The following is a 119,850-nucleotide window of genomic DNA, read 5'->3' as shown; positions in this document are numbered from 1 at the left end:
TTCTTGCTGGGACAAGACAACATGTGACGCTTTGACCCCCTTGTGTCATTACAAGCTCCTCTGCGGTTTATTAACAACTTCAATTATTACATATTTTGACAAATTAGAGAATTGCTCAATAATACTTAATAATATGCCAATAATAATAATAATAGTAATCCCAGATACATATCGATACATAGTTCCTTTATTCTAAAGTATTGATAAAGACAACAACATGAACATGATGGGCCGGGATCGGACAAAACAGAAGAGAGAGAGATGGTGAGTATCAAACCTATGTCCTCTTCCAGCCCACCAGGAGCAAAGGCCGAGAGATGGACAGCTCCCATCCCTAATAAAACACCAGCCCTGTTTGGTGATCCAATCACGGTTGGCCAGGTTCACTGCTGCCCGTGCAGATATGTTTTCAATCACTATCACATTACACTCACTAGCCAATCCTGTGTTACACGTTCATGGCTCAAACACCCCTCCCCTCCTCAGCAGCCAGTCTGTGTTCCCATGGCAACTCAAGTAAGAGTTTCAGCCTGCAGGTGCATTTCAACTTTGGAGTAATTTAGTTGTGCCCTCACCGTGAAGTGAAAAGGTGAGTTTTAACTACACAAACCATCAAATTTCTTTTTGCAAAATATCTAAATCAGATTTGAATTGGCAACCACAGTATAGGGACTTATTGAGTCACCTGCTGACTTTCTAAGGTAGGACCGTTAGTTCCTGTCCCAGTCTAGCTAGCTATGCAGTCTAGCTAGGCTATGTTGTGACGATGTCACTGAGTGTGTTTATCATAACCTTGGTTTGATCAACTGACACACTGTCGTTATGGAACAGTATACCGCCTTCAGTGACATGCCTCACACTCCGGCCCAGCAGGGGGCGGTTTAAGCAGCTTTAGGTTGGATTCGCATGAGAAGGACTCACTAGTCACTATAGAAGAAGAGCATTATCCCCCACAGCCTCCAGCCCCTCGCTACCATAGCAACCGGAATAACTAAAATGGCGCATGTATGCATGAAGTCCATATTAGGCCTACTTATTATTATTCTATCAAACGCTGCCGCTTCCATCGATGGGAATTCTTCAAGTTACAATTCCAGTGTCGAGTTGAACCAAGACGGGAATTTAACAGAAGAACTTGTCAATTCATCAACGACACAGTACGAGCTTTCAGAAACCACGTCAACCCCCGGGTACATGACCCAACCTCCGGGGACCGATGTCTCACCTCCAGGGACCGATGTCCCACTAACAGTCCCCGAGCCTCTCCCGCTGTCCGTACGGCTTCCTACCGGGGTCCCCCAAGGTAAAGATAGACTCACTAACCCGCTTCAATAGAGCTGGTCGTCTCCTTTAGTAAAGATTCACTCACTAACCCGCTTCAATAGAGCTGGTCGTTTCCTTCCTACCGGGGTTCCCCAAGGTAAAGATAGTGTTCTTGTTGTACATTATTTATACTAACGTGTGTGGTCAGTTGGCAGGCTGTTCTCACTAACATGTGTGCTCAGTTGGCAGGCTATTCTCCTTAGCATGTTAGTTGGCAGGCTGTTCTCCTTAGCATGTCAGTTGGCAGACTGTTCTCTCTAACATGTGTGTCAGTTGGCAGACTGTTCTCCCTAACATGTGTGTCAGTTGGCAGACTGTTCTCCCTAACATGTGTGTCAGTTGGCAGACTGTTCTCCCTAACATGTGTGTCAGTTGGCAGGCTGTTCTCACTAACATGGGGTCAGTTGTCAGGCTGTTCTCCCGAACATGTCTGTTGGCAGGCTGTTCTCCCTAACATGTTTGGTCAGTTGGCCGGCTGTTCTCTCTAACATGTGGTCAGTTGGCAGGCTGTTCTCACTAACATTGTGTGTCAGTTGGCCGGCTGTTCTCACTAACATGTGTGTCAGTTGGCCGGCTGTTCTCACTAACATGTGTGTCAGTTGGCAGGCTGTTCTCACTAACATGTGTGTTAGTTGGCAGGCTGTGTCCGTGTGATGAGCAGAGGGACGCATGTGACCTGAACTGCTGCTGTGACCCGCAGTGCGGCGGGGAGGCAGCGCTCTTCACCCACTGCTCCGTCAGCACCGTCAGGCAAGTCTCCCCTGTACTGAGTCTAGTCTCCCCCTGTACTGAGTCTAGTCTCCCCCTGTACTGAGTCTAGTCTCCCCCTGTACTGAGTCTAGTCTCCCCCTGTACTGAGCCTAGTCTCCCCCTGTACTGAGTCTAGTCTCCCCCTGTACTGAGTCTAGTCTCCCCCTGTACTGAGCCTAGTCTCCCCCTGTACTGAGTCTAGTCTCCCCCTGTACTGAGTCTAGTCTCCCCCTGTACTGAGTCTAGTCTCCCCCTGTACTGAGTCTAGTCTCCCCCTGTACTGAGTCTAGTCTCCCCCTGTACTGAGTCTAGTCTGTACTGAGTCTAGTTTGTACTGAGGCTGGCTTTACACGACAACACTCCCAGGTGAAACCGACAAAATATTTTATCAGATGTTCCTTTTGTTTAGACGGCAACAGCGTTTTCAGGGCTTAAAAACACAAAAAAATGAACCCACCCTCCAGAGTGGAAATCTTAAAAATGCTCCACCATTGCGTTTCCGTCTAAAAGGTTAACAACGCAAAAGTGTGCTCTGAGCTGCTCACGCTGGCTCTCGTCCCGTACACGTTTATGTCACATCCATGTGCAGTACAGGCAAACCACAACAAACATGTCGAATTTCACACACTTTTGTGTCACCGTATGCACGCAGATTTCCACCCAAAGACGCTCGTCTAAACGCAGAATGAAAAGTGGGAATGCAACGCCACTTTTGCGGTTTGTGTTCAGATCGTTGTCGTGTAAAGCCAGCCTGAGTCTCCCCCTGTACTGAGTCTAGTCTGTACTGAATCTCCCCTGTACTGAGTCTAGTCTGTACTAAGTCTAGTCTCCCCTTGTACTGAGTCTAGTCTCCCCTGTACTGAGTCTAGTCAACCCCTGTACTGAGTCTAGTCTGTACTGAGTATTCTCCTCCCCTGTACTGAGTCTAGTCTGTACTGAGTCTAGTCTCCCCTGTACTGAGTCTAGTTTCCTCCTGTACTGAGTCTAGTCTCCTCCTGTACTCAGTCTAGTCTCCCCCTGTACTGAGTCAAGGTGTCTGAGCACTGGGGCCACGGAGGACTTTAGATGACTTGATGACTGGATTTGAATGATTCAATAAATTTGTCAGATTCCCGCTATTCTTGTTCTCTAAATACTTCCTCTATAACCTCCTTCAGTCCATCACTAGTCTACAGGCCCTAGGGCCCCTTGGGCCCCTCCTCCCTCTATGACCTCCTTCACATCACTATTTTACAGGCCCTAGGGCCCCTTGGGCCCCTCCTAAATAACCTCCTTCAGTCCATCATTAGTCTGTGCTCTGCTGGCCCGTACCTTACCATTATCTTTCTGTCTCTACAGTGGTAATCAGCTGCTATGCCAGCGCGACGTTGTGCACTATTCTTTAGGGAAGACTGGAGAGGGCTTCTCCACACAGGATACCTTCATCCAGAAGTATGTTAACACTGACATCTTCTGTATTCACTCACAGAACAGTAAGTCCACCAAACTACCCATACTCTTTTGTGTGTGTGTGTGTGTGTGTGGTACTCTAAGGACACATACTTTGTACAGCAATAAGCACAGGCAATACGGAGCCCAACTAGGATGCAGCTTCCTGTTACTTCCGAACTTCTTACTAGTTTTTGCAATTCTTTCCCGCCGTGGTATTATTCTTTCCGGGAAAGATATATTTATATTTGTGGTTAAATTTTAATTGATTGTGTAATATATTATCAAAGCATTATGATTGACCATGTAGTAATATAAACACTTTGCAACATTCAGGCCTATATTAAACTTTGCTCATGGTTGGAAACATCAAGTTATGAACCGAGATCACTGACATCATCAAACTGCTCCACTAGTTGATGCACTCTTTGTATTTCAGTTCAATGGCAAACCCTGCCTTTGTTGTGGCTTGTTCTTCCTCTAGATGTTGAGAGTCTGTCCTACTCCCTGCCTGATGTTCCAACGGACAGGAACTTTGATTCCATCTTCGAGGCGTTTGAGGACCGCCCCTCTAGCTCGGGGAGTGACCTCGTCTCCCCCATCTCCCCCGTCTCCCCCGTCTCCCCTGGTTACCAGGTGGGGCTTTATTTAGGCTGTGAATTACAAAAAAATTGCTGATTTGATTTATTATATTTCAGATTTTAAATTCTGTGTTTTTTGTAGTATGGTGCCATTATAGAAACTTGGAGAGAGAATGGAGAGAGGAGAATCCTGCAGTTTCCTGCTGCTGCTGTTAATACAAATTGCTTGGATACAAATCCTGCTGGTAGGTATCTCCATATGGTCTTTACTCTGGGCCCAAACAATGGATAAGACTAGAAATGGGTATGAAATGTTGCTTTCACTATTTAACTAACTTGCTTGTATATCCCTTATAAGATATAAGTCCATAATCTTGGAGGGCATCCTTTTGGGAGCCTTGTGTCTAGCAGGAGGGAGTGAATTTAGTGACAATATTACTTATTACGTATTTAAAACATCCCAAATTTAAATAATGTTTTGTGATGTGAAAACACAAACTCTGCACTTGAAGAGTTTATGATTTATGAATCATAAAGATAATCATGGAGTTAAGATTTGTGTACAGCAAATCATTTTCATGTCTGTGAATATATATCTACAAATGCATGTTGCCGTGTCGTGCGAGTTGCGGATCTGCATTCGCCAATTTATCGATCCCATCATATGGATACGGACTGCTGTGGAGACACTAATGTTTTTGCACAATTTTTCCACGACTATGGAGAAAAAAATCCACAAATGTATCCACCAATCAGAATCCAGGGTTGTTATAGGCAATCAAAACAACAGCCTTATCATTTACTTTTCACAATTCTTAATTTACAAGTGTATAGTTAATGTTTTTCCGTCCCATACTACATTGAGGAGTGTGGCTGTTTTAAGGAGGTGTAAGTCATATCCGGGTGGCATGTGTTCTTCTCCTCAGCTTTCCTGAAGCAGCAGGTCAGTCGCTGTACCATCAGCATGGTGGTGGAGAGAGACTGCACAAAGCTACAGGCCCTCCACATGAACACCTACACAGGCCTACGCATCCTCTCTGTAAGTCCTCACTCTGTCTTATGCACTCCTACACAGGCCTCCACCTCCTCTCTGTAATTCCTCACTCTGTCTTATGCACTCCTACACAGGCCTCCACCTCCTCTCTGTAATTCCTCACTCTGTCTTATGTACACCTACACAGGCCTTCACCTCTTTTTTTTTCACCTAAAAATTATTCAGCACACACAATCCATTTAAGCGAACTTGAGAAAAGCTGTTAAACTGTTGCCATGTCCATATATTACACTTGCATTTAGGGCATTTAGCAGACGCTTTTATCCAAAGCAACTTAGAATTTGTCAAGAAAGAGAAACAATATATCGCTGTCGGTACAGTAAGGATGTTCATAGAACCAAGTGCCAAGCACTAGGCTAGGTTAACCCATGCCCCGTATACTACAAAGATAGCTAGGATAAGATGCTACACAATGCTAAGTACTATTTTTAAATGCAAGGACTTACAATGTACAATAAGTGCGTACATTAATTGCCAGGACATACAACATACAATTACAATTGTAAGGGGTGGTCCATCCATTCAACAGACATGTCTGCTTCTCATCCGATAATATCATCCACCACTAAATCCTTTTCATTAACTAATCCCAAAACGACAAATGCATATTTCATGTGGCATTGAAATCTTGACGTATTTGACATTCATTCATGATTCTTTTTTTTTGTTCAGGGGAAGAATGAAAATGCTACAGTAAGTAATAGGTCATTTCCTCTTAGCACCATAGCACCATAATATACAGTGAGGCAGGCTTGCCCAGTAGGAATGTTATTTAGCAGTAAAATAACAAAGTATTAGTTCAACAATCCACCCAAAAGGTTGCACAGTGTACAGTGTAGAGGTGAAGAACACCTGCCACACCAACGGGAGCTGCACCTTCCCTTAAATAATACATCTGCCTGCGACTGTAGAATCCATCTATACTGAGCTATATGTGGCCTTGTTTTGAGATTGTTGCCGTGGTCCTGACGTCAGCCAGCCTCAAGTCTTTGGAGGACACTCTGTCCCCTGTGGAGCTCAGCACTGCCATGACCCTTGAGCCCACCCTGGTCAACCCCACCCTCTGTCTCAACGTGGTGCAGCAGGTCAGTCTCTTAGCACAAGTATATTAACCCACCCTCTGTCTGTCTATAACCCCACCATCTGTCTGTATATACAGTAACCCCACCCTCTGTCTGTCTATAACCCCACCCTCTGTCTGTCTATAACCCCACCCTCTGTCTGTCTATAACCCCACCCTCTGTCTGTCTATAACCCCACCCTCTGTCTGTCTATAACCCCACCCTCTGTCTGTCTATAACCCCACCCTCTGTCTGTATATAACCCCACCCCCTGTCTGTCTATAACCTCACCCTCTGTCTGTCTATAACCTCACCCTCTGTCTGTCTATAACCCCACCCTCTGTCTGTCTATAACCCGACCCTCTGTTTGTATATAACCCCACCCTCTGTCTGTCTATAACCTGACCCTCTCTCTATAACCCCACCCTCTGTCTGTCTATAACCCCACCCTCTCTCTATAACCCCACCCTCTGTCTCTCTATAACCCCACCCTCTGTCTCTCTATAACCCCACCCTCTGTCTGTCTATAACCCGACCCTCTGTTTGTATATAACCCCACCCTCTGTCTGTCTATAACCTGACCCTCTGTTTGTATATAACCCCACCCTCTCTCTATAACCCCACCCTCTGTCTATAACCCCACCCTCTGTCTGTCTATAACCCCACCCTCTGTCTGTCTATAACCTGACCCTCTGTTTGTATATAACCCCACCCTCTGTCTGTCTATAACCCCACCCTCTGTCTGTCTATAACCTGACCCTCTGTTTGTATATAACCCCACCCTCTGTCTGTCTATAACCCCACCCTCTGTATATAACCCCACCCTCTGTTTGTATATAACCCCACCCTCTGTCTGTCTATAACCCCACCCTCTGTATATAACCCCACCCTCTGTTTGTATATAACCCCACCCTCTGTCTGTCTATAACCCCACCCTCTGTATATAACCCCACCCTCTGTCTCCCCGTGGGGCAGCGGGTCCGTCTGTAAGGATATATGTACATGTAGATATGTATATAATGATGAATGAAACGTGCTGTTTGGTCCACCAGGTTGCTATGGTTGTGAAGTACAACCCTGCAGGAGAAATAGTGAACGTCTCCACCGCTCTGGTGCTGGGGCCTGTGAGCGGAACCACACTCTCACTGGAACTGCAGTATGGGATTACCTTTGTCCAGGTGCTGAACTGAGTCTATGAAGCAAAATGAATTGAACTAAAAAGTATGAATGGGATGGGATATGCAGGCCGTGTTGTCATTACACATCTAATCTTACTCACAACTGCTTTATGTAATGGCAGTTGGTAGTACCATTCTACAAAGGTAGAATGGTAAGCCCAAGGCCCACGGCCGGGTCAGACTGACGTGAGATAGTCACGCTCACATTGACCTGGTGTGGAGTCCAATGACACATCAATGCTAGCCTTTATTCCATCAGGACCAATTGTATAGCAGGAAGTCCGAGCTTGGAACTTTAAATAATGTAAAGGAACCCCCCTGTAGGACGAAGACGACCAAGATGGGACAGTCCAACGCAGTGGGAACCCTGGTTATGTGACTGGGCTCCCAGTAATATCTGGGACAAGAACAGCAGAATATCCTTTACTGGTGTCCAGTGCATCTTATTATATCATATTATGATATACTGGAAGCATTTATCATTTAGACCTTTTCCTATGTTACAGCCTTACTATGATACCCATAAAAAAAACAAGAAATTCATTTACAAACAGTATCCCATAATGATATGTGTGTGTGCATGTGTATATATCTAATTGTATTGGAAATGTTCTAGTACATCATACTTTGTGGAGCACAACGTCGGAGAGCCTTAACAGATCTCCACAGGGCTGGTCCAGAGCAGCGACACCAGAGGGTTCCTGTCGATATTGCAGGGGGGCCGGGAGCAGGACTGTCTGCGCGGGGCCCACGCCCGCTCCCCCGTGCTGTTCGCCCAGGCCATGGTGTCTGGCTGCACGCTAAAGTATGGCCATCATCCCCTTTTACCTGTGGTTCTCACGCGGCAATAGGACCACCATGGATTGACGTTCACATGTCTTCTCTGCCTAGTTTGGAGGAGGGAGCCAACTGCTCACTGGTTTCTAACATGCTCCTGGAAGTCTTGAGAGGCTCAGCCAAGATGCAGTTTGTGGCTGCTTTTGGAACACCCACTCTGGATGGTTCACTTGACTGGGTGCCCCTGGAAACCGTCTTCATGTCTGGGGTGAGAATAGTCACCTTCTTTGAAAAATAGTAAATTATGTTTCAGTTTCCCTGAAATAGCGGTAAGCGTTTAAACAATCAACAAGCTGTTGGATTCTTCACATTGGCCATCATCAGCCATGTATTGTCAAAGCCTGAGATTACTCACTCTTTACCTGCAGGTCTATTGGAATATTAGTACAATAATAAAAATAACCCTATGTATTATAAGGCCAGATAATAATTAGAGTAACACAGAAAACATGCTTCAATAATCACATACATTATATAATGACAACCTATAAACCAAAGTGATGATAACCGGATGTAAAAACCTTAAATAACCCATAGGGTTATAATATGTGTATATATATGTATATGTGCATAATGTGTGAGGGGTGTGATCTAAAGACTCAGGGCTGTAGTGGTGTGGTCTAAAGGTGGCCACACACCAAGACAAGTGCCCAATCGTCGCCAGAAAATGGAGTCGGGCTATTAATCTCACCGACTCGGTCAAAAAAGTGTGAAATACACACCTATGCCCCTTTTCCACCGACAGTACCAGCTCAACTCGCGGCACAACTTGGTTTGGTTCCAGGCACGTCGCGGTTCCATCTAAAAAAGTACCTCTTCAACGTGGGCGGGTCGTAGAAAACAACCTCTTCAACGTGGGCGGGTCGAGGTTCCTTTCTATGACCCGCCCACGTTGAAGAGGTACTTTTTTAGATGGAAACGCAACGTGCCTGGAACCAAACCAAGTCGTGCCGCGCTAAGTCGTGGCGAGTTGAGCTGGTACTGTTGGTGGAAAAGCGGCACTAGAGGACTACAGACGACGCCGAACATTCTGCGCATGCGCGAGATGTAATGTCTCCAAAACAGCAGGCGGCGCTAATCTGTATTGTGGTCCAAAAAAGAATGAAAACCGGAAATACCAGGACCTCTCTCAGCTCTCTCAACCGCGAACAGCGACGGTCTATCCTCCACCATGCTGATGAATTGTTCCTCGATTTCGTTTGTCCACATTGTCAAAGAATTCAATATTAACTATCAAAATGATGCCAAACAATGCGTTGAGAGAGTGTGTCGCCATTGTCTGCGTTTTCACTGTGAATCGGCTGAAAAGAATGCAGACGACCTTATCGACGGCTGACCTCACTGTACACACCAAAGAGACTCATATCACCGACCTCTCAAGACTACCCGACGCCCGATTTTCGGCGCGGTGTGTTGCCGCCGTAAAGACTCAGGGCTCTAGGGGTGTGGTCTAAAGACTCAGGGCTCTAGGGGTGTGGTCTAAAGACTCAGGGCTCTAGGGGTGTGGTCTAAAGACTCAGGGCTGTAGGGGTGTGGTCTAAAGACTCAGGGCTCTAGGGGTGTGGTCTAAAGACTCAGGGCTCTAGGGGTGTGGTCTAAAGACTCAGGGCTCTAGGGGTGTGGTCTAAAGACTCAGGGCTCTAGGGGTGTGGTCTAAAGACTCAGGGCTGTAGGGGTGTGGTCTAAAGACTCAGGGCTGTAGGGGTGTGGCCTGTATCCTTGCCCCCCCTGCTGTCTTGTGTATTTGAACTTCTTTCAAGTTCAAAACACCTTCAATGCGCATCGTCGCCACCACATGACCATGAGGGAAAGTTTGTAGGAAATTCCATTTTCTGATGCATTATGCACACCTTGATAACCATTAAATAACACAGTAAATTATGAATTGATGTTGTATATCACTTGAATTACATTTCTAGAGCATTGTTCATGGAAAACCAATTACTATGTGTTTTGAATTGCCTTAAAAACCAAAACAAAGAACCACTATTGACCCTTTACCAGAAATACATTTACTAATGTATCTCAAGTGTTCCTTGTGAAACCGTGTCTGCCGCCTCATGTCTGTTTCCATGTGTATCTGTGCAGGGAGCTCAGAGCTGCACCATCCCACTGTCTCATCACCTAGAAATTCAATGGACCAAATATGGATCCCTGGAGAACGCTCAAGCCCGAATTGTGAACGTTAAAGAGTTCATACACAGCAACTCCAGCAACATGGTGAGAATGATCAGTTTTTTTATTTGGTTGTAGTGAAGCTCTGCGTGAAATAATGACAAATCGAGGATAGCATTCATCCCTGGATGTCCAGGGTCATTTGTAATATAACAAACAAAGCAATAGCATTTAGTACAAACACAGAATCACCCTGGCAAAAAAAGCTCAAACACAATCAATCAAGACAACAATAACCAATTGCCTCTAAATTGCCTCTAACTTGTGCCTTCCTCATTTCTCCCCCCCCCCCCCCAGGCCTTGCTCTTTGGAGGAAGTAAATCCGTCACGGTCACCAGTTCAGTGAGCTTTGTCTCCGTTTCAGCCCCTTCAGAGCCAGGGTTCCAAGCTCCACCCACCATTGACGCTAAACTGCCTTTTGAATTCTTTTTTCCTTTCACGTGATGCAAGGAGTTTGGTTCGGTTCAGCGTAGGAGGAGTCTCAGTAGGAAATCTGTTACATTGTTGTACATTGTCAGGACTTTATGCCTTATCAGTCAAAGATATCAGCTGAGCTATATTGATTGACAGTGAAAAGAGAAGTTCTAAATGTTGAATACATCTAGAAATGCAGATCAAATGAATAACTTCTTCATAAGGTTTGAAAAACTAGAATTCAAATTCTATGCCATGTTGTCTCAGAAGGGCACAGAGTCTGTTGTTCTCTTGCTCCTGGGGAAAAAGGGAGGAGAGTAGTCTTTAGTATTGCACTGTTTAAAGGCTAATGAGATAGTTGAATTTGTTCAAAAGGACGCACCATCTTATCACTGCGTTCCTGCAGCTCAGTAGATCTTTGGACCAGATGATCGTAACTCTCCTTTAGTTTATGAAGTTGATGGTCAGCACGGGTCTTCAGGGAGACCAGGATTCCTGGAAAAGAGCTTCACACGTTAGTGTGAGGCCTGCTGTACACAGACACATGGTGGAGGTCTCATGTCATTCTGTCATTTTTTGGTTTTGTCCTGAATGAAATGTATATATGGTTTAATGTTCGATACGGTCCAAATCTTTTTTATCTGCCAGACAATAAAGCTGAAAGGATCTTCTGGTAGGATCTCTTTGTTTTCTCACCATTAATGATCCTGGCCACGCGCCACAACCGTAGGAGAATGAGGAAGCCCACCCCGTCTAAAACATCCTCGTGAGCCACGAAGACAATGTCCAGGACAAACGACACCACCACCACCACGCCGTCAAACACCTCAAACTTGTGCTGGAAGAACTCCAGCCTGTAAGCGTAGAGCTTGCCAACCAGCTCCACCATGAAGAACGTCAGCAGCGCCAGACTCAGGTAGTGGAACACCTGTGGAGAAAGTCGGTAAGTTATGTCAAGATCCAAGATATAGGCTTTTTAGTCTTTACAACTGGCTGGTTATCTGTTCACAAAATTTCAGTTTGTGCATTCTTACCTCAGGCAAAACATGATCATGTTCCAGTTTTATGATGGCCAGATCTATCAGCACCTCGCCCATAACAAATATGGCATCCAAGACTACCAAACACACAACCACCACCTGAAGACAAAATGTGTAAAGCAAGTCATGCTCATAGCATGTACAACAAATAGCTGATGACAAGTGCATGTCTCCTGCCATTTGCAGGTAATCAAACAGAAAGCCAAAAAACAATGATGCACCAGTTTGATCACAGCTTGTTCTCATGATCAGCTTGTTGTTTTCACCCTGCTAAATGCCAAGTTTGCCCTGCACACAGGAATCCACATGCTAGGGCCGACGGACTGTGTAAGGGGGACAGGCTTGGGGGGGCCCAAGGCAGAGGGGGGTCCATGGGAAATTTGAAAAAAAAATAAGTTTTTTTTTTTGTATTTTTAAATTGTTGTTCAAATAGTTTAATAACATAACTAAATGTCATGTGGCAATATGTCACAGCCACAGTTAAATAAATTGAAGTCTGGCTCTCAGAAGAGAAAGGTGAAGAAAGACAGGGAAGGAAGACAATGCCGCAGGCGTCATTGCATTACATAATGGCTATATCATCCTAGCTGCCTGCTAGCCTGCTGGGGGGGGGGGGGGGGGGGGGGGCGGCGGCATCAGGACTTCTTGTATATAGGGCCCAGAATTTGGTGCTATGCCCCTGCACACGCACTGGAGTATGTGTGGTCAATGGCTGGTTCAAGCAGCCTCACCCAGCCTCAGTCTTATCAGCCTGACTCCAGGTGGCCTAACCAGCCATCAACCACACACGCTCCACACTGATGTAGCTAAAGGTTATGCTACTAACTTTGTGATGAAGACATAGCAATTATCTTAGGTGTGCAGTGGATATATCCCTCTAAACGTTGTGGTTATTTTGTATTTTCAGATCCTTTTGTCCATCACTTTAATATCCTAATATCAGCATTGATCAAACCCAGCGGGTCATCTGTTGTGGGGCCAATATATAATGAGGTCTGTTCCGGTCCCATTCCCACCTCTCTCCGGGCAGAGAGGCTCATCATAACAGGCGTCTACGGGTCGTCTGGTATGCAGATGGTTGTTCCACATTTAAAATGCCGTACCTGATACCGGGTAGAGCAGTAGAGCCGTTGAAGGGCCGCCCTGAAGTTTGGGTGGGGGGGAGGCTGGCCTCCGGGGGGGCTCACTTCCTCACTAGCCTCCTCCAACTGTTCCCAAGTTCCTGGTTCTGTCTTCTCATCCCCCACAGCAGTGAAGTGCCTCAGGTACCGAGACATGACGCTCGGGGAGGAGGTGGGTCCCACCTTCTCCTAAAACACAACCATGGATATATATTAGGGCTGGGCAAGTTAACGCGTTAATTACGCGTTAACGCAATCTTATTTTAACGCGATTAATACAAATTTATGCATTAACATTCTTTTTTTTTTACTTTGATTTTGAAAGGTTTGGCCCACAGAATGTCAACATTCATATTAGAATTTTTTTTTTTTTTGGTCCACTTACTTTACATTCAATTACAATTCCAGTGAGCCTGATCACAATTCCCAAATCTGTGGCGCTACTTATTTGAATTTAGCTACACTTGTAGTAACTCTTGGTTTACAATTGTTCTAATTGTACTAACTGCCTGTTTACAATTCCCAAATCGGTGGTGTTCCAGGAGTTTCATATTCAACCCACACTGGGTTCAATAAAACTCCCTCAACTTCACTTTGGTCTAGTTTTTGCTTATTAAGTACATTTGGTATGAAGATAATGTGTCATTCCATTTGATAATCTCATTTAACTTCAATTGGAGTAGATTTAAAATATAATTTTAAAAGTGTGATTAATCGCGAGTTAACTCACCAATACTATGCGATTAATCATGATTAAAACTTTTAATCGTTGCCCAGCCCTAATAAATAAATTTTATATATATATATGCAGCTTTAATGGACTTTCAAATAAAGACCGCCCTAGCTGAAGGAATGATGCATGATCTGCCCTTTTTTATTTCAACTGTGCATACCTCAACAAACATGCTTGATCCTTCGTTATTTATCAGGTAGGCCTACATATTATTGGTCACACGCAGATCAATGTTGCAAAATTCTTATTTAAATGTGTTTCATTGTGAACAAACATTATAATAAATAACATGATGGTCTACTTACTTGTCTACTAAGTGATATAGGATGTCTTGTGTGTTGAGTGTAGCTGCTCTGCAACTCTGATGGACTTCAGCTGATGGGTCGATATTATGGCTTCTCCTTTCACATGTTGAAAACGGACATGTTGAAAGAAGGCTGTAATATCCTTTTCAGATTTTGTAACAATTCTAAAGAAACGTATTGGTAAACATGATTGCGAAGCAAGCAGGGCAGTCTACAGTATAGTAGGCTACTATTAGTCGATTACATGACCCTTTCTATAAATGACACAAGGCTGTATGTGTCAACATGTATATCTGGCTATCATCATTTATTTAAAACTCGTTTTCATTCCACTCGTGTAGGTTACTGGGATGTGATGTGAACTCGTGATAATGTGCACTAGTTCTGCAAATTCAGCTTTTTTAAAAAATTTTACAACACACTATATTTAGTATGCCTATGAATTATGCAGTCGGTGCGTTTATAGACTCGTGCATTCAACAAAAGATTGAGGATTTATTGCGAGTTACCTTGTTTTGGTTTTCTTTAACTTGTTATCAAGTCTGCACATTTCTTCTGTTGCGTTCTTTAACTCCTCCTCTGCTTCCAGGCCGTTTCCTACGGAAGTCACTCCTCCGAGTGTCCACATGATGTTCCTCCTGCTCGCTCTCGCTCTTCTAACAAGATCCATGTCGACACCGAGAGAGAACCCTAACCCTAGCCACATACCCTCCCACTAACCTTAGAACCGGAGCCTCAAAGACAGCCCAGTAGGGCCGAACCCCGTGACTGACCGACGACGTGCGGCGCGACCTCCGTGACTAACCAGCGACGTGCGTCGCGACCTACGTGACTGACCAGCGACGTGCGTCGCGACCTACGTAGCTGCTTTTGGTCGCTCGGCTGGCTGCTTTTGGTCGCTCGGCACGGCAGTCGGGCTGCTGGCGGTCGACTCAACAGCTCATAGCTATCCTGGTGCGGGTCAGAAGCGCCCCTTCTCCAGAGCAGAGTCCCTCCAGGAGGGCCGCGGAGCCCAGAACACTCGCCCCCTCGGGCAACAGGAGCGGTCCGTGCTGGGATGCCTCCCTTGGGTTTCTCTGCATGGTGACGGGTCGAACGTGTTTTACTTTGATACATGTTTCCTCTTTCTTGCCTTTTAACACTTATTCACATTTATTTATATGTTTATTCAAATAGTTTACTTATTTATTCTGGTTGGAGTTTTATCCTGTGGTGCCAAATGTGTTTATGGTTTTATATGTTCTCATTCTCTTATTTATGAATTTATGTGGTTATTTATTCAATTTTAGGGTTAGGGTAGGCTTTGTCCATATGCAAAATAAGCCCCTCCCTCTTTTTGCTTGACCACTAAGTTTGAAGGCTTTAACCAATCGGTGAAGAGAAATAGATGATAGATAGATAGATAGAGATTTATTTGTCATTGCGGAAAATTGTTCTGCGCCATACAGTATGACTGATACATTTATACAAAAAAGACAATAAGACATTTAGACAAGACAGGACAGCAGAGTTTCCCTCAGCCAACGACCCCCCCCCCCCACACACACACACCCTACCACATCCCCCCACACTCAACATCAGGACAGAGGACACAAACCCCACTATACATTATGAGTAAGATGGTAAAGTGCAGTTGTGCATACTGTGACAGTCCAGCTGGAAAGAAAGTGCCTAGTGCTATTTAAAATGCTGTCCTGCAGGTAATTTCTTGTTCATAAGTGTAATACTAGTTGGAATAAATTACCTACTAGCTCGATTTGTTTGGAAATAGGGTAGCCTAAGCATCCTCCCTGATGGCAACACCTCATATGCCTGGTGTAGAGGATGTGACATGTCTTCACTAATTGCTAGACCTTTCTTCAACGCCCTCCTTTCACAGGTCATGGCCATACTGTCTAGCTTTTGTCCCGCAACCTTATACTGGTGGCCATGTTAACTATCTTGCTTAGTTTGCTTTTGTTGGTTACTGACAAGGAGAAATACCACGCAACAGAACAGAAAAGTAAAATTCTCTCCATGAAAGAGTGATAGAAGAGTAACATCATATCTCTATCCACTCTAAATTGTCTCAGCTTGCGCATAAAATGCAGCCTTTGCAGCCCCTTTTTATAGATGGTGTTGGTATTGCTGATCCATTGCAACTTATCATCTATTATTGTCTAAGTATTTGTATTCAGTTACAATCCCAATTAGGATTTACCCGTAACTGCCACAGCCTCTCCATCATAATGTGGGGCCTGATGGTGTTGAAGGCGGAAGAAAAGTCTATGAAGAGAACCCGGCCATATCGTTTGGGCCTTTCCAAGTGGCAATAGATATAGAGCATATACAGTAGGGCATCATCTGTAGGCCTACTCCGCTTGTTTCTATAGGCGAACTGCAAAGGGTCGATATTACATCGCACATCTTTAAAAATATGTTTCAGGACAATTCTTTCTAGACTCTTCATGACAATTAATTAAGGCAACTGGACGATAATCATTTAAAACAGATGGTCTTGCCACCTTAGATACTGGACACACACACACACACACACACACACACACACACACACACACACACACACACACACACACACACACACACACACACACACACACACACACACACTCATCTTATGCACAACAATCAGTTGTATACATTGCGTCTTTCTTCTGTTTGGCGCACATGGCTAATTTGCATACGCGCACTGGACTGGCTGGCTCCGCTTGGCAAATAAAATAGAACATATTTGTGGATAAAATGTTTTGAATTCTGAATACTGGACATGGTTAGCTTAAAAACAGTTAAGTGACCATTAGTGAACCATCAAATTAATTATTCAAGGAAATAGGCTTTCAGGATCAATTCAGATGTTCAACTGTTGACTGTCAACTGATTCATAGACCTCTGAAGAATAAGTCCCGCCTCCGAGGCTCCGGTTCCCTCGGTCAAATGTCTATGGGAAATAACATGGGTTTTTGAATGATCGTACATAACAAACTCTGTAGGTGGCGAAGAAGTAAAAGCTGTGTCACGTTTTGAACTACGCACTTTTTTCATCTAGTTTCCACTGGCTTTTTGGATTGTCGAATCTTCAAAACACACAATGGATTAGCGCCTGAATACTTTTCAGACATGCTTCTGATGTATGCTCCCTCTTGATCACTCAGGTCATCTGGCCTTTGAGTCGTTCCCCGGGTGAGGACAGAGGCTTATGGGGAGGCAGCCTAGTGTCTATGGTCCTCAGAACAGCCTGCCGGAGGAGCTGAGGACATCACTATCTGTGAACACCTTTAGAATAAACCTTAAGACATACCTATTTAGCTCAGGTATCAATTTTTATTTAGTTTAATTGTATTGTTGAGCACCTTGTATTGCGATTTTGTACGAAAGGGGCTACATAAATAAAGTTTGATTTGATTTGATTTAGTGTCCGGGAGAGGGCAGTAGTGTCTAGGCTTTCAGGAAGTATTGTGATCATAAGAAGAAGAACCATTTACATTGTTGACGTTTTGCGTCAACACACTTGGTGAAGTGTAGGTTTATGTTGTAAATGTTGAAGGTAAAGTAAAGTCCGGTTCACTAGACGTTACTGGACACACACTAAGCGGTGGTTGTGGAGGTCTAAAGGGTGAGGTATGAACCAGTGAGGAGGGGACATCTGCTGGTTCCTCTAAAAACACAATGCATAGTCGAGGTTCATTCTGTAAGCTTTAGTTAGATTATCCTTCAAACAGTGGACGTAGTGGTGGGGACGTGTTCAGTAGCAGTGTTTCTAGAAGTATGACTGGTAAGAAGCAGTAGAGGAGACACCATGGGCGCAGCGGGGAGTGAGCCCTGCATCTACGACAAACTGTCGGAGAGCATCCACATCCTCCGGCAGTCCGGGTACCGCTACGGGATGTCCGAGGGGGAGATCGAGAAGTTCATCAAGCAGGTCCTGGAGACCAATGAGCCCAGGAGAGACCCTCACCAATTCCCGGTCCTGCGAGCTACCTTGAAGGTTTGCCTTATGTTGTTGAGGAAGGTTTGTTAGTCTGCTGATTGACACCAATGGACAAATTGATCAGAGATACATCAAAGACGTCCATTAGTGACAGTAGTATCATCAGCAGCCACACCTGCTGAGCTGATCGATCTTGGTACTTTATCAGCTCTAACTCTTTAGGCCTATGTCGTTTTTTAAGGGTTGGTTATAACTTAAGTTCTTAGCTTCTAAAACAGCTGCTGAAATGTACTGTAGGAAGAAGCAGGCGGTAAACCTTTGTTACGACACTTCTACAGCCAGGAGGAAGAAGCCTGCATGCGCTTCTCAACCCAGTTGAACTCCTCTGTCCTCTCCAGTTCATTGTGGCTGTGGGGTTTCTGCTGCTGGTGGTGCTGGCCTTCACCTACCCTCAGAGCGACCCTCAGCTGGGGCTGGCCTCCCTGGGCTGCAGCAACTGGTCGTCACCGCTCAGCCACGTCCGCTTGTTGTCTTTGCCAATTGCCAAGAAGTACAACCTCCAAGGTGTGCAGCTCTTCTGTAATTGACCCGTTGTATAGACGTTGTGATGTTTCTGATATCTGATTTAATGTCGTTCAAAACGATACACCTTTTATAAAACGCTGTCAGACACAAAGTAAAGGTAGGCTTGTGGTTGCAACATGAAAACATTTCAAGTAGGAGCCTGAAACTTTTGTGTCTTCCTCTTCCATCTGAGGTTTCCATGAGTGGTGGAGTGCTGGGACACTGCGACAGAACCTGGTCAACTGCTCGGCCTGCTCGGAGATCTCTTCTGTGCTGGAGGTCCCAGAGACCCTCAAGGAGACGGTTGCGTTACGCAGGGGCCCGCAGCTTGTCCTTCTCAAGGTAAAGAACCCCACCAAGCAGTAAATCAGTGATTCCATTTAATGATTGGATTGCCTACCTTCCTCCCCAGCTACCTGCGCAAGGTTTGACCAATGACTGTGGCACATAACAGGAGTCTTCCATACGGCTAGGCAGACCTAATGCTAAAGCTAGCGAGCTCGGCACGTGTTTTGTGGAGTGGCTTTGGAGGGAGGCCTGAAGGGAGGGGCGGGGCTTTTTCTATTGGATACTTTCACGATCTAAATGATGAGCTAGTTTCTCCAGATGGCCTAGCCTGACTTAATGTGTGTAGAACAACCCATTCACTCGGCTGCTTTTCAAACACACCCACACACACTCATTGGGGACATTGCAACCAGCTAACCCTCTTGTGGTCTCTCTCCCTGGCCGGTCTTCCCAGGGCGGGCCGTCCCTGAGCCTGCAGCGGGAGCAGCTGGAGGAGCTCTACTCGGCCCACTCGGACTCCATGTCAGTCCTGCTGGAGGAGGACGGCTCCCACACCACTGAGGACGGTTTCCCCCAGGGCCCGGCCAACTTCACCCTGCTTTGGTCTCTCTTTGTCTAACTGTCTCTCCATCTTCATATCATGTCTACAACACTGCTCGGATGGGGGAGGGATTTTATGTTATTTTCACAATCTTTCTCTTTTCTCCCTTCACAACACTCAACTCTTATCTACCGCATGTTAAGTTGGAGTATGAATACGTGTGTGTTTTATGTTCTGATCACCAATGTCTGGCTGGTTTCTCCTGCTGACCCTGAAGGCGGTTCAGCTATGCCACCAGGGAGAAGGTTCTGCGCTGGTTGTTCCCCAAGGCAGAGCTCTGCCCCCTGCTGGACAGTGCGGGCACTACCCTGCAGCGCTGCCTGGTCAGCCACAGCCCCAACTCTCAGAGCAGGGTGAGCTTTGGGACCGACATGTTGAAAGGAAAAACCTGTGGGACAACCTATAAAAAATGTACTAAATATTAATCTATGAATAAATTAAGTCCTTGTCTAGAAAGTAGAGACCTTATACTGTAGTAGAATCTTTACCATAAGTACAACATAAATATCAGGTAAAACAGAGTTTTGGTCGCTTAAAGGGTAAATTATAGTTCTGTGAGTAGCTGCTAGGCCTATAGTAGTGGGTCGCTAGCTTACCGACGTAGCCCACATAGGGCCCCTAGCTTAGCGCCTCTGTTCCAGCAGGTGACTCAGGTGGCTAAAAAAATACCTGCAGTATAGAAAGAACGTGTTTCTGTTAAGGAGCCATGTTTAATTGGATCCCCTCATCCCCTGCGTCTCTGAACCATGTGATCATCTGTACCCCTGTGTTTAGGGGGTTGGGGTGCTGGGCTGGCTGGTGGTGGGAGAGGGGCTGCCATCGCTGCGAGTGCTCCCAGTTCATCGCTGTAGGAAACACTGCGGCTCGTTCCACGTCTGGCTCCAGCCTGGGAACATCGGTCAGTCCTCCTACCCCCAGATCCCTCTCTCTCTCTTTTGTGGTTCCTCGTGTCTAGGCTAGGGTTATGACTTGCTATGTGCTAGTTATCCATTGCGAAGTTATCTTCAACAGTATCGATACACTATAATTCAACCTCAAAGACGGCGCTATATATACCAAACACAATTCATTTGAGTTAATTAGTCCTTTTTTGCACAGAAAACCTCTCTGAAGTGTCTCTTGTCTCCCCTTCCTCCGTCTAGTGTATGCTGATCCACGCTACTGGCAGATGGAGCTCTTTCCAGGGAGCGGACAGAACATAGTCTGTGATGGTTCTGCTTTCTAAGGTGTGCATCAGGGGAGTGTCTCCCCAGCCTCTGATACTGAAGGCCTCTCACCGACCCCACTATTCAATCTGTGATGTTACTTTCAGACCTTCGTTCATCATAAGTACTTAGCTTCACTGTTCCCGAAAGTAATGTTCAAAATATATTTTGAACATGTGATTGTAAATAATTGTAAATAATCATTTTAATACATGACATTGACAACACAGAGCAGGTCTTAGTCAGGGCCACAGGGCCTTGAAAAGGGAACGACTGTCCGTGGTTAAAAGGGTGGGTGGGCCGTAGATGGAGGAGATTCCATATAGCAGAGGATGAGGTCTCAACCTGTGAGGTTAGGGTTACCTTTAGGCATTTTCAACTGTAAAACAAATCTTTTCTCCTGACCAGATATAACAAACCCGAGTCACATGGTTTGGGGGCCGTTTCTGTGGTTGAGGGACCCCCCCAGTTTTAAGGCTTATTTTATTTTGGTGTACACGACAGTGAAGCACATGGATATCCACGGCGATATCAGCCACTGGCGCCCTGCTGTCAGTCTGTAGCCAAAATGAATTGGTATTAGAGACAAGAACAGGATACTTAAGCTCATAACACACATGTGTTTACTACAAAGGATCCTCTGTAAAGCAAGTGAACAAGGAGAATGGTTTTATCATGGTTCCCCTTTTTGCTTTTGTACATAGTTGTCCCACACTAGTGCTACCTTTGTCCTTCCTGTCCCTCAGCACACACCTGGCTGTCCCACACCTCGGGACAGCCCACCTAGCTTGGGGCGAGGGGGGGGGGGGGGGTTCCTACAAGCTCTGATATTGAGATGAAAACTGCCTTCAAAACTTCAACAGCCTCCTAAACTGCAATAAACGGCCTTTACAACCTGATCCACACATTCTAATCCATTACAACACATCTCAACATACCAGGATCTGATCCTAGCACTAGTGGCTAACAAACTGGGTGTGTGTGTGAGTGTGTGTATATGAAGGTGGTTGGTTTATTAAATGTGTTTCTTTCATAAAATATTGCTTTGGTGTGTAAGACAAGTAAATTGTCAATGAGGTCAATTGAAATAAAATTTGTGAAGCCAATCTGTCAGCATTAATGTCAATATAATCAAAATAAATGAGTAAATAAATAAATGAATGAAAAATGAAAAATCTATAACTAAAGGCAAATGTGTTGATTGTCTTTCCCTTTGGATAAACTAATTGTGTGCACAATGCATTGAGTACATAGCCACCCAGTATAGCTAGTGCAACGTAGGAGTACTGGCTCCTGCTTGATGGGTCTGACTAAGTCCTGTAAAGTGTTGCATGAACAAACAGAACAAATCTATTTGTGTTGCTCAGCTGTCATTGAACGGCCAGGTCTGTCATATATGTTCATCACTTTTGTGTTTTTTGAGTGCACCAGGCTGGTCTGTTAAACCTTGTAGGTTTTCAACACGAGGAGGCCATCATCTCAAAGTGGTGCAGTTTAAGGATAGATTTTCTTAATCTGTTCTTTAACCAACAGAGGGCGATAGCTTGCTGTTTATATGTCGGGTTCAAAACGTCGACACCACACTGCTCTCTTTAAGACTTGTAACTGCATTGTAAGGGTGACATACCACACGCCAAGGCCTGCAACCCCCCAGTGGAGGGCAGAGAGAGACGGCTCTGAAGCATGAGGCTACTGCTGGTTCTTGGCTCCTTGTTGGTTCAGTGGCCCCTCAGGAACCCTATCGACAGGGCATTTCTTGGCTCTGTTTGTTAATGTTGAGTAAAGCAAATGTTTATTCAAGAGAGGAAGCGACACACTGGGTTATTTTGCAGGCTTTGTTGGTGTTTTCCGTGTCTTTAAAGAGTCAACAACAGCCAGACAGAACTGTTCCTGCTCTTGGCTGTGGGACCAGAACATCCAACACGACTCCATCCATCCCCAGCAGAGAGTGATCCGGTTCAGTTCCCCCTTCTGTCCCATTGAATGAACTGGCAGCTGATGAAACGTATGCCAAGTAGTTCTCTAGCTGGCAATTAAAGAGCCTAACACTTTGGCCTTCAACCAGCCTGTCCTGCTAATCACCACTACAACATCACCAGACCAGATCATCTTCCACAATCTTCAGATGACTACTACTACTACTTTCGCTTAATCTTTATATTTGTTAATATTAATATTTGTTGAAATATTCCCATTTCTTGGTGAAGAAAAAGATATAGACTACTACAGAGCTACTATTTGATTGTCATTTATTAGCAATTCGTTCGTGGGTAACATGTTCTGTGAGAACATGGTTAATTGCATCTGTATGAGCCACTATAGATCTCAGATTGTCTCTCTGAGCCACTATAGATCTCAGACTGTCTCTATGAACCACTATAGATCTGAGACTGTCTCTATGAACCACTATGGATCTGAGACTGCATCCATGAGCCACTATAGATCTGAGACTGCCTTTATGAGCCACTATAGATCTGAGACTGCCTTTATGAGCCACTATAGATCTGAGCCTGCCTCTATGAGCCTCTATAGATCTGAGCCTGCCTCTATGAGCCACTATAGATCTGAGACCGCCTCTATGAGCCACTATAGATCTGAGAAAGCCTCTGTATAAAGCACTATAGATCTGAGACTGCCTTCAGTTCCTTTAGGACGTATTAGGGCATCTCTTCCCTGATTGGTTCGGGGACTCCATCGTGCATGTCCATCAGAGGGCCTTCTCAATGGTGGACAAACAGAGGGAGGGAGGGATCTAGGATTTAGTTAAAAAACATGCTGCTCTCTGCGCTCTATCTTCAGGACTCTACAATTTTTTTTGAAAAGCAGGTAAACATCTTTTTTTATTGTTAATCATTGCAAATGAGCCACTATAAATCTCATTTGCAAATGATTAACAATGTGCCTCAAGCTACAAAAATGTCACTTTTCTCTCACAAATCCCTAAAAACAATCACATAATTCCCATAGCCCAAATGATAAGCACGGCCATTTAAAATAAGATTATTTATAGAATAATTGATCTTGATATGCTACATAATTCTACATTCAGAATATGTTTTTTGTTAAATTTCATCTGACGTTGGCTTATTACAACATGATATTAATTGATGATATGATTACTAGTAAATTCAAACATGTATAGGCCTATATAATATTAAATATTAAATTAATAATAAATCTGATCCTACAAAGACCACCAAACAGCCCAAAGGGGCCGTGGACTATCCCGCTGCCCAGCCTTCCCCCCCGCTCAGCGTTGTCACGGCAACCATAAGGACCCCTTATTGTCCTATGATTTTGTAGGGAGGCCCGCCAAGGGTTTGTTTTGGTCGCATGGGCTGAGGCCGTGATAATGGAGAGGGAGTCTATAGCTCCACTTTCGGTTCACAGAGGATACTTTCCAACAGGCCTAGTGCGGGCTCACGGGAGCAGGGAGAGGTGTGTGGGCCTCAGTAGTATTGTGCTCCATGTTGATACCTCCTGTCAGGGAACCATTCCCACACCAGACAGCCCGCTTCTTCCATGGCTCTACAGGGATTGTATCTTAGCAACGCTCTTGGGTGGACAGCTATTGATATGCAAAGAGAGGGCTGAGGGAGGGGAGATGCGAACAATGCAAACCTTATTGCAGTCTGGCTTTCCCTTTCTTTGGCTAGGAAAAGGCTAATCTAAGTAGGAGGACAACTATTTCTACTCACAGAGGCACTGTACAACTCATAGGGCATCATACCGCCCTACTGGTCAGTATGTATGTATGGGTGAATCTTCCCTTTCTGCCTCTATCTAGAATTAATGGAATTATAAAGTGAGTGGCAATCTTTGATCATCAAGAAAGAAGCCTAGATATGAATCATTGAAAGTATCCATAATGTGTAGAAGTTTATTCATACTTCATATTCATGAAATTATATTTCATAAAGTATATGAAATGTATTCATATACCCTTTTAACACAAGGCCGTTTACAGGCCCTGCATCAGCAGGAATCACATGGAGCCATTTAAAGGATGTTAAAGACATGAAGAACAGAACTGGAAAAGAACCAGAGCTGTAAAACAACTACAAGGTCAAATATTAAACATGCAGCAAATATTTTGAGCCCTGATCCAGAATATACAGCGTTGAGACACGTGGTGCATTCACTATGTCTGAACCCTCAGACCACTCAGATATGTACTTTGGTCCTAAACCGTTATACTTTGTAGACAATTAGTTGCCTAATATAATGCTTTGGCACGCATCAGTGATCTCAACACTGGATGAAGTATTGCTATCTCAGTCTGACACCAGGAGCAGCAACGCGGTGGGGTGGATCTGTGTGGTACACCTGGACCATGCATGAGTAGTCCAGGCCTTGCTTGGCATCTTGACATCTTTTAGTGGATATTGTGTTTGTCAATTTCCTACCATACCCTTTTCCTTGGACAGAGAAGTGCTGAGCGGTTTGATAACAACAAACATTTACTAAAGTGTGGACTTTAATCTCAGAACACATCTTCTTTAAAGGGATGTGGCACTTGAAGTGCTGAAGTGTCGCCATGCCGATGATTAAATACTGGTCCTAGTTGTGATGTACTGCATCACAACTAGCACTGAGAAGACCTAGGGATATAGAAACTCATGTGGTCTTTATATATTAAGTAGTGCTATTTCAGCTAAGGGTTCAGAAGGTTAAGCACCAGCAACGGATCTCAGACACAGAGAACCAATGGACAGCTTGTTTATTTCCGTTCCAGATACACACTACAGTTAGGAGCTGAGGACTCACTGGACATCTGTCAACGTCTTATCAAAAATAATCAGAATAATACAAAAGAAAACCCTTTGTTTCATTCAACAAGTTAAAGGATTTAAGAGATTGATCACCTTACTGGCTCACAGTATATTCAGCCACTCTTCATTCTCTCAGAAGAAAATAGAAAATACACAATATACGCAATAGAATAAAAACCACACCAAAAAATATCACATATTTTGAATTGAGTGTAACATGTCAGAGGAAGGAGGAAGATGAAGGAGTCCCATTGTGGTGAGCGCTGAAAGGCGGTCAACAGGAGGTCACCTTGGCCACCGTGGGGGGGCTCTCCATCTTCCTCCTGCAGGGGGCTTCCTGCATCCCTGAGAGGGGGGTCAGCATGTCCTGGTCCTTATTGGAGGACGGTGTGGAGCCCAGGGAGGAGGGCGAGGGGGAGGAAAGGGGGTGATGAGTGGGGACGGCGGCTGGAGGGAGGGGCGGGGAGGAGGCGGCGGCCCCGTCGTTGAGGCACTCCTCACAGCAGCAGCAACAGCAGTTGACGAAGGCCTGGCCCAGCGGGCCGCACAGACACAGCAGCAGCACCGGCGTGACGGCGCTGCGGAGGAACAGGAGGAACTGGCCCACCAGCTCCAGCAGGGCCCTGGTGCCCAGGCTCATGGGGACGGGGACGTAGGCCAGGATGATGTTACAGGCGTTCTCCGGCAGGTTGCACACGGCGTACACCACGGCGAAGGCCGTCACCGCGGATGCGTGCCTCCGCTCCCGTCTCAGGTGCTGGCGAGTCTTAGGGGAGGAGGATGAGGAGCTGGAGCAGGGTGTGACGGAGCGCTCCCCGGCCGCCCGCCCCCCCGGGGGGGCCTGCTGCGCTGCAATGCGGCGCGTCACCAGGGTGCAGCCTAGGGTGAAGAGCAGCGGCAGGCAGAAGTAGCAGCCAAAGTACCACCACATGCGGGCCTCGTGGTAGGTCAGCACCAGGGAGTACAGGGTCTCCGGGAGCTCCGTGGAGGGCTGTCGGATGCACATGTCCACCAAGAAAGCACCGCTCTGCAGTCTGGACACGGCTGCGGAGGTGGAGGTGTCCTGAGGGTCCGAGGTGGAGGGGCCGCTGTATGGTGAAGCTGCTGAGCTGGGGATGTGTTCCTGAGTGAGCTGCCACAGCAGCAGCTCGGGGGTGGCCAGCACCATGGAGCCCACCCAGATGACAGACAGCTTGGACAGGATGGACTGACAGGGCTCCACCTCAGACGTCTGGAGCCTCCTGGGATTGGTGGTGGCGTAGAATCGGTCGATGCTCAGGGCACACAGGCTGAAGGTGGCCACGCCCAGGGAGGTGACCTGGAGGTGGAGATTGAGAAGGGTGGGGGGGACAGAAATAAGAACGAGCGAGACATGATGAAGGGAGGCAGGACACACCGCTGCACTGACACTGAAGCTCCGATGACTCAAAGATAGTGGGAATGCATTTCAAAGAAAACAATCACACTTGAAGCAAAAAGATGTGCATTATTAGGCCTAGATTATGATGATAACTCTGAACAACGATAACTGTAGACTATACGAAAAAACACTATTACTAGTCACCTCCAGATAGGGGACGATGCGACAGGACAGGTTCCCCATCAGCCGTGTGGTGGTGAGCTCGTTGAACACCACCACGGGCAGGCAGAAGAACAGCACCACGAAGTCCCACAGGGCCAGGCTGGCCAGGATGCTGTTCCACGTCGTTTTCAGGTAGTAATTGTGCCACACGGTGCACATCAATGTCAGGTTTCCCACGATGCCCACCGCGAAGAGGACGAGGGCCAGCAGCATCACGGCGTAGGCCCCGTAAGAGCGCTCGGTGACGGGGTACAGGCGGTTCTGGGTCACCACCGTCTCTCTGATGGACGAGTTCCTAGAGTCTTGAGGCGGACCGTGAGGCAAACCGTGAGGTGGACCCTGGGGTGTGGTGAAATACCCGTGGGGGTCGGAAGGTCTCGCCTGTCGGTAGTTATTGAGGCCAGGTGGTTCGCGCTTTTTAAAGACCCCGTCCTTGGCTCCTCGGACGGGTCTTCTCCGGTGGACTTGCTTCGAGATGGAATGACCCGAGATGGTCTCGTCCGCAAACCGACCTGAAGTCAAATAGGACTGTTTTCCTCCTTCCTCGTGCACAGAGTCCAATGGGGCCCTCAGGGACGCGGTGCCACTGGTCAGGACTACGAGCAAAAGAAACAAACTCAAGTTGAACTCCATAACTTCTTCCACTATCAAAACAACCGTTGTCTCAGAATATGAGTATGTTTCCCAACAACCTCCGGCACAGCACACATTAGGCCATGTCGGGCTCCGGACATAACCAGTAGATGGGTTATCTTGGTGTAGAAGTTCCTCACAAGTGTCCGTGGTCCTCCTTGGTCCTTCTATTTGAAGAGCGTCCATGTGACGCTGGGCTCGGGATGGAGCCGCGGAGGAAGCCCCAGGCGCCCCCTGGTGGGTGTTCTGTAGAAGGGTTCGCATATCTTCCACTAGATATGGTAGTTACATTTCGTTAGAAGGGCCGGGGTATTTGAAAAACCGTGTAATCCATGTGAAACCCTGAGCTGCTTATCCACAGCAGGACATCAGTCTGGGTCCCCGCATCAGGCCAGCTGACGTAGTTCAGTCGGGGTCCCCCCTCAGGCCAGTCCCGGGCCAGCAGACATAGTTCAGTCCAGGTCCCCGCCTCAGGCCAGTCCGGGTCCCCATACCATGCCAGTCCAGAGTATTTTCATTGTGGTTTAATTAACACTGTATAGGGAAGGTTGATGGAGGACAGCACATCGGACAGCTGGCTAGCTCTGAGACGAGGCCCAGTGAAGTCTGATGAAGCTACACCTGGGTGTCATGTTTTAAAAAGACAATGTTCCGTTTTCATCAAGTGTTCTGCCTAATTGGCTGGGAATATACATTGTGTGTGTTAATGTATCGGCCAATATCAACTTCCATTAACATTTATCTTATCTTATTTTGTACAATAACTTTTATTTTTTTTAACAAAACTCACTTCGAAAATACATAGTGCAACATGAGCTTTGTTTAAATATCCTTCCATGTTTACTTTACTTGTTTACTTTAAATTGATTGATTAATGCTCTTGGGCTGCTGCTCTTTAAAGCTAACATATAGCTGCTCTTCAGAGCTAACACATAGGGCTAGGGGCCGCTGCTCTCCAGAGCTAACACATAGGGCTAGGGGCCGCTGCTCTTCAGAGCTAACACATAGGGCTAGGGGCCTCTGCTCTTTAAAGCTAACACATAGGGCTAGGGGCTGCTGCTCTCCAGAGCTAACACATAGGGCTAGGGGCCGCTGCTCTTTAAAGCTAACACATAGGGCTAGGGGCTGCTGCTCTCCAGAGCTAACACATAGGGCTAGGGGCCGCTGCTCTTTAAAGCTAACACATAGGGCTAGGGGCCGCTGCTCTCCAGAGCTAACACATAGGGCTAGGGGCCACTGCTCTCCAGAGCTAACACATAGGGCTAGGGGCCACTGCTCTTTAAAGCTAACACATAGGGCTAGGGGCCGCTGCTCTTTAAAGCTAACACATAGGGCTAGGGGCCGCTGCTCTTTAAAGCTAACACATAGGGCTAGGGGCCGCTGCTCTTCAGAGCTAACACATAGGGCTAGGGGCCGCTGCTCTTTAACAGATAGGCCATAGATAAGAAAACTGTCATATGTTGGAATGGGTTATCCATGAGATTATGTAGGCTACTTTTAAAGGCTTTGTTTTTTTTTATTTGTACAGTTGAAATATGTAGTTACAGGTACTCCACCACCTGATGGCAATACAACACAAATATCAAATGTGTATCCTTCTGCTCTTTTACATGTTACATATTCACAGTATGAACACAAATATTTGGGTTTTCAACCATGAGTAGATTGCGCTTCATCAGAAATGTTACAAAAATATTATTAGGGGTCCTACGAATCGTAGGAACCCTATTGTATTCGTTAGTATTATTATTATTTTTATCCTGACTTTTTGGCTCCAAAAGTTATAAAAATTGGCAGGCTTGTAGAACTCGTAAAGTTAATAAGGGAATCAAAAGATTGGCAAGAATAACACATAGGTGGCGCTATAACATGGCCTTGAAGTTCAGGAATTCAACAGGCTGCCATTACCACTAGGAAGGTGCAATTTGCATGAAACTTGTTAAACATGCACCATTTGTCATGATGAACAACTTTCACATTGCAACCCATATGGTCAGACCATTGAGATATAGTGCAGTGACCACAACTTGACCAAACACCCACACATTCCTTTGGTGCCGAAAGTGGGAAAAACTGCAAACTTGGCACACATGTACCAGGTCACTGTTGGACTATATGGTGATTAAATCATAGCAATAGGGAAAAAGACGGCAGAGATATGCATTTTAAAGTGAAATACATGCATATGTATACAGCTCTACAACACGTTTAAACAGCTCTAACATTGCATCCAAAACACATAGGCTCAGCTATTCAATGTGGATATTAAGAGGAGATTCCATAGTATACCCATGCCAAATTTGAAGACTATATCTGAAAAAACAACCAAAAAACATTTGTTTGAAGTTCTCCCTTCTGAACCATGGCCTCTCTACAATGCAGGCTGGGCCGGGGTACACACATTATTTCACAAACATCCGTTTGACAGTGGATTTTGACACAGTAGGCTTTAGTAACATGGTTGGTGATTGTTTTGATATGTTAACTGCCGGTAAACCAGTTTTTAAGGCATACCAATGTCATATTACCATACCAACCAAGCTCACCATACCTCTATGTACGAAAGACTTCTATTTCTCAAAATATACTCCAATCTGCCCTTGGCAGTCTACGGTTTATACTGTCAGTCATACTGTCATACGGTCATACAGTCATACTGTCTGTCATACTGTCATACTGTTGGTCATACGGTCATACTGTTGGTCATACTGTCGGTCATACGGTCTTGTGAGAATGTGAAAATCCCTTCTCACTGTCTCTCCCCTCACATCATATTTAATGTGGTATTTGGACTTCTGGAGCACTAGGGGGCAGAAGGTTTACCCAGCCTTGGCCAGGGAAGTTCCCCTTGTTATTGGAATGGCCCAATCAGTCCACCTGGGACTGATTGGCTTATTTAAGGGGAGTCTCATTTTGTGGCTGGAGGGATGGTGCTGGCTTGACAAGAGGCCAGTACTATAGCACAAGGTATATGTGGCTTGGCTAGGCTAGGCTGATTGATGCAACCAGTCGTTTCTTTTTGGAACATTGCTTTATTTTTCTAACTAATGGATTTATTTAGGTTTATTTATTTTGGAACCTTGGTTTTGGAGTAAATAAAACTTCACCTTTTTGTCCTAACACCAGTGCACTCGTTTTTGGCCCACACTCTCAAACCTGGCTGTCGTCTTCAACTTTTCTTTGCCATCATCCAGCCGCTCACGGGCCGCCTTTCACAGGTCATAATGTCGGTCATACTGTCGTACTGTTGGTCATACTGTCATACTGTCTGTCATACTGTCAGTCATATGGTCATACTGTTGGTCATATGGTCATACTGTTGGTCATACGGTCATGCTGTCATTCATAAAGTCATACGGTCATACTGTCGGTCATACGGTCATACAGTAGGACCCCTTCATTGTTCCTCGCAACTATATTTTCAAGTGTTTTCATTAAAGTGAAAGTAAAGTTAATCTTTTTACAAATCAAACATCATTGTGTCCATTCAACCATGTCCATTAAAGGGATTGAAAAGTTACAAGTAAATGATTCCTTATTATTTGAATGACTCCATATCCATTAAGCTAGATCACCTTGCTGAACAACATCTAGAAAACAATTGTAGTTTTGTGACCAAGTGGGCTGACTATTAAGGTGCTTGTTTTCAAATACCTGTGCGTGTGCGAGTACGTGTGTGTGTGTGTGTGTGTGTGTGTGTGTGTGTGTGTGTGTGTGTGTGTGTGTGTGTGTGTGTGTGTGTGTGTGTGTGTGTGTGTGTGTGTGTGTGTGTGTGTGTGTGTGTGTGTGTGTAAGAGCACACATCACTATGCAGTTAGGGTAAGGCTAACCCTAACAGCATATTAACTACTGACCTCTGTTTCCCATATGAATCCGTGATGTCAGTCAGAAAGTTTCTAGCTGTTATAAGCCCATCTAAGCGAATGGCTGTGTAATGTAATGGCTCAGTGTAAATTACACATTCTCACCAAGTTTATTGGGAAACTTGCAAACCTGTCTGTCCAAATGCTTCAATGAAACCACACACTTTTCCTATTTCCTCTTCCATCAATGTTACCATACTGGCTGATTAAGTTTTGGTTGCCAAGGATTTGGTTACGAAGACATCAAGCCAGTTATGCTGTTAGTGGTAAGAAGGCTAATTTGCATAGATAGTCATAGAAGCTGAAGTCTAGCTTGAGCATGTTTGAGAAATGTATGGTGTTATAGTAAACAGCCACAATTAATACAGGTTAAAGGATTAATAAAGCCTCAAACACTTTGACATTGTTTTAAAACGTCTACCACTGATGGACAACGTACACCTCCTATTTTACCGCATGGTTTAGTAATGCGCCCAAACTCGAGTTCTGCAGCCGCCACTACGTCACTGAGACCAGGAGAGAGTCTTCAACTCTCTGGAGCATCAGCCAGAAGGATCACATTCTAGTGGGATTCCCATAATAACTCAGGGCCTCTGTCTCAGAATCACTGCATCAAACATTTCTGCAATGTTCCCATGGTGAGGAATCGGTCATTTAGTAAGAGGACTGTGAGGCGCAGCCTTGCTCAAAGAGGAAACAACCTGGTAGGCGCATTGAACATGCAGAATCAGTCTGTCTGGCAGCAGGGAGCTCAGATATTGCCGATATCTGGGTGTCGACATGCAATCCTGGAACAAGCAGTAGAGATCCCTTCTTTTCTTTGAGCATACATTTGCTAGCATCAGCGATAACATCTTACCAAAATGTTCACCAAAGTATTTGTATTAGTAGCTACAACTCTGTGAAAGGTTTCTTTTTTCAGCGGCTAGGGACTTTTCCCCTTACAGGGGGGTCAACCTTTAAGCTAAGCTAAAGCCAGGCCACCAGCTCTCCAGCCAGGCCACCAGCTCTCATAGTGGAGCCACCAGCTCTCCAGCCAGGTCACCAGCTCTCCAGCCAGGCCACCAGCTCTCCAACCAGGCCACCAGCTCTCCAACCAGGCCACCAGCTCTCCTAGTGGAGCCACCAGCTCTCCAGCCAGGTCACCAGCTCTCCAGCCAGGCCACCAGCTCTCCAACCAGACCACCAGCTCTCCAACCAGGCCACCAGCTCTCCAACCAGACCACCAGCTTTCATAGTGGAGCCACCAGTTCTCCAGCCAGGCTACCAGCTCTCCAACCATGCCAACAGCTCTCCTAGTGGAGCCACCAGCTCAATTAATTATAAACCCTGTTATGCATATCATTATAACACATTTTAATCATTATTAATTTATAAATGTACTATTTGCAGAATGTCACCTCCTAATGTTAGGAGGAGGAAGCAAAAGTCACTTTTTATAACCATGTTTTAGTCTGTATTTTACTTTAAACTTATTAATAAAGAAACAGTTCTAAATCGTTCTTCTTTATATAGCTTGAAAAAAGACCAAGACCAAAAACCTTTAAATTATTTGGTTGACGTCACTCTTTCCCTCCTGTAACATCATTTACATCGTCGTTTGTTTCCATTTAATTTGGAAACGGGTAAATTGGTAAAAATATATTTTATTGGAATAATGCTTAAAGAATTAGGTGCTGTGTGTAGGAATTCTGTCTCTACTGATCCTCTCTTGCTCCGCCTCGGTGGATGCAGAACTTCACAGCAGGTCACTAGGCGAGCCAACAGGATACGCGCAGTAGAAAGAACCACGGCGGAGGATCCAGGTCATCAGGAGGCTGGTGATGGAGAAAGGTTTGGAGTAGTGCTGGAGGTTATATCAGGACTGTATGAAGCGCCAGTGTGCGCTCTCATTGGAAACACGCCCCACCAAAGTTCCAGTTAAGACACACCCCTTTGAATGACACTAAAAAGGTGTTGCGTTACCACAAGGGTCAAAGTTTTCCTCCCTCTTTGGAAAGTCTACCCAAATCTGTTGCACCAGATAAAAATAATCCTGGTCTTCCCTGTGTGCTACTCTCAGGTAGGGAGCCAGGTTCCTACAGTGAAGCGGATGCAGGGAGACCGGCACTCAAGCCTTACTACATGGACCATAGAACATCTCTGGGTCATCAGGGCTCTGATCCTGCCCAGTATCAGAGTCAAGTGCTGTGGTATGGTGCTGGGCAGAAGGAGACAAAACATAAGACCTTATGAGCCAAAGAAGCACCAGAACCCCCTTATTCCTCATCATCAAACAAGGACTGATTAAATTGAATTGATTGACTCTATTGAAAATGTGCTCAGTGTTACATTTTACTGCCCCGATAATTCAATGATTGTACTGATGGTATGGGACCCTAAACCTTTTCTAACCCGTAATATGAATTACAATTGAATTATTCTTTTGATAAAAGTTGTGTTTATTAAAAAGCCATTAATACTCTTAGATATGGATTTGTTTATTTAAGTGAAATAATACGGCCTTTGTGCCCTCAAACACAACGGCCCGCTGCAGGCCAAGTGGCCCTGCCCCTACAATGACGGCAATCCAGGCTGGATGGACACATCCAGCCTGGATTCCTGTATAATACAAAAATATTATACAGGACATTAATATTAGAAGATGGAGATGGATGTAATAACCTGGCAGTAGTAGTAACGCAATACTAAATCTTACAGAACCAACGATTACTGACCATGGGTACAATAAGCAGCACCTCCTCTGAGGAGACCACTATACAGAGAGACGGCCCATGAATCAGAGACAGATCCGTAGTGATCGACCTGCTGGGCCCTCCTCTGAGACACATGCCTCCTCTGGGGGCCCTCACAGCCAGCACACAACCCTGGGCGAACCCTTGGACTAAATGGTCATATTTCACATATATAGTAGTAAAACTGCGACCTCATCAACAATGTTCACATTTGGGCCGCTGGCGCCAATCTAAGAGAACACTTTCATCATTACAGTGGTCGAACATGTCTTGTTTGGCCCATTCCCTTTTATATATTTTTATTTACATTTTTGAGGATTGAACAGTGGCTCTGATTTCCCAGGTGATAATGTCGCTTACTCTTTCATATTGGCTGATGTAGAGGCGATTATGGGGAAAGTGTCTATGTACTCATCACTCGCTGTGTTTTTTAGAATGGAATAAGACACATTGATTAGCAGAGGGGAGGAAAGCTTGTTCCCCCTGTAAGCTCTGAACAGTCCTCTGCTGTTGCTGCATCTTCCCGGTTACTGTGGTTATGTTAGGTGACAACTGGCTTTTTGAAGCGGCACATGGTGTGTTGTTTCTACAACTGTTGCTCTCACAGAAACACATGGATCTGTTGTTAGGTTCCTCTGGGATGGTCACTGTCTTAGAGTCTGCCTCGTTCCATTCAAGCCACACCCCCGCCCAGCTGCAGAGGACGTTCAGGACTGGCCAGTGTGACTGCCTTATATCCGGAAAAAACAGATGCCCTGCAAAGCTCTTGGAAGGTCTGGTCAAACTTTCACAACTTTGTAGGACAACTACTGGATAACAGCGACAGTTTGATTGTTGGTTGTGAAAAAGCATCCTCCTAACTGCGTTGTGCACTTGGTGTACCACAGATTTGGTTCTCCGTCTCAACAGTAGGGCTAGAACCGGTCAACGAGCAATGAGTCTTCCAACAGAAATCAATGGGATTTACAAAATGCCAAATAAAATAAAATAAAAAAAGTGAATGCCCGTAGCCAGCCATTCTGAAGCAGGCAGGGACAATTCTAAATGAGCCAAATACCCGAGACAGGACCAATAGTCAAAATCTCTGTGTCAACCACTCTATTTCATCCTAGACAACCCAGAAAGGGGGCTCAATGTTCAAAACACCGAAATTGTCCTTTAAAGCAAAGGTCCTTGTTTGTTCCCTGAACTTCTCCTGGATTTGGCATGTAAAAAAACGATCTGGCAGGGACACTTTGGGTGATGCATGTGGGGCAGAGCAGTATACCTCCTGGTAACACTTTACCTATAACAGGGAGGCACCGTGACTTATTCCGCAGCCCTGTCAGCAAGCGGTTATATTGGGAAATGGTGTAGCTGGCCTTCCAGCCTGGAGGGATGGTTTTGTTATGTACTTACTTACATCACCTACACCAGGGATTAACGTGCAACCAACAATTAGCCGTGACTCTATGACCTTAACGCAAGTATCACAACATGCCGCCAAACCTAAGTGATGTCTGGCAAGACTGCATTGTGCTTTCCCCCGGCGCCCTCACAGTGCTACCTGGGGACGGTGGAACGTAACGTCATCCAGAAACATACATCCTCATGATTTACCAGTATACACTTGACCATTTAGGTAGAAAATGTTTGGTTCACTTTACGTTTGAACATGCATCCTAATATATACCCCCAGTATTGTTTAAGCACACACTGAAGGAGTACTGATAAATATATATATACATATGATAACACAATATGATAACAAAACGGAAAACTTCTCACATCCAGTTTTACAATTTCACAACATTTTGACTTGGCCCCTCCTTACAATTGTACAATGGTATATCTTTTCATCTAGCCTTTAAACGTAGAGCGGTTATCAGGAAAGACAACCGACAGCTGGCTAAGCTTTGTTCCACAGGTGGCATCACAGACAATGACAAACGATGTGTTGCTTGTTTCTATACAACTTACAAAAGAGCAAGGTTTCAAAATGTCAAAGTTAACCTGAAAGAGAATTGTTAATAATACCATCTGTTTTGTGAAACCTTCTCTACCCATTGAGCTACTGTCACCCACGACAACCAACTGGAATGGAAGTATTCTCTGTATGTCTGTCTGTCTGTCTGTCTGTCTGTCTGTCTGTCTGTCTGTCTGTCCTTCGGTCGGTCTTTCTGTCTGTCTGTCTGTCTCTCTGTCTCTCTGTCTGTCTATCTGGTGTCTGTCTGTATGCCCTTCAATGTTCTTATTGTTCAGTTTGTCCGATTGCTTCCTGACGAAGCCCAAATCACAGGCCTTGATTCCCATAAACCGGCCCTTTGTAGTCCAGGGGGAACAGACCATAATGAAGAGGAGGAGTCTCTGGCACACCAGGGCGAGGGAGAATAGTGTTACACAAACAATTGTGCATCACTTTCAAAAAGAGGTAAGCAAGCTGCAGGTTCTGGGAAGGTAACATAGAGGCCACAGCTCTGAGAAAGTGTGTGGGGAGTGTGGATGTCTGCTATATGGTGTTACATGATGCAGATGCATATGTGTCCATTACTTAAAGTTCAACATGTTATGCAGTGGTTGCAACCATTCCGATGTTGGAGACTGACTCTTGGTACAAGCTCACATTTCCAAAACTTCAAAACTAGCTGGACTAGTCGAGTCAACCATTGTCCATAGCCAGGAAACCGACACCTGGCATTCCATTACCTTTCGAGTCCATTGTTCTAAGCCTGCTTTAGTTGCATTGCTGGGTTGTTTCCAAGATTTGTCACACTTTCATTTAAATACTCATAGATAGAAATAGAAAGTAAAAATACATAATTGTCCGCCAACGACAATTCAATTTTAATGGCATTAGATTGATTGATCTGGTTAGACTCCCTGGATATTCTTCAGGTCTCCATAAAAAAAATACAATTAGAGGCAGTAATAAAAGTAATAAAAGAACAGTATGTACTCAAATATAAATTATCTAGAAGGTATACTATCTGGAAAATGTGTTGAATGGGACGTTAGTAAAAAGTAAATAGGCAAAAAAAAGGCTTTCAATGAAAGATAAGATTTGCTATATAAAGTCACAGTTATGAAGTGGTTGAGCCTTAATATAAAAACGTGTAGGCATCAACTTAAATAGAATGATATGCGTCAATAAACGCAAAGTCACAGAGAGTTTAAATGTTCCAGCTTTACTATCCCTTCTTGTAGGTGCATCTTGAAACATTCTTTTGAAACAAAATGAAACAAAACGTGTGTGGTATATTTGGTAGTATTGTGTCTGTTGCTTTGATTTTGTGTGTCTCCATGTGTATGTGAATAACCTCAATATATTAAGATGAATGTTTGTACATTTTGAACCGTGTGTGTGTGTGTGTGTGTGTGTGTGTGCATAACTGCCTGTGTGTGTGCGTGACTGTGTGTGTGTGTGTGTGTGTGTGTGTGTGTGTGTGTCAGAGCATGTGTTGGTCACAGCCCTATCATAACACCTAATCTACTGTCACGCTTCAAGAGGTTCCTAAAGGCATGGCTTTAAAACATATCACTCAAGGAGCTGTTTCAAAACATAAACGTATGGAATGGACTACAGACGGGTTCATTAGCTCCGGTCAGTCCTCACTGTGCTGTCAAATACAAAGCCTGGTAAATGCTTAAATGTCCTGTTTTGTTTAAATAGGAATATTACGATTTAAATGGTTTACATATCTAAGTATATATATCCACAGATTTACATTCAGAAAATGTTTCCTATCAACAGTGTCACAGAGGATCCGGTTTAAGCTAACTATTCAGAATATAAGAGCTGGGTGCAAGAGTAGTAATATCTTTCTTCAATGTAAGCTTCATATGTAGTAGAGACTGGTAGAAGATACAGTAGATATTATGATATATATGTATGATGCTCATAATAAACAAAATATATTTTTTGAAGATAAGATTAATTAAATTAAATATATATATATGTATGATAATAATTCATTTAATTTATATAACATGACACCACACACTTTATTGCCCTTGATTGCCCCCTAAATGGCCATTATACTCAGGTGTAAGTCCTGAGGTGTTTATGGTTTTCCTGTAACTGTGAAATGATGCCCAGCCTTTGTAGTTCATGCCAGCTGATGGTGACTATTATTAAATCACCCAAGGTTAATGATCAACCTAGAAATAGTGAAACACATTGTCAAATGCCCTCCTTTTTACCAATGAACCAAGCAAGATATTTTCCTCACTTTATTATTATTATTATTTATGTTTTATAATAATAATAATAATATGAACACATTTTTTATGAAGCACCTCAACAACCCTTTGAAAGTCCTAAATTAAAAGATGGGAACATTATGGCACAAGGGTTGAAAGGTCATAATGGGTGGAGAAGTGAGGAGAGGCAAATAATTGAACAACAATCCCTTTTCTAATATTTTTATCATATCTATATCTAATATACAGAATGAAACAACAACACCACTGCTGTTCCCCTGGCAACAATATACAGCAGGTCAGCTTCCAGGCTCATTCAAGGGTTCTAATGTATACCCCCAGTATTGTTTAAGCACATGCTTAAGGAGTACTGATATACTGTATATACATACAACATACCATAGAATATGATAACAAAATGGAAAGCTTCTCACATACAGTTTTAGAATTTCACAACATTTTGACTTGGCCCCTCCTTACAATTGTACAATGGTATCTCTTTTCATCTGGCCTTTAAACGCCACAGATGGCAAGCAATATTATTCTGGACCTGAGAACGACTACACATTGTCAACACACACCATCCTGTCTCATTCAAACATTGAGCAACAGGTGTTTGTTTTCAGCATGTAGAATGAGGTGAAACATGCAGCAGGAAGAGGGTACACAACAAGGGACCAGGAAGTCTGTACATGGTGTGGTCATGGGAGGAGGGCTGTCAAAGTATCCATTGCATGCATCCAGGCGTCTGGAAACCTGAAAACCTGTTCACATTCACAACCCCAAATAACCACGGTGCGAGACAATGAACAGGGCTCTAATTGTTGAATAAAAGAGATATAGGTTGGACATTAATAAGTGATTATGCAGAGGCTGATGCTGTACTCATACAGTTCATCACAACGCCCACTTCATTTTCTCCTCTAAAAAAATAGGACCATTGTAGAGGTTTCTGGTGAACATTGACCACCACAAGGGGTAAAAAACACTTATGGTCATTATGGATCACAACATGCTAACCACAAGTCAAACAGCACCACCAGCACTAACCAAAGTGATCTGGATGCAAATCTGCTGTTAGATTCAGAGTACTTTATTGTTCCAAAGAGAGATTGGTACTGTCCCAGGGGCTCTGCTCAAAGAGATAAACATAATAAAGGTTGTATTGGTATTCAGCCCATGCACTTGCGTCACATGGTATGCATTTTAATACATACTCCCCTCAAATTCAAGGTGGCTGGGTTATAAAGTTCTTATCATCCAGCTTCCAGTAAACTGAACCATTGTAAACAGGCTTGGCAGAATCATTTTTAAAGCTAATGATTAATCAACTCCCAGATCTGATGTCATCGCCTCATTTGAGGCTTTCCACACATTGCTTTGATTGGATCTATGTAACCTTCCCCTGTGTGTTCTCTCCTATTCATAATCTCTCGTTAATATGTTAGAACGAGTCCTTGTCGATTATCAGCGATTGTTTTTGACAGTCGACTTCTCTGGCTGACTTCTCTGATAAGGTGCACCCGGATGGGGTGTGGCCTGTCTGCGTCCTGGGAAATAGAATAAGCGCCTCATGTTACAGAGATATTGCATGAATTTATAGAAAGCATAATGACATGGATATCATAATCTTTTAAAATACATATACCCCAAAAATACAGCTCCAAGTTGATGTTTGGCAGGACAATACAGTTAGGTCATGCCAATGAATACTCCTACCCCTCCTTTTCCCTCCTTTTACTGGCACACATCCCAAGACTTCCAGTAAGCTACGTGCTGGGGCGGCATTCTGTAACATTGCCAAATCCACCTGTTAGACAGGTATGTTGATCAAGGGAGGAGTGTCACCTCACTGAGGGGGAGTGGATGTGGTGTGTACAGTGCATGCTTGTTTATCTACGCATGTGGCGTTTGTGTGTTTACTTACCTTAGTTCTCTCACTTGAATTTTTTGTTAACACATTATGTGTTCACAATATAATACATTAATTCATCAGATTATTTCAATCTGTAAATATTCCAAGCGGGAGCAATGGTGGTATGAGGGAAGGTCTAGAGTAAGTTCAAGGACAAGGCTGGCCTACTGCTGAACCTCTTACTGCAGACATCCCGATAGGACCGATGGTTTCAGATAGGACATGAAGAAGAGTCATTCTCTGTGAAGAGTCATCAGTGGAGGGAATCTACAGTGTTGCTTAATCAGTACAGGCTCCCAACAGGAGCAGAGGAGGAGTCCAGCTCAATAGTGCAGGCTTATCTTCACCAGTGTTGTGGGTCGGCCATTGATCCCTTTTAGGGTGTTCAATCAGTGGTTGGTTATTTTCAAGATATCGAAATTAAATGATTTCAACATTGACTGCAGATAATGTGGCTTCTGCAATGTATTTGGAATATGTATATGTGAGTTATACTCAAGAGATAATAGTACAGCATGACATCTGTGCAGTCTGTTTTTTCTATGCTTTCTTTGCAGAACAGCCCTAATATTCAATATATCATCATCAGCACAAGTGAAAATAGAAAGATGAATGGGTGAAAAAAGGCCTCAGCACAGTAAACACACGTTAGCAACAGATCAAAAAAGAAATTACCTTCTGGTCTTTATTGAATCTTTGAAAGGTAAGCAACAAAGCTTCTATTTGCTAGTATGTACAAGGCAAATAGCAATACCAATCTGTGTTAGGGTTAGGGTTAGTTAACAAGTGTAAAACAATTAGTGAGGATCCACATTGTGACACATTTCTGCACATTAAGTGATACATTTATTCACCTTAAGTGATACATTTATACATATTTATATATATTTTAACATAATGTAGGGCTTCACAACATTTACAACTCCAGTTCCACCAGGGAATATAAAAGCAGAATTAAAATAGCTTGATTACGTATTCTCTAAAGAATAACACACGCTCGTACTTTATTATTCCCAGACTGCAGAGAAGAAAAAGTTATACCCACATACCTAAATATTTTTCAAAATGAGTTGCAAAACTAAGTAAAAAATAATCTCTCAGAATAATACATTCCAGTAAGAAACAATATTAATTGGGTGATAAACTCCATACAAATCACTTTTGCATCTATCTGCATCCAATGAGTGCACAAACTCACATTGTGGTGACTGTGGTGCAAGTCACAAATGCAAAAAATAAAACAACACATCACGGTCATAACGGTTCATAAAACCTACTAGAGCCAACAACAATGGCTTACATTGTCTGCAACACCTTCCCTTTGTGAGAGAAGTAAGTGTCATTCATATTAGGATAACTCAGCAACACCATGCCACCCAAACTATGACTGGAGAGGCAACACATGAAGATCCTGGTCCCTCTCCACTTCATCATCATCCCCCCCGTCGCTGGGCTAGAAGGTCACACCTCCGTGGGTTCAACCTGCCACCCGTTTGAATTCTTCCCGAATTTGTAGACCAGCCGCCTGCCGTCGACCCTCTCCAGGATCTCCCTCTTGTAGTAGTACCTGGGGAAGAGCGTTCAGCTGTTAACTCTGGGTCACGCAGCATTGGAAAGGTACCATGGAACTACAAAACCACAGCAGAGGGCCTCGGATCATCGCTCTCTCTTTGTATGCCTTGGTTTTGCAGGATTTTAGATTTGCTTTTGGGAAGGGGTGATGCTAGGGTCTTACGATGTGTTTCCCACAGGACTCAAACTGCTTACCTCATGGCCCTGCTGAGCTTCTCATAGGTCATGCTGCTGTTCTTTTTCTTCTGTCCCCACAACTGTGCTACAGCCTCAGACTTGAGGAACTTGAAGATCCCCTCCCGCCGGTCTTCCCATTTCATCAGGCCCGGGTTCTTCTCCTGGTGGACCAGGATGTCCCTGATGAACTCCCAGAGGTGCGTTCCACGGGGCGCTGCAGAGAGAGGCAATGTCAGACTGAATGCTTAAAGTATGTGTTTGTGTGCACATGCAAGCAAAACCTTCGTCCAATGCAAAAGGCTGGCCAATCTGAAATAACCCAATGGTTTAACAGTGTAAACCGAGTCCCTCAGAGCCAGGAGCATCCTACCATGTTTGGTTTTCTTTTGATTGTCGAAGAAGAAGCCTCCGCTGTCCCGGCTGAGCTTGGGTGGTCGCCCCCGCGGCCTCTTCCCTCGGAACTCATCCTTCTCTGGTTTGATATCTTGATCTGCTAGGGGGAGATGGAGACACATCCTAAATTATACTTCTTGGCTTTTGTGATACTAATACTCATCCGGAGACTTGAGACTTAGTCTTTTAATATGTTTACCATGTACCAAACAAAGAAAATACTTCCATTTTAAAAATGGCACAGAACAGCATTTGGAACCTTACATTAATGAAATCTTGAAGTACAATATCTTCTCCAACATTTGATATATTTCCTGAGCAGTAGGTGCATACTTACTGGGGGAGTAGGCGAACTCCAGGTCCGAGTCACTGCTCCTTGACTCCGGGGAGCTGGGGACCTGGATCCCACACATTCTGTATTCACTGTCAGAGAGGTCTGACAGGTCTGTTTCTCTCAGAGGATCCATGGGAAGCGGACCGGTCAATTCATAAGGTGCTTCAAAGTCACACTCCTTCTTGATGTCGCAAGCTGTTGATCAGAAGCAATGTCAGCTCGCTGGTATCAGAAAGTGTCAATCATACCATGCTATGGGAAAAGGCACCTACCATCGTTGACTTTTAGGGTGCTCAGGAAAGGGTAGCTTAGACTGTCCAAAAAGCCCTCTAGCAGTCGACATGTCTCATGAAGGTCTGATCCTGACGGGTAAGGTGGTTCTGGGAAATGAGAGCAGTCAGCGACATTGTCAGTTTTTTGCTCAACCACAAAACATAGTCATGTTCCTTTAAATCCGAATTAAACATTTGAAACTAGTGCTAGAAGTGCATTTAGTACAAATTAATTCAAGTTTACCATATCTGGTCTTAGGAACATATTTGGAGAGGCTGTGATGGAGTTCTGAACCAAGATAAGGCCCAAAATCCTGTAGCATCTGTCCCTCTGTCATGTGGCAGAGATGACGTCCATCCATAGTGCAGGAGGCCAAGCTCACGTGGGATGCGTCAAACTTGAGTCTGTCTACGTGGTCACTGATGAACTCTAAGACATGTTCTTCTGACCAATCCTGGGCATTACGCTGCTTGTACCCAGGATCTGAAGGGTGGAGAGACCAAAGAGGAAAGGAGGTTAAGTGTGCTGCTTCATAGTATTGTGTAGTTGTGGAGATTAAGTATAAACCACATATTGAAGGAGTATTGAAGGATAAAGTCTCAAAATCTGGCTGTATTTTGTCATAAAGCTTTTGTCATTAGCATAGCCACACACATCTACATATCCCTCAATTAGTTAAAAGCTAAAGAGCTTTGTCTTGTCCTGCTTGTTGGAATATGCTGTTGAGGTCAGACTAACAAAGCCTCAACTGTTTAAACAATGAGGTGGCATGGAGTCCTCTATCTGGTGATTATGCCTGGTTAAATATTGTCCACTTGGTAAATCATTGTGCCCAAAGGAGGTCAAAGCAAAGTTCAGCAAGTTAATGGCGTGGCTGTCTGAGTCTTGGTTTGTCAATAGAGGACTGTCTCCGTTACGTCCTTACTTGCTGATATGTGGTTTCACTCCTTTTGACAATTTGTTTCCCTAAAGCAAACAAACTTTACCAAAAAATAGAAACAACCATTCTCATTCTCATACCAAATTATAGAGATCAAGTGTATGTGATGATATGATTATTATATTTATCCATGTTTTTATCTTGTTGTTATTATTCTGCCGTGACCTGGACTGGTCATATTTCTGTCATTGTAACTCCTGAAATACCCCACAGGATAACAAAGTCTGACTTGATCTCAATGGATCTGTTATCTCTCTCATCTATCTGATCTTTCTCATATCAATTTAACAGGATTAGTAACCAAAAAACGTGTGATCAAGCATGATGTACTTTCTGCTAACGTATACAAACAACAGAGTTTTAACAGTGGAACACACTGATGTGTGTCACCGCTATGATGGGAGCCGCTGTTACCTGTGGGCCCCGAGACGTCTCCCGGGCTGCAGGGGTGAGCGCCGCAGTCAGGCTCCAGGTACTGCATGAAGGATGGCTCATGCAGCGCGTCATCGGGGCTCTGGTACATGGTGAGGTTAGCGTGGGTGAGGACGCTGCTCAGACACGGGGGCGATGACGACATGCTCTACCTGCAAAGGGGAACGGCATGAGGTTGGAAAGAGTTTAGAAATACATACATCATTGAAGCATGACAAAACCATCTTTATATAAGAAAATAGATAGATAAATAGATAGATACAATATATACCATTTAACAGGGACACATATAAACAAATAAACATAAGTAGAATTATTAACACAGCACAGTGAACCTCAACATGTACCTGATTCAGGGGTAAACGCCGGCACACACTGCAACACAAGATCCTAGATATTCCACAGTGGGTCTCTCTCTGTATGATGTCAAAGTTTGGGAATGGTCAGAATATGTATCCTCTTTTTATTCCTACCTACCTAGAATGGGCCCTCCTCTAAGAGCCAGTTACACACCTGTTGTTATATTTACCTGTGTGAATTTATACCCCCAGGAAGAAAAGAGGAGGGCTGTGGGTGTGTGCTTGTGTCGGTGTGTGTGCTTGTGTCGGTGTGTGTGTGTGTGTGTGTGTGTGTGTGTGAGCGAGGGAGAGAGAGAGAGGTTGGTCATGAAGTAGGTGGAGAGTGAGTGAGTTCAGGGGATTTCCACACTTCGGCCACTCCCTTTCCATTACTCCATTCCTATTATTTTCCCCCCCTTCCAGAGAACTTGATTAACCAAACAAACCTGCCCTTTGCAAAGTCTCGTTCATCGTTTAGACATGCAGTGCAAGTATCCAGCCCACACACACACACACACACACACACACAAGCTTGTACAAACACACACACTTACACACTCCCACACTCCCACACAAACGAACAAAACATTGTTTCTGATCCATAGCCAAACAGGATCGGTACAATAGGCTTGTGTCACCAGAAGGGGGGGGGGGGGGGGGGGGGGAGGGGGCAGTTGGTCGGAACCCAGCAGGTGACACAAGTCGCTGGTTCTAAAAATAGGTTAGTGGCGCCTGGACTGTTGTGTCCACACTGGGGTATTTAGAAGGTATCACATTGTATCTTTTACTTTGTGGTTTAGATACAGCCAAGGCTGACACAGTGCTGGAGGGAAGGACCTTTAACTGTTGAGCTTGTAATGTGTGACCAGTGATCCCCTCATCAGATCACAGCAGAACCGACGTGAGTGCTCTGTATTCAGGCTCTGTTCCAGTCAGACAGACAGAACCGTTGAACCGGGTCAGTTGGTAACGTGAGCTAATTAAAAAAGTTATTTTAGAGGAATCCCAACCTGAAGGTTAATCTGACAATCACCCTGCTGGCTGAAGAGCTGTCAGCCTGCACCACCTGAGGGCCGAACACACCACAGACACCCGACAGAGTGCTGCAGACCATACAAGATTTTACTAAAGGGACCAGGGGGCCAAGGCTGGTAGTCTGAGGGTGAGGGTTCAGTAGTCTGAGGGTTCAGTAGCAGGCTGGTAGTCTGAGGGTTCAGTAGTCTGAGGGTTCAGTAGTCTGAGGGTTCAATAGTCTGTGGGTGAGGGTTCAGTAGTCTGAGGGTGAGGGTTCAGTAGTCTGAGGGTGAGGGTTCAGTAGTCTGAGGGTTCAGTAGTCTGAGGGTTCAGTAGTCTGAGGGTTCAAAAGTCTGAGGGTGAGGGTTCAGTAGTCTGAGGGTGAGGGTTCAGTAGTCCGAGGGTTCAGTAGCCTGAGGGTTCAGTAGTCTGAGGGTGAGGGTTCAGTAGTCTGAGGGTTCAGTAGTCTGAGGGTTCAGTAGTCTGAGGGTGAGGGTTCAGTAGTCTGAGGGTTCAGTAGTCTGAGGGTTCAGTAGTCTGAGGGTGAGGGTTCAGTAGTCTGAGGGTGAGGGTTCAGTAGTCTGAGGGTTCAGTAGTCTGAGGGTTCAGTAGTCTGAGGGTGAGGGTTCAGTAGTCTGAGGGTGAGGGTTCAGTAGTCTGAGGGTGAGGGTTCAGTAGTCCGAGGGTTCAGTAGCCTGAGGGTTCAGTAGTCTGAGGGTGAGGGTTCAGTAGTCTGAGGGTGAGGGTTCAGTAGCCTGAGGGTTCAGTAGTCTGAGGGTTCCTCTACTCTACTCTACACTGTACTCTACACTCTACTCTACTTTCTACTCTCTACTCTACTCTCTTATCTACTCTACTCTCTTCGCTATTTTCTTCTCTACTTTCTGCTCTACTCTCTTCTCTACTCTATTCTCTACTCTGTTCTCTATTCTCTCATGATAATCTCAAATGCATTCATATTACCACGAGCCCTTTAACTTACATCAATACATATTTAGTAATGATATTCAAATCATGTACCTGAGTGCATAGACTCAGATAAAGCAGAACTAGCTGATAACAGAGTGAACAACAGATAGGCAGAGAGGGCCTGAAAGCAGCACGGTTTCAAGTGACAAGGTGAGCTCTGTTGCAGAGTATCAGGTTAACCTGATACACGGCTTGATCAACAGTGAACCGAAACTACTCTCGCTTTTTGAATGTTTGTTAGGTCAATAGATTGTGCAGCCAGACAGAGTAGAATATGAAGTGCAAATGAAGCGGGCACTTTTTAATGTGTGATGTTGCATGTGTTGTGCACGTGTCTTAGGGGTCCCTGGTGGTCTCCACCGCACCACTGAGACCAGGTTCATGAACTGCATTTTATCTGAGTGTTGGAAATCCAATATCTGCAAGCCAAAAATGTGGAGGCATTAGCTACACTACTACTGTTCGTGTGTCATTGGCAGAGAGACAGGCACAGAGAGCGTCACCTAGTGAAACCATAGTGAATGGGTTCATCTTTCCCCAGCAGCTGGCTTAAAACTGAACCATTTAATTGAATGGTGCAACACACTAACTTGTTTGATGCTATGTTTTATAAAGAACGTATTTGAATATACTATACTTGTATAAGTCCCCCACACACACTTCTATTGTGGACCAGCCCCAAAGATCATCAGCATCATTCACATTGTCTAATAGTTCAGTCTGAAAGGTTGTACCAAAAATATCTTTCTAGTTTAGAAAGATGGAAATACCAAGGTAAATTTGTATGTGCTGAAAATCATCAACAAGATCAACATCTTGTCAACCTTTCAGTCAAACTATGTGCACCAAATGACATGGTAAGAAGAGTGTTTTCCTCCAAAATGTCACAATCACTAATCACTCACATTCTTTCCTTGACAATGAATGGAGGAAACAACGATATGATGCCAGGAATGTTACCCAGCAGGTTGGTTTTTGTCAAAGCTTTCGCTTTCCCAGCCTACTGGGCTCTTCACAAACAGAGAGGAGACATCAGCCTCATGGCCCTGAGAGACTCTGTCCTCTCCCCTCACAGAGAGAAATGAGACATCAGCCTCATGGCCATGAGAGCCTCTGTCCTCTCCCCTCACAGAGAGAGATGAGACATCAGCCTCATGGCCATGAGAGCCTCTGTCCTCTCCCCTCACAGAGAGAGATGAGACATCAGCCTCATGGCCATGAGAGCCTCTGTTCTCTTCCCTCACAGAGAGAGATGAGACATCAGCCTCATGGCCATGAGAGCCTCTGTTCTCTTCCCTCACAGAGAGAAATGAGACATCAGCCTCATGGCCATGAGAGCCTCTGTTCTCTTCCCTCACAGAGAGAAATGAGACATCAGCCTCATGGCCATGAGAGCCTCTGTCCCCTTACAGAGAGAGAGGAGACATCAGCCTCATGGCCGTGAGAGACTCTGTCCTCTCCCCTCATAGATAGAGATGAGACATCAGCCTCATGGCCATGAGAGCCTCCTCTCCCCTGACATCGTTGCCCCCCCCTGACAGAGGGGGGGTTATGAGCGAATGGGGAAAGGCCAAAGTAACGTTCATTAATGAATGGGAGGGAAGGCTAAACATCTGCTGTCTGTGCACTGTGGAGTTGACCTGCTGAAAGCCCTCGCCAAAACTATCAACACTCTAATAATGTGTGTGTGTGTATGTATGTGTGTGTGTGTGTATGTGTGTGTGTGTGTGTGTGTGTGTGTGTGTGTGTGTGTGTGTGTGTGTGTGTGTGTGATGTTATGTCAGGTTAATGTCTCAAATAATGTGCATTTGCTCAGAAATCCCAAGTAGGTTAATATTTATTGTCGTAATTCAATTGCAACATCATTTTGCTTTACTTTATGGATTTATATCATTTATTGTGTTTCACATTCAAATGTGAAACACTTTCTCCCATTGAGAAACAAAACTGAACATTGTTACCTCATGGTGAGTAGAGCAGACATACAATCAGCTATTTACTATCCTATGGATCATTTTTGGAACTTTAGAGTAATTGGCCACAGGTGATTGTAATTCACACTAATTGTAATTCACACACAAAACACACACACACACACACACACACACACACACACACACACACACACACACACACACACACACACACACACACACACACACACACACACACACACACACACACACACATATGCACACACACACACACACACACACACACACACACACACACACACACACACACACACACACACACACACACACAATCAGCCACACACACACACACACACACACACACACACACACACACACACACACACACACACACACACACAATTTGAATTTAATTTAGAAAAGACAGAGGTGTTTGTTTGCTTGGTCTACTTGATGTGTGTCTGTGTGGGTCTATGTGTGTGTGCGTGTGCGTGTGTGCGTACTTACGTACGTACGTATGTGCGTGTTTAGTGGGGGTGGTGTAATGCTGAACACTGGCAGATTAAATTCCAGGGATTCTCATTGATTGAAATGCCCTGTTTAATGAAGAACTGAGCACTGGACCATCTGACGGCACAGTCACAGTAGGTTATAAATAGCCTTCAGGGGCGAATAACATCGCCTGGCTTGTGTGTGAATAACTAGAGCAAAGATAGAAGACACTGGCTCCATCTGGTGGTCAATAAAAAACCTACTGATTACTACGCAAAATAGCCATGACAAATGACAAATAAAGTATGATAAATAAAATTATTTATATGCTTGCTTGTCAGAACAGAGAGGCGAGTAGAAATAAGCAGAATATATATATTGCACATTTGAAGCGCTTCTACATGTATTTAAAGATAGGAAGCCTATTTACTCGCCTAGCTTGTTAGAAATAAATTAAAGATAGGCCTATTAAAGTCATAATTTATATTAAGTTAAAAATAGTGCTAATTTCAAGATGTTTTATTTGCAATGTTGCAAATAATGCAACATTGGTGGGATTTTTTTTGTCATCCATCACAGCAGCATCGTTTTTTGTATCAATTTAAAATAATTAAAACAAGAAATGTTAACCTTTCCTTTATATATATATATATATATATTTAATAAACTGTAAATTTTATATTACTTAATAAGTATTAACCTGGTTAATATACAGTAAATGATACATTAATTACTAAATATTAACCTGATAAATGATACATTACTTACTAAGTATTAACCAGTAAATTATATAATACTTACAATTATTAGCCCGGTTAATGTATGGTAAATGATAACATATTATTGGGGTATAACCACTGGTAAATAAAAAGATAAACACAGAGAGAGAACTGCTGGTAGGCCTACACTAAGAATAAGCTCCAGTAGTCATCAGCTAAGGACCGGGTGGTTTTTAGGTAATAACTCAGAGATAATGAACAACTAGCAAAGTTAACGACCAATTCTTAGAAACATCTCCTCTATCACAATCAAGTTACAGCTGCAGTTATCCAAGGTTTATTAGGTGCTATCCAGAAATGAAGAAACTTTCTAATAAATTAGTTAAAATTGTTGTTTGTTAATGTTCATGGCTCGGCCCATTTATAAAGGGTTAATTAGATGAACCTTAGAAACGATGGAATAATTTCACCTTACTTACAGAGTAAATTGTGATGTTGTCCTTATTAATGTTGTGGGACATATGGTAGAGGTTCATTTCAATACCGATTGAATGCTCTTCATCAGGGATATGGTAAGAACATGGTATTACCACGGAAACAAACAAGGCTTCCATCTACAATTCAGTTTCTGCGTACTTACTGAGTCAATTGTGAAAACATCTGCAAGATTGTAGCCAGTGTTTAATGAGGTGTGCCATGAAGCTAGAGGAAAAGTTTCTTACCAGCTGCGTATTGAAGACATTTTTCAACTTCAATAAAACAATTCCTAGTTTCTAAGGTAAATCTAATAAACCATTTATGAATGGGTGGAGCTATGAACAATTATTACAATTAACAACTATAAACGAAAAATTAATTTATTGGAAAATACTTAATACCACATAATTTCACTTGGGCTGTTATCAACATCAACCTTGGTACGGGAAAACTCTGTTCTTGAGCCGGTCCCAGTGTTCAGACCGAAGCAGGAAAACAGTACATGTATACATGACGATATGACGTCTTCCTTTGGCCCTTACAGTAAACACCCTGGTGGCTGGGGAGAAGCAGCCAGTGATGTGCTGTCCTCTGTAGCGCTGGGGGAAGGCTAGGGAAAGCAGAGAGAATACCAGCATTCATACAAATTTGGCTAAATAAGGGCTCCATGGTTCTTGGTTGAGTATGACCTTTGATCTTGGGTTAACCTTTACATTTAACCAGGGATTCATACTTCCTTCTGTTTTGAATCCAATGTTTTTTTACTAGCATTGACAATTGTAACATTCACAATGAAAGGAAGATTATTTGTCTTTATTTATTGAACATGATATTTTTACAACTGTTTGTATCAGCCTGTTCTACGGTCCTGCTGCCGCTGGTATCAGCCTGTTCTACGGTCCTGCTGCCGCTGGTATCAGCCTGTTCTACGGTCCTGCTGCCGCTGGTATCAGCCTGTTCTACGGTCCTGCTGCCGCTGGTATCAGCCTGTTCTACGGTCCTGGTGCTGCTGGTATCAGCCGTTTCATGTCTTGGTGCCCATGGGAGAGCTGTGCTTCTCTTCTCCCATGGGAGAGGAGGGCTTCCTGCACAAAGCCTCTCTGGATGCCGTGTGAGCAGCAGCTGCTGTGTTTGTCAGGTGTTCCTCTCCCCCCCCCTCCTGGTACACGTCGGCCACATCCTAGTCCCTGCTCCCCCTTCCTACCACTCACCTCTCTTTCTGTCACAAAGTGACATTGGTACAAACCTTATGAAGACCTAAGTGGTTCAGGAGTAACCTCTGTAAAGAGGACGTTTTAAAATACACGCTCACACACACACGCACACACACACATACACACACGCACACGCACCCACACACACACACACACACACACACACACACACACACACACAAGCACACAAAGTTTTGCTGGAAAGTTTTCTTTGCAGGTTAGGCAGAACTTGAAACACACACACACACACACACACATGCACACACACACACACACACACACACACACACACACACACACACACACACACACACACACACACACACACACACACACACAAACACATACTAACTCAGCAATAGTCTGTCCCTGGCCACCACCTAGTTTGTCTTTTAATAGCTCTGGATGGCGTCTGAGCAGCAGCTGCCTGTGTCGGTCAAACGGCCCCTCTCTCACCTCCTGCTTTGACATTTTGGCCACATCCTGGTCTCTGCTTTTCCCCTATCTACCATTCCACTCCCAAGTCCCCCGTGCTCCCGTCTGCTGTGTAGGCTGTCTCTGTCTTCTATGTGTCTCTCTTCCTCGCTTCTCTGCTCTGCTCTCCCCCTCAAACCCTCCACCCGACTCTGGACTCCGGACACCCGGACACTCGGGACATATATTCCACACTGAGCCATGGCGGACCGGAAGACTGCACAGCCCAGGAGGAAAGAGAGGAAGGAAGCGGCGGTGGCAGAAGCGCCTGAGGACAAAAAGGAAGGGGCGATGCAGGTGGAGGTTGGCGATGGAGGCCAGCCGCTGGGGAACGGAGAGGTGGAGGCCAGTGCTGCCAACGGAGAGGCTGTGGAGCCCATGGAGCTGCCTCCGTTTGAGATCATCACAGGGTACGTTCCCGCTCACCTCCACCACTCTCACACCACTAGTGCCAACAGGAGGGTTGAGTTAAGGGCTGATCACTATGGCACCTGACGGCTTGATCAGAACATAATGCAACGCACTCTTCGGTTTAGTAACGTGAGCAACATGACACAGAGATGAATATACCAGAACACTAACAAGCTGAGGCACACACACACAAGACAGGCAAACAAACGCAACACACGCGCGCACACACACACACACACACACACACACACACACACACACACACACACACACACACACACACACAGATGCACACACACACACACACACACACACACACACACACACACACACACACACACACACACACACACACACACACACACACACACATTATGTATCTCTCTTAAAGGAGCTTGCAACAAGAGTTGCTGGTTCCTGCTGTTGAATATGTCAATGGCCACAGGTCTATAAATAAAGATCTAGGATTCCACTGTTGGCAGACACTAAAATAGAAGCCTACATTGACCTGATTATCTTGCTGTCCTGACCTTATGGTCACCAGGAATCCCTCCGGCTACTTGAACTCTTTTTATTATGTGGTAGAAGTATCTTAGAAAGGGGTCGGAGTCAATCGACCTACAGGGAGGAGATAGAAGCTAGCTTTGTAGCACATTCTGCCATGACAATACACACACTCATTCTTACACACACAAACAGGCACACACACGCACACATGCACACAACCACTGAGGACAAAAGCTTTGGAAAGTTGCAATACATAAGCTTATTAAAGTTGCAATACATAACATTTCAGCTAGCTTGTAGCCTTAATATACCTGGACAATGCTGATCGATAGTGATTTCAATAAAGTTGAATTAAATTGCATCCTATAACTGATATATTCTTCAAATTAAAGATAGTGGCCGACACCTACCTCTCTTTTTGTTTACAACAATGTTACGATCTACACTCTTAAGGCCCTCCCACTCACCATAAACCCCTCCCACTCACCCTAAACCCCTCCTACTCGTCTTAAACCCAACCCAGCCATGTCCACTGACTCAGTTTGCATGACACAGTTCACAGTGGTCAGAGTGGACTCTGGAGGTTTTTGAATTCTCAGAGCAGCCCCCCTGCCAGCCAGAGGGGCTCCATGTCACACTGTGAGACATTAAGATGCAGTAATGTTTCCATAACCCAATCCTGCTTGATTCTGCTTCCTCACAAAATGGTCCGCTTTGATTTGATATCAGTTGCTTGAAGATTCTGCCAACATGGATGTCTAAATTGTACCAGATACATTTACAGATACATTACAGATAATATGTTTTCTTCTAACAAGCAGCTCTAAAGATTGTTTTAAAGAAAATGTGTTCATGGAGATAAGATCTCAAGTCAGTATTTATCTTTTTCTTCATTTCTCATCTTCAACCGAAACAGAGACCGCATCGATCCTTTCGCTTTCAAGTTTCAGTTCAAGAACGTGGAGTACTCCTCAGGGCGGAACAAGACCTTCCTGTGCTACCTGGTGGACAAGGGCGCGGACGAGGGCCTGGCCCGGGGCTATCTGGAGGACGAGCACGCCGGCCTGCACGCCGAGGAGGCCTTCTTCTTACAGATACTGCATGACTACGACCCCGGGCGCAAATACAACATCACCTGGTACGTAGCTACGCTGGCCTTCACATGTCTCTCACCTGGTACCTAGCTAAGATTACCCTTTACATGTTATGTCTAGCTAAGCTGGCCCTTTATATGGAATGTCTCTCACCTGGTACCTAGCTAAGATGTGCCTTTACATGGTATGTCTCTCACCTGGTACAGCTTACCAATTACATGGTATGTCTCCCATCTGGTACCTAGCTAAGATGACCCTTTACATGGTATGGCTCTCACCTGGTACATAGCTAAGCTTACCCTTTATATTGTATGTCTCCCACCGTACCTATCTAAGATTACCCTTATTATGGTATGTCTCTCACCTGGTACCTAGCTAAGATTACCCTTATTATGGCATGTCTCTCACCTGGTACCTAGCTAATATGACCCTTCACATGGAATGTCTCTCAACTGGTCCATAGCTAAGATGGCCCCTTACATGTTATGTCTAGCTAAGCTGGCCCTTTATATGGAATGTCTCTCACCTGGTACCTAGATAAGATGTACCTTTACATGGTATGTCTCTCACCTGGTACATCTTACCCTTTATATGGTATGTCTCCCATCTGGTACCTATCTAACCTTACCCTTTACACGGTATGGCTCTTACAGAATACGCCCAATAACACTGACATAACACTACAAACCTATGGGCTATATAGTGTATATAAGTGTTGTTTGACTCCTCAGGTACGTGTCATCTAGTCCCTGCATGGCCTGTGCGTCCAAAATAGTGGAGGCTCTGAAGAGCAGGAAGAACTTAAAGCTCAGCATCTTCGCCTCCCGGCTGTTTGAGTGGGAGGAGCCAGAGATCCAGACGGGCCTCAAAGCCATGCAGGAGGCAGGCTGCAAGCTGAGGATCATGAAGCCCCTGGACTTCTCCTATATTTGGGACACATTTGTGGAGAACGATGAATGTGACCTGAACCTCTGGGAAGACTGCAAGGACAACTATGAGTATTACCAGGAGAAGCTGGCAGACATACTGCAGTACTAGCCAGAGTGAGTGTTGTGGGGCGGAGCGGTGGAGGGTAAAGTGGGGAAGATTTGGTGACCCACTAGACACACACTACATTGGTATTGTTGGGGACAAAATAGAAACAGTTCACACTACATTGGTATTGTTGGGGACCCAATAGACACAGTTCACACTACATCGGTAGAGCCGGGGGGCCAATAGACACAGTGCAAACTACATTGGTAGTGTACTGTGTAGTTAAAGTTGCTGTACCTATAATTTGAGTGTCATTGATTCAAAATGCCATTCAGCTATTAGTGACTGAAATGCTCTGTAAAATGTGTGCTCTGTTGGATGCACGCCTAACCCAATTTACATTTAAGACCACTCCCTGCCCACTTCTGATCAATCAGGGACTGTTTCCCTGGGAGCAGAAAGGGAGGAAGGGAGGGTCAGAAGGAGGAAGAGAGGGAGGGAGGGAGAGGAGAGGAGAGGAGAGGAGAGGAGGAGGGGGAGGGGGAGGGAGAGGGAGGGAAGGAGAGAGGAGAGAGGGATGGAGAGGAAAGAGAAAGGGAGGATGGGAGAGATGGAGGGAGGGATGGAGAGAGGGAGGGAAGTTGCATTTCTTTGTTTATTTTATTAATCAATTTTTAGTTTTTCTCTCTTGACAACCCTCGGATCTTGCCATAGGTCCATGAGTTAAAGGTTTATTCTGTACTTTTTTGGAAACACTGGACTGCTTTAAGGTAGATTCAGACCACCAGGGTCATTAAAAAACCCTTATCTGAATCTGGGTAACGTTGTTGACACAGTGAATAATGCTTCATGCTACATACACCTTGAAGCTGTGTTCACCGAGCTCCTAAACCCATGTTTAAGAGTCAGAGCAGGTACAGCAGGTAGATACTGTGATACATAACATGATGTTGATACTGCTATATTCTCTCTCGTTCTCTCTCCCTCAACATAGGAACACAGTTGACTCAACACAGAACATCATCATAACTCCAAGACCACCTCTACTGCATCAGCCTTGATGATGTTCACTTTTTGGTGATCAATCTGTATTGTCCATAATGCACAATTGTTTGTTTTTATCTAAATGAGTAAATATTTTTTTTTATTACAAAAATTAAGTATTTAGATATCAATTCAAATAAAAAAAATATTTGGAGAGAAGTTGGCAGAATAAGCACTTCAGCATGCAATTATGGTTTGCAATAAAACATTTCTAATCCAGTAGGACAAACTTCATTTTAATTCATTTGAATAATTCAGTATGGTGAATATTTGTTGTTCCATTTGCCACGTGAACCACCTGTATGAATGTATTTGTGTGACGGTAAATTAATTGATTTGCATGAAGGATTCAGAAACCTTACATACTTTGAGAGAGACGTTCACTATCCCAATAGCTCTTGTAATACGATCTAAGTAACTTACACACTTACATTGCATATATCATATGATATACGCTCTTCATAAGCAAATTTAGGTATTTCATTGCTGTTTATTGGCCATATATCTTGGTAATGAGGTGCAATACCAGTGTGGCAGTGCACATGTGTTTCAAATGTTTCCAGCATCTTCCCTGGGCCAATAATGTGGAACTGAGTAAGACAATCTCCCCTCTTTTATTAATTTATACAATTATAGATATAATATATCAATATCATCTATATTTATAATAATTGTTTTCATATGACGTAACAATCCAAAACATGTCTTAAATCACATTAATACTTCAAATAAAAGTGCTATTTTAAAGGATTATTTGTGACCTTCTCTATGTTCTGATTGTTTATTGAAATCAATTTGTAACTGAATCAAACCAAGAACACAAACATGGCCAACGTCTGGCTCACCTTAAAGACGTCTTCTTTCTGTATTTATATGGGGACAACAAATCAACCATCAGGGTGAGGAAAAGACATATATAATGCCAAATTATTTGGCAGATTATGATTGCAATGTATTTATCTGAGCCATATTTACTATTATTACTACGCAGTTAAATACACAACCTAGTAGATTTCTTAATACAAAGTTAAACAAGGATAGAAACCTTACTGATATCAAAAATAGTTCAGATAATAAAAAAAAAGACAAAGAAATATTCCATCACATATTGAGCATAAACATAACGAGTGATGTATCCAATACTTTGTATTGTTGTCCATGCAATGGATTCAATTATATATATATATATATATATATATATGATACTATGGCTCTCTCTCTGGCAGTGGCATCAGGTAGGGATTAAAAAAGTCTCTGAGCAGGTTGTCCCTGGCTGCTCTGTACTGGCCGTTTGCGACAGTAGACTGGGGGATTCCCCCCAGGCTGACCCCCAGCCCTGGACCCAGGCGGAGGGCCTTGGGGGGGCTGAGCGGGGCCGAGCGGGGCTGGGCGGTGTGCAGGCCCTCCATGGCGCTGGACAGCCAGATGAGTCTCCTGAGGCTCTGGATGCTGCGGCCGCGGTCGTGCAGTAGCTGGTGTTCGGTCACAGAGCGACGGCTGAGGCAGGGGGAACACGGAGCAGAAAGGTTGTTCTACTACATGCACTCCACGGTGCCATCAAAGACAAGAACTAGCTTATGTTTACATAAAGGCAACTCTCAGGGTTGTGTGTGTGGGCCACGAGAGTTGCAAACTACTATAACCTGCGCACCTGTACGGTCATTTCCGGGCTGCTCACCACATTATTATTAAAAAATGTTTTTTTACCGTCAATATCTGTCATCACAAAATGACTGGGGTTTTGGGATGGGGGGCTTTGAGGGGGCTCAGCCTTTTACCGCCACTGAGTGACGAACAGTACAGAAAGATTGTTCTACTGCATCTAGTCCACTGTACCATCAACAACAAGAACTAGTTCAAAACAACCTAAGCCGGATGAAGCTTTAGACACACACACACACACACACACACACACACACACACACACACACACACACACACACACACACACACACACACACACACACACACACACACACACACACACACACACACACACACACACACACACACGTATGGGTTAACTCTCAAAGTCATCCCAGTCCAAAGCTGAGCCAGGGTTTACTTGTGGAGCTTAAGAGATCTTAACACTTTCATCTCTGAAATACATTTTTATGATACAATAAAAAGGTAATATTTTCTGAACTGTGTAACAATTACTTCAAATCAATGGTTATTGTGCACCGGTATTACAACATGTACTGGAGGGATGTGTACTGGTAATCTTACTGAACACTGGTGGGATGGTTGCAGCAATCAGTTCCCCAAATAGGGAGGTTCAAGTACAAGAGCTCCCCCTGCTGGTGGCGTCCAACCTCTCGGGTGAAACGCTTTTATTTTCCCCATAGACACGTTTTAAGGTAAATACACTAATATGCTTTTTGCTTTGCAGAAACATTTAGGTTCCTAAAAACATGTAGTCACTACAAAAAACACTTGTAATACCATGTGTTTAACAGTAGCTCATATTTTTTTAATCATTGCAATATTGGGTGGCCTGGATGGCGACCAGAGGTCACAGGTTTTACTCTCCCTCCCTAACGCCTACAGAAGGTAAAGAGCTCCTTCAGCACAGCACTCACCTCTCATCCTGCTGACACCGGCCTGCTGGGACCAGAGCCAAAACAACAACAGCAAGGAACAGCACAGGCTTACGACCAAACCACATCTTCTGCAATGGATAAAGAGCAGCCATGAATTACATTAATCACAACAGCAGACCTCAGCGGCCAATGTGCTCCCTATGATCATGGACACTCATCATGAATGATCAAACTCGTGCACCACCACTTTGGACCCACTCCAGAAAAGTTTACATTTTCCTAAAACTCAGTTGACAATTGGTTGCGGGGGGATACGGAACTGAAAATAACAACTTCATTCATACGTTGATTTAATACAGAGAAAATTCACAAGACTTACAATCTCTCGGATGACAAAAAGCGATAAGCTCCTTGTGGGCTGCGAAGAATGGAGGCAGTACTTACGTCCGCCCTGTGGGTGACGAGCAGGGTCATCAGTGCTCTGACTTACAGCCCTTCACTGCTGATCATTGTGCTGCAAGGCTTTTTATAGAGCCACACACACACACACACACACACACACACACACACACACACACACACACACACACACACACACACACACACACACACACACACACACACACACACACACACACACACACACACACACACACACACAAGATACTTGTTCCTTGGTTTCACATTCACATGACATCAACTACAACTATTCTCCCACCAGCTTACAAGCCCTAATGAAGCTATGATACCACTTCCTGGGATGACAGAAGCTTCTCCACCATCACTGCTGGCAACACCGTTGTCTTGACAACACGAGAGGAAGGTTTCCCTTGGTGAAAAATGCTGTCTGGCAAGGCAAGTTTATCTACACAGCACCAATCATTTAAAGAGATTAAGGCAAGGAAAGTGGAAAACATAATAAAAACATAAACATCTTTCAAATGTAATAAATTACAAATACTAGATACTGATACTGCATTTTCAATTAAAAGCTGCGGCAAACAGAAATGTTTTGGGCCCTGATTTAAAAGAATAAACAGACCTGTGGTGCATCAAACCTAAAAGCTGCTCCATCATAAAGCGTAGAGCAAAGACATAATTCGTAATCCAGTAAGAACTAGTTTCCAGTTTACATATTTATAAAGTTACTAAGGTCGTGGCGAAGTTGTCCTTGTTAGTATGGAGCTTGCGTTTTGGGGGACCAAAGATGCTGATGCTGGTAGAGGCTGGTTGAATCCTGGCAGCTATGGTAGGGCCTAGTGGTTCAGTGGGTAAACCATTTGTTACTGGGCCAGTGAACCAGAGTCCGACTTTTCCTGATAGAGGAGCCAGCTGCTCCTGTTAGCGGTTAAAGACTCACCACCTGATGTCTCATGCTCTGGTGTGTCTGTCTATATACACTCTGTTCTCTCTGTGTCATTAATGCTCTATGTGATGGATGCCTGTGGCAATACATTTCCTCTCCGGAGGACAATACAACCTAATCTTATCTTAAAATGAGCTTATGATGTTACAAATAAACAAGCCTGGTCCTTGAGGCCCCTGGGAACAGCTCTTTGAACGGTTGGCAGGTTCTATAAAACCATTGTGATGATGAACCAACAAGGCACGTTTGCTGACTTTGTCTGTGGATCATATACAGTATGTGCATGTTGCTTCCAGCATTATGAATTCTCCACACAGCTTCCGATAAAAAGAGTACTAGTGTTATCTTCAAATAGCTACATTAAACGCTAAAGCCGATAAAGAATGTGCCGCAGTCATAAAAACCTGCAGACTACAGAAGTAAGCCGACTGAAACAGAGTTATTTCAGGCTTGTTTTATCTCTTTTGGAGCAGGTGTCTCTTGAAGCTCTCTGATGTCCGACTCCATCCGAACATCACCGCCAAACAGCATCCATGAACCTTTCCTGCTATTAATCTTCTCCAATGAAACATTAATTTGTTGTATTTGTTTGGTGGAATAATTGGATTTTACGGTGCCTAGGAGCTAGGAGTAGCCTCGCTATTCCACTGTCCCTTAGAAAACTCATTCTAGTCACTCAGTCTATTGTAAACATCTTTAGAATGAGCACTTTCGACAGGATACTAAGTACAACCTTTGTAGTCTGCTGTAATGTTTCTGCTATAGCCAGGTAACAACCCCCGCCCATAAGCTGACGTCTTAATTTCGAGACTGTTGGTAAATAGTCTCTTGTCTATTTGATAGGATCTGACATAGGCCATATTAGAGACATTTCCAGCCTGGGAGTTTCATGCCCAAGATCAGACAAGTCTACTTCTCCTATTCCTCCTAACTGTTTATACAGTTGTAGGACTCTCTGAGGAACACTGCAACATTATTAAGAAAAGAAAGAGAGATGTGCATTCTACCACCCTACCTGTTGTGTGTGCCAGTAGCAGGTTCAGAATGTGTGCATAACACCAGTCCATGTATCTGAGAGAGAGGCGGCGAGCCCTTGATACCGCCCCTGCATGCTAGCTGCACCATCAGGGAGTCGCCCACATGTGTGCCAATGTCTGTGTCATGTCGTTTTCAGTACCTCTGTGAAACATTGGAACTAACAGCACCACCACAGCAACCAGTTGCTCACCATCGGCATCTGAATGATTGCACCCTGGTCTTTAGAGGGGACATCTGGGTTGCATCTATCTGCACTGAAAACAGTAGCGCCTCTTTAATCTCTTCTGCTATCATGCCCTTTATCACCTGGCTTACAACATCCACAGCTTTCAATGTGCTGCTGAAGGCACAGAAAATACTAACCTAAAAGTATGCTTGATTCCACAAAGTTGCCATGGTTGAATGCAGTATTTTCTAATGTATATGGAGCTTCTGCTCTAAGCACTCTGTAACCAAGTCCACACTGGCCTATGACTTTTAGCACATAAACTCAACATATGCTTGTTATTGTACCATTGAATGGTACAATAAAAGTAAATTTTATGGAAACAGATACCGAACAGCTAGTAATCATGGCTCCTCATGGCAAATGTCTGGGTCATCATCATCCACCAGCTACAAAAGCAGTTCAAGCAGTCATAGGCCTAAGGAGTTTTGGTCTAAACTAACAACCTATAAGGCAGGAAACACCTTTGCACTCACCAAAAGCTGATAAAGCGTACTTCTTAAGCCTCTGGTATCTTGGTTTCGGGAGAGGTATGACGGTGTGAGATAGTGAAACCCTTCTCACTTCCAGGAAAAGGCTTGTATGTGAAATGTTCCCCCCTGGTACATGGTATGGACTAACGGGCCTTGATTGGTCCACCTGGGTCAAATCAGGTGCCTTATTTAAGGGGTGTTGCATTACGTGTTTGGGAGGAAAGGTAAGACTGGCTTGACGCGAGGCCAGTACTTGCCCATTCTGTTATGATAGATTATGCCTAATCTAGCAAATTTGTTAGACAGTTAAACAGTTTTTCTTTTTGAACAACTAATTTATATTTTGTAACCAAGGGATTTTGTTTTGTTTATTTATGGTTCGGTCTTTATTTTGGGAAGTGAATAAAACTTCATACTTTTTCGGAATTGCCCTCGTGTTTTTGCCTCGTTTCACTCTCCAATCCAGTTGCCCACATCCCGAAGTGGACTGAGTCGAGAGCAGGGTTGCCAACTCTCACGCATCTGGAGTGAAAAAAAACCCCAAAACCCGTTACTGTGTGTTCACACCGCACTTTGTCCCATTTCGCCTATTCGCGCGAATAGGCGAATGTTGCCGCGCGACAAATCATAATCTGTCGCTGTGCATTTTTGTGTGCATTCGCGGGGCGAATTTTTTTTTTGCCTGACAACGGTCATTCATGCCAATTCATTCTCATCAACCATGGCCGAGATGTGTCTGTACCTGTTGTGGAAGAGGGAGAGCCCGTCGTTTATGGGTTAATAATATAATCCGGAGGCGCACACCGCTTTGTGCCGTGATATTATATATATCGTATATATTATATGATATAGATATTTATATATTATATGTAGATATAGAGCGGGAGTCGCAAACGGCAACAATCACTTTCTCCTCCAAGCTGCGGTTCACTGAACGGTTGAACGGTGATTGGCTGTTTTACGTTACTTCACCCAGGGAGTGAACTGATTGGCTGTTACGTGACGTCACCCAGGGAGTGAACGCTGATTGGCTGTTTTACGTTACTTCACCCACGTTACCCACACGGAGTGAACGCTGATTGGCTGTTTCAACGCGAATGCCGCGAAGAAGTTGAAATATTTTAACTTTATTCGCGGGGCGAATTATTCGCGGCGCGAATCCACGTGAACGCGCTCGCCGTTCACGAGGAAAAATTTCGCGCTGTCAATCAAATCTTGTCGCGCGTATCGGCGAAAAAAAAATTCACAAATACACAGTCATGTAAGCATTATAAGATTCTACAGAGTCTCACTCCGGCCAAAACCCAAAAGTTGGCAACCCTGCGAGAGGCTCATTGTCACGGGTAACAGTTCAACACTATGATTTATTCAGAGACACAAGGTAAACGGATGCACTCCGGAGTTGGAAGTATCTCTCAAATCCAGGTAGAACTTCAGTCTATATTGGCATGGGTGGAATGGTAAAGAAGCCACGCCCATATGGTCTGATATATCTCAGACCCATACACTTTATATGGTGTCTTGACCATTATATCTAGAAGCAGAAACTAGTCAGAGCTGATCCAATGAGGTACTAATGTTAGCTTTAATATTGTGGGGACTAATCAAATAGAATAAGTTAATTCACATCACAGCCCCTGATGAAAGCTTGCCAATAAGCTAACTGGGGTCTCTTGGCAATATAGCCCCGCAGCCAATGTTCGGCAGGGTTAGGGTTAAGGCTAATTCTGCGATGAGTGATACTGAGCTGTAGCATACAAACAGGCACGTATTTGACGTGACTCGTCATTGTCTTTCTCTCTACCGTGAGACACCAGTTGTGTGCTTGATTGTCTGCATCATCCTTCAACACCTACCACTACCCTCCAGTCTCTTTACTCCTGGCCTCCTTCCACCACTACCCTCCAGTCTCTTTACTCCTGGCCTCCTACCCCTACCCTCCAGTCTCTTTACTCCTGGCCTCCTCCTACCACTACCCTCCAGTCTCTTTACTCCTGGCCTCCTCCTACCACTACCCTCCAGTCTCGTTACTCCTGGCCTCCTCCTACCACTACCCTCCAGTCTCTTTACTCCTGGCCTCCTCCTACCACTACCCTCCAGTCTCTTTACTCCTGGCCTCCTCCTACCCCTACCCTCCAGTCTCTTTACTCCTGGCCTCCTCCTACCACTACCCTCCAGTCTCTTTACTCCTGGCCTCCTCCTACCCCTACCCTCCAGTCTCTTTACTCCTGGCCTCCTCCTACCACTACCCACCAGTCTCTTTACTCCTGGCCTCCTCCTACCTCTACCCTCCAGTCTCTTTACTCCTGGCCTCCTCCTACCCCTACCCTCCAGTCTCTTTACTCCTGGCCTCAGGGTGAGGGGGGTCCAGAGAAGAGGACTGGTTGTGACTGGGCCTGCTTGTGACCGGGCCTGCTTGTGACTGGGCCAGGTTGTGACCGGGCCTGCTTGTGGTTGTGACCAGGCCTGGCTCTGACTGAGCCTGGTTGTGACCGGGCCTGGTTGATAGCATTAATAGGAATAGGAGCAACTACTGAAATCCAACATCTCCATACGGCTAATCCAACAAAAACTAAAATCGAAGGTAATCTCCAATAATGGCTGTGATGAGTCAATTTAATATTATAACCTTTTTGTTCATTTAAATGTGCAGTTTGTAGAATTAGGTGGCATCTAGCGGAACAGACTTGACATGAATGTAATGTAATAATGTTTTAATTATTGTATAATCCCATGATAATAAGAATCCTGTTTTCATTACCTTAAAATCAGCCCTTTTATATCTACTGAGTGGGTGTACCGCCATGGAGCACACCATGTTTCTACAGTAGCCCAGGACGTACAGACTGCTCCACACACAGGCACAGCTGCTCTGATGGAGCACCACACGTCCACACACCGTGGTGTTACAAAGGTTAACCCTCTATCTGACATGGCCTTCAACAACAACCACTGTCAGGACGGTTGATGCTCCACACACCCACACCTCAACACCCCCTGCGTTCTGAGCAGATAGGAACATTCTCAAACTGGCTGGCAGAAGACCGGCAGGAACATATAATTGTATGGCTGTTGTCTCTTAATTACGGTCTTAGTTTAGTAACAGTGGCATAGATTACTATGTTGACGATCAAATAAGACATTACCACGTCTAAGCAAGAACAAAAACGAGTTTGGGTGGACTTACCATTTACAGACAGAATTGCCATCTTTACTTGTAAACTACAAGCCATAGCTTTACAGACTAAATAACTTTACTTTCACACCTAACACAATTCAGGCCAGTACAGGACACCTAATACATTACAGGCTATTGTAGGCCACCAAACACAACACAATACAGGCCACCTTACCCAATACAGGCCAGTGCAGGCCATCATAGCGTCTCATACATTTTTGGAAGAGAAGGGTGTGTTGCTGCTCTGTTGGTTGCAATCTGCAACCTGACCACTAGATGCCACTAAATTATACAAACTGCACCATTTAATTGTCCCATTAATAAAATACGTCACCTACATTTGACTCAACACACAAACCAAAATCTATTATTTATGTATTAAGGTAAGTTAAACTATCTCTTTGCAAAGCTTAATCATTGCAGCATATACTTATACATTTCTGTGGGTTATTTGTAAATTTTAAAAGCAGGTGACCGATCATCAGGTGAGCCATCATGAGTTCAGTACCTGGGGGAGGAGGGGGTACCAGAGAAAACATTGCAGACATCATGGGTTGCTGAATAAGATTACATTGTACTTTATTCATTGGCAAGAGTAAATGAATATTACAGCCTATAAATTAACATTCTTTATCGGCACACCAAAGACTAGTCGTCTGTGCTGCGCAGGAATCTACAGGACATGCTCAACATTGAGTTGACCCTCAGGTGCTTCAAATTTGATGGCTTTAAGTATGTGTATATATATATATATATATATATATATATATATATATATATATATATATATATATATATATATATATATATATATAAATAAAGATAGTTATCAATATCTACACACATATATATATACACATATATATATATACACATATATATATATAGATATATATCTATAGATATAGAAATATATCTACATATAGATATCTATATAAATATATAGTGTCTTCCTCAATTGCTTGATTATCATTATTTTGTTGTTCTGATGCATTCAAATGACATGACACTTAGACCAAAGCATTCCACATGATCATATATTACAAAAGAGTAAAGAAAAGAGGTTAGTGCACACCTTATGTGCACACTTACACATATACAGAGTTGCACATGTATTGTGATTCCGTTAGTGCAAACTGAAATGATAAAATTATAACAACCAAACTGCCACCCACTGAGACGGAGACGAGCACACAGGCAGCACATGTTAGGAGGTCAAACACATGTTAGGAGGTCAAGCAAAGGGAGCAGAGCCCAACAAATCAAATCATTATGTTGCATAGATTGAAGCAAACAGGAATAACAGGTTGGCTTGACAACAGAGAAACAGATTGGGGTACAGAAGGAAGGAACACAGGATATGTTATATTGAAGACAGAAATAATGGGTAAGGAAAGGACACACACTGAGGAAAAACAACTTCACCCAAGTTATATGTGGCCAGCGCCACCGCTCCCCATATGCAGAGTATGCAGAGCGCGTAGGGCTTACATTACAATCCACCATTGTTATTTCTCAATTGCAAATTACACTCCGATTTTCGCATCGGAGGCGGAGCACCCTTTATCAGCGTAGTCGTCCCCCCCCCCCCGCCGCCAACAACCAGAGCGTAAACCAAACATGGCATGGCAGTTTCTCTGATGGGAAATGTTTGTTATTCTATACAAAAGGTGTTGAAATCAAAGCCATGTTACTAAACGCTGTGGTGGAGCCATGTGGAAGCAGAGTAAATTAAAACCCTCCAGAATGAATGAGATTCACAATGTTTTATGAAATGACAACATGCAAACAAGCAAGTATTCCTTACACTCTCCTCTCAACGTCTGCTCCTGAAGTCAATTTCCGCCAAGTTAAAATCAACAATTACACCAAGGCTGATACAAAATATGGCATTTAATAGGTTTTAATGTCAGAGAGAATGTGCTTTTTTATGGCCACTATATCTCTAATATATGGTGTCATCAATGTTTAATACTCCCAGGGTAAAATCGAAGAACAAAGCCAGCCTCGAAATGAAGTGGATTATTCTCTTGAGGACAAACCCAAATTAAAGACCGGGTAAACCAAATTCAGTATTTTTCTTCTTATCATATTAATTAGGCCTTAAATGTGTCCCTCAAAACATGTAAAAAATATTTTTCCCATTCATCATTTCCTTGAGGAGCTAGGCCTCAGAGAATGTTCTGTGTGCAGGTTTAAAATGGGCGGGTCTACATCGAGGACCGCGTTACGTAAAGCGGTCTTACTCACATAAACCCGCCCCCTGCTGCCCTCTAGGTATAAATACATTAACCGCGCACTAGCATTCTGTGGTTTCACCCGTCTATGGTTTTACCGCTCACGAGTCTGATTTGAATTGTCAGTTTGCAGCTAGCTTGCCCGTTGGACCTCTCCGGTGATGGGCGTGGTTTCCTGGCCTGCAGCGCACACGCCCCCACCGTCCTGAGCCAGGGATTACTGCTCATTTTTCATCAACTTTGAAGCATAATTTTATATACTTCGCGATTTTTTTAGTCCTTCAAATTTTGCAGGGTGGTTAATAATATATTTTCCTGTGGTATTATAAACTCAAAACCCATAATTATTTTTGGTTTACCCGGTCTTTAACCAATATGAAATAAGTTGACACACTTAAAACATAATCCTGTCCTTGAATATTCGCTCCAAATCCTCAGATCTCCCTACCTCAGTGGTCAGGAGGTGCTAGTAAGATCTTTCTCTAGTCTCTAGCCCTTAATGTGTGATCAAGATGTCAGATTCTTAAGGACATGAACAAAGGTAGGAGACACAGCTCTGAGGTGCGGGGTAACAATAGTGTTTTGTTGCAGGAGCAGCTTTCAGAACAAGTGTTCAGTAAGCCAACAGCGTTCATGATTATATGGGCTTTGCATCGGGAGAATTATAGTCAATCATTTTGACCAAGAGCTGAACAAAACAAAACTGTAATCTAGTAACCCCTGTGTTAATAGACCTAAATGTTGTACAATGCGGGCAAATTACCATCACAAAAACGACATAGCCAATGTTAAGAGTAGTGGCTGACAGTCTGCTCTCAAATACCTTACAAAAAAAGCTGAAGAAATATAATAAAAATATACTGCCTGAAAGAAAAGAAAATGTGTAGGAATGATTTACAAATTATTGACAAATAGTAGAATTAAAGGAATTGAAAGGCTTTAAATGAAAAGTAATTCTGAATAAATGATGTATGTAATGCAGATGTCAATTTCACACAACATTGTGAAGTGATGAATTAGTGTAGAAGTTGTATTATATCAATGAATAACAACGATCCCATGTCTTTCCAGTAATCCATCCATTGTCATTCTCTAAAGGTTTTAACTTTCCTCAGTGTGTTCCACCTTGCAGTGCAAGTATATATGTTTACATTTAAGTCTGCATGTATGTTTGCATGTTAAGTGTGTACTGGGTGTATAAAAGTGGGTCACATTTGGGACACTTCATTCCATACAAAAACATGCAGAACACTGAACACATATTGAGCAGTTAGCTTAATCCAAATGGAGTCTTTTTTCTTTTTCATACAAAGTGACTTTAGGCTACACTGAACACAACAATACCAATCACACCAGGTCCAACATATTGCTTTAAATAACCATGTTTTGTATATAGGTCTTGCATGCGACATAAATGCTATTATGTTTATATAAAAGTAACACCAGTGCCTAATATTTTGTATATTACGAAATTATTTTTTTTGTGCAAATAAAACCGAAGCTATTATAAATTCAAGAATCAGATTTGTGTATATTGGATATGGTTATGCAATAGAAATTTGGAAGTTTAGTTGTGATGTGCAATAACATCTTCAAATTCTAGATTTCTTTAGGTTTTACTAAATGTCAAATGAAATACAACGATAAAGTATTTTTGTGAGGATGTGATCCAGAAATTAGCATTAGAGTTTTGCACAGTCCCCCCCATAAGACTTACAAGGGACCTGGGTGTCATGTCGTCAGTGTTGTGCATATGCCACTATGTGTGTTTCTTAAACCAAACCATACACGGAAAAACAATGATGCACAGGAGTGAGTGTCAGTCTGTTAGAATGTCAAGCTAGCATCAGTGCGCCCAGAGACACAAGTCCCCACCACCTGAGTCACACACTGTTCTGCAACATCTGCCAAGCGACACAGTGAAGGACAGCAGCGGGGATGGGTGTCAGAGACCTGGCCAAAAAGAAGCCATTAACAACATGCGACAAATGTAAAATCTAAATCTATAATGAAGACTGGTAGTTTTACAACGTTGACAGACTGATCAATCTTAAAGCTAAGCTGGGGACCACGTTTTCTCTTTCACCGCTGCCTAAATAGTTTTATATCCTTTTCAAAGTATATTCTTTGTAGAAGCATGTTTTTGGCAAATTTGGCAGAGGAAGATGACAAAGGATAAAATATCTACCATTTCCTTTGGAAAGGTGCATGTAAACCGAGTGTTGAGATGAGGACACCATGCTGAGGCAGCCAATAGTCTAGACCCACAACACGAGGAACAGGTGATGCCACAAGCCGTTAACCGCTCTGCTCTCTTCGAAAGGTTTCCTGGGCTAAGAAGAAGGAAAGCTGAAAACCCCTCGCCTGGCGATATCTACCAGCTAAAGCCTCCATTTGGTATCCCAAGATAAAAAAAACTATATTGAATTGGTCTATCAATTCATAATTATACAACCTCCATGTTTTAAACTCTGTTAAGGGGGCTTCACTTGCTATTTGTACAAATCCAATAAAGATGAACTGTTAAGAAATAAACCAGCCCAGTGTCTCTTAAGAAGTAATAAGTGGTGCTAGTGTAAATAAAAAAGCCCAGTTGACACCAGATTGCTGATATTGAAGTAGCATGGTCACCAAGTAAACAAGTTGTCATTTCTTAGCCCAACATCACATGACGAGTAGATGAAGCATGGCAGAACTATAGAGGTGTAAAAGACATACGCCACAACAGGTTCATTGATGTTGTGTTCGAACACCAGACTCACGCCTTTACATATGTATTCGTATCTCTAAAATATTAAAAAGTACTTAATATAAAAATACAGAAGATTTTAAAAAATGGGAAAAGTTATGTTTTTTTATGAAAATCATGCAAGAAGATTGCCCATTAGGTTAAATAGAGCACATAAGACTCAGACAAGGGCCCAAAGGACTGATCAGAAGACGGGAAATCGTCACTGACATTACTTTATGTAAACATTGCTGAGGTCCTTTAAACCTAGTTCGGCAGTGACAACTGGAGCTCGACTCTTCACCTCAGGGTTATGATGGGAGGACAACTGGAGCTCTACTCTTCCCCTCAGGGTTATGATGGGAGGACAACTGGAGCTCTACTCTTCACTTTAAGGTTATGATGGGAGAGCAGGGGTCAGGACAAAAAAAGGATATGAAGTCACTTACCACTTTTGAAATATGGCTCTGAGTTACACCTAGAGGACAGCTGACAGTAGAGGAATCATTTAAAGATATTGTATTCCTACGGCTTTGTTTGATCACGTGTAGATTCAAACCGCAGCCCGCAGACAACAACGTAGGTGGATGGAAACACTCTTACGATTGACTTGTTATTTGACAAATTAGAGAAAAAATTCATATTTATATTGTACACAAGGTGAATGTTGCTTGCATTAAATACTCAATAGCATTTCTAAAATCCTATGTAACAACACAAACAATAAAAAGGTAAAAGCCCCCCCCCCCCTATACACACACAAGAGGGGCTAGGAATGGATACAAATTAAAATATAAAAACTCTACCATCACACTTAAAATAAAAAAAAATGTGCACACCAAATTTAGGCAAAACAATACAAAAACTAGAAATAAAGAAGCAAATCAAATGCTCTAACACCTTCCCTATGCTGCGATCCTAATGCAGAGAAGCCTATTAGTTCTACTTAGTCTGACAACACATTAAGCATAGTCCTGTCTTTGCAGAGAAAACTATAAATTATAAAAAGACAATAGGAATATTCCTGGGGACAATACATAACATTTGGACAGTTGAAAGCTATACAGAATCCTTATACATATTCTGTATTTTAAGCATCAGTCAACCACTCATCTGTTGGATAAGAAACCAAAAGGGGTTTGTGCTGAAGAATCAAAGCCTGACGTGTTCTTCTTAAAGGATAAGCTCTAGTAGTGTCATTCCAGAGCATTGAGAAGGTGTACAACAAGCAGACGTGCTATTCTTCAATCCCAGACAAAAACTCGGACTGAATTAAAAACAGAGGTCACCGGGATACCGATGGAAAAGGAACATTTAAAAGGGGGCCCAGATGGACTCCAGGTGATGTGTTGGTGCGCGTGAGGGCCCCAACAGCCTGTTGGCAGGGGAGGGCGAGGGGAAGGACCGCTTCATAAGTTTGGTGAATGAATGAGAATCACCAGAGGGTTGGGGGACTTAAAGAGACCGATGATATAAAGACATAAGGGCTGAGCAAAAAAAAAAAAACATAGTGTATAAACAATATATATATATATATATATATATATATATATATATATAGACATGTATATATATATATATATATATATATATATATATATATATATAGACATGTATATATATATATATAGACATGTATATAGATAAAGCCCAATCATGGAAGGTGAGAGTATGGTGGAGGGAGGTCCAGCTAGGGCCCGGTGATCTCGTCACCCGTCTCCTGGATGGTGGGGATGGGGTCCTCGTTGTCTGAGGACAGCGACGCGAAGTCAGGGTGGGCCATGAAGCTGTGGATGGAGTTGCGTGATTCTGGGTTCTCTAGTCCCTCGTACAGGGAGCTCCGGAACGCATTCACCACCTTAATCTGAGAGTTCACCAGAGAGGGGAAGAGAGAGGGAGAGAGGGGGAGAGGGAGGGAGAGGTGGGGAGAGAGGGGGATTAGTGTGTGCTTGTGATGAGGTCTCTTGGCGTGAGGGAGGATGAATGGGGGGGGGGGGGGGGGGGGAACAAACCTGTGAACCTGGGAACAAACAGGTGTTATGGAGAGGATGCTTTATGGAAAAGGGTCATTTGGGCAAAAACATACCAATGTGCAAACAACAGCTACAACAACAACAACAATCCAGTACACATTGCATGGAATGGATCAACTTGACATTCAAGACGAGGATGCAACTTCAACCCAAGATGTAGGAGCACATCGGGTCGGCTACGTCACACCACAACACGCCAGCACACACAACACACATATCATCATGCACAGACGCCTTGCAGAGGGCTGAGCGACATTAAATCATCTGCTATCATAATTCTCAAACAATGTATCAGTAGATTTTACATTATCAGTTTAAGAATTAAAATCCTACTTTAAAATGATCAAGATTCCAATCAAGGTTTTTCACATTGAACTGCTACGCAATACGTTTTATATTACCAGAAAATTGCTTAATTTTTTGTCGGGATTTTGTATCATGATGAAATTGTGTCCTAAAGTCCTGTAACTATCAAAAAAATACCAATGCAATTATGATTATATTGAATTATTGCCCAAGCCCTACATACAATAATCTCATGCAACCAAGATGAGTGATCAAAATAGACACAACACAAATCTATGGACTGGATAGTACACTCAAAAAGGTTCACACAAGCACAAATATGTTTGGAATACCAGAACTGATCATCTCGTCTCTCCTGCTGTTCTCTGCTGGACTCCTGCAGCTCTGCTTTCAGAGTCCCTCTGTCCTCAACTAGAAGAACACAGCCTACACTAGGGCCGTTTCTCAATTCGCGTTCTCGTGTGTTCTCGTGTACTTGCGTTCTCGATAAACGTCATCAGTGGTAGCCCAAGCACTGTTCCAATTCCAAGTACGCGAGAACGCGAGTACTGTCGTAAAACCCGGAAGTGTTCTCGATGCGTTCTCGATGAGGCCGTTCTACCGAGGATGCATCGGAGGTGACTCGTGTGGACTTGGGACCGTTAAATATCCCAGAATGCATCATCGAGTCCGCTGCTGTTCCAATTGCAGGTGCGTACTCGCGTTCTCGGAAGTCCGTACTTGAAAGTCCGGACTTGCCAAGTACGGACTTCCAAGTCCGCGAGAACGTAGTCCGCGTACTTGGTATTGAGAAACGGCCCGATTCCCACCATCTCCGCTATTCTCGCTTCCCTGCAATGGCTACCGATTAAATCTAGAAAGTAATTTTAATTATAGACATTATAGACATTCTACAATAAGCTGAAAATGTCAGTTTAGATTAAAATGGCTGCTCTGCTGAGCTGCACTGGTGAACCATAACGAAAATGTCGTCTTTAGAAGGTTCATAGTCCATTACACATGCATGTGCATTTGGCCCCTTTGGGCAAACGCATATGCATGTGTAAATAATAACTTGACAACACTCCATTTCTGTACTGCAATTTCAGCTTCATGTCAGGTTCAGAGTAAACATGGCCGTTTTATGATGTACTTAAGAGTATCGCTTGGTCCTTATATATATCTAGTCAATGTTTGGTTGGCCCTGCTGGGTGGTATGGGAGAGAAGGCCCACTGTTCTAGGGCTAGGCTCTAGTGCTAGTGCTAGGCCCTAGTGCTAGGCCCGCTGATCTAACAAAATCCACCACAAGGGGTCAGAGGAGAGGGGCAGGGTCGGTTCAACAGGGCAACAAGGGTAGTTGAAGTGGAGCCAGCGAGTCCCACTGGGGGCATGAAAACTCTACAGGGCAAGAAGCAGATGCAGTAGGGAGCCGGACGGCATTACGGGAGGATACTGGGGGGGAGGGGGGTTAGTAAATGAAGAACAAGCAGGAGTATGGATTGGAAATGAGGAGAGCAGTGTCATTACAACCACCATCCAGACCTCGCCCCTCACAAAGAACGACTAAGCAGGCCATGAGTGGTTCAGTCATGCAGCATTCAGCAGTGCCACAGTCACCAGAGGGGAGCAACACAGCAGACAGAGCAGAGTCCGGTTAGCCGGCCCTCAGGCCAGCCACTCACTGCCTGCAGAAGAGGAGGAGGGAGCGGTAGTAGTAGTAGTAGTTGGAAGAGGCAGGACCCCGCTCGGATAGGTCAGAGAGGAGGAGGGGCTAAGCCCAACGTGGGAGGGGCTAGAGACAGATTTGGGCGGTGCAGAGTCGTTGTGCTGGCTGACGACGGAGGGCTGGCGGCGCAGTGCCCCCGGCACGGCCGCCTGGCCTGTCTGGAAGGTGTACACCACGTCCATCTACAGGAGGACACAGCCACAGTAGAGTTAGGAGCAGCAGGAGGTTAGTCTGGAGAGGAAACGGGCTCCCCTCCCGTCTGGAGAGAGCTCATCTAGACCGAGGAGGAAGCAGATGCAATGGACGTGGAAGAAAAGAGGTTGGTCATTAGAGGAGAGCCGAGAGTATAGTCAGAGGGACAGAGAGAGGCGAAAGAGGCAGAGAAAACAAGTGGAAGAACAAGGGGGTTTTCTTTGAACTTCTAAATGAACATATGTGGACGTGGGAAAAATCATTTGAACTTATTTTGCAATCAGGGAGGATTGAACATTGAACAGCACTTCTTCTGCGAGATACGGAACATTGCGTGGTAGAGATATTGACAGTAGCAGGTGATATCAAAGACTCTGTATTGGGAGGATTGTGTGGTAGAGCTATTGACAGCAGCAGCTGATATCAAAGACTCTGTATTGGGAGGATTGTGTGGTAGAGATATTGACAGCAGCAGGTGCAGGTGACATAACATCTCAGCCAGTTGAGTTTCACACTGCTGAACAGATTTGACGTAGGAAGGGAAGTGGAGGATGAGGCAGTGGAGAAGGACCGACTACGTCCGAGCCAGGAGCGACACGGTGCCGTTTCCAATACCAGACTAAACAAACAGGATCTTGTTACACCACTACATACAATCTGGACTTGTACATTAGTAATTTAATCTGTAAATTAGATTGTACATAATAAAGTGATGTTATAATAAAAGTAAAAAAAAAATTGTCAGGCCACCTCATCCATCTGGAGAACCCACTCAACTGCTCCTGCCTAGTCGGACTTGAATGTCATAATCATCGTCTTGTACCGATGACATTCATTCAGCAAAATTATACGTTTCTTGATGTGGAAGATAATGTTATAATTAGACAAACTCTGCCAGGGAAATGTCATGGAGACTCAGATTTAAAGGTTTAATTGCAGCTCTGTTGACTCTTTCTGTTTTTAAGGTCCATGTGTGACCCATGAGGATAACGTGACCTAGCAATGCTAGACAAGCGTGTGTATTGACAGACTTCCTCTTGAAAAGCTATGGGAAATGACCTAAAGGAGTGTAGGTAGCCAACAGGGCCCCTGGTAGACCTCCAAAGATGAACAGAACCTGACCCTCATTAAAGGGCCAGTATCAGCCTATGCGAGGCAATGTATTTAGAGCGAGAGGGGGACATTAAAGAGACAGTACCAGGCTATGTGTTTAGAGAGAGAGGGCGACATTAAAGAGATAGTACCAGGCTATGTGTTTAGAGAGAGAGGGAGGGAGACAGCTAATGAAGGCACGCTCTTGAGGGCTGGTTCTCCTTTAAGATACATTTATCTGGCAGGTATGCAAATTACTTTTGCGCAAGTGAAAGTTTTGACATGAAGTGCTACTTGTGTAATTTATTTTTCTTCAGTGTAAAATCAGCCAGGCATGCGATGGCACAATTAGAAAAGTCACAGCAATTACACACCAGGATTAGAATAGATTGGGAGCGAGGCGAGGGGAGAAAGATAAGAAGCTAATTAACTTGCATCCTTTTGTTGGCTTCCCTAGCCCCCCTCAGCCGCTCTCTTCAACATCGTCTTTGCGTCTTTCTCTTTGCGTCTCAGTGAAATAAAAACGGCTGTCATTTCACACCACCAAACCATGTGTTCAGAGAACCCCAGCTGCAAAGTACAGCAAGCCAGAGCCTACCAGAGCCTTCCAGAACCTACCAGAACATATCAGAGCCTACCTGAACCTACCAGAGCTTACCAGAACCTACTCGAACCTATCAAAGCCTACCAGAGTGTATCAAAGCCTACCAAAGTGTACCAGAGCATACCAGAACCTACCAGAGCCTACCAAAGGTGGGTAGGTGGATGTATGCGTGTGGGTGGGTGGGTTTACAGGTGGGTAGGTGTGTGTGAGTGCTTGTGTGTGGGGGTGCGTTAGCAGTAGATCCAGTTCCTGGAGGCTGCAGCCTGTTCTTCTCTGCACACGGCCATGAAGGACGTGTACAGAGCCTGGAGAGGAGCCTTACTGCTGCCTATGGAGAGACGGTGCCAAGGAACCCACAAAGAAACGGCAAACGTTTCACGGGTTTCACTAAATACAAATGTTTCCAATTCTACAGTTTATCAACAGCAACCTGTGGTCGTCAAGTCAACTGAAAATCGTGAACTTTAAAAAACAATAACATCTAGGAACTTTTTGCACGGCATTGAGATTCTGTCCCCATGCCTGGATCAAGGTGTACTGCAGTACTAAACCAACCACTATATCAGAGCGGACCCAGCCCATTGACAACATTAAGACCACACCCACTGGAATCATGTCTGATCGTAGCGAGGATCTGCAAACACAATCGATCGATCATTCAGGGAAGCTGAAGGGCCACCAATGGAGGTCCCCGCGGGCGGTGCTGTATACCTGGGTCTGGATGCGGTTGAGGCCCCTGAACCAGAGTATCTGGCCCCTGCGGAGCTCCATCTCTGCGTGGTCGATCTCGTCGGTGCCTTCGTTCAGGCCCTCCTGCTGGATCTGCTCCTTGGTGCTGCTGTGGCCCGCCTCCATCAGGAACTTAAGGCGGTGGGTGGGGATGGCGGTGATCAGCTGGGAACACACACACACACACACACACACACACACACACACACACACACACACACACACACACACACACACACACACACACACACACACACACACACACACACACACCATGGGTGTTGTAAGATCTGTTATCATGTTGATATCACATATGTTGTTAGGTCTGTTATGTTATCATTATTGTTTAGGACCTAATGATGGTCAAAGATGGCCCAGGAGCCAGACCAAGCTCCGCCCTCCAGCAGACCTGGCCTGGCAACCGTCTATTTAAGACGGGGCGGGTTTGAATGATCATGCTGATGAGTTGGTGTGTTGATGACTGCTAGGTCATGCTCGGGTAATCATTGAAAAGTCACTGGTGTATACCAACAGTCAGTTTGTTAATAAGCTACCATTTTCACAATATTTGCACATTGAACATTAGCATTTTCGGCCTGGGTTACTGGTAGTAGCAAACACCTCAAGAAATGTAATAACACACTAATGAGAACTAAGGGTGATGGAAAGTTAACACACACACTTAGGGTGATGGAGAGTTAAAACTCACTAGTTAACACATACTATGAGGAACTAAGAGTGATAGAGAGCTTGTTCATATGGAAACTCTTCTTTCAGTCGCTCATCACACAGCATCCAGCTCCTAGCTGAGGAACTCAGTTCAGCCTTGAACAAAGTCTGAAGCCTCCGCTGATCAAAGCACCGAAAAAGATACCCGTCACCTGCCTCAGGTCGTTGCCATCTCATATTCATATCCCACGCAGTATCTGGCCTCCGCGTGAACCCAACGCTCTTATAGAACATCATATGCCATCCATTTTTGGTCCTACATCAAGCAGGTTTTCCTGTGGCTTTATAGCTATATTTCCTCTATGTGCATGTTGGCTTATCATCACAATGGGACTGGAATGTGGAGTTCTTTGTTCCTGAGGGTTTTGTAAGTAGGAGTTGCCCCACATTCACAGACAGAGTTCATTACCATGGTGATGAGGATTACACAGTTCTGTTCTGCTGTGTGTGAGGATCAAAAGTGGAGTTTCCCCACAACGTGTCGTCAACACTCACACACAACACACACACACACACACACACACACACACACACACACACACACACACACACACACTCTTACCTGTCCCCACAGGAGCTCTCCCACGCCGATGAACACGCACCACAGCCACTGGTCGATGGTGAGGGCTGTGCAGGAGAAGGGCTTCCCTCCAAACTGTACGATGATAATCTACGGAACAGACAGGAAACGGACATTACACTTCTCCAGTGGGACGCTGGTGTCTGCTCATGAGGAGGAGCCCGTGATGGTCTCTGCTCATGAGGACCAGCCCGTGATGGTCTCTGCTCATGAGGACCAGCCCGTGTGAGGACCTGCTCATGAGGACCAGCCCGTGTGAGGACCTGCTCATGAGGACCAGCCCGTGTGAGGACCTGCTCATGAGGACCAGCCCGTGTGAGGACCTGCTCATGAGGACCAGCCCGTGTGAGGACCTGCTCATGAGGACCAGCCCGTGTGAGGACCTGCTCATGAGGACCAGCCCGTGTGAGGACCTGCTCATGAGGACCAGCCCGTGTGAGGACCTGCCTGCAGGACGAAGGTTCCCAGGACCACGCTGCAGAAGATGGGGTTGCGGTAGATGCCCTCGAACACGTTCCTCTCCCCGTGGATCTTGCGGGCATTGATCTCGTTGAACAGCTGCATCATGACGAAGACGTTGAAGACAATGGTGTAGTGCTCGGACGGGGGCGAGTGCAGCGGCGCGTTGCGGCCGCTGTCAATGTCAAAGATCTTCTCACCTATGGGGGTGGGGGGGGGGGTGGGGGAAAAAAGGGTGAGTGTGTGTGTGTGAGAGACAGAGAGACCGAGACAGATACAGAGAGAGAGCAAGATACAGATGGAGAGATCGTGAGAGTGAGCGAGGGAGAGAAAGAGCTAGGAGTGAGAAAAAGGGGGTGAGAGAAAAGGAGCGAGAGAGAGAGAGAGTCCCTCTCTCTTCCATCTGACTCACCAGCGAAGAGGAGGGTGAAGATGATGACGAGCTGGTAGATGGCGTGTCCCAGGATGTTCTTCATCATGGTGCGGGAGATGAGGGGCTTGTTGCGGCCGTAGGGTCGGCGCAGCAGCAGAGACTCGGTGGGGGGCTCGGTGGCCAGGGCCAGGGAGGCCAGTGTGTCCATGATCAGGTTGACCCACAGCATCTGCACCGCCTTCAGAGGAGAGTCCTGGAGAGGGGGGGGGCAGGGCCGGACGGTTATATTTCTGGTACAAGGATCTCCATTAGCCGTCACCTTGACGACTGGGTCGTCCTCCTGCGGTCTGAGATGATGTGCCCACGCAGAGTAGGGCCCCGGGGGAACGCCTAACGGGGTCATTTAACACACACCTCTGGGTGGCTGCATTAAGAGCAATGAGTCTCCTGTCATCCTGTCATTCCCGACAGTATAGCAGAACTCTTTGAGCCCCTTTATGGAGATACAGGCATGGTTTTCCCTTCCTGAACGGGAACATGTATACCACCAGTGTTTTCAGATGACTCGTGAATATCAGTGAATCCAAATGCAATTTATTACATCACCAACTTGATGTTGATGTAGTAGACCATCGTGTGAATAGTTTTGATTGGACACATGGGGTAGCTAGCAAGGCAAACATACAGCCTCCACCCTACGGGGCCGGTTGTTACAGTGTTACAACGCATGGGCTTCAACAACAACATTAAGGACTGTGCATCTAATGCGATAAATAAATACACACACACACACACACACACACACATTTATATACACACACACACACGCCAAAATGGCAAGTTAAAGCTTAAACAATCTGAAAAAATATTAAATATATATTTTTTATATTCACTTCTATTCTATCCATTTATTTTTATACATTTATATACAACATAATGTAATGTCAGGACAGCAGCTAATACAGCTTTAGCTTGGTTACCAGATGCGTGTCATTACATGGATGCATCGGGTGGGGTCTGGCTGCTCACCTGGGTGATGCAGGCCCCGGTGAAGGCCACGATCACCGCCACCACATTGACAGTCAGCTGGAACTGCAGGAACTTGGAGATGCTGTCGTAGACGTTCCTCCCCCACATCACCGCCTTCACGATGCTGCTGAAGTTGTCGTCGGTGAGGATGATGTCGGAGGCCTCCTTGGCCACGTCAGTGCCAGCGATACCCTGAGGGACACAGAGGAACATCCCGAGGATCAAGACAGTGCAGATGCAGACAGCAGGTGGGCTCGGTCTGCATCAATCAGGAGCTGCAGAAGACCTCGGAACAGAAAGGAACTTTTAGGTTCCAGTGCCATGAAACCCTGCCCCATGTTGAAATGTTCTGATGTTGTGGATTACGGGGCATTATGAGGTCAAGCGAAATAGACATTTAGGGTGATTATCAGGCTACAAATGTCCTTAAAATCCTAAGCATATTTTTAAATGGGAATGAAAGGAGGTGCCTCAACAATGCTCTACAGAGTCATCATGGGTAAGACCCTAGCTACTGGTACCATAGCAAATCCAACGTCGGCTTTCTTGAGAGCGGGCCCGTCGTTGGTGCCGTCTCCGGTCACTGCCACCACCTGTCTGGTCTCCCCCACGGTACTGTCGATGATGCCTGCACCACAGGGAGAACAGCTCATTCATAGGGGGAACATGTAGACCGAACCACATGAACCTTACAGAGTCAATAGATCTCTCTAGCTGTCGGATTGGAACAAGAAGTGATCTTTTGGTAAGGTTGAAACGTTGCCATTGTTTCAACACCACATTGGCATCGTTTACACTTAATAAATATCTAGATTCTAAATCATCCAGATTGTATCTACAACGTAGATCTTTAAACGTTTTTGAGTTCAATAGATCGAGCCGAATGCCTGCGAATGGAGGCGTACACATTTTTTTTTGGCAATAATCTTGCCTAATATAAAATTTTTACACTATTTGTACTGAAAGACCCTGACACTAGCGTCATTAAATAACATCACTTAGTTATAACACTATATCACCTATCACAACTGCAACTGCAAATCTCCACAGAAAATATAATGATATGCGAGAGGTTAACTGCTGATCAGTAACTGATCAGTTAACTGCTGAACTAATTGCCGATCAGAAGCTGTCTCAGATGGTAGGTGAATAGTCCTTCCTCTATGAACATAGCCCAGCTCTGTGACAGAGGGGAACAGTGGAATAATGCCGTTGTGGAGTATTGCCCTACCTTTAACCAGGGTGTGTTTGTCGGTAGGTGAGGACCGGGCCAGGACACGCAGGTTGGGCCAGACCTTGTCCAGTCGCTCTTGTTCCACCTGGTGTTCAGAAGAGCAAAGTGTTACATTCCACTGTGAATCAAATCAATATCTCGACAACACATTCACAATAGTTAGTATATTATTTTCTCACGGTAGATGTGCTTGTATACCTAATATATTTAATATACAATAGTTGCAAATAGTTGCATTATCTTAGATGAATGGACTGAGGCAGCTTAAGTTATTGCAGGAGCCAAATCCAAATATGGTATTCGGCAAAGCACAAATTTAAACCTTTAACAATATATATATAAGAAAAAATAAAATATATAAGAAAATTGTATTTGAAAAAAAAACATGTCAAATTGCTGTTCTTATAATGGAGCATGGTGGGTATACAATATATTTAATATATTATATTATTTGTGCTCTGCCCACTCCTGCAGACGTACAGGAAGACAGCAGAGTGGAGGAGGGAGAGCATTGGTCTATATTCTGTCTGTTCAGTGTCCTCCAATAGGGCGCTGGGGGCGGGGTCACTTGTTCAGTCATTAATTTGGTTACTTTTTTCGATTGAATGTGGATAAGGAACTGAATGTTGGACTGGAGGACTGCTTTGTAACCACAGACTAATGAAGTGGGCCATAGAGAAACTTGTTGTAGCGTTTGTCTGAACTGTATACAGAAGCTTTTGGTTCAATTGAGGCAAGACAAGTTCAATAAGTTTGTAAAGAACAAACGACCGGGCAAATCAGGGCCTGTATCTTAGTCGACGACGTAAAACACAGGCCACAAGACCAAGAGTCTACACTAGCAGAGTTACCGGTGGACACCAATCTATTCCCCCCCCTTCCTCCATAGCATCGATAGAAGCATGGCTCACCTCTCCTCTGTCATTGCGGATCTGGAGGTTGAAGTCCTTGCCTTCCATACACAAGAAGTCCTCCCCGGGCAGCAGGATGCCACACTTGGTTGCTATGGCGCGGGCCGTGTTGATGTTGTCGCCGGTGACCATGCGCACGGTGATGCCAGCACGTTGACACTTGGAGATGGCATTGGGTACCTAGAGGAGTCAGAGAGATGCCTCATGTCAGTGTCCTCCAAGAAACACTTGCGGTAAACATGTTCCATGTCTGGATGAAGCACAAGACAATCATGTTAACTGTGCAGTTGGCAAGTCGACTTATTTGCCTTCCTTTTAAACAAATACTTTTGTGAAACAGAACAAACGGAACAAACCGGTGTATTAATGAGGCTTTGCCGTGTGCATTTCCACTCCACACCTATGTTTAACCCCACAGCATGGAACAAGATTCAACCTGCATTGTTAACCTGATGATATCAAGCACTCCGGTGCTGTGCTATGTTTTGTCACTGCTTCAGTGACAGAGCCCTGATGCTTTTTACATTCCCATGATGAGCTCCAAACTCATTCTATCCATCGATTGTCCGTGTTCAATAATGTGTATAGTGGAAATAGAAATCATTATTTCTAATGATGAAATAGTTATTCATCTACAATCAGATTTTTTGACATGTTCCACATGCCATCTACTAATCACACCCACTCCTCTAGACTCTGTTCATTGTCATGGTGATGCTGCTTTTAAACAAGCAGTCAAACAAACGGTAGGCAGTGAGTCACAGATTCCCTGCCAGGGAGACCGGCTAACATTTCCATCTATGGATTCCCCCTCACTGGTAGTGGGGCTGTGCTGGAGAGCAATATCGTTGGCACCTTTACTGCAAACTAAACATAAAACAGTGACATGAGCTCTACTCCATCTTTAGCCTGAGTTTAGTTGTCCAGGTGTAAGCCTTACACATGCCAGGCCGCTACATCAACTTTATACTAAAACAACGTTATGTTTTAGTATAGCGAAGACTAATGGTGGTCAAGTTATTCTATTATTTCAGGGAATTTGAATGAACTTGTTCTCAATACATTTCCACTTGTCACTGATCTAACCAATTTCAGGGGTAAATAGTGGAAAGATTCTCTCCAATCCCAATACACAGTGACCCGGTAATGGCCTCATAAAGTCGGCACTGACACCACTGTTCGGGGTTCGCCCCCTGATTCCACTGTTCGCCCCCTGATTCGCCAATCAGGGGGCGTCAGACCCTACATATGAGTACTGCCACCCGGATCTTATCTACACATTACCCGGGGACGCTGTATGGGAGAACGTCTGCATCAGACATTAAACAGAGCTTTCCCTGCCAGCTCCCTCGTACAGTCTGTGTTACGGCCGAGCATCCCCTAATGAACGGGGCCACTCTGGACTATGTCTGCACCTCATCCTCTGGACATTGTCCAGAGTTCATATGTGAACCTGGCTTTGTGGTTGGGTTTGGGTCGCCTCCTACCTCTGGTCTGACGGGGTCCTCGATGCCCACCACCACGATGCAGGTGAGGTCGTTCAGGATGTCGTTCTCGTTGTCCCAGTTGGGCTCGCCAGCCCCGGCAGGGAAGTCGCGGTAGGCCACGCAGATGGTGCGCAGGCCGTCACAGGCCATGGGCTCGATCACACGCCGCACCATGTCGTCCCGGTCCTTGGGGCTGAAGTTGCGCGGCTTACCTTGGGCGTCCAGGATGTGGGAGCATCTTGGAGAAGAGGATTCAAAAGAAAACGGGGACAAATCACCACCGGATCGGCACTGCTCATCCGTCTCCGGCGTATTTTTACTGTTTTTATTTTTACCATCTTATTTACTTTATCTTGTATTGTTGCTGCTATGTGGCTGTTGAGAATTTTACTCTTGTGTATTTGCAAAATGAGATGTAATAAAAGTAATTCTGATTCTGATTCTGTATTTAGACTGAGCCACAGTGCCAGGCCGGGACCGCCCTCGCTTACTTGCGCAGGATGATCTCGGAGGCCCCTTTGCTGTACATGCGGAAGCTTCCATCTGCATTCTTCAGCACAGTGCTCATGGACTTCCGGGAGGAATTGAAGGTGTACACCTTGTACAGCTTCTCCTCTGGGATCTCATCCCTGATCGGCTGGTAGTCCCTCTTGAGCTCCAGCACCAGACCCAACAGGGAGCACTCCGTCTTGTTGCCCACGTGACGCGGGAGGCCTCCCTCTCTCTCGGGGGGCTGGGGGAGAACCGGGAAATGATAGAAAGGTTACAAGGTTTGGATTTACTGTGAAATATATTCATAATATTACTAGTGTTAGTGACTTTTGATGAAAGTCTTTTTGATTAATAATTCATAATTAAATCTGCCCCACACTGACCCAGCCCTCTTTTAAAAGGATTTATCTAGTAACACTCTAGTTAATGCAATGTCAGTGCGTTGCTTTTAAAGTGCACACATTGGACTTTTTCTACTTGAAAAGGCCTCCCTCAGCCTAAGCAGACATATTTGTACTAATATAATAATGGGATGTTGGATAACAGAGTTGGTTCGACAGGTGAGTGAAACCAAAGTCGGAAATGTGAGCCGATTCATTTGGTGCCATTGTTGGCTGTGTTGCAGGATTTAAAGCTGAAGTGAATTCCGTTTTCCTCCCGACACAGACTCAGTATTGGAAACGCTCCCCCCAGTTGGGGGGCACAGAGTGAATGTGGGGATGAAAACGGGGCAGCATTCACCCTGCATTCAGATCCACACACAGATGGAAACCAAGCGGCAACACTGTAATCATTGTCATTTGAAAAATGAAATTAATTGTACAAACTACTAGAATTGTTGTAATGTTTTAACACAAAAAACAAAAAAAATCGTCTTTCAAAATGTGCAGAATGTGCATGTGCTGCATTCACAGCTCATATGGACCAATGACCACATGAGGTGTTCCTGGTCCATGTAGTAACCAGACCTCCAGTCCGGTGGTCCTGGTCCATGTAGTAACCAGACCTCCTGTCTAGAGGTCCTGCTACATGTAGTAACCACACCTCCTGTCTGCACATGGGGAGCCTCACCAGGATCTTGGTGGTGTAGGCAGAGTTGATGGAGATGCTGTTGACCAGGAGCTCCAGTGTGTCGGGCATGATGGCGTCGGGCTCGGGGACGGACTTGTAGTGGGTGTCCCCCACGTAGGCCTGCACCACCGTCATGCGGTTCATGGTCAGTGTGCCCGTCTTGTCCGAGCAGATGGCCGTGGCGTTGCCCATGGTCTCGCACGCGTCCAGGTGACGCACCAGGTTGTTGTCCTTCATCATTTTCTACCAGAAGATAAAAGGGTATGAAGTGAACCACTACAAACGATCCGCACCATATAGCCGTGTACCTAAAATGAGTAGTAGCAACACAAAGGAAAAAGATGTACTTAACTGCTTGAGAGAGACATTATGGCAGGATATGCTACATTATTGAAACATTACTGATACAGCATTGGCCATTATATATAACTCAAGTGTTTCTCTAACTTAAATGTCTAGCGTTAGGAATGCCCGTGAGGTTAGCCATTAGCGTGTGAAGGGGTCCCTGCCCTCACCTTGACGGAGTAGGCCAGGGAGATTGTGACGGCCAGGGGAAGCCCCTCGGGCACTGCCACCACTAGCACCGTCACCCCGATGATGAAGAACTTGACAAAGTACTGGATGTAGATGGGGGTGCACTCAGCCTCCCAGCTGCGGCCCTGCACCCCGAAGGTGTCGATGACGAAGTACAGGATGAGGATGATGACGGTGACGGCGGACATGATGAGGCCTGGGAGAAGGAGCAGGATGATAAAGTCACAGACATTTGGGTTTGGGATCGTTATTCAGAAATTCTTGATTACATTCCAGATATAAAAAATTATTGAGACAATTCCAGGATAATAAGACTATGCCTACTGCACCAACTCATTTTGTTTGTTAGGGTTAGGGTTAGGGTTAGGGTTATTGGAATGATAAAAAATGTATAATACCTAAAATTTCCACATAAAAACATGAAAAGATTGCTAGACCTATGTTATGCATTTTGTTGAGTTGTGTACTTTCATTTTATCAATAGTTTCAACCATAATTACACCCACAGGAAATTTAATTTGGTCAAATTTCCTGTTAAGTGTGTCATATCCCCCCCTACCCCCTAACTTCCAGGGAAACAGTAATCCAGCAAAGACCTGGTCTACTGAAATTAGATTTCACTATCCGTTCAGCTTACTGCAAAGTGCTGCTATGACAGCTGGCTCCTGACCAGCCACCAGCTAATGCGTAGGCTAACGTTCTAATGTTACCACAACGTTCAACACGCTCAGAAAGTCATGTGTAGGAGGATTGTTTTGACTTCGGATAACGGCACTGGGCTGACGCAGTAGCAGAACCATGCATGGATTCAAAAGTCTCACTTTGTGTGCCTGTCTCTTACCGGCCTTCCCAATCTGCACGGCCAGTCTGGTGAGCTTTCCCTGGAGCACAGACTTCTCCTTCTTGGTCACGTTGACCTTCTTCACCTGCTTCAGCTCCTCCTTCTCCTCCGACTCGGCCGCCTCCTCGCTCTTCAGGGGCTGGATCTCCAGAGCAATACCGTCCTGGGTCTTGGCTGGAGGGAGGCGGGTGAACAAGCAGGGGGGGTGTGATGAGGGGAGAGGGCACCAGGTAGAGGGTAGAGGGAGCAGTGATGAGGGGAGAGGACCAGGTAGAGGGTAGAGGACCAGGTAGAGGGTAGAGGCAGCAGTGATGAGGGGAGAGGGCACCAGGTAGAGGGTAGAGGCAGCAGTGATGAGGGGAGCGGACCAGGTAGAGGGTAGAGGCAGCAGTGATGAGGGGAGAGGACCAGGTAGAGGGTAGAGGCAGCAGTGATGAGGGGAGAGGACCAGGTAGAGGGTAGAGGCAGCAGTGATGAGGGGAGAGGACCAGGTAGAGGCAGCAGTACAAAACAAAGAGGTGATGAAGAAAGAGGAGAGAGGGTAAAGGGTACAGAGATGGAAAAGACAGGGTGGACCGAACGTTTGGAAAGGTCAATGTAGGGATTCAAAAGGAATTCAACAGGAGAAAGTAGAAGGAGTTTGGTTGACATCAAGAAAGAGAAAAGATCGGGGAAAAGGTTTCGGCAGGCAAACATAAGTGATGGAGTGGAGTGGGATTGGGCATTTGCAAAATAAGTACAAAAATAAATTAAAAGATAAGGAGGATTGAGGACAGGTTTGGGGGATACAGGGTAGAGAGGCAGATAATGTGTCAACATTGAAGCTTGAAGAAGAACCAAAATGGCAGACTAGAACACCCTGGCCATTGGGATTCATAAATAATTAGAATATTGATAAAGGTATATTCATATACTTGGAGGTCAATCTAATGAGTTAGATTTTTATTATGGATATAAGTCATTGCTATGTAATCCTGAAATGTTACTCATAAAAATACAATTGTTTTTTTTTTACAGCACTCAATATAATACACTAAGTGTGATCTTCATCACATTGCTACTGTCAGTGGCTGGGCCAGCCCTCCTGACCCACAAAACTGCACATTTGAGATAAAATATATTTTAGAGATTTACCCAGAACAAGATCAACTTACCAAAACATTAATTACACATATATTGCGGTTATTGGATGAAGTCACAGATTTAAAAAAGAGAGCCATCCAATAATGGTGGAGGACTGAGTCTTCAGAATTAACAATTGAAATAACAAAATCTGCTAAATGTGATTGTGAACCCTTGCAAACCGGTTATGGGAGATTAGCATGTGCCCTAAAAGGGATAGCAGTAGGAAAAATAAAATACAAGAAACAGCGATCACAAAAAAGTGTCTGGAAACCAGTGGGAACATCAGAGCTAAGATACAGTGTAGGAGACCATGTGCTCCATCATCTGCTATCCAGCTACAGAGCTCTGTGCTCCCTTTCTAATGGACTTCATTTAGTGTCCTTCAGTGTGTCGTGTGTGTGTAAAGATATTTGATCATGAAGCACATCATGCTTATATCTCCGTTTACCATCTCATTAAGACACTTTTAAAAAAATCCAGTCAAACGAATCATAATGCTTTTTGTTGAAAAATACAGCCAGTCCAACCAAGAAAGACTGATATACAAATGCCCCATGACAGATTGGAGTACCACAGTAGGAAAAGATTGCCCTTCACTCACACAGCCACAGACTGGGCTCCACTGGCAGACTGACGCCGGTAGGGAACCAGGTTCAAGCTGCCATCTCAAGGCCAACACCCCCGGCAGGGTCACTGTGAAGACCTTGTGACACTCTCACAGATACCGTTTCACTCCCTCACTAAGAGAAGTCATGGCTGCACCACAGAGGTAGAACCATCCTAAAGACCCCCTGAGCTAGACCTTTGGTTTGATTACCAAGCACTATTAAAAGGCCAACATGTGCTTAACCTTGAGATGGCAGCAAACTTAGACATGTCTCAGAGTGTCCCTTGGACAGATGCAATACTAAACCACTGGACCACGCACACACAACAAAGAGAGGAGGGGTAATGGAGCAAGTGTGGGTCACAACATAAAATACACTTTACAACACGTTTACCAGTGGAGAACAGTCTTAAAGTAAATGTATGAATAAATTACAAAATAACAACACCAGATTACAACAACAGTTATAAATGAGATACCCTCAAAATAAAACAACAATACCAAACTCCAACGATAATCAAAGAGTGAGTGTTGATGGTAAAGTAAGAAACCCTGTAAGCAACATCCCATGGAGACAGAGGCAGAGGCAGAGAGCAGGAGAAGAACCAGGAACAGAGACACAGTGAGCTGGTGACACTGGCTACAAGAGAGTCAAACACCGGTTACAAGACAGCATGAGCCCAGGGCAACGGCCCGGTAGAAGGCAACAGTGACATAAACAAGATAATTCAAAGGAAAAACAGAAAATGGAAAACACACAGAGAAAACATGACCGCCCACTGGTATATTCTGAAAGGTGCAACTCCCACACAGCGCATAGCCCCGGAGCAGAGTCGCAGTCTCCACGCTGACTCCTGCTTCTCTCACACCTTCTGGATTCATGGGCTCTGCTCGTTTGCTTACGGTGAGCCCAGTATGTGGATGGAGATCTAGTTCAGCTAGAGCTCTGAGTGTGGAGAAGATGAGCTTGTTGGTGGTGAAGACAGGTCTGAATGGCCACGAGGATGAGACCACGTGGAAGGATGGAGCTGTCTAAATAATGACAGTCTTCTTCACAAAAATATGCATCCAATATTTTCTTAATATTTTGATAAAATGAAAGGGTAGTGGAAATTAATAACTTTTTTTACTGACTTATTTGAAAACACACACACACACACACACACACACACACACACACACACACACACACACACACACACACACACACACACCCCGTCTGTTTGCAGCAGATGCCCAACCCGTGGGAGGTACAGGGTTAGATAATGTGCGTGTGTGTTTATTTGTGTGTTTGTGTGCGTATGTATGCATTAGTGGGTGCGTGTGTGTGTGTGCGCACGTGTATGTGTGTGAGACAGGACCGTGCGATGCACACCGAGCCCAGGAGTCAGGGGGAGGGAGTCAGGGCGTGGCGGAGGATGCTTTTCGCTGCAGGGACTTTGCAACCTCTCCCCTGACGGTGGGGTTGTGGTGAAGACACCCAAACACACCTCAGTTACCAGGCAGACCCAGCCCAGAAAAGGCTTGGGCAGAAAATATAGAAAGAAAACATGTATTCTGAATAACATAAGAAAGCCCATGGGAGCAGTAAATACAAGCAACCTAGTATGACTCATTAGTAAGGTTTACTATATTAGGTCTCATTAGAAAAGGTTTACTGTAAATATATAAGGACTCATTAGAAAGGTTAACTATGAATATATAACGACAAAAGGTTAAATAGCAACCTACTAGCACTCATTAGAAAGGTTAACTAGCAACCTACTAGGTCTCATTAGAAAGGTTAACTAGCAACCTACTAGGTCTCATTAGAAAGGTTAACTAGATACCTACTAGGTCTCATTAGAAAGGTTAACTAGAAGCCGGATAGGCCTCTTATAAAAAGGAGTGCACACCATCTTCTCCTGGATGCATGTGGTCCACACAACAGCCCATGTGCCCAGTCTTCATCTATACTGTATAATGTGTAATGAAACAGAACTATGGACTGCAGCTGCTGTAGGTACGTTTAAGAGCCAATCTCTGAAATGGCATAGCCATCTGTCAGCTACAGTGATTGAAAAGTGCAGTGAAAATATGTGTTTTGAGTCGACTGTGCCTTCCTTTGTGTAAGACCTGCTGTGAGAGTTGCACCTTTGTTTACAGGTCATGTTACGGTGAGGCCCTGATGCAGCAGCAGGTACAGGTCAAAGAATGGCTGTGGGGAATGGAGCGAGGGGAGAGAGATGACAGAGAGAGAGAGCCACAGACAGACAGACGGACGGGAGGCTGACATTAGATTCCCAGCAACCCACTGAATGGAAGGAGTGGAAGTCAAAGTAGGCAGGAAGGAGGAAAGAGGAGAGAGGATGAGGTCAGGGAGGGAGGGAGGGAGGGAGGGGTTACCTTTGTTGCGATTCTCAGGGGGTCCTTGTTTTTTACCTGTTCGGACAGAGGAGAGAGGGCGGAATGCTGATAACATGACTCAAAGAAAAGAGGAAAACCAAATCATAGAACTGAGGAAAAATGCAGAGGTCACAAACTGATAAATCCATGTGTATGTCTCTCTGTGTTAGTTTTGTGGGGAGGGAGGGAGGGAAGGAGATCGAGAGAGATCGAGCTCGAGAGATCTAAGCAGTAAGAAATTGTGAATGTAAAACATCCAATTGTGGTTAAATATTTAACTAATTAGGATTAATAATAATTAGGTTATTTCAAGGATTTCCATTAACTGACACAAAACGTAACCAACAGGCCCTGAATAAAAGAGCTACTAAATAAACCCAATACACACTCGGTCATTCCCTGACACACACACACACACACACACACACACACACACACACACACACACACACACACACACACACACACACACACACACACACACACACAATGCCTAACAAAGATTGAATCCACCTAAAGCCTTAGACAGCTTGAACACAAGTCCCAACCAAATCCTCTTGGCTTACGCAGCCCAACCGACCTGTTTGAGAAGGTTTTCTCAGAGTGTGGATGTTTCAGACTAGGTGAGCTCATGGCTCATCCCTTCTGGCTAATTCTTCATAATTTTCTCAATTCATCTGACAGTTTTACATAAACATAGTAGTGAGTGATTAACAGGGATATGTAATTGAAAGAACAATGCTGAACAGCATCTCAGACACAAACCACCGCAGAGGGCTGTAAGATGTACCTCAATAGAAACCATGCTAGACTCCCAGCTAATGGCCTTGCTGTTTCCATACTAGTCAAGTAACCAAGAAAATCAAAGTGTTTTTTTTCAATACATTTCATAAAGGCCTGGTTATACAAGAAAAAAAACAAGTGCCAAAACATGTGGTAAGTGCTGGTCCGAGGCAGAAAAAATAAAACAATCAACAAAACACTTAATTCTACCAAATATGATGCAATTGTGAAACATTAAATATGGAAAAAGTGCGGTATCTGTTCGAGTGAATGATACAAACCGCATGGCCTGGTTCCTCCCTCTTACAACGCAGTCGTACTGTTTATCAAGTACATCCCAGCATGTGAAGACCTTACTCCACTGGTGAATGGATGAATGCATGTACACCATACACTACGTATTTGCATACATAAGAAATACAGATAGCGTTCACAAACAATGCCATATCAATGCCATATCCATTTAGCCTGGAATTTAAACTAGCTATAACATACCTCAACATGTTGAGAAAATGTTTCGTTTTATACGGATACTTATCGTAAAAGGCAGTTTGCTAGGTAAACCTGATATTTTTCACCAAACATTCAAACTACCCATTGACAGCTCTAGGATCAGAACACATGCACCAGACGTGCTTTCAGCTTGAAATAAGTTTTGTGAAAAGGTTAAAATTAGCCACCTTAGAAAGGGCAACTAAAAACGATGATTCCAGAACAAAAAGCGTAAGGAGGTGGACACGGTAGAAGCCTTTGTATTGAGCCAGCCCTCCATGTTCCATCAGATCACTGTGGATCACACGTCCACGTGAGGCTGAACAGCATCCTAACACACACCCAGTCTACCCATGGCTGTTTGAAGTCTCATCTCAAGAGGGGCACGGAGAGTTGAATGCATTTTATCCAGAAATACTCCATTTGGAGAGGTAGAAGTGTGCATGTTTGTACGACTCTTCTGTAGTCCATTTTGCTGCTGCTGCCGTGTGATGACTCACAGAAGGGTTCACGCACTACATTTGAAGATTATTCTGAGATGTGAAACCGCAAATAGAACACAATCGAGGACAGCGTGTCAATGCTGTCCTCCGAATACGCTGCTCTTTGAACACACACACAATCTGGATGCTTTTAGGCATTCTAACCCACTTATATTCTGTTTCACGTTTACTTTCATGGTTACATTGGTTACACAATCAGTATTTACCTGGAAACCCTTTCCCACAAACCCAAACCAAAGCAGCAGCTCCTACGGTAGGAGAGAAAGGGGTTGTGTTTGGTCTGCCTCTTACTTTTCTTGACTTTCTTTTCCTCGTCGCTATCGCCCGCCCCCAGGAGGGTGAAGATGATGCCGGTCTGGGAGTTGAGGCCCACAGCCGACACCACCATGCGCCCAGAGCCTTCCATCACATGGGTGCCTGGAGAGGGAAGTGCTTATCTTAATGGCTTCAGCATCCTTTCATTCACTATCTAATCTCACCTTACGTTGCGCTTAATGCTGAACAACAGAAAGACACATACAATTAAATGGATAAAGAAGTAGTGCATAATCCAAGAGAGTATTATTGTTGAAATGATTGTGTGGACATAGTTCACTTTATATCTGATTTCATGTGAAGCGATGGTCTCACCAGACAGCAGCATGGGGTCCTTGTCCAGGGACTTGCGGACGTGGTCGGACTCGCCCGTCAGAGAGCTCTCATCGATCTTCAGGTCGTTGCCTTGGATCAGGATGCCGTCGGCTGGCAGGAGGTCCCCTGGATCACCAAGGCCGCGAGGGAGTCAGACACCAGAGGCCCACGCTGCTTTACCCATTATTATGAGGATCCCTGTGTAGCTGGGTGAATCCTTCTACTGTTCTACAACACATCCCTCAAAGCTCCTCGTACTTCACCGTCCATTACTCTGAGAATCACCATGTACCGCTGTTTAAACTGGTCTCCAATTCCTGACCTCACCCAAGAGTGCTGCCTGCTATTCTCAGGGACTGCGCCTCACTACCAGCGTCACTTAACTCACCTGGCCATTTCCCTACGCTTTGTATTGATGTATACCGTAAATCCTCTAATATAGGCCCGGGCCTTTATTTTACTCAAGCGCATCGCGGCCCAGGCCATTATTGGAAGGAGGCCAGAATTAGAGGCAGGCCTCTATTTCTATTTGAACAAAACGGACTACCAGTAGAATGAATAAAAACAAGATTTTGTGTCTATTTGAAAAAGTACAGTTACCATAACATATGATATGCTTACAAAAAAAAGTTTCTATATGTCAATGAATTTGAAGTAGTGCTTATATCTCCACCTTGAAAATGCCAACTTTTCATCGGATTGCTCCGGACTCGCCATCTCTACTGCTTCTTCGAATCTGTTTGGTGTGTGTGTGTGTGTGTGGTGCGCGTGGCCTGGCTTGTGTGTAAAAACACTGGCTCAGATTGGCTACCATGAAACATGACTCTGCCTTAGCCAATCATAATCGCTTATCTCGTTGTTAACCCACCCGGTCTCCTCACTAGCAGTTTGTGTATGGAGCCAGGGGTGCGTTTGGATTACGCAGTTTATTCAATCAATTCATAGTAATGCACCGCATTTAACATTCAGTAACGATAACGGCATTGTAACGACGGAACAGTAATTAGTTAGATTACCCTGTTACTGAAAAAATAACGGCGTTACCTAACGCCGTTCTTTTAAACGGCGTTATTCCAAACACTGCTGAAGTCTCACGTGCTAGTCAAGAGCGAGGTGATTGAAAGAAAAACGTTGGTTCTAATAATAGCCCCGGCTTCTATTAGAGACCGGCCTTTATTTACCTCCGCCGACAGCGAGACCGGCCAATGTTAGAGACCCGGCCACTAATGGGATACAGGCCAATATTAGAGGATTTACGGTACGTGCCATTTGTTTGGGTCAAAACAACATTTTCTAGAAAGAATGACACGTTGATTTATTATTTGCTACCTACAATAACTAAATGTGCTCTCGATCCGTGCACCGTGAAGTATAACCCCTAGTATAAATGCATATGTACACCTATCTGCATTGCTCTCTGACTCACTACCCCTACATGGTTTATAATGGCCAGGTTCCAGAGACCCGCGCAGCACCAGACTGCAGCAGCACAACATCAGATTTTGATTGGCTTCGTGACTTGTGCTATTACTTTAATTATATAGCTGCTATTCTGATCCTAATGTCAGCCCGTCTGGCCCCTACTGAGCTGAGAAGGAGGAGATCTCCTTCCCATGCCACCGCGCTGATGCCACTTAGTCATTGGGTTCTCGAAGGGATAAAGTGAAGTGGAGTCATTTGTAAAATAAAAGTTGTGAAGCACAAACCATAGTTGAATCCACTTTGGGTTGATACCGTTTTAGAATCCCTATCTGTTTAATTCCACTGCGGTCCTGTACTTCCTGCTGTAACATCCACATCCCATCTCAGATGACCTAGCACTTCAGTAGTGATCTGATCCTAACCTGCTGCACAGCGGCCTGTTTCAGGATGCAGGGGACTCCATCTCAATGTACCGTACAAATAAAGAAACAGTTAACTAAATACGGTCCTGTTGTTTCAAATGAGCCCAGGCTTGTTGTTCTGGGAGGTCTCACCGTATTTGATCTGCGCGATGTCGCCCGTCACGATCTCCGACACAGGGATCTGGATGACCTGGCCCTTGCGGATGACGGTGAACTTCTGCTCCTGCTCGATGCGGCTCTGCAGCCCGCGGAACTGCTTCTCCTTGGACCAGTCGTTGAAGGCCGTGACCAGCACCACGATGGCCACCGAGAAGAGGATGGCGGCGCCCTCGATCCAGCCCGCCTGGGCCTCGCCTTCGTCCTCCACACCGGACGCTGCCTGCCCACAACCTGAGGGGCACAGCAGGGGGGAGAGCAGAGTCAAGATTGCTGTCCTTCACCAAGTCACACACTCACCATTGGAGATGAGTGGATGAGAAATGAACACGGCGACACATGGAAGACACCGGCGTGTTTTCCTTCTTTGTTTGGTTTAAATTGTAAGAATGTATTTTTATGTGCATACCTCATTTGCACACAATTACGATAGTAGATCACAAGCAGTGTTATTTAGGTCATAAACAATAGAAGATAATGAATCCCTGATGTATGGGTTTCTTTGCTCTTACTTTCACTGTCCCCCCCTGGTGGATGGTAGAAGGATAAGCCCAGGGATATGATGGCAGCGATCTCCAGGATGATGAGGGTGACATCTTGCAGAGCTTCCCACACCAGCGCCAGGAAACTCTTGGCCTTTTTGGGTGGGATGAAATTCTTCCCAAATGAAGCGTGCCGTTTCTCTAGATCAACAGGGTTGCCAGAAAGACCTGAAAGAGGGAGGAGACAAAATTATGATCCTCTATTAATAATAATAATTAAGTGCAGAGTGCATGCATGCATGGGTGCGTGCGTCACTTAATCTATTTCTTCCTTGACATCCCTATGCTTTGTCATGCTGTCTGTCGTAACAGAAAATCTTCTTTAACGTGGCTCAACATACAAACAGGACAATATACTGTACATGTGCAATATCATCGACATTACAGATTAAATGCATTCATATTTTTCATCTTTCGACTTTGAGGAAGTAAAAACAACACAGAAATGCTCAGATATGTGAATGCATTTAATCAGTGCAGATGGAATAAACCAGCCATATGCTTACGGGGGCTAGCATGCTTTTGCGAGTTTTGTGAATTAATGCATGAAATACAACAGGCCACCCTTCATATTTAATTCTGCAAAATGTAGCCTAATTTACTCACATGTAATGTACAATGACTGATTGAATGTCACTGTAAAACCAGCTGTTCATCCATTGTTACATAGAGACCAGACTATGTCTGTCTATAAGTGGCCGCTTCAATATATTACACTGTTACACTATATAGGAGACAAGGGCGTGACTTTGAATCCATACAAACGGCCAATCGCCTAACCCTTTATGCATAATTACATCCAAGGACAAGGACCGAGGCTACGCAGGCTAATGCAACCAAGAGTGATGGGAGGGAGCAGACATGGGAGTAAGGGTGGCAGTAAAGATCAGTGACATGTCTTCCCCTGCCTCTTCCTAGATCCCTTCAAAGAGCAGTCTTCCACTCAGCAGGGACAGCTCTGGCCCCATGGCTCATGGCGTGTGTGAAGGAGTGCTTAGACAGGAATGCTCTTGTGTGTACGTCAGCCCATGTAGTCCGTAGCACAATGCTGGCTCTTCACAACACTGCTGTCTTCAATATGCTGACACGGAAACATCAGCTCTGATGCTCTGTGACTCCACTGGTTCACAAAAGAGGTCTACTGTGGGGAGCACTGTGCCTCTTTGCCTTTGAACTCGCAAGTCGTTCACTTTAAAAAACAAAAGAGAGGCCTATGAATTGAAGTATATATATATATATATATATATGACTCATTTACATTAAATGAAGACGACTGGTACTGTAAACAAAATACTGCTCCGCAGCAATGCCCGAGCAACCCCTTATTCCCATGCAGTCATATTACACTGATTTGGACCGTCCTACCATAAAAAAGAGGAAACTACAGGGGATTTGGAGGTTTCACATGTTCAAACATCACCATTACCTGGACAAATGTTTAGGGGGGATTCAATCCAAGTTCCTCAAACAAGTTTTACTTTGCATTAAGAATAAGTACCTCACCAACAGATTTGAGGTAGTTTCCCAAACTACCTCAGTTATGGTGACCTGCTGAAGAAACAGGCCTGGCCCCTTCAATTGGTACCAATTACTGACCCATCTCCAAGCTGCCAATCATCTCAGAAGACCTCTGGAACCTGTTCTGTACAGCTCTGAATTAAAGGAAAAATATCAGAAATAATGTGTTCTGCGCACCTTATGCAATGGGCAGTATTAAAATTCTAGGCTTCTAGTTGTCGTTTGTGGGGCGAACTGCTCCTTGTGCTTCATGTTGATAAAGATTCAAAAGTCAAAGCGACCAGTCACCACTCCACATGTAAACGATCGTTCATCACAGAGTGACTCCAACACCCTGGCTGGAGCTCTGCTGTCGGAGAAGCCAGTATTTCGATTTAGCATGTTCCTTCATCTCTGATGACACATCCCGGTCGTTTTGTGATTGTGAGAACCGTACATTTGTTACATATAGCACCTTTAACATAACACATTTGGTGTATTTTCATTGTTCTAAATATGGGTTATTTTTGACAGGGCTTCTGTCTTTCTGGTTTGGTTTACCCAGACACCTTAAATCTAACCATACGGAAAACTTTATGGTAAACGTTTGATAAAAAATGTCTCTCACGAGGCTCAAAATATAAAAAGATAAATATTGACTCCAAAACATTTCCTATTGTAATTCCCATGTAGGAAAGTAGCTGTTCACAGATCAATCTATGCCTGTCAGCACAGACAAAGAAAGACAAGCAAGCTAGATTACTTCCAGGGCAAGGGCATGGAATGAGCCTTTCTTACACCGAGAGAGGGACGGATTTCCTTCACTAAGACAGAGACTCAACCCAAGCACCAGATACCGGGAGTCCCCGGCAGCCCGGTCACACTGGGCAGGGCGTTACCGGGCAGGATGCCACCTGGCTCCGAGCTGCACAGCAAGTCATCTGCAGCCGAGCCAGGAACACAAGCTCAGGCCATGGCTCTGTGTGAAGGCCGCTCACAGGCACACCATTTGGTCCGCTGTAAACCACCCCCAGTCCAATAACCCTGGTATGGTTCTGCGGTCCACCCCCGGTACGGTTCTACGGACCACCCCAGTACAGTTCTACAGTCCAACCCCGGTAAGGTGTATCCCCGGTACGGTCAACCCCCGGTACAGTTCTACAGTCCATCCCCGGTACGGTCCACCCCTGGTACGGTTCTACGGTCCACCCCAGTACAGTTCTACAGTCCACCCTCTGGTCCGATCCACCGCCTGGTATGATCCAACCCCTGGTACGATCCAACCCCTGGTACGATCAAACCCCTGGTACGATCAAACCCCTGGAATGGTTCTACAGTCCGCCCCCGGTACGGCCCAACAACCCCGTAACGGTTCTACGGACCATCCATGGTATGGCCCACCTCCCGGTATTTCCCAACCCCATTACGTTTCTACAGTTACAGGGCTAAAGCCTGGTAGGCCTACGGTTTGGGCACATGTGAACAGAGAGACTGGTTGGAACTGGTAAAGTAACCTAGAGTTGAATATCTTTAAAACAATGAAAGACCAATTCCATATTACCGTTATTGAATGGAGGAATGCATCATACATTTGTTCCCAGAAATGGATTTGTGCTGACCTCGAGTGTACGGCTGAATTAGGTAGTTATGGAACACCTGCAGTGGCGATTAACTCAAGTACTTTATCCAATTGCATCGTGCGAGTCAAGTTTACCATTCAGCATGATGATGGACAGCACGCTTTGATTTTTGTAGGATTAAAACATCTGGGTGAAATCTGTACCCTAGTCACCTCTAAAAACCCTCCCACTCTTTTAAAAGCCATGTCCCAACCACAAACACCTAGTTTAATGCAGTCGCCTTGATGATGGTGCCATTGACTTCCATTGGATGGGGTCTTTAAATGAAGAGTACAGTCTTAGAGGATACCCATGTATCTACACATTACATCCAGAGGATTCATAGATAGAACCTGGGGTGGGGGTTCTGGAGGGGATAAACCTCTGGACTAATGGAAAGAGAATGTTGTTGACAGTATGCATGCATTCCAAGGACACTAGACTCCATTAGGGAGTGCTTAGAGCAGCCAGACTCCAGAGTAGAGACTAGCATGAACACACCGTCTACACACTATAGACACGACTCTCTCCTGTTCACTACATAAAGCTAGTAGATGCAGCTAACATTTCCTTGAAGTAAAACCTTACAATAAGGTGTGTTGTTGCGGATCAACAGAATAGTGGTCTAGTGGTTAGGATGTCTGTCTGCCAGCCAATAGGTCCTGGGTTCAATGCCCGATCTAGTCGTTGAGTTGCTTTGGAATAAAAGCATCTATTAAAGGACTAAATAGTATTTTGGCCTAGAGGCGTTTGTTGCCTTTTATACTAAATGAATAGACAATGGCTAAAGCTTTAAAGTTAAGTTCAATATCTGTGTACATTAAGTCTAATTGAGGATGAAAAATATACTTTATTGTTAAGGCCTCACCAGCAGTACTGGAAGTATTATATTCTTATTCAGTAATCATTCAATCATATTTTCACATGGGGTTCTCCCTCTTAGACCTATCCATCCATCCCATCTTCCAAACATACAAATTTAGGGATGTGAATATTCCCATTTTTCATGATCAGTGAAGAATAATCAGTGGGTGGTGTGAACAAGTATTTGATTATTCGTTGTGTGCCAACAATCACTTGTGCTCAATCTAGTATAAAATGTAGAGCACATTTCATTTGTGGGATTGTGGAAAGGCTTGTTTGCTGGCGGGGGATTGTATCTCGTTGAAGGGGCGGGGCAAAGGTTTAACTTCGGTTCACTTTATGCAAATTAGTGCATATTGCAGCATGCGTTCAGCCATGTGATTGAATGACCATGAGCTGTTTTTAGATTGGACCACATTGAGTGAGTACTGGCGGACCCTACAGACTTAAATTTCCTTGAACGAATAATACAACATTGGGACCCATCACTGATATCTGCCATCTATGTGGGCAGGAGTGAAAGATTATTTTTTTTACCCATACATGTGTTCATCTGCAGCCCCATCCCCCTACTAGCACACCGAAAATACACTTGTTTTTATTCATTAGCCTTCGTCATTTCTACAATGGATGTTACGGTCGTCCTTTGATTATTAAATGGAACAGAGCAATGATCTATGGCATCAGGGGACCTGCTGGAACTCATTTAGGAACCCTGAATGGATCGCTGGTGAGATGCACTTTGCGTAATTGGGGGGAGAGGGGGCGAGAGCGACTTGTGACAGACACAGGCCGTGTCCCAATTCAGGGGTTGCATCCTTCGAAGGACGCATTTGAAGACCGCATACGTCACAGCGGCGCGTCAAGTGCTGTCCCATTTCGAAGGGTCCTTCGAATGCGGCCGAGATATGCAGCCTTCGTTTCCCGGATTTGAAGGACGCATCGGATGCATCCTTCACGGCCCAACGTATCCCAACATTCATTGCGCGTTGGATATTTTTTCAGAAATGGCGCGGAGAGAGCGGAAGCAGCAGCTGCAGCGAATACATATTTAATGACAAAACTATGTAAAAACATTGTTTTATATAAAAGTAAGGTTGGGACCATTTTAAATATGTAACTTTATTGTCAAAGTTCAATTACATTAACGCTAGACATATAACGTTAAACTAATTAACTTTAAGCCAACGTCCTCTCTTCCTCTTCACCCGCCGGCTCCGGCGGTGAATCTTCTCCCACTCCTCCAATAAAAGATAAAACATAACCAATAAAATGATAATTTCTGGCTCCATATATCTCCTCCACTGTCCGGTTTGAACCGCAGCTGTCAGGGTTGCTAGGAGACAGGAGCGGCGCGTGGTCACGCAAGGTAAAGGACGTTAACGGCTGGTTGCGCAATCCGGAAATGCTCCGTAGGCTAGACCGTCCCATTCCACAACGCTCGTTCGGCCTTCGATGCAGCCTTCGCGGTCTACGAAGGCTGCATCCTTCGAAGGACGCATCCTTCGAAGGATGCAACCCCTGAATTGGGACACGGCCACAGCCTTTATTGAAGAGAAGGTTTATATCTGGAGTCTTCAAAATGTAGTATTTACAAATATTGACCTAATTCCATTTTTTTTAATACATCTATAGATATGAGTGTTAGTGTGGGGGTGGTGTTCCTTACCTTCTATGGGAGAGGTTTTGAGCCGGCGGCAGATGCCCTGCACATCTCCGTAGCTGTCCCTGATGCTGGCCACCGCCTCGGCGCTGCGCAGCTCCATCAGGTTCCTCAGGTCCATGGTGGTGATGCCAAAGTCCCCCTCCTGGCTGGGGTCCGCCACCGAGTTCCCCGGAGGGTGCTCTGCAGCGTTGTTCGCCATCTTCCCAGCTGCTGTCGTCTCTGGCCCCTCGGCACGTTGTCTCACACCTGGTCAAGAGGCAGCGGCAACAGCTGAGGAACCCTTCTGTCAGGTCTGGTCGTTCCCAGGTTGGTCAGAGCGGCCTGAGAGGATCTCTGAGGTTAGATCCTTAACCCGATCTGCACATCCCAGTCAGCAGGTCTGGAGACGAGGATGTAAACATGATCTGGTGGACTTCCTCTTCGCACTGCAGAGAGAGAGGAACAGAAACAGGTTTGAGCGAGGTAGCACATTGAAGAGGTCTAACCAGGCATGCGGATGAAGCCATCAAAGGGGAGTGGATGTCTCTTGGGGCAGCGAGCACGAGACAGGGAGAAGCTTGTTTTAGTTTCATATTTTAAGCATTGATCTCATTTATTGCAATTAACAAGTGCCAGCCTCAAGCATAATTTTATAGAGCACTTATTGTTGTTACTTAAATGTAACACACAAAAAGAACCATGTAAAATAGCTGTTTTAGAGAGGCAAAATCATCCATGGGTCGATGTGTTTACGCTAGACAAATAACACTTTTCACACAAACCACATCATGAATTATTATAAGTAATATATTATAAGTTTTCTCTTTCAGGAAAAGACACACTAGGGGATAAGAACCACAATGGCATTGATGGTTTTCTTCAATTAGTTGAGGGTTTTAACCGATCCACTTTGGTTGGATGCATAACATCACAATATGTTAAAGGGGACATATTTCTCTCCATCAACATAGCTGCACATCAAAGGAAGGCCTTTGGTTTACACTAAGATAGATACACAAGATACACATTGTACAGATTGTTAAATAGCGTCTAATCTATAGAGTTGGCACGGTACCTATGCCAATGACTTGCACTGGTAGTGACCAAGTCATACCTGTAGGGATAGAGGAATCTCAGATAGTAACTCATACAAAGTAAGTAAACACCAAGAAACGATTCATCATAAAAGTTATTCCTCTTCCAGATTACAATGTTTTTTTGTGCAAAGATGTAAAAGGTAGTAAAACTGTAGGACATACAAAACATTTCAAATGAGCCCTGCCTGATGTTCAACTCATGTGACAGCCGCTTACAACAAGCAAGTGTTAAACTATGAGCAAAAGTAACACAGGCTTAAAAACACTCTTTCTCTCACTCTCTCTCCCATGCAGAGACACACCTTTATGTGCTGTTGTTTGACTAAGACTCAAATTAACACCACATCTGTTCTGAGAGTTCCCTGATCCCCTTTTCTACTTGTGATAACTGCGAGCCGGGTTAGAAGGTCTTTAAGAATAGAATAACCTTCTTGTACTAAGTATTCAACCAAGTGTTCTTCTACTAAGAATTCAGTTAAGAAAAATTTAGCCATCTAACCACATTATTCTTCAATAGAAAAATGACATCGATTTAGAGAACAGACAAAGCTCAAAGTCAAGAATATAAGCCCATTAAAGCTGCAATCATTTGACTCTGTAACTACTAAACTAACGTTTTAGCACAATTTCCCATTTTACAACACAAAAAAATAACTTCATTGGCTCACACAAGACTGTCTTGTGTCAACAGTCATGAGTGTCAAGAGTCGTGAACATTGTCATGCCTCTCCCACGCAGCACAATGCACCTCTGTGGGCTCCTTCAGCATACAACTCTGGAGGCAACGGCTGATAAGCCTGCTGCTGACACGCTGTGAGCCGCTCCACTGCCCCCCTTCTATCAAACAGACCTAGGACCATTCACACACAGCTCCCAGTAAACCCATGGGAGACCATCGTTCCGGTTGCCCGTTCACACAAGTCTGAAGTCAGCCATGGCGGGAGAGACCAAGTTCATTTTCAATACACTATGGGTGAAGTGGGCATGTCTGCAAGGAGGAGCAATAATTTACACACCAAAACTGGAACCTTGATACACCAGTGGAGACGGTACTACCAGAACCTCAATAAACCAGTGGAGACGGTGCTACCAGAACCTCAATACACCAGTGGAGACGGTACTACCAGAACCTCAATACACCAGTGGAGACGGTGCTACCAGAACCTCAATACACCAGTGGAGACGGTGCTACCAGAACCTCAATACACCAGTGGAGACGGTGCTACTGGAACATCGATACACCAGTGGAGAAGGTACTACCGGAACCTTGATACACCAATACGTGCAGTCAAAGATGAAAAAGTGAAGCATGTATTGGTTGAGCATTTGATTTTGTCTGTGGTTGAACTAGTCTGGGTGTGTTCAGTCAGGTGTACAAGGTATGGAGTGGAATAAAGGTTAAAAGGAGGAGCCACCTCAAGGCCAGGCTGTGCGGATGGAAGTGCTTAGTCAGCAGGATCGTGTTGCACATGTCCATAACATTTCTGGTATGTAGTTGGTCTTCTGTGTAGGCCTGCCCCATGTAGATGCTCAAATAGCAGACAGAAAGAGGTACAGGTGTGGATTTAAACACAGAACCTTTTGATCTAAAAGGGTATTAGAAACTGGTCTTGATGGACAATCTATCAGACTGGACACAAAACCAGGCGGAGGGTGATGGTGCATGAAATTGGTGTGGCCACTGGTCAGTACAATCACTGAGAGCAGCTTAATACTGCTTGATTGCATCATGTATGTTGTATGTTCCTTACCAAGAAACCAATAATATTCAAATGTGTCATGTCACGTGTTCTCAAAATCTTTACATGTATCAGCATATAATGTATTTGCATCTGGTCCTCACATAATGATCTTGTTTCTCCCTCTTTCCATAATCCATGGAACCATTTGGTCCACTTAAAAATGTGCTCAAAGCACCAATCCTTAAATGCGGTGCAATGGCTGTGCAGTGAATTAAACACAGCAACGCTCCACTGATGAGTACCTCCATACCGAATCAATCTGATTGCATCATTCAGTCTCTGACATTTGGAAATTGGAAAATGTTAATTAATGGAACATTCTAATGAATCATTTAATTTGACACGCATTTAAAAAAAGAGGTCTTCTGTGTACAAAAAGGGTTTAGAGGAGTGAGATTCACGATGAATTGATAATATATAAACGTTCACTAAAATGAAGTTTATTATTATTTGATGAATTGTATGTAATCGCATGAATAATACAATGCCTGGGTTTCATCTTTATGGTTGACTTCACTGTTGGTCACATTTGGAGCTCAATACATGGAATGTAATGCACCTAAAAGACGACAGACGTCGTGAGGAATTGATGTAGGGGTGGGGCAGAGAAGAAAGCTTACATAAGCATGGTGGTTCAGTATCAGGGAGTGAAGACATGGTGTCTCCGTAACCACTACCCACTGGATCTGGGTCTGCCGTGTTTCACTCTTATTGTTTCCTCTATTTTCTTTCCTGTCCCACTCGCCACCACCTCCCTGCCTCTGCAGACACACCTGCCTTGCATACCAAATCAGAACACTGCACCGCCCTCACCCAGTAAAGCCTGCCTGCTCTGCACGCGCGCACGCACGCACGCGCACACGCATGCGCACACGCACACACACACACACACACACACACACACACACACACACACACACACACACACACACACACACACACACACACACACACACACACACACACACACACACACGTCTGTGGCCCCACCCTCAGAGGGAGGGTTAGCACTGTTGCACAGTGTTAGCGATCGCGTACTTCCTGTTATGGCTGCATGACATGTTGCCTCTGAACCCATTCAAACAACATTTGCAAAACTTGTCTCTTGTAAACAGTGTTCATGTCAATAGTTTAGAGAGCCACGTTGACACTGAATGGATGTTTACATGTCTAAACACAGATATGGAGAGGAAGGTAGAGAGATAAGTACAACTCCACATTCATTTCCTCACTACAAGAGCTCTCCACACACGTGGAGTTTCTCTAATGAAAGGACTGACACACAACATTTCCTACCACACCATTCCTCTTAGTCCACACAGCTCCTTCAGCCGGCCCAGTTCCAACCCATCCTTCATGAGGACTTCACTCAACTCGTCTGTGTACCTGTGTGTGCTGCTAGCGGAGAGGGGGAGGGGGGTTACGGGTGGAATGCAGACAGGACCACACCCGTATCTGCAGTCATGTGACCCGAGAGGAAAGGGAAGTCCACGTCACTGCAGAACCCAGACGCAGAGGACAACGGAGAGAGGACTAGATGGACACACAGATTGAGCAGAATTAAATTAAGGGACTAGGCAAATGCATTGCGAACCCGATTAGAAAGGGAATGGGAAAGGGGGGAAAAGGAAGGGAAAGAGAAAACAGAAATGCCAGGACGGTTCTTGGAATAGAAAGAAACCGATGAAGAAATCTCAAAAAGAGAAGAGGCTTAGGACACACATGAAAGTTGCATTATTATTGTTATTATTCAAGTATAAAAAGGGAGAGTCGAAAATATTTTGAAGCTGACTGAAGTTGCAGATGTTGGACTTTTTGTTGCAGGTGGGAAAAACATTCAGCATTTTTGATCATCTAAACAGCAAACATGTGACACATTTATACCCGTCACCTACAATATCGTTGCACGTTATAAAATAATTCATGAAACACCCCTTAGGCGATTGAAGTACTCAAAGCCAATGTGTAAACGATAACCATTACCAACATGGGGCCATGTATTATCATTAACTTACTTACACAGTCCTCCTTAGAAGACAAACACCATTAGGAGGACGATCAAATGGGTTGTGGGTTATATAGTAAGATTAATATTTTACTTTCCTTTATCATTAACTCACCATTTGTTAAAGGCTTGAAAAGAAAAGTAATTACCAAAGTGTTTAAATTAAAACCATTTTTGTTTGATTGTCAATATTTGTTCACCTCTACATGATCTTCTTGAAAAGATGCTGTGACAGAGCCCCCCCCCCCCCCCATTCAGAATTAGTGCCTTTATTTATAACCTATATTGATCCGATACTCCCCTATGGTGATGGAGGGTTAGATGCATTGGTTGAAGCATTGCCAAAGGTGTGCTACTATATAGGATGTCAGTTCTTTTCATACTGTTTGGTTCACCCAAATAATTTCAGTTTCATATCGATTCGGTTTCATGATTTACCTTTTTTTTTTTACAATAAAAACACCCAAATGTGCACAACAGTTTTAACATCTATAGTTAGGTAGAGACTCATTCAATTCTTAAAAATGACCTTTGTGATCACTGAGAATAATCAATATCTACGAGAGGATAAAATAGAAAGCAGAACTTCTGTACCAAACTTTTGAAACCATGAGAAAACGAGGAACCACCACTGCTTTGGAGAATGTGAAATATTTAGTGTCTACTCAGATCATCTGTTGGACCATTAGTGCATTTTATGTTAGGAACCTTTTCTGTTGGATGAATTTTGAATTACCTTCTGCTATACCACCGAGTGACCTAGAGAAGGTTATTATACCCTCCTTGCGCTTGCGGGGGCTGTAGACCACAAAGGCTGAAGGCTGAACTGTTGAGTGTGACCCTGGAGATGAAATAACTACAATAAATTGTATATTATTGTTAAAGATCCAACTCTCCATCATCTGGAGGCTGACAAAATCTGCTCTGCAAAAATGCTTTTGAACCAGATCCATGTTGATCAGTGAGCATGAGGCAGCATTTCTAGAACCTTTCATAATGACCTATGGGACCAACCCCTTAGTGGGAATCCTGCTTTTACAGCAGGAAGATTAACTTCTGTAATAATACAAGTACATCCAAGTGTTTAAACTACCTAATTTGAATAATTTCATAGGCTCCATGCAAGTGAACAGGACAAAATGGATCGTTTCTGGGTCATCAAAACCGGGTCATTGAATATTGATGCGTCACTTTTTGCTGGTATTCAATGGCGGGTAACTAGATAATGAGCCAAATATTCAAACACTGCTGAACTATGGCTTAAACAGTTTTGGAATCGCCAATGTGATGATTGTATTTTGTGTGACACGTCTATTTATTTACCTCTTTGAAAGAGATTTCTTTTGAAGTGTTTCCAAACATCTGCACATTTAAGAGCTGCATCACCTAACAAGCTCTCTGACCCTCTGAGGGACGACCCAGGTAGTTTGCTCTGAGGACCCAGGGAGTGTGCTCTGAGGGGCCAGGTTACTGTGTGTGCTCCCAGGGTGGTTTGTCAGCAAGGTAACCCTTCCAGGTGGCTGAGAGGGCAGAGATGGCCGGCTGCACTCATACAGAAGCAGTAGATCAAGAGTAAAAGGGCCATGGAAACTCAAGTAAAAGCCTGTACTCCATGCAACACCCGTCATGTGATGGTGCTCTTGTAGGCTACCCAGGGCCTACCATGTTGCAGTACATGTGTTGTATCAATGGAGTGATGCAAGCTGTCATGGGGGGGGAGCATAGCATCAGTTAACTTGTTCCCAACACAGCCCAACATGTACACTGAAGAACTGCTGATTTGGTTTGATTGAAAATGGTATGTTTTTAATTCCAAAATATAACAATACTAAATCCAGTAAAGATAACATCTTTATCTGTGCTGTAAATGTAGAAAGAGATACTCAATGAAACCTAAAAAAAGGGGCAACATAAGGCTATGTAAGGCCTTCCATTTGCAAACTGTTCTATCTTGCCAACAGAGCTTAAGGCAGCAGTACATGAGCCTTACTACACTGTGCTAATAGAACCAGTGTAAACAAGTGGTGGCCCGCCTCCGTGGCAGAATGCAGTTCACACTAGCAGTCCACACAATGTTTAGGCACATTTTAGGTAATGCTGCCAACTGATTCCTGGGAAATCATAACCTCTTGGCCTTATTGGAGTGTTAGCCAAACGGCTAAAACAGTAGCTTAGCATCCTCTCACTGTCAAAACAACCAAGAGCAAGGGGCTGCAGGATCCAGGAAACGAGAAGAGGCAGGTTTAGGGTTACGTAGTCAAATATTTAATGGGAGATTATTCAATGGTTTAGTAAAACCAAAAAAAATGAAAAATGAAACTATCATGTCAAGTTATCGTGTCTGCAAAAATACGCGTCAACATTGCCACTGAAACTAAAATATCTCTAACCGCATTACACTGAAACACTTCATGAATGATGTGTTTTCATGGAAACTTAGACAATCTTGACTTCTTAATCTAAATGAAATTAAAATGACACTTATTACCAAATAGCAATGCAGTGAGTGACTGTGCAGCACGGCAGAGTGTGAGTGGATGCACAGTGAAGGGTTGCACCTTTTGAATAGAGAATGCTTGTTTCCATGCAAACACAGTAATGGCTCCATGCCTCTTGCATTTGTTCACATTGTCCAAACTGCAGCACCACACCTAGTTTCTCATTCCATTTGGCCATACTCAGAGTCCATCACGACACATCGTATGGAGCATGACCCTATCCTCTGAACAGCATGCTGCCTGGCTGTGCTACCAACCCTCAATGTGGACAGACGTTTTCCTACTCGACATGTACTCTACAGACCAACGGCACAATGAAAACAGCATTGCTTATGTGTTTATAAAGAGTCAGTTGCAGAGTAATCAAATTTACTGGTGGTCAAAGTGTATTCAATTTTAAAAACAAAATGTCCGGGACCAAATCCTTTCTATCAAGGATGGAAACAGTGACTGGTGTGCGCCTGCGATTCCCATCTTGGCAGAAGCAATGCCACATCCTGTATCAAGCCTACAGTGAAAGTAGGATTAAATAGGTTAGTAGGCTATTAATAACACTTCTGGGGAGCAGGATGGCCTACCAGAGAGGACTCATCAACGTGAATTCTTCTTTAGAAATCAAAAGCATGCCATACAGAATAACATAAAAAAATAAATAAACGAATGGCCTCTGGAGTACATCATTGATTGCTCAGACAAATCATGATCAGACAACGTAATGTCAATGGGCACAACCCTACCACAGACAACCCTTTGTTAAAAATAATAATACAACTATATCATAATAAGAACCGTTTAAGGCCCTTCGAGGGCCTTACATAGCGATTGTGAGTCACCGACTGCGTTTACATGCTGGAGCATAATCGTGTAATGAACGTATTGAATAAAGATTGGATTAATGTAAACAGGTTTGTTCAATCTGCTTCGCCAAAAGGATCGTCTCAGGACCGGATTTGCGAAGTCGATAGGATAGCTGGGCTTGAGCCGGTCATAGGCTACCTAATAAATAGTAGTGTTGTTGCCGGAAAGGTCAAACGATACCATGGCTTCAACGAAATCAGCAACGCACTGCTGTACGGACGAGGATACTAGGCATAGGCGAAACAATTATTTTCTGGGAATCAGTTCTTTCAGTTCCCTTCACTATCACAAATCGTTCGTTTGATTCATTCGTTCAGTTTGTTCAGTTCGTTAAGTCATATGGTCTGATACGTCATTTGGCAGGGAATCTCACGTGTCTGGCCTCACCACTTGGCTTGTAAATATGAGGTACGCCCACAAATGGAGCCTTTTAAAACACCAGAAGGTCTCAGATGGTGACAGTGCTCGGGAAAACAATCAATATGAAGTCGAGGCGAGACAAAGCTCTGTTTGTTTGTATCTTTTATTTATGTGACCATATTTTTGAAAAAAAAAAAAAAAAAAAGAATCTCTCTTGTTTTGGGAATCAGTTCTCGTCGTTCACCTTCGGGATTCGTTCGTTCTGACCGAATCGTTCGCGAATCGCCCATGCCTAGAGGAGACCCAGTTCATGCTGCACCAAGTGCAAGAATTATATAGTGAAGAATGCACAAAATGTACGTTATTGTTGCCTCGTCAAACTCCTCGTAGGCCATCTTTATTTGTATGCCACCAGATAGTTTGTTGTTGCTTTTACGTTGACGTGAACCGGAAGTGGCTCTAGTACCACTTGTTGAAAGGGCTACAACGCCACCTAGCGTAGCGGAGTCAGCCAGGTCTCCGACCATTATTCCAATCTGATCCGATGTATGTATACTCAGACAATTGACAGCCACCCCCGTCGAGTGGCAACATCGTTTTATGGCTTAATCCATGATAAGTCGATCTGGTCCGACTATGTAACCACAGTCACTGAGTGTGTAGGGGTCGTATCCCCTTCACACACACACTCACTATGTGAAGGGGATACGACCCCTCTTCCACTGCCAGTGACTATAGGACCCTCAGACCCACTGGCCCCATGGCCAGGGGAAGATGATGGAATCACATTAGAGAGCAAGGGATGATAACGGGGTACAAGATGTCGTACAAGAGCCAGGTTGGTGTTGAGCCAGGACACACTACCACCACTGCTCTTGTAATGAGATGATCGTCTAAATGTTACATTTTTTCAAATATTATTTGGGATATGTAGATGTCTTTTTGAGTAAGGGCCTTATTGGTGAAACTTTAGTGAGCATGATTACTGGTGTTAACACAGGAAAGAAAGTTAAAAAGAAGAGGATACCAGCAAAGATGTATGTTGAACACAATCCTGGGAATATTCCCAGGATTGTGTCCCATCCCATCCCGTGGGTCTGGTATTGCTAAAGTAAACCAAGAAAGCTTCAACCTCATCATTCCTGCGATAGTTATTCACCTGCACTGCACCTAAACACCCATGGAAAATAGCTCAGAAAAACCACAATGGGATTTTCCAGTTCACAACAAGGAAATGTAATATGTAATCTAACAAGATAAAAGTGGAAGCACAGTATTCAGCCATTAGGTTTTAAGCCATGCCTGGTTTCATAAGTGATCGCATATGGTAATAGCCTTTTCAGCTCCATTGTTAATCTTCTTATATTTGAACACAGTGTTCTCTCTCCACCTCTGTCCCACCATGTGTCATTTAGGGACAGAGCTCAGAGGAGATGTTGATGAAAAATCCGTAAGGAAAAGCCAACAACCTACAACTGCTTGAAAATCTCCATTCCTACTCAATAAATACCCCCACACGAGTTCCATATTCCTGTGTAACACAACATGGGCTTAACGACTAAATTGATTTGCATTTGTTAAATAAATAAGACAAAGTGACACATGCCATATAGATAGGCCCCTTGAGAACTTACTATGAAAGTCAATAATTCTTCTACTGATCAATTCATCCACAAGACATTTTAGCAGAAATCTACACTTTTTGGAGACCCCATTGATTCTTCATGATGTCTAGTATGCAGACAGAGCATGCGTTCTGATACCAGCATTCCTCTTCCAAGAGAGGCCCCAACAGAAAACACTGTGCTCTGCATCACATGAGCCCACAGATGACCTGTATGTGCTCCTCCCCTTCAGCCATTTAGTCAGGGCTATGCATCATTCATCAGCTGCCTACGAGTCTCCCGCACGTGGTGTTGGGAGAATTGATGTGGCGATACATTTCTTCAAGGCAGTCTTGCCTCCCATCTATGTGTGGCCTTTTCATGTACTGGTGTGTGATTCTGCGTCTTTGTATTACATCCTTGTTTAGGCCCGACAAGCAGCCAGCCACCTGAGGTTCACGGTTAATGTCCAACTACTCAGTTGAAACACAGAGCTCTGGGAGACCAACATGCAACATGCACCACTGGATCAGAATGGGAAGAAGTGGGTGAATCTCTTCAGATGTGTGTGCATACTCTGCATGTTAAGGAGAGACTGTACACACTGTGGGTATGGGAACATCAGTACATGTTAAGGAGAGACCATCCACACTGTGTGTATGGGAACATCCATTGCAGTGTTTGGAAAAGTGGCAGAACGATTCCTAGAACTTCTTAAAATAGGCTACTAAACTGTATTTCTAATCATGTTTAAGACATGCATGAGTCATGATTCTAAACTAATTCGACCTTTACTGTCCCTGATATTGACAATGAAGTGACAGACAAGTAATCTCATGTTGACCCAAAGTGAACCAGCTATTAGTGAGGATACAGCTATAAGGAGGGTACTTGAGGAAAACGTTTACTAAACGAAAACAATAAAACATCCGTTTCATTCAAATGAGGTTTTAGTGAAAACTGCACCAGCAAAGGTACATAATCGTAAACTATATATATTACACCCACCCGATATAGAGGGAAAGCATCCTACAGGTTCAAGAGAGGGGGATGAAGACGTATGCTGCTCCCTCAGGGGGAGGGTAGAGCAGGCCCATTATTCGTGACAATAACGCAAACAATCTACCACAACACATGGCACCACACCGTGCTCCTTTAGGAACTATGGACGTGTTCTGAATAACTAGCGCAACGTTCTCTGGATATATGCATTCCTCTCAGAAGAGGGGGAAAGATGGCGCGGTTCTAACGTCTCGCTAAATGGAGACATCATCCTCCATAACCAACCACCGCAGTCTGCTCTCCGCAGCGGGAGAGGATGAATAACGCACCGCGTGTTGCGCACCAAGAGTCACCGGAGGGGCGCCCCGGTGACACCGGGTAGAGCGCGTACCATTACGGCAGTCCTGATCGCAGCAACCCGGGTTCGATTCCTGCCCGTGGTCATTTGTTGCATGTACTCGCCTCTATCTCCCATACCTTCATGCCTATCTCACTCTATCATGAAGCATAAAAATGCAAAAATAAATATATATATTTTTTTAAAGTCACCGGGAACTCTGTGACGCGGTACAACCGGGCTGGGGGAATCCGCCCGGTTGTAGAAGCTACGGTAGCCTAATGCTCATATATAACAGAGTTATTATATTATTTTGGCTTAAAAAGGTGCTTAGAAAAATTATTCACGTTTCATATATAGTAAAATGGTGTTCAGATGAGACAAAACATGCCAAGCCACAATATATCCTCGTTGGAGGTCACGGGGAAAAACAGTCAGAGTGCGGGATCTCCCTTTTTACCAGAGGACACACCCAAAACCACAGGGGGCGGGGCCTGGTCCTGGAGCATGACGTCAGGAGGAACCAGCAGGCCAGGCCACGGAGAAGCTTTTAGGACATTAAAACAAGACCGGTTCGGTCTGGTACGCAACAACAAGTTGCCGACAGTCTAGTGGGACTATAGTGAGAGTCTAATGAGAGGCTAGAGAGAGTCTAGGGAGTCTCTAGTGAGACTAGTGAGCATAGTGAGACTCTCGTGAGTCTAGTGAGTACATAGTGAGACTCTAGTGAGCCTAGAGAGTGCAAAGTGAGTGCATAGTGAATGCATAGTGAGACTCTAGTGAGAGTCTAGTGAGACTAGTGAACGCCTAGTGCGAGTCTAGTGAGAGCCTAGTCTAGTGAAAGCCTAGCGAGACTCTAGTGAGAGCCTAGTGAGTCTCTAGTGGGAGTCTAGTGAGCCTAATGAGAGCCTAGTGAATCTAGTGAAAGCCTAGTGAGACTCTGGTGAGAGTGAGAGCCTAGTGAGTCTATTGGGTCTCTAGTGAGTCTAGTGAGAGTCTATTGAGTCTATCGAGTCTCTAGTGGGAGTCTAGTGAGCCTGGTGAGTGCCCAGTGGGAGCCTAGTGAGAGTCTAGTGAGAGCCCAATGAGTGTCTAGTGAGTCTAATGAGAGCCTAGTGAGCCTAATGAGAGCCCAATGAGTGTCTAGTGAGCCTGTCCATAAGTAGAGGCGGTCTGAACAAAGCAGACCAGCTCCTGGGTCCATGGGGGGTGGGAGCCGCACCAGCTGAGCCCGTTGATCTGGAAACACCAGTCCGAGGCATGCACACACCTCGGCGTCCTCCAGACGTTAAGTACTGCTTCCTATTCAGACATGATAGTGTCTCTGATCAGATGTCTACTTAAATAGCCTGCGCAGTAACCGGGGGGGAAGTAACCTCTGCGGTGTCCCTCTTCCTCCCCCCGGTACCGCTTTACCCCCCACTGCGCTGCGGGACCGGGTCCTCAGGCGGACCCACCGTTTTTTTATTTTATGCAGGGGACCATGAAGGGCGTTTAGAAAACTCGCGAAAGGACGCGAACCATACGTGTTGGTTTGGACTGGTTCCCGGTTCATAAGAACAGTACGTCTATACGGTGCTCTTTCAGATACCAGAGCCCCATTTCACACCTGTGGAAAAAAAGGTACCGCTGTAACCAGCGGTTACCCGGTAGGGTGGACTATGAAAGAGATGGATCCTTACCCAGATGCTCCACCACAGGACTCAGAGTCCGTCGATGAGACCCTCGTTTAAAATCCACTCCCCTGTGTGTGTGTGCGTGTGTCAAAGCCCTCCTCTGCTTTGATCACAGCAAAATGACATTCAATCCAGACCTGTATCGGCCTACACCTCGAGAGTTGAGGGTTCAACGTTCAGAGAGGCTCCACAAGCAGTCTGTCTTCATGCGAAGGGCGAGGACATGGAGCAGGATCAGGGAAGTTTGGGTTGGGGTTGGGGGGGGTTGCTGGTTTCCACCGGGACCCTGATGGCGAAAGGCTGCTCGACGGAAAGAACCACAACGTGGTCGGACTGGCGGAATATTCACAGGAAAGAAGCGCTCTTCCTCTGCATGTGGTGTCGCTCAGATCTCGATGCAGCTCCGCCTGGTCCCCCTGGTCTTCAGTAGTCTCTGTGTATCCCGACACCAAACACCCAGAGATACTGTTCACAACAGGTCCTTAGTCGTCAATTTGCAACAGATGTGTCTGGATTTCAAAGTTTGAGGGTAGGCTTTCATCCACACGGAGCCCAGCAGCCTACATCCGCACCGAGACGAGCAGGCGAGTGGACAGCGAGCCCGGGACTAAAAAAAAAAAGAGTTGCGAGGTTTTCCGTGATTTTGGTGGTTGGAGATTGAAAAGAAGGAGGTGAGCTGAGCTCAATGCGTTGCAGGAGAGCCCCGGAAAAGCGAGAGGGGAGGGGCTAAAGCAGGATTCCCTTCTCTAAACGGGCCCTTCAGAGCCGTCTGACTGTCTGACTGTGGGCTTGGCCTGAATGGAAAGGGATGGGCAGCAAACCAAACTCCATATCCTGTTCCAGAGCTAGGCCAAGAGGATTGAAAAGAACCGAGTAGCAGAATGGCCTATTCCAATCACACCTATTATTGCGTTTGGTGATATAATAAGGAACTGAGCATGTAGTGTATGGCCACTACATATAGGCTATATATAATCTTATACTAACTTGATTTGACTAAATAGGTTGGGCACAAATAAACTTTGTTATGGAGTCCCTATGTAGTAGCCTACCTTTTACATTAGATGTAAGTTTAGCTTCTTCATAGCCTGTTTAACAGTTATTAATTACCTTTATATGGCAGACCATGGTACTATAATGTTTTTCAGAAGTATCGTCGTCGTTTAAAGTAGAGAATTGCAATGATGTTTCACGTTGTTTCAAAAAAGCATAGGCATACTCAACGCTAAGTATGGAAGGATCTCTAGAATAGATCTTTGATCTTCTCAGGATCGCTGAGTTGGTCACAGTTGATCTGGGAATTTCTGTCCACTCTTTCTCATCCAATAAATATTGACTTTCCCTCCCCTTTCTTTCTCATCAGACAGTGCTCTGTTGACATTACATACAAGGCTACGGCTGTTATGGCAACATAGAATGGGAGAGGAGGGGGACAATGCAGAGACGCTCTTACCAGACCCAACTGATGCTAAAATCCAAACATTCTTTACAGCCAAAGCAGGGAGGGAGGGGCACAAGTCGAGTTTCTTCACTGGAATGCATGATGACATCCAGATACAAACCAAGTTGATACACTTCAAATAAACAAAAAGGAATCATTTAAATGATTATCTCTTTCCTGTGGTTCAGTGGGGTGGGAATAGGGCCATTAACAAGAGGATTGATGACTAAGGGGGGGGGGACTTTGCTGTAAGATGTAAGAAAGCTGTAAGAAACTGATATGGATATTATTTGTACACCTGTTTCATTCATCACAACTAAGGCAGTAACTCTATTTAATAAACATGTCATCTGGGCCTAAGCATCAATTCAGAATGTCACAAAATCTGAACTAGTTCAAGTTCAAGTTCTTTAGTTAAAAATATGTTACGTTCGGTTCAAGTTCAAGTTCATAGAAAAATTAACTTGTTCAATGAACTAGTTATTTTGAACTAGTTCATGCACAACACTGGACCTATGACCTATGCCCTGGTCAGACTGTGGACCTATGACCTATGACCCGGTCAGACTGTAGACCTATGACCTGGTCAGACTGTGGACATATGACCTGGTCAGACTGTAGAGCAGACTGGACAGCAGGCCTAAAGTGTAGCTGGTTGTATGCTGTGATAGGTAAACACTGGGTGTCTTCTTCCCCTGGTGCGGGCTGAATGCTAGTATCTGGGTAGTGTGTCTCTGAGGTTGCTCCGGTTCATGGCCAAGGAGAAGCTTCACATGCAGAGAATCTCGTTCCCCATTCCTCCTCTTCCATTTATATCCATTCCATTTGTATACATTTCACCAGCTGCTCCTACTGCTGGGAGGACAATAAACGCACAAACAAACTCAATTCATTGGCACTTTAAACAGGCTTGTGTAATTTCAAATAAAAGAGCAGGGGAGTTTGTAGAAAATGAATGTGCAATTTACCGGACATCATATTTGTCCTAATGCAGTAAAAAATAATATTCATGCCCCTCTACTTGGTATGGATTTCAGAAAGGTTTAACTGAACATATTATATATATATATATTCCTTTAATTCTGAAGCTATATGGAACATCTCCAACCCTAATTAATTTTTAATACCACCTTCAAGTTGCAGACTTCCCTGAGGAATCGGTAATGAAATACTATGGCTTCTTGTTATGCACCACCAAAAGGGCTGGGGGCTGCAGGGATCAGTATTCCTGCTGTATGGTGAACCATGGTTCATTATATAGCAGTGTGGCTGGCTGAAGGGGGTTGGTGTAGGAACTACAATGTCCATTGTTCTTCCTGTGTGTAGATCACCATTTGGCTGACTGGGTATAGGCTATAGTAGATGCTTGATGTTGAGCGAAAAACGGAATGTCCAGATAAGATGTAAATAAAAGGATGTTCATTTATTAACGAGTCAGATTCCAAAGCTCATTCAAACAAATATTCTAAAGTAAATATTATTGTTGAAAAATAAAAACGTAAGACAGGTCTACAATAGGTAATCCTGCTACCAGGGATAGTAACCTTTCTCTGTCTGTAGCCTCACTGCTGTACAGTACAGTGCACCATGGTTCACTGGATGAGAGTTGTGTGCAATATGAATGTTGATATTTGAACTACCCTATCGCGCGCAGGTCCCCACTTGTAACCGCCCTCAGACCTTTCACTCTGAAAGGTGGTGGTTGTATGTAAACACAAAGACCTTTTGACTTTTGATCCCACCACTGAGGTGGTTATTCAACAACAATACCTACCGTGGAAATATTAACTGTAACTATAATATAAAATTATATACAAGTGATATAAACCTTGTTTGTACAATGACCTTGTTTATATAATTACTAGTAAATTGATGTATATGCATTCTCCTCATACCTAGAGATACCTCCCTTCCTTTCTCTAATTGAAAGGTGTTTAGATAGTTAGCATTTTGTATTTCCACTGTAGCCACAAAGACTGATACTGAGGCAAAGTGACTTTGTTGTGAAGGTTCCTTTAACTGTCTTGCTGATATGTCCACTTCACCCTAGTGTATTGCAATATAACTGGTCTCTCCCGCCATGGCTGACTTCAGCCATGGCCAATCCTAAACTCTCCACGATGTCACTCCCCCTCACCTTTGTTTCCTTTGTATTTACTGCCCACATGTACAACCTTTGTCTCATTGAATGTATGCTTGGTAAAATTGCTGCCTGTATCTTCCCATGATTGGGCTCTTTAATAAAATAATTTGCTGATTTTCTGTCAAGAAGTGTCCTAAAAATAAGTTATTCTTCATCAATACCCTTCTACGGTGTCTCGTTATTTTTGAAGTGTGTAGCCAAGCTTGTCTGAGAGATTGGGTTTAGAGGGATATATGGATATTTCCTCTTTTTTCCAATTTCCTCTTTTTGTCTAAGAATTGCTGAATATTGAATTGAGTCACATTTTCCACGCATCTGCATGATCACGTTGTTTCAGTGGTTTCTCTATGCAGACAGTGTCTGAAGCTGCAAAAAGGGTTAAAAATAGTGTGTATGCAAGTGCGCGCGCGCGCACACACACACACAGTAGTTTCCCCTGACGAAAATGATATATGATACATGTTTTGAGAACAGTCAGTTATTATACAAACATGTTCTTTATGGTCTTGTACAGGTCAGTTACAGATAAACCATCACACCTTGAGCCTTCTGTGTTCCTGAGAGCCTCCTGAGAGCCTCCTAATCACTGAGCTGCTCCCCCAGTCATGGCCCGCTTCGACCTGACCACTCCTGTTCTCCGGACCCCTACCATGAGTTCCCTGTTACGCCCCTCTACACCCCCACTGGCCTTGCAGTGGCAGTGCAATGGTCTTTGGGTGATGTGCTCAATCAAGTTAATTGTGTACATCTGCCAAGGTGTGTTTAAAAGCCATGCCTTCAGCCTCAGAAGGGGGCTTGCGTTCTTGTGACAACATGTGCTACTCGTTTTGGCTGCCTTTTCTCTCATAGGCCTGGTCCTGCATGTTCCAGGGTCAGGGTGTGCCCACGTACGGGGCGTGTCCCCGTGAACCGGATAAAAGGGGCCTGGCCTCCGGGAACGTGGCGGGAGATTTTGATTTGTGTTTGCTCCACGATTGTCAGGATAATTTTTGATGCATGCTTTTCACGCAATTAAAACAAGAAACGTGGATTGTCGCGCTGTCTCCTGCCCCATTTCTTTGTTACGTTGAGCCACGTAACATTCCCACAGAGTAATAAAGTCTGGCTGATGCGGAGCCAGGCTTTCCACTTGAGGCCATTCCACAAGGAATGGCCTCACCTTTATTTGCAGCAGGTTAAAGAGTGGGTGAAATGTTCCACAACCGTGTGTCGGCACATTCCAAGGCTTTTCATGTAAACCAACCCGTTTAGCCCAAGGTAGCAGTACTATATAACACAAATTTCCAAACCAAGTATATTTGGAGGTCAAATACACTGCAGCTGCTGATGTTGCTGTTTGTTATTTATTGACATTATTGCATAAAAAAAAGCTAAATCAAAGGAATAATCGAATAAAAATGATAATTTGTCCCTTGTTAAGCTAACCATAGCGTAAATGGACAATAAGATATGTGGAGCGTGTGTGGATTAAGGCTGGGTGAGGCTGCACACCTGTTGTTCATTGAGTAATTAAAGGTCCCATGACATGCCACCTGGTGGCATGTCATGGGACCTTTAACGTGTATCGTTTAAACCAGCCATCGACACACACACTCAGGGAAAGACCGCCTGCATAGCAACGTGGAGCAGCAGCCTCATGTATGATTGACTGAAAACATTCCAATAAACTGGCTTTATCCCCAGCCTGTGTCCTGGGCTGGAGGAGCCCAGTAGAAGCCAACTAGGTGGAGCAGGGCAGCCATCTAGGTGGCGTGCAGCATGGATGTTGCTACAGTATTCATGCAACATGCCAACACGATATATCCAGTTGATAGAGGTATAATTATCTCTCCTAGTCACCTTAGCAGTATAGTTGTGTAAACAGAGAGAAGTGCCCCTCTTCTACCTGTCCGTCTCAGCAAGACCTCCATAGTATCATGAACCTGGCCTGATTTTCTGATCAACGCAACGTATGATTCCCTTGTTGGCATTGCTCATTAGCTATTGGCTCTGTCCAAAGCGGATGCCTCCCTGAAACACCAGAACTGTTTCTAATCTTGGGGAAACTCTTGCAGGTCCTGAATCACCACTCCATGTCTTCCAACATACTTCCAACTTACATAACAGTAGACTATACATTCAGAATGGGACACATCTTTGCATGTTTGCTTTCTGAT

The 119,850-nt window shown here is 44.5% G+C and overlaps 8 protein-coding genes across 10 annotated transcripts; 3 read left to right on the top strand and 5 right to left on the bottom strand.

Moving 5' to 3' along the window:
* Nucleotides 1-1,011: 1,011 nt before the first annotated feature.
* Nucleotides 1,012-10,831, top strand: tctn1 (tectonic family member 1; the record flags this gene model as incomplete). Its single annotated transcript, XM_084464749.1, has 14 exons — nucleotides 1,012-1,303; nucleotides 1,956-2,073; nucleotides 3,412-3,545; nucleotides 3,986-4,137; nucleotides 4,225-4,327; nucleotides 5,009-5,121; nucleotides 5,809-5,829; nucleotides 6,087-6,221; nucleotides 7,250-7,375; nucleotides 7,700-7,811; nucleotides 8,045-8,180; nucleotides 8,267-8,420; nucleotides 10,301-10,432; nucleotides 10,685-10,831. The coding sequence occupies 14 exons, from the start codon at nucleotides 1,012-1,014 to the stop codon at nucleotides 10,829-10,831; spliced, it is 1,875 nt and encodes a 624-aa protein (XP_084320875.1).
* Nucleotides 10,832-10,962: 131 nt separating this feature from the next.
* Nucleotides 10,963-14,636, bottom strand: hvcn1 (hydrogen voltage-gated channel 1). 2 transcript variants are annotated; one of them, XM_084463553.1, is made up of 7 exons: nucleotides 14,510-14,636; nucleotides 14,001-14,096; nucleotides 12,945-13,151; nucleotides 11,836-11,940; nucleotides 11,498-11,729; nucleotides 11,184-11,296; nucleotides 10,963-11,098 (listed from the first exon to the last, which is right to left on the bottom strand). In XM_084463553.1, exons 3-7 carry the CDS (start codon nucleotides 13,116-13,118, stop codon nucleotides 11,036-11,038), a joined length of 687 nt encoding a protein of 228 aa, XP_084319679.1. In that variant the 5' UTR covers nucleotides 13,119-13,151; nucleotides 14,001-14,096; nucleotides 14,510-14,636; the 3' UTR covers nucleotides 10,963-11,035. The 2 variants fall into 2 exon arrangements, with proteins under 2 accessions (XP_084319679.1, XP_084319680.1); XM_084463554.1 differs by having other exon boundaries at nucleotides 14,001-14,093; nucleotides 14,510-14,622.
* Nucleotides 14,637-17,491: 2,855 nt separating this feature from the next.
* On the top strand, nucleotides 17,492-21,686 carry cUnh6orf89 (chromosome Un C6orf89 homolog). The gene is made up of 7 exons (XM_084464689.1): nucleotides 17,492-17,985; nucleotides 18,327-18,492; nucleotides 18,686-18,834; nucleotides 19,235-19,383; nucleotides 19,599-19,734; nucleotides 20,156-20,279; nucleotides 20,524-21,686. Exons 1-7 carry the CDS (start codon nucleotides 17,797-17,799, stop codon nucleotides 20,604-20,606), a joined length of 996 nt encoding a protein of 331 aa, XP_084320815.1. The 5' UTR covers nucleotides 17,492-17,796; the 3' UTR covers nucleotides 20,607-21,686.
* A 3,946-nt stretch (nucleotides 21,687-25,632) lies between these two features.
* gpr37l1a (G protein-coupled receptor 37 like 1a) lies at nucleotides 25,633-32,718 on the bottom strand (the record flags this gene model as incomplete). Its single annotated transcript, XM_084464748.1, has 3 exons — nucleotides 25,633-26,676; nucleotides 26,923-27,536; nucleotides 32,421-32,718. The coding sequence occupies 3 exons, from the start codon at nucleotides 32,716-32,718 to the stop codon at nucleotides 25,633-25,635; spliced, it is 1,956 nt and encodes a 651-aa protein (XP_084320874.1).
* Nucleotides 32,719-40,958: 8,240 nt separating this feature from the next.
* Nucleotides 40,959-44,883, bottom strand: elf3 (E74-like factor 3 (ets domain transcription factor, epithelial-specific)). 2 transcript variants are annotated; one of them, XM_084464139.1, is made up of 8 exons: nucleotides 44,734-44,883; nucleotides 44,369-44,538; nucleotides 43,258-43,497; nucleotides 43,014-43,121; nucleotides 42,745-42,936; nucleotides 42,385-42,507; nucleotides 42,033-42,228; nucleotides 40,959-41,832 (listed from the first exon to the last, which is right to left on the bottom strand). In XM_084464139.1, the coding sequence occupies exons 2-8, from the start codon at nucleotides 44,529-44,531 to the stop codon at nucleotides 41,727-41,729; spliced, it is 1,128 nt and encodes a 375-aa protein (XP_084320265.1). In that variant the 5' UTR covers nucleotides 44,532-44,538; nucleotides 44,734-44,883; the 3' UTR covers nucleotides 40,959-41,726. The 2 variants fall into 2 exon arrangements, with proteins under 2 accessions (XP_084320265.1, XP_084320266.1); XM_084464140.1 differs by having other exon boundaries at nucleotides 42,385-42,504.
* A 7,128-nt stretch (nucleotides 44,884-52,011) lies between these two features.
* Nucleotides 52,012-56,799, top strand: apobec2a (apolipoprotein B mRNA editing enzyme, catalytic polypeptide-like 2a). Its single transcript, XM_084463552.1, has 4 exons — nucleotides 52,012-52,427; nucleotides 53,852-54,073; nucleotides 54,761-55,072; nucleotides 55,999-56,799. The coding sequence occupies exons 1-3, from the start codon at nucleotides 52,219-52,221 to the stop codon at nucleotides 55,065-55,067; spliced, it is 738 nt and encodes a 245-aa protein (XP_084319678.1). The 5' UTR covers nucleotides 52,012-52,218; the 3' UTR covers nucleotides 55,068-55,072; nucleotides 55,999-56,799.
* A 454-nt stretch (nucleotides 56,800-57,253) lies between these two features.
* Nucleotides 57,254-58,716, bottom strand: pth4 (parathyroid hormone 4; the record flags this gene model as incomplete). Its single annotated transcript, XM_084464747.1, has 2 exons — nucleotides 57,254-57,545; nucleotides 58,631-58,716. 2 exons carry the CDS (start codon nucleotides 58,714-58,716, stop codon nucleotides 57,254-57,256), a joined length of 378 nt encoding a protein of 125 aa, XP_084320873.1.
* Nucleotides 58,717-71,418: 12,702 nt separating this feature from the next.
* On the bottom strand, nucleotides 71,419-114,781 carry LOC311339262 (plasma membrane calcium-transporting ATPase 1-like). The gene is made up of 21 exons (XM_084464638.1): nucleotides 114,117-114,781; nucleotides 100,956-101,377; nucleotides 95,277-95,474; nucleotides 94,741-94,998; nucleotides 92,765-92,890; nucleotides 92,426-92,551; nucleotides 90,357-90,392; nucleotides 86,240-86,413; nucleotides 85,380-85,594; nucleotides 84,865-85,107; nucleotides 83,793-84,034; nucleotides 83,302-83,539; nucleotides 81,815-81,994; nucleotides 80,901-80,988; nucleotides 80,191-80,297; nucleotides 79,670-79,861; nucleotides 78,680-78,893; nucleotides 78,256-78,467; nucleotides 77,791-77,898; nucleotides 76,482-76,664; nucleotides 71,419-71,701 (listed from the first exon to the last, which is right to left on the bottom strand). Exons 2-21 carry the CDS (start codon nucleotides 101,149-101,151, stop codon nucleotides 71,528-71,530), a joined length of 3,510 nt encoding a protein of 1,169 aa, XP_084320764.1. The 5' UTR covers nucleotides 101,152-101,377; nucleotides 114,117-114,781; the 3' UTR covers nucleotides 71,419-71,527.
* Nucleotides 114,782-119,850: the final 5,069 nt, after the last annotated feature.

The sequence above is a fragment of the Micromesistius poutassou genome, assembly GCF_964030765.1.
Source record: "Micromesistius poutassou genome assembly, chromosome: 2".
NCBI classification, from domain to species: Eukaryota; Metazoa; Chordata; class Actinopteri; order Gadiformes; family Gadidae; genus Micromesistius; species Micromesistius poutassou.
This window is presented reverse-complemented; position numbering and strand designations above follow the sequence as displayed.

Bases quoted from the DNA above. Each gene is read 5' to 3' on its own strand.
- cUnh6orf89 (XM_084464689.1), top strand. From the start codon at position 17,797: ATGGGCGCAGCGGGGAGTGAGCCCTGCATCTACGACAAACTGTCGGAG. The intron at 17,986-18,326 runs GTTTGCCTTATG...TGTCCTCTCCAG, and splicing joins TCCTGCGAGCTACCTTGAAG to TTCATTGTGGCTGTGGGGTT. The intron at 19,384-19,598 runs GTCTCTCTTTGT...CTGACCCTGAAG, and splicing joins GCCAACTTCACCCTGCTTTG to GCGGTTCAGCTATGCCACCA.
- elf3 (XM_084464139.1), bottom strand. From the start codon at position 44,531: ATGTCGTCATCGCCCCCGTGTCTGAGCAGCGTCCTCACCCACGCTAAC. The intron at 43,498-44,368 runs GTAACAGCGGCT...TCCACCCTTCAG, and splicing joins AGACGTCTCGGGGCCCACAG to ATCCTGGGTACAAGCAGCGT. The intron at 42,229-42,384 runs GTAGGATGCTCC...CTCTCTCTGCAG, and splicing joins TCAAAAGAAAACCAAACATG to CGCCCCGTGGAACGCACCTC.
- apobec2a (XM_084463552.1), top strand. From the start codon at position 52,219: ATGGCGGACCGGAAGACTGCACAGCCCAGGAGGAAAGAGAGGAAGGAA. The intron at 52,428-53,851 runs GTACGTTCCCGC...CAACCGAAACAG, and splicing joins CCGTTTGAGATCATCACAGG to AGACCGCATCGATCCTTTCG. The intron at 54,074-54,760 runs GTACGTAGCTAC...TTGACTCCTCAG, and splicing joins CGCAAATACAACATCACCTG to GTACGTGTCATCTAGTCCCT.
- hvcn1 (XM_084463553.1), bottom strand. From the start codon at position 13,118: ATGTCTCGGTACCTGAGGCACTTCACTGCTGTGGGGGATGAGAAGACA. The intron at 11,297-11,497 runs GTGAGAAAACAA...GCTCTTTTCCAG, and splicing joins CGTGGCCAGGATCATTAATG to GAATCCTGGTCTCCCTGAAG. The intron at 11,099-11,183 runs GTGCGTCCTTTT...CTTTTTCCCCAG, and splicing joins AGGAACGCAGTGATAAGATG to GAGCAAGAGAACAACAGACT.
- LOC311339262 (XM_084464638.1), bottom strand. From the start codon at position 101,151: ATGGCGAACAACGCTGCAGAGCACCCTCCGGGGAACTCGGTGGCGGAC. The intron at 95,475-100,955 runs GTAAGGAACACC...TCCCTCTTTCAG, and splicing joins CAAAACCTCTCCCATAGAAG to GTCTTTCTGGCAACCCTGTT. The intron at 76,665-77,790 runs GTAAGAGTGTGT...GTGTGTTCCCAG, and splicing joins GAGAGCTCCTGTGGGGACAG to CTGATCACCGCCATCCCCAC.